The sequence below is a fragment of the Eretmochelys imbricata genome, chromosome 14 (genome assembly GCF_965152235.1).
Source record: "Eretmochelys imbricata isolate rEreImb1 chromosome 14, rEreImb1.hap1, whole genome shotgun sequence".
Classification (NCBI taxonomy): Eukaryota; Metazoa; Chordata; order Testudines; family Cheloniidae; genus Eretmochelys; species Eretmochelys imbricata.
Genome location: NC_135585.1, coordinates 31,705,455 through 31,808,829, shown reverse-complemented (window position 1 = coordinate 31,808,829; position 103,375 = coordinate 31,705,455). Strand labels below are relative to the sequence as shown.

Here is a 103,375-nt window from a genome sequence, read left to right as displayed (position 1 = left end):
AAAAAGCTTTTTGTGCAGCCCCATTGGCCTCCTGTGGCTCTTCTTGTCTTTCCTCTGCATGGGAATAGCTTGATGTTGAGTATCTAGCATTACATCTTTTAGGAACTGCCAGCCCCCTTCTACTCCTTTTCTTCCCAATTGGTCTCTCTATGGGACCTTGCCTATTATTTCTCCGAGTTGGTTGAAATCCACCTTTCTGAAGTCCAGTATCCTTGGTTTGCTGTTCTCATGTCTTCCTTTCCTTAGGATCTTGAATTCTATCAGATCATGATCACTTCTTCCCAAGTTCCTGACCACCTTCAGGTTTGCAACTAATTCATCCCTGTTGGTCAAAACCAGATCCAAAAGGGACGACCCCCTAGCTGTTTCCTCAACTTTCTGAATCAGAAAGCTGTCCCGTACACATGCTAAGAAGTTGCGGGACACACTATGTTTTGCTGTATTAGTCTTCCAGTAGATATCAGGGAAGTTAAAATCCCGCATCAGTACAAACTCAAGTGTTAGCTAATCCTGTTACCTGTTTGAAAAATGCCTCATCCACTTTCTCTTCCTGATTTGGTGATCTATAATAGACCCCCCACCATAACATTGCAAATGTTCTTTTCCCTTTTTATCCTCACCCAGATACCCTCAGTTAGTTAGTTAGTACAGTGTTTCTCAACCAGGGTTATGTGCCTCTCCTGGGGGTATGCAGCGGTCTTCCGGGAGGTACATCAACTCATCTAGATATTTACCTAGATTTACAACAGGTAAGTCAGTACAAAAAAATTGCATACCGACAATGACTTGTTTATATTGCTCTATATCAGGGGTCGGCAACCTTTCAGAAGTGGTGTGCCGAGTCTTCATTTATTCACTTTAATTTAAGGTTTTGCATGCCAGTAATACATTTTAACATTTTTAGAAGGTCTCTAAGTCTATATATTATATAACTAAACTATTGTCGTATGTAAAGTAAACAAGGTTTTCAAAATGTTTAAGAAGTTTCATTTAAAATTAAATTAAAATGCTGATCTTACGCCGCCAGCCCGCTCAGCCCGCTGCCAGCCTGGGGTTCCGTTCACCTAGGCCGGTAGCAGGCTGAGCGGGGCCAGCGGCCGGGAGCCCAGACTGGCAGTTGGCTAAGCGGCTCAGCCTGCTACCGCTCAGCCCGCTGCCGGTCTGGGGTTCCGTCCACCAGCTCCTTCCAGTCAGAGTCCCGGCTGCCAGCCGCGCTCAGCCCGCTGCCGGTCTGGGATCCCGGCCCTGCACACATAGAGTGGGTACCTACCTTCTCCCTGGTTCCAGCTCATTCTCTTCCTCTCTCTCTGCACTGAGCTGAGGGTGGGAGAGCACTGAGCACAGGGCTGGGGGTGAAGAAGCAGGCTGGGGGTTGGGGTGTAGGGTCTGGCCAGGAGCTAGAATGAGGGAGGGGGCTCAGGGTTGGGGCAGGAGGTTTGGATGTAGAGTGCTTACCTGGGCAGCTCCCATTTGGTGCAAGGGGTGCAGGTGGGAATGTGTGGAGGGTGCAGGAGCTCCCGTTTGGTGCTCAGGGTGGGGGTGGGAATGTGGGGGGTGCAAGAATCAGGGCATAGGGTGTGGGGGGGGGCTGAGTATGTGTGGGGGGTGCAGGAGTCAGGGCAGGGGGCTGGGGGCATGTGAGGAGGGTGCAGGAGTCACAGCATTGGGTGTGGGAGGGGCTGGGTATGTGTGGGGGTGCTGGAGTCAGGGCTGGGGGGGTGTGCGGGGGGTGCAGGGGTCAGGGCAGAGGGCTGGGTGTGTGTGAGGGGGTGCAGGGGTCAGGGCAGAGAGCTGGGTAGGTGTGGGGGGGGCAAGGGTCAGGGCAGAGGGTTGGGAGTGTTTGTGGGGGTGAAGGGGTCAGTGCAGGGGGCTGGGGTGTGTCTGGGGGGGTGTAGGGGTCAGGGCAGGGGGCTGTGGGTGTGGGCTAGGGTCATGGGGGTGCTCCCAGCCCCCTGCCCTGAGCGGCTCACGGCAGGGGGCTGGAGGGGATATGCCCTAAGGCCCCATCCCCACCTCTTCTCCGCCTCCTCCCCAGAGCAGCGTGGGTGCTGCAGCTCCACTTCTCCCCCTCCCTCACAAGGGCCATCAGCTGATCGGGGGCAGGGAGGGAGAAGAGGAGGGGCAGGAACCCAGCACGGCGGGGGAGGGGGAGCTTGCCTGCTCTGCAGCAGCAGCCGACAGGACCAAACTTCTTCACCCTGCCCCCGCGGGGGGGAGGCGGAGAAGAGCGGGCCAGAGCAGGTAGGATTTTTAATGGCACGCTGCTGCCTGCCGGGGTCCCAGCCTGGATTCAGCAGCAGGCTGAGCGGGGCCAGCGGCTGGGACCCGGCAGGCAGCAGAGTGCCATTAAAAATCGACTCGCTTGCCATAGGTTGCCTACCCCTGCTCTATATACTATACACTGTAATGTAAGTACAATATTTCCAGTGGATTTATTTTATAATTATATGGTAAAAATGAGAAAGGAAGCAATTTTTCAGTATCAGTGGGCTGTGACCCTTTTTATATTTTTATGTCTGATTCTGTAAGCACATCGTTTTTAAGTAAAGGGAAACTTGGGGTATGCAAGTCAAATCGGACTCCTGCAAGCAGTACAGTAGTCTGGGAAGGTTGAGAGCTACATTAGTACCTGTCACCTATGCATATAGCTAGCTAAATACTCATACAGTCCCCTGCACTCCCATAGACTCTATATAGACCCAACATCCCTATACCTATACAGCTCCTTGCACTTCTGCAGCAGCTTCACATGCTCACATCTGGCAACTTGGTACTGAACAGGAAAGGAGACTGCTGGCAGAGGGGGCATGGGAGGAGCAATCCCCCAGTGGAGCATGTAGCCCCGATCTTGGATGGCTCATACCCAGCTTTGACACAGACTCAAAGACTCATTTTTTATATTCTTGCCTAGCCTGTCATGCCAATGTAATTTGACTGGATTGAAGCGGTGTCTATGCAGGTGCTTCTGAAAGGAGCATGGTGTGTGTGTGTGTAGGGTACATTTCCATGGCACCCACATACACACACTCCTCCCTGCCAGGGGTGTCACACATTGCAGCCTGGGATTTTTCACCCCCCTGAGCGATGTAGTTCAGCCAACTGTGCGGAGCTTGGCTGGCAGGGTCTGGGCAGCACCTGGCACAATGGGATGCCCCCTGCTTTAGTCGTTTCTGCAACAGAAATGATCAATAACAACTCCTGCATATGCACACATCATAGCCCCCATATTGGTAGCACAGACATCATGGCCTATGGAACCTACTGATGCACTGGGGACATCTGGTACATTTCTACAGCACATATAGCCATGCAGCCCCTGGCACCCCTGCGCAGCAGCCACATTCATATACACAGGCATCTCCTACGTCTCTATGACACATATAGACTAAGGGCAAGAGATATCTCTTCCCATGTGAGTGCAGCAAGGCACATCACCCTATGTGTCTCTATTCCTATAGCTCCTACACACACGAGACGCAGCAGTGTCTCCTATTTCTATAGCACGGTGGTTCTCAATGAAGGGTCTGGGGCCCGATGTGGGGCCGCGAGCAGGTTTCAGAGGCTCCGCCAAGCAGGGCCAGCATTAAGACTCGCTGGGGCCCAGGACAGAAAGCCAAAGCCCCACTGCACAAGTGTGAAGCCCAGGGTCCTGAGCCCTGCCACGCAGGGCTGAAGGGGAAACCTTTGCAATGCAGCTTTGCGGGGCCTCCTGTGGCATGGGGCTCCAGGCAATCGCCCCGCTTGCTACCCCCTAACACCGGCCCTGGCTTTTACATGCAGAAAACCAGTTGTTATGGCACAGGGGGGCCATGGAGTTTTTATAACATGTTGCGGGGGGCTCAGAAAGAGAGAGCTTGAGAACCCCGGCTCTAGCATCTATAGACCAACACTGTGCAGCAGATACTTACTGATTCATGAGTTCCCAGTTCCTCTAAAAAGCTGGTTTGGGGGGGTGGGGGTGGGGGTGGGGGGTTGAGGTTTCTGAAACAGAGCTAGCGTGCCATATTCGCCAAGGGCTGCTACGCTCTCTATGGTCCTTACCTGGCCCCCAAAACCTCGTACCTGAGCACCACACAGCTTTAAAAAATTATTTATCCTCACAATACCCCCAAGTGACAGGAGAGCGCCGTTTTCCCCATTTTACATGTGGGAAACAGGCACAGAGCCATTAAGCTCTGGCCTATACTAGAGGAGTTACACTGGTATCATAATGTCAACTAGGGGGGTGTGATTTTTTTACCTATATATTTATGCTGCTATAAGTGCTACCATGGATGCAGCCATGCCCAAAAAAGCCCCAATCCAGCACAGTCCAGTTAACTTCCCACACCTAACCTAGCTCCGCATGTATTCTGTAGTGTAGGACACTGCTCTCCCTAGGAATGTGCTACACATGGGGCACTGAGCATGCTCAGTTCATCCACTGAAGCCACTGCCCTTCACCCTGCCCTTATTTGCTGTAAGGTTCTGCGGACTGCTTTTGACAGGGGCTAAAAAGGGGCAAAGGGGGCAAAACAGAGGAGGGGTGTGGCCAGGGTCTGAGCAGGGGGCAGAAATTCACTGGTCAGGGGGGTCAAGCAGCTGGAGGCAGCATTAGGAGAAGGGCTAAAGGGAAAATCAGGGATGGGGGGAGGAGGCGGAGTTAAGCCCAGGAGTGAGGCGCTGCCAGAGGGTGTCAGAGGGCAAAACCTGGCACAGGCAGGGGCACAGGGGGTAACAGTTACCCCAGTGGGACTGAGACACCAGTGCTTGCAAAAATGGTGGGGGGCAAAGGGGCTTTTTATTTCCCCTCCCACAGACAGCACTTTTCAGCATGGGCTTCCCAGGGCTCGGTTCTTAAAGGCACAGGCATCCCAATGCCTAGTCACTGCAGCTCCTCTTTGACTGATCTAACCTATTGAGGCTATGTCTACATTACAAAGTTCAAAGCGCTACCGCGGGTGCCAGTCCTCCTGGTAATGCACCTCGACGAGGGGATTAGCTCCAAGCACTGGAAGCTGAGCCTGTCCACACTAGCGCTTTAAAGCGCTCAAACTTGCTGTGCTCGGGGTGGGGGAGTGATTTTTCACACCCCTGAGGCAGCAAGTTAGAGCGCTTTAACTTGCCAGTGTAGATAATCCCTGAGATTTAATTCAGTGAAACATTTTACATATGCCCCCTCAGAAACAAAGAATCCCTTGTCACTGTATTTGATTGCATAGAGTCTCCTAGCAGTTTCCCAAGTTGTCTTATCTGCAGCTAGGATTCCCTGAATTTTTAATTCTAATTTTTTCTTCTCATTTTTAGAGCAGATGTTTATTCTGTTGGATCATCTGACTTTCACTCTGACTGAATTTCTGGCCTAGTGTCAAAACTTTGTTTTGAGTCAATCCACCAATGGGGATTGCATTTTTGCAACTGTTATTTTGCCTCTCAGTCTAGCCCTTAGTGTTTTTCCACATGCCATTGTGTACAACTTGATTCTCAAATATTCAATAAAGGCTGTATACTATCTCCTATAACGTCTTTCTCCCTGTAAAAAAATCTATTGTAATTTTTGCAGAAAATTAGAACTGCCATCGTGGGTCAGACCAATAGTCTGCCTAATCTAGTATCCTGTCTTGTGACAGTGGCCAATGCCAGATGCTTCTAAGGGAATGATCAGACCAGGCAATGACTCAGTGAACCATCCCATTGTCCACTCCCATCATCTGGCAGTCAAAGGATGGTTTAGGGACATGCAGAGGATGGGGCTTCATCCCTGATTATCTTGGCTAATAGCCAATGTACTTATACTGAGGGACTGATCTAATTCTTTGTTCAACCCATTCATAGTTTTGCCTTTCAAAATATAATGAACACACATCTACAACCCCAAGATACCTTTATAACCATAAAGCACAGTGGTAGATTTTCTGCCTATGAGCTTGCTTTCCAAAGGAATTAAGTATTTCACATACTGTTTATAATGCTTTTCACTACTCTCAATGTTTTGTGTGCATTCAATGTTGTTGTTGTTTTGTTAATAGACTGTATGACCTACTATGCAGTGGAAAGGGACTAATAAAGATTTCTTTTTAAATGTTCAGACTTTCATTTAGGGTTTTTAATGCAATAGCCATGAAATTCCACTTGCAAAATGTTTTTTAAACAGTCCTGAAAATATAGGAATGTGGGATTGGTTCTCTCTACTCCAAAAATGTGTTTGGTACCAAGTGTTTGTCTAATGGGTATTTTGAGGATGGCGACTAAGCATCTTGTCATTCAGCAAAAGTGTCACTTAAGATTTCTTGAGTAATAAACGTGTACATAAGCCTGTGACACTATCCCTAAACCATGGTGGATTTGATTTAAATCAAATTGATTTAAATCATAATTTAAATCACGAGTCAGGAAGACTCGATTTAACCATGGTTTTCTCGATAAAAGTGCATTCTTGTTGGTTGTTACAGCCTTAATACATATTCTTCACAACTCAGAGTTAGATACAAGTTTCATTTCTAGAAGGTACACACTATACATTTTTAAACAGTGATTTATTTAGAAAACTTTTAAGAGTAGTTTTACAGCTATGTCAGAAAATGAATGTGTGACATTCTATACCTTGGGGGAATGTACCCCATATTCCTCATTTTCATATAATCATGATCTTACATATAAAGCATGCCTTGTAAGGTATAGGGGAAAGGGTTAGGTTTAGGGTTAGACACCAAACCTGTCCCAAGGAAAGTTTATTGCATACAGTTTTTACTTTCAGTTTAACCTAGAGATGTGCAAAAAATTGGGAATACAATGTAGCCCATACCATCCACAAACCAATGGACTAGCTGAAAACAACAAACAAATCCATCAAAAGGTAATTTTAGGGCAGGGGAAATTACAGTATTAATAGAAAGCAGAATGCACTATGACAGAAGCTACAAATTGCTTCAAATTTTTAGTACATTGAAACTCAACTTGTCTTTTATTTCAAGTAAAAGGAATTATCCCACTGCACTAGGATGGCCTCTTTACGCCTTTTCAATTGCATACAATTTCTCTCATAAAGACAGTCCTTTCCCCTTCCCCCACAAATAATCCATCACCATTTTTTACAGAGCATTGTGCAAGTTGGTTGATGACAGTGCGACCAATTGGGATGAATTTCTTGGTGACATTGTATTTTCTTTGAGAAAAAAACCAAACACGACAACCAAATTGTCACCGTATCGACTACTGGATTGGCTTTGAGGCAAGATTTCCAGACCAGGTCTCAGACAACTACACTGTAAGTGTCGTTCAGCTTTCAGGTGCATATGTTATTCTGTGATTGTTCATTTTACAAACAGAAGTCCTTCTCCATTTGTTTCCAAAGCCAACAGATTTCGAGGAACTCGATGAAGAATACTACAAAGAGTACATCATGAAAATTGAAGCTAGACATGATGCTGAAACTATTAGTAATATTTCAAAAGCACAAGAAAAGCAATAAATACAGTATGCCAAAACTAAGACTCGTAAACATGGGGAAATAACATTCAAGGTTGGTGACACTGTCATGCTACTGAATGCAAGAAGGAAAACAAGAAAGGGAGGGCAGCTACAACCTACCTACGTGGGACCATACAAAATTGCCGCTGTAGAGGGCAAAAGAGTTAAATTAGAGAACAAGTTAGGGAAAAAAGAAAAGGAGTACTTGTGGCACCTTAGAGACTAACAAATTTATTTGAGCATAAGCTTTCGTCAGCTACAGCTCACTTCATCGGATGCATAAAGTGGAAAATACAGTGGGGAGATTTATATACACAGAGAACATGAAACAATGGGTGTTATCATACACACTGTAAGGAGAGTGATCACTTAAGATGAGCTAATACCAGCAGGAGAGCGGGGGCGGGGGAAGAAAACCTTTTGTAGTGTTAAGGAAAAGTTAGCACATGTGACTCCATTTTGGTTTGGGGCCCACCATTGTTTAAATGCCAGCACATCATACACCAGGAGGAGTAATTCTTAGATACTGAATCCCTGTGAAAATCCTCCTCCTTGTCTCCAGCCTGCCTTGACTCCCAGTATCTGGTTTTTGTCAGTCTCTAACTCCCTGTCTCTTGGCCTTGATGTGAGGCCTCCCATCCTGATAATAAAAGTTACTGATGCATGGCTTTAGGACCATGCTGTGTAATTAACATACTGGTATAGCACGAGGAATGCACCAAGCAGGGATAGGTGGTAGATAAGACAAGGGTTTGTTTATTGGCTAAGGTTTCCGATGCACGAGGGCAACATGCTTTGCTAAAAGGTATATAACCTTTGTATAATCTGCATTCAAGGTCCCCTCCTGGCAAGCAGGGGGGCACCAAGCTCGAGCGTAATAAATTTAGTGTCTTTTGGGAACTCTGCAGTTGTGGACTTTATTTCTGTGCCTCAGCCTAGATTCGAACTGTGCGTGTCCTATCAGGTATAATTCGTAGCACTTGTGTGCGTGTCCTACCAGATGTAATTCGTAGCACTGGTGTGCGTGTCCTACAAGGTGTAATTCGTAACAGTTTTGGCGACCACGAAGGGACTCTAGGCTCGCCCCAACAAGCGAGACTACACTCCTCTTCTCGGACAGCTCCAGCTGGCACAGGGTGAGTTCACCTTTGAGAACTCCGAGGAGGGGTGGGTGTGAGCCGTCGCTTAGGCGATAAGGTGGCAAATTTTGTGTTCTTTTGGTAGCCCATTATGGGTTCTGGGCAGAGTGTAAGTAAGGGGACCCCTTTGGCTGAAATTCTCGAGAATTGGGGGAATATTTCTGGCACCCATGGGTTAGGCAGGAAGAAAGCTGTTATTTTATGTAAGGTTGAGTGGCCAGCACTAACAACTCAAACATCTGTTGAATGGCCACCGGATGGGTCCTTTGCTGGGGATACATTAACAGCGCTTAGAAGGAGGCTGGAGGACAAAGCTCCAGCCCAGATGGATTATTGGCATGTATGGGACAACTGGGCTTATGTGCGTGCGAAAGGACGTCCTCTTTCCTCCTCCTTTTCCTATCTATCTCAGGGGTCTTCAGCCCCGCTCTGTGCTATGCCTGTTTCTTCTCCTCCCCGGCGTGCTTCTGCCCCTCCCGCGGCTTACCCTCAGCTTTCTGACTTATGCCTATCATCTCCTTGCTCGCCACCCCCCTGCCCGTGCGGGCCCACCATTGACCCACCGGTTACTCTGCAAGCTCCCCTCATTCAGCAACCCCTTGTTACTCATGGTACGGACGGAAGTGAACGGTTTGCTTTTCCCTATGTTCACCGCCCTTTTGGCCCAGGCGATTTAGTAACATGGCAACAGCAGATGCCTTGCCTGCGTGACGATCCAGAGAAGGTTCTGCAAACCATTCAGTCTGTATTTACCGCATTTAATCCTACATGGGGTTATGTCCAGGTAATCCTGGACACACTTTTTACCCCTGACGAGAAATATTCCATTCTGGATGCTAATAGGTGCTGGGCAGGGGAGGATAGTACCCGGGCTTCTTGGCCCCTGACTGATCCCAATTGGAATCCTAATGTGCCTACTCCAATGGGCCTTTTAAAGGCGGGTAGAAACGGCCTTTTAGAAGCTGTATGTAAAGCTGGTAGTAAAACGGCTAACTGGTCTAAAATTCATGAATGTCAGCAAGAGCTTACTGAGCACCCCTCTGCCTTTTTGGCCCGGTTGTCCAAACAAGTTCATTTATATGGGGGCGGTATAAACCCTGAGGCAGAGGAAAACCGTCCTATGATGGTCTCCTTTTATGTTGATCAGGCAGAATCAGATATAAAAAAATATTTTTCTAAGCATGTGCCCGATTGGCCAGGAAAACCCCTCCAGGAGGTTGTCCGCCTGGCCACCTTTGTGTTTAATGGCAGGGACGAGGAAAAAGCACGGGAAAAACGTAAACAGAAGAAGGAGGAGGTAAGTATGTTAGCTGCTGCCTTGCAGGCTCCTTCGGGAAAACATCATTGGCAAGGGCGCGGAGAGATGAGGGGAAGGGGGCATGGACGGGGGACAGGAGGAGGGGGAGGTTGGGATAGAATGAGGGACGGGAATTGTAATTATTGTAAACAACCAAGGCACTGGAGGAGGGAGTGTCCCCTGCTTCCCCGAGGGGCTCCTTGGAAGAGCCAGGTAGAGGCTAATCCTTCTTTTCCCCCTAACGCCCCCCAGAACCTTGTTAACCCCCAGTGACTAGAGGCGGAGGTTTTGGGGACTTTGGGAGAGTTGGAGAGTTGGAATGGGACTTGGGATTACAGTCACAAATTTATTTGAAAGGTGGAGAACACCTTGTGCCTTTTCTAGTAGATACTGGGGTACCTGAGATACCTCTCCACTTTAACTTTTGTTCCGGGCTCTCTGTCCGATACCAAGGTTTGGGTGCAGGGTATAGAAGGTAATCCCTGCCCGGCTCCTTTATCCTACCCTGTCCCTATCGAGCTTGGTTCTTTAAAGCTATCACATAGGTTTGTTGTAATGCCGGAGGGCCCCGCGAACCTCCTCCGGCGGGATGTGCTGGGCAAATTGGGGGCACACATATATTGCACCCCCGAGGGGCTCCGCATGTCCGTCCCGGACTCAGCGGTTGCTTCTCTTATGGCATCGGTTACCCCTATTCCTGGTGTGCCCTCTGAATTGTCCAGTGTTCCCCACACTTTGTGGAGCACAAATCCTACTGATGTGGGTCTTCTTAAATCAGCAGTTCCAGTGAGTCTGAAAACAGGGGGCGGACCGCCTCCGTCTGTAAAACAATACCCCTTGCCGAGGGAGGCGGAAGAAGGCATCTCACTCCTTATTGACAGCTATTTGACTCAGGGGGTTTTAGTCCCCTGCAGTTCGCCCTGTAATACTCCCATTCTTCCAGTAAGGAAGCCTAAACCAGGACCAGACGGGCGTCCAGTCTATCAATTTGTTCAGGATCTACGGGCTATAAATGGTTATGCTATAGCCCCCCATCCAGTTGTCCCTGATCCGAGCACTATTCTAACTCTAATTCCTCAGTCAGCCACTTGCTTTACTGTCATAGATTTGTGTGCAGCATTTTTCAGTATCCCTTTGCACCCTGATTCTCAATATTTATTCGCATTTACCTGGAAGGGTCAGCAGCTAACATGGACGCGTCTTCCCCAGGGGTTCTCAGGATCCCCTACTATTTTTTCCCGGATTCTCACCGAGCATTTAAAAGACATTGTTTTGCCTAGTTCATCTGTCCTGGTTCAGTATGTGGATGATTTGCTAATTGCTGCCTCAGATCATAACGCATGTTTAATTGACTCTGTTGTTTTGCTTACTGCATTAGCTAATAAGGGTCATCGTGCATCTCCATCCAAGTTGCAGCTGTGCCTAGATCAGGTAATTTATTTGGGCTTTGTAATTAGGCCTGGGGAGCATTTACTATCCCCTGATAGGGTGCGGGCAATCCAGGATTACCCGCGTCTGACTACAAAAAAGCAGTTACGGGCTTTCCTGGGGGCTGCAGGGTTCTGCCGACCCTGGGTTGTGGCTTTCGGGGAATTGGTAAAACTGTTAGTTCAAGCTACTACAACACTGACCCTCGATCCTGTCTCCTGGACCCCAGAAATGGAAAATGCTTTTAAATCCATCAAAAAGGCTCTGATCTCTGCGCCCGCCTTGGGATTCCTGGATTACGGTAAACCATTTTCTCTTTTCACTCACGAATGGCAGGGAGTGGCTAGCGGCGTCCTTTTGCAATACCTGGGGGGTCGCCCACGCCCCGTAGCCTATTATTCAGTACAACTGGACCCTGTGATTCAGGGCTCTGTCTCCTGTGTACGGTCTGTTGCTGCTGCTGCTGCTGCTGCTGTCATGGTTGAATGGTCACGACCTATTGTTTTGGGGCACCCTTTGACTGTCTGGGTCCCTCATGAGGTTGAAACTCTTTTAAAACAGCATTCTACACAGGCATTGTCTCCACAGCGGGCTCATAAATATGAACTAATCCTAGCCGCTGTAACGTCCTCAATCCAGCCACAATGCTACCCCTCCCAGAGGATGGTACCCCTCACCATGTATGCATGGATGTCGTCGCGCAGGATGGTAAGCCCCACCCGGATTTAGCGGACTCCCCTTTAGTTGAGCCCGATTTACTTCTTTTCACAGATGGGTCCTCGTACTATTTAGATGGCCACCGGGTCTCGGGCTATTCGGTTACCTCTCAGGCAGACGTTATCGAGGCTGCCCCCCACCACCTTCCTTCAGCGCCCAGGGTGCAGAGTTACACACGCTTACCAGGGCTTGCTTATTGTCTTCAGGGAAAACTGTTTCCATTTATACAGAGTCTAAGTATGCTTTTGGGGTTTGTCATGCTACAGGCCAGCTCTGGAAGCAACAAGGATTTTTAACCTCCTCAGGCACAAAAATCGCTAATGGCCCTCTAATCTCTGCCCTTTTGGAAGCTATTCAGGCCCCTCGTCAGGTGGCAGTGGTTCATTGTTATGCGCACAGGCAGTCTAACACTGTTGTATCTCAGGGCAATGCATTAGCTGATTCAGCCGCAAAGGCTGCAGCTCTACAGCCCCTTCTGGTTTCGGCTTCCCTCCCCCTGGATGTGTCCTTCCCACCTGCTGACTGGACACTGCTGTATGCTGACGTATACTTGGAGGAGCTGCACGGCTGGAAATGCTGGGAGGGATCTAAGGGCTCCGATAAGGTTTGGCGAATTGGGAACAAACCTATTCTCCCCCGTCGTTATCTACTCGCAGCTGCTCATTATTTTCATTCCCTGGGTCATGCTGGTATTCAGGGCACGGTGGCTGCCATACTAAAGTTCTGGGCAGCACCGCATGTTTATCCCACGGTACAGTGAGTTCTTGGCTCCTGCCCTACTTGCCTGGCCTTCTCTGCTAAGACTCGGCTCGATGCCAACTCGAAAGGGGGGAGACCCTGGGCAAACTTCCCGTTTCAGCGCTTGCAGATGGACTACGCAGAAATGCCTAAATGCTCAGGGTTTCACCACCTCTTTGTTATAGTGGACCAACTTTCCGGATGGCCTGAAGCAATACCAACCAGAAAGGCAGATGCAAGATCTGTGGTCAAGTTCTTAATGAAAGACATTGTACCCAGGTTTGGTGTCCCTGAACTCATTGATTCAGATCGGGGCTCACACTTTACTGCAAAGATTTTGGAGGAACTGTACCGGTGCTTGGGGATTATTCGACAATTACACACCCCGTACCACCCCCAGTCTGCAGGTCAGGTGGAACGCATGAACCGAACAATAAAGACAATGGTAGCAAAGTTTTGTAAGAAAACTGGACTTAAGTGGCCAGAGGCCTTGCCTATAGTTTTATGGCATATAAGACGAACGCCATGCATGCCCCTAGGCCTGTCCCCATTTGAGGTGCTGTTTGGGAGACCAGCTTTAGTCCCGGGAACTTATGTTCCTGTACATGCTAGCCTCTTGGATGGAGATGAAACTTTGGCCAGATATGTTGCTAGACTGCAAAAGGAGCTGACTGACAACCAGTCTGAAGCTCAGTTGTTTCAAACCGCACCCTTAGGGTTACAGGTTCATTCCTTTAAACCAGGGGATTGGGTAATGGTAAAAAAGATCCCCCGCACCGACCCCCTGGAACCCCGGTGGGAGGGGCCGTACCAGGTTCTGTTATGTACTTATTCTGCTTTAAAAGTTGCAGGTAAAGGTTCCTGGATTCACCATAGCTACATCAAGTTGGCGACAGAACCCCCACCTGACCCTGGCGAGCCAGCAGATGAGCCACTTCACGAATGAACACTATAACCAACCCATGGACTGAGCTTTCTAGCTACTGGGACCTTCACAGCCCACCAAGACTTTTTGTGTTTCTGTTTATTGGACTTACATTGGGGGTAGTGTTTTTTGTATGGTACCGGGAGGATGTCGACATTGGTATGGTTTGCCTGGGGGGTCCTCTCCTTATTCCCAAGTCCAGTACAAGGATGGGAGAGCAATAGCTTCTTGAATTTAACCCGTGCTATCAAACAGAGTGTAAATCGAACGCAGTGTTGGATTTGTATTCATACCACCACATATTTAGGTCAGGGGGTCCCATTGGTAGGGGTACCTATCCCCCTTAATCGAACACTCCAAACTAAGCTATGGGCAAACACTACATTTAACTGGAATGTTACAATCCAAATATGGTCTATTGATATGGTGGCCCAGGGTAATTATGCTTTATGTGTGTCATGACGTAAGGGCATAGAAAATACAGTTTTTGTAGGGAATTTTGTGGGGTGCAAGGACACCACCCAAATCAGCTCTGGTGCGGGAGGCCCCTCTACCTACTCCAGAACCCCGTGGCCAGTCCCCGAGGGGTCTGGCTGGTATTGGTTATGCAATCACACAGCCTATAAGGTTCTCCCAGCAGGATGGTGTGGTACATGTACCTTAGGGGCTATAGTACCCGCCGTGACAGTACACCAGAACCTGACCCGGGGAGAGATCCGCAATCTAGTATGGAGGGACCGACAAAGTATTCCTTTAAACCCCCTTTCTTATCGGCCCAAAGGCTTTCACTCCTTTGTGCGTTGGTTTCTGCCATAGTTGGGAGTAAGCGAGCTGGAAAAAGCTATAGTTAACATTTCAGCTGCTTTGGAATTAATGGCAAATGCTACTGCAGATGCTCTATCTGCCCTTCAAATTGAAGTCACCCAGCTATCCCAAACTACATTGCAAAACCGCCTAGCCCTGGATTATCTCCTTGCAAATCAGGGCGGGGTTTGTGCTCTGGTCAACTCAAGCTGTTGTGTTTTTGTAAATCAGCACCATAGGGTGGAAACTGACATCCACATCCTCAAGCCCTATTCCACCACATCAGCCTCGACACTACCAGCGCCGGATTCCAGGAGGTCTGGGACTGGCTCACCTCATGGCTACCGGATGTGGGGATTTGGGGACGGCGTATTTTGTATTTACTTTTTTTGACTGTTATTGTTTTTGCGTTATTTTTTGTATGCCTACAATGCTGCAGTATGTGCTGTCGGCAGTTGCTAACCCTGCAGCGCGGGTACTCAGCCCCAATATAGCTTACTGACGTACAAAAAAAAAGGGAGGACTGTTAAGGAAAGGTTAGCACATGTGACTCCATTTTGGTTTGGGGCCCACCATTGTTTAAATGCCAGCACATCATACACCAGAAGGAGTAATCCTTAGATACTGAATCCCTGTGAAAATCCTCCTCCTTGTCTCCAGCCTATTGACTCCCAGTATCTGTTTTTTGTCAGTCTCTAACTCCCTGTCTCTTGGCCTTGATGTGAGGCCTCCCATCCTGATAATAAAAGTTACTGATGCATGGCTTTAGGACCATGCTGTGTAATTAACATACTGGTATAGCACGAGGAATGCACCAAGCAGGGATAGGTGGTAGATAAGACAAGGGTTTGTTTATTGGCTAAGGTTTCCGATGCACGAGGGCAACATGCTTTGCTAAAAGGTATATAACCTTTGTATAATCTGCATTCAGGGTCCCCTCCTGGCTAGCAGTGGGGCACCACGCTCCAGCGTAATAAATTTAGTGTCTTTTAGGAACTCTGCAGTTGTGGACTTTATTTCTGTGCCTCAGCCTAGATTCGAACTGTGCGTGTCCTATCAGGTATAATTCGCAGCATTGGTGTGCGTGTCCTATCAGGTGTAATTCGTAGCACTTGTGTGCGTGTCCTACCAGGTGTAATTCATAACAGTAGTGATAATCAAGGTGGGCCATTTCCAGCAGTTGACAAAAACGTCTGAGGAACAGGGGGTGGGTGGGGGAGGGAATAAACATGGGGAAATAGTTTTACTTTGTGTAATGACCCATCCACTCCCAGTCTCTATTCAATCCTAAATTAATTGTATCCAGTTTGCAAATTAATTCCAATTCAGCAGTCTCTCGTTGGAGTCTGTTTTTGAAGTCCTTTTGTTGTAATATTGCGACTTGTAGGTCTGTAATCGAGTGACCAGAGATTGAAGTGTTCTCCGACTGGTTTATGCATGTTATAATTCTTGACATCTGATTTGTGTTCATTTATTCTTTTACATAGAGACTGTCCAGTTTGCCCAATGTACATTGGCAGAGGAGCATTGCTGGCACATATCTCATTGGTAGATGTGCAAGTGAATGAGCCTCTGATAGTGTGGCTGATGTGATTAGGAGAAAGACATTATAGGAGATTGTATACTGCCTTTACTGAATATTTGAGAATCAAGTTGTACACAATGGCATGTGGAAAAACACTAAGGGCTAGACTGAGAGGCAAAATAACAGTTGCAAAAATGCAATCCCCATTGGTGGATTGACTCAAAACAAAGTTTTGACACTAGGCCAGAAATTCAGTCAGAGTGAAAGTCAGACGATCCAACCAGAATAAACATCTGCTCCAAAAATGAGGAGAAACCACATACCACACAACAGAACCACTAACCCAGGATCCTATCCTTGCAACAAAGCCCATTGCCAACTCTGTCCACATATCTATTCAGGGGACACCATCATAGGGCCTAATCACATCAGCCACACTATCAGAGGCTCGTTCACCTGCACATCTCTCAATGTGATATATGCCATCATGTGCCAGCAATGCCCCTCTGCCAATGTACATTGACCAAACCGGACAGTCTCTATGTAAAAGAATAAATGGACACAAATCAGATGTCAAGAACTATAACATTCATAAACCAGTAGGAGAACACTTCAATCTCTCTGATCACTCAATTACAGACCTAAAAGTCGCAATATTACAACAAAAGGACTTCAAAAACAGACTCCAAAGAGAGACTGCTGAATTGGAATTAATTTGCAAACTGGATGCAATTAACTTAGGATTGAATAGAGACTGGGAGTGGATGGGTCATTACACAAAGTAAAACTATTTTCCCATGTTTATTTCCCCCCCCCGTTCCTCAGAAGTTCTTGTCAAATGCTGGAAATGGCCCACCTTGATTATCACTACAAAAGGTTTTCTCCTCCCTGCCCCTGCTGGTATTAGCTCATCTTAAGTGATCACTCTCCTTACAGTGTGTATGGTAACACCCATTGTTTCATGTTCTCTGTGTATATAAATCTCCCCACTGTATTTTCCACTTTATGCATCCGATGAAGTGAGCTGTAGCTGACGAAAGCTTATGCTCAAATAAATTTGTTAGTCTCTAAGGTGCCACAAGTACTCCTTTTCTTTTTGCGAATACAGACTAACATGGCTGCTACTCTGAAACCTGTCATTAAGTTAGGGAAAGGTTTAGCAACATTGTACAGTATCTCCCAACTAAAGGTATTTAAAGAGCCTCCAAAATTAGGTGAGGAAAACATATCACAGAGAAACATGGAAAAGGAAATTGCTGTGTATGAGACTGTGAAAACCTTAGAGGTAGGAGAAGTGGGTGGCAATGTATCTCACAAGCCTCACGACAGCCAAGTGGAGGTCACACACACGGAAGAGGAGGGGTGTGTAGTGTCAGGAGTTTCAAGCAGTCACCCAGGTAATTTTGATGACATGGTTATGGAGGATGATGAAGACAGAATGGTTTCTCAAAGGTATTGCTTACCACACAGTTGTTTTTAAAGAATTTGTTGACACACTTCCATTTATCAAGCATGTCAATAGTTTCCATGTAGGAATGGAATGTTTGTTTGCAAAAATCTTTTCTCTATCTCTTTTGTCCACTACACCACACAAGAGAGGTGGGAGGCACAGCAACTTCTATCTAACACCTCCTGATAGGTCCAGAGGGGTGTAAAGATCTGCTGCTGAAATCAGAATTGTAGTTGGCCTTTTCAAGGTTCCTCCCCCACTCTGAACTCTAGGGTACAGATGTGGGGATCTGCATGAAAAACCTCCTAAGCTTATCTTTACCAGCTTAGGTCAAAACTTCCCCAAGGTACAAAATATTCCACCCGTTGTCCTTGGACTGGCCGCTACCACCACCAAACTAATACTGGTTACTGGGGAAGAGCTGTTTGGATGCGTCCTTCCCCCCAAAATACTTCCCAAAACCTTGCACCCCACTTCCTGGACAAGGTTTGGTAAAAAGCCTCACCAATTTGCCTAGGTGACTACAGACCCAGACCCTTGGATCTTAAGAACAATGAACAATCCTCCCAACACTTGCACCCCCCCTTTCCTGGGAAATGTTGGATAAAAAGCCTCACCAATTTGCATAGGTGACCACAGACCCAAACCCTTGGATCTGAGAACAATGAAAAATCATTCAGTTTTTTACAAGAAGACTTTTAATAAAAAATAGAAGTAAATAGAAATAAAGAAATCCCCCCTGTAAAATCAGGATGGTAGATATCTTACAGGGTAATTAGATTCAAAAACATAGAGAACCCTTCTAGGCAAAACCTTAAGTTACAAAAAAGATACACAGACAGAAATAGTTATTCTATTCAGCACAATTCTTTTCTCAGCCATTTAAAGAAATCATAATCTAACACATACCTAGCTAGATTACTTACTAAAAGTTCTAAGACTCCATTCCTGGTCTATCCCTGGCCAAGACCAGCATAAGACAGACACACAGACCCTTTGTTTCTCTCCCTCCTCCCAGCTTTTGAAAGTATCTTGTCTCCTCATTGGTCATTTTGGTCAGGTGCCAGCGAGGTTACCTTTAGCTTCTTAACCCTTTACAGGTGAGAGGAGCTTTCCCCTGGCCAGGAGGGATTTCAAAGGGGTTTACCCTTCCCTTTATATTTATGACAGGCCTATTTACTCTTGAGTTAACAGGGCAGGGGAAAGTTGAGAGGACAAACTGGAGGCACACAAGGTGATGTAACTTGCCAAAGGTTACATAGCAAGTCAGTGGAAATCCTGGCTCCCATTCCCCTGTACTTTTCTTCAGAATCTCAAATTATAAAATTTCTGGATTGCCCTGGTAAATTCTCAAAAGGCCTGATCAGTGTAATCTCTCTGGTATATTCCCCCATTATATTTCCAGCAGCAGCAGCTATTATCTGGCAGTTTCATCAACTGAAACTCTCATCTTTCCAAATGTCACCTTGTGTGTATTTCATTTTATGCTGAGGGAGAGAAGCCAGATGAAGCTAGGGAGTGTAACTGGGCTGGGCATGCGCAGAGTTTAGCAGAAAGCTCTTCTAACAAGAGAGAGATCTGTGTGATACTTCTTTACATCACAAAGTCAGCTGCAGTATTCAGCGTTAGTTTCTTTTGCTCCTAATGAAAATAGCAGGGTAGGTTTGCTTATTGTGCTAGGCCAGGGGTTTTCAAACTATGCTTTGGGGCTTGTAAGGGAAAGCTGCTAGCTGGCCGCGAGACACTGTTTACCTGAGCGTCTACAGGTACAGCCCTTCGCAGCTCTCTTACCGATAATGGTAAGAATTCACTATCTCTCTGCTGCAGGTTTCAAATGGCTACAGATAGCAGTCTCACATACCTGGGGTGTGAGAAATGGCCATCTGTAGGAATTAGCTTCATCTGCCCTCCGTGTTACAGGTAGCACATCCCTACAGATTGCAGGTTCGTACACATATGTGTGTGTGTGAAAATGCTATCTGTAGGACCATGCTACCTGCAGCAGAAACAGGTCCAACTTGGCTAAAAATGGTATTTCAAGCGGTCTCACATGTAAAACCAACCTGATAGCTTTCTTTAACAGTGTAACAAGCCTAAAAGCGGTAGATGTAGAGCTTGCCTTTGGTAAGGCTTTTGATACTGTCTCCCATGACCTTCTCATAAACAAACTGTGGAAATGAAACCTAGATGGACATAACGATAAATAAGATAGGCACAATGAGTGGGGTTCTCCAGGGATCAGTTCTGGATATGTTTCTATTCAAAATCTTAATGATTGAGATAATGGCATAGACGGTACACTTACAAAGTTTGTTAAAATTTAAGGTCTAGAAAACATGGCCTATGAGAGCAGATTGAAAAAGGATAACAGGTTCCAAGTATGCACCAATAAAGTAGCATCTTTTTACAAAAACTGTTTCTTACAATCTGTACCCAGTGTTAACTGCTACAAGTAGCACATTTCTACAGGTAGCAATTTCACATACCCTGGGATGCAAGAAGCTGCTACCTGTAGGCACTTGCTACGTCAGGTAGCAGTGTCCTACAATAGCCCTTTCTTACAATCCACAGGGATCGGTAAGTGCTGGCGGTAGCGGAGTGGTCTCCTACACTACACCACGGTATGCATCCGATGAAGTGAGCTGTAGCTCAGGAAACCTTATGCTCAAATAAATTGGTTAGTCTCTAAGGTGCCACAAGTCCTCCTTTTCTTTTTGCGGATACAGACTAACAGGGCTGCTACCCTGAAACCTACACTACACCGCCCCCATTAGTCTCCTCCCTCTCCCCCGCCATTGTCCCACTCCAGGGGCGCTCGCTCTCCCGCAGCTGGATCAGTTCTTACCTGCAGGCTCCGGCTCAGGGGTTGGTGGCGGCAGAGCCGGGGGCTGCCCCCGGGGCTGATTCCAGCCCCCGCAGAAAGTCCCTTGGGGGCGGGGGGGGGGGGTGATGAGTGCAGGTCTCTCCCAGCACAGACCCGCCAGGGAGCAGCAGCGGCTCAGCCCCCGCTCCAGGCTCACAATGGAGGCGGCAACAACTTCAAACAGCTCGGATTAGAAGCAGCTGCAATGCAGGAGCCGCGGTCTCTCATCCCTGTCATTACAGTTATTCATTATTATGATTATTTGCAAAGCAGAAGCACCTAGAAGCCCATATTTCTGCCTCCCCACTGCGAACACCAGACACAACCCACCGCTCTCAGCTGATCCAGCCCCTTCCTGTGCCCCTTGATACCAAGCCGGGCTGCAGCCCTCCCTGGGGCTGGGTGGGACAGGCTGTAAGCAATACCCAGAGCATCTGGCTGCAGAGATTAGGGGTTCCCTGGGGGAAAGTGGCGTATGACAAGAACTACAGCCCCCGACATCCCCCTGCTCACCCCCACAGGCTTCAGAACAATCAGATCCTCCCAAGGGGTGGGGGTGGAGAGCTGTGCAGGAATCCGAGCATGCTTAGTAACATCTGCTGAAGCCTGCTGCCCTCACCTGCTCTCAGAATCTGCTCCCTGCTATACATGGGAGCTAAAGGGGGAGAGGAGAGATGCGCAGAATTTGTGCAGGGGGCAAGAAGGTGAAATAGGTGTAGTGCTTAATTGTCCCAGGGCTTGCCAGGGCTGAGCCCCGGCACCTCTGGGCTGGGCAGTTCAGAGCCCCGGCACCTCTGGGCTTGGCAGTTCAGAGCCCCGGCACCTCTGGGCTGGGCAGTTCACAGACCTGATGAGGTTCAATAAGGATAAGTGCAGGGTCCTGCACTTAGGACGGAAGAACCCAATGCACAGCTACAGACTAGGGACCGAATGGCTAGGCAGCAGTTCTGTGGAAAAGGACCTAGGGGTGACAGTGGACGAGAAGCTGGATATGAGCCAGCAGTGTGCCCTTGTTGCCAAGAAGGCCAATGGCATTTTGGGATGTATAAGTAGGGGCATAGCGAGCAGATCGAGGGACGTGATCGTTCCCCTCTATTCGACATTGGTGAGGCCTCATCTGGAGTACTGTGTTCAGTTTTGGGCCCCACACTACAAGAAGGATGTGGGTAAATTGGAGAGAGTCCAGCGAAGGGCAACAAAAATGATTAGGGGTCCGGAACACATGAGTTATGAGGAGAGGCTGAGGGAACTGGGATTGTTTAGTCTGCAGAAGAGAAAAATGAGGGGGGATTTGATAGCTGCTTTCAACTACCTGAGAGGTAGTTCCAGAGAGGATGGTTCTAGACTATTCTCAGTGGTGGAAGAGGACAGGACAAGGAGTAATGGTCTCAAGTTGCAGTGGGGGAGGTTTAGGTTGGATATTAGGAAAAATTTTTTCACTAGGAGGGTGGTGAAACACTGGAATGCGTTGCCTAGGGAGGTGGTGGAATCTCCTTCCTTAGAAGTTTTTAAGGTCAGGCTTGACAAAGCCCTGGCTGGGATGATTTAATTGGGTATGGGTCCTGCTTTTGAGCAGGGGGTTGGACTAGATGACCTCCTGAGGTCCCTTCCAACCCTGATATTCTATGATTCTATGACCCAGCACCTCTGGGCTGGGCAGTTCAGAGCCCCGGCACCTCTGGGCTGGGCAGTTCAGAGCCCCGGCACCTCTGGGCTGGGCAGTTGAGAGCCCCGGCACCTCTGGGCTGGGCAGTTCACAGACCCAGCACCTCTGGGCTGGGCAGTTCAGAGCCCCGGCACCTTTGGGCTGGGCAGTTCTGAGCCCTGGCACCTCTCGGCTGGGCAGTTCACAGCCCTGGCACCTCTCGGCTGGGCAGTTCAGAGCCCCGGCACCTCTGGACTTTCTGGTTTCAGCCTTGCCTCCCCAGACGCCTGCAGCCACACTCCCTGTGTTCGTCCCTCTTAACAATAACCCCCATGACTCCATGTAAGTCCCTGCACTGTTCCTGCATCCTCTGCCCAGCTTCTCATCCGAGGGCCCTCCTCCACAGTGCATCCCGCCGTGAGAAGGGTTGGGGAGAGAGAGCCTGTCTGTGCTGGACAGGCAGAGAGACAGGAAGCCCCTGAGTTAATAACACGCATGAGCTGTCACCTGCTCACTTTACAAATAAATTAACAGAAAGATCACACCAGGTCTGTTCAGACAGAGACGGCAATAGACACCACTGATGAAATTCTGGCCCCACTGAACTTGATGGGAGTTTTTAAACCGGCTTCAAGGGAGCCAGGATTTTACTCCAGATTACCAATCTGTTAGAGCTAAATTTTAGCAACTCAGCCAGGCTGCCTTTCAGATTGTCCACAGATTGAGTGTTCCACAGATAAGTGCTTTTGTGAACCTACCTCTAACCAGTACACCACACTGTCTTCCCAGAGCCAGGGATAGCATTCCCGATCTCCCGTTTTCTACTGCCACGGCTGATGCTGCTGGGTGTATCTATTTTCCAAATATCCATGTGAGGCTATGGCATGTTTCAGGAGGTGAGTGATGACACAGACCCCTTCACAGAAAATCCCTGCAGCTGATTGGTTATGGTGTCACAGCTAAATATGTCTGGTTGCTCTTGGTGCTGTTACTTTTGATAGTTTGTCCAGAAACATTAGGCTCCTTAACTGGGACCTCAGCACTGTTAAAGCAGATGAACTTCCCAAATGCATGGAACACATGATAGACAAATGATACCAGGGTGTATGTGGGGAATGGGCATCAACCATGGGTCTTGCTGGGTGGTTCTTCATTTATCTGTGGTATTCGCCTCTGGCAGTGAGAGTCGGGTAAATACTTTGAACCCTATTCCTACCTGTTGGGCCTGGGCAAATCTGGGGCTGGAAATTTGGCTCCAGGATGAACCCCGCAGCAGGCCCCTGAAAATCCCCTACCTGAGTTGTCTCCACTGCAGCCACTGGGAGGAAGGGACAGTTGGGAGCTAAACATGAACGTTATGGGGTGAGAACGGGTTTTGGGGGACTTCAGAAGGGGCTTTCAGGGTTACAGTGACCAGCCAGCTTTCACGGAGCATGGTACATTTATTTTAGGACAAAAACATTACAGAGAACACATATCATAAAACAACCACCAGTCTGCGTGCATGCTAGCTTATCAGCCGTCTTCCACAGGGCGACCCTCTTAGGTTTCCAGTCCTTCCAGCAGGGTTTTGCCCTCTTGGCTACTAACTCATAATGAGGTATTTCAATCAGCTCAGGCTGGCCCTTTATACCACATGCTCCTTCTTTGACTCCTGGGCCTCTTGAACCTGGTTTGAGCCAGTCTATGCAATTCATCCCAGGAAGTGGTGCTGCTCTTGGGCTGTTTAACTGCCCTGGGATCTTCAGTAATTAACCACCACTGGATTTAGTTCTTGGAGAAGCTCAGTTATCCTCCCCCATGGGGCAATCATATAATCCCTACTTCCCAGAGGTACATATAACATTTAGAGATACAAAATGCCGATGGCACATATCATTGCAATAGTCTTTTAGGTTTCCATACTTCCAAGGTCTTGCATCTGTCATAGAGGGTGTTAGACTAAAGGCATCTCCTTTGGTCTCCTGCCGCAGGATTAACTAAAAGCAATTCTTTCTTTCATCAGCCTCGGGATCTGAGTACCTGCGGTATTAATTCAATTGGAAATCAATGATCCAAAAAAACCCGGAAACAATACCATGATCAACTCCGTCTACGTTTAGTGAAGTTAGAATAGTTTTAGCCTCAGTTATATGTTTGTTTAATCTACATATTTGCTTGATTATATTTTCTAATAAAACCCATGCAAAGTACACAGCACTCGCTTGTTTTTTTTCAAATTGCAACATGGTCCAGAAACACAAAGAAGAAGGTAAATTAGCTGAGTTCTCTGACAGCTGCATGGCCCTCTCCTGAAATTAAACCTTTAGCCCTCACAAGAGACGTCAGCAGAAGGGCTGGGGAGTGATTCCTCCTCAGGAAGGAAACTGAACAGGTCTGGGGAACTTTTCCCCTGGCCCTAGAGCCCAAAAATGGAAATTCCTGGGGGACCAGGACAGACCAGGAATGTTTTATTAGACATTTATTTGGGCAAAAAAGTAACCTACTGAGGTAAAAACATCAAAGAGACATAAAGACTCCATGAAACTTGAAACAGACCCATGAGACCCCATCTCTCCCACCCTCTGTCCACAGAGGAGGGGAGAATCCCTTCCCAGGAAGCTATTTCAGGCATAATCCCCTGCCTGAAACATGGACAAGGGACTCAAGCTAACTCAGGAAAGCCGTCTCCCCAACAGAGAGAGCTGGGAAGGGACAGGAGAGTATCAGAGAATAATACAATACAGTAATAATAATAATAATAACAACAATAATAATGACATTTTCCCTCTCTTGGCACCTCTATCCTCCTGAGCCACTGACCACACCATGATCAGCGACCCCTGACGCCTTCACACGGAGGCGGGCATCTGCTATTATCCCCATTGTAGAGATGGGAGGAACGTACCCACAGAGAGGAAAGGAAGTGAATGGACCAAGGTCGCACAAGGGGACACTAGAGAATTGGGTATTGAATCCAAGAGCCCTGACTGCCAGGCTCTCTACCCTCACTCCACTCAGATTTGAGACTAGATCCCAGGAGTCCAGAGAACCAATAGCCCCTGCTCTACTACACCATACTGCCCACACCGAAACAGCAAAATCCTTTTGGGGAATGTATTCCTATGAGTTCTCCGGTCTCTGTCCCCTGCCTCCCTGCAGCTGCAGAGACGTCAAATAAATTGAGCATCACTGACATCCTGTCACTTAAAATCAGCAGCTCTTGGTGTTTTATAACTAATTGTAAGCAGTTGTAAGCAGGACACAAGAAGTAATTCTTCCCCTCTATTCCATGCTGATTAGGCCCCAACTGGGCGCCACATTTCAGGAAAGATGTGGACAAATTCAAGAAAGTCCAGAGAAAAGCAACAAAAATGATTAAAGGTCTAGAAAACATGACCTATGAGGGAAGACTGAAAACATTGGGTTTGTTTAGTTTGGAAAAGAAAAGACTGAGAAGGGACATGAGAACAGGTTTCAAGCTTAAAAGGTTGTTACAAGGAGGAGGGAGAAAAATTGTTCTTCTTAACCTCTGAGGATGGGACACGAAGCAATTGGGCTTAAATTGCAGCAAGGGAGGTTTAGGTTGGACATTAGGAAAAACTTCCTAACTGTCAGGGTGGTTAAGCATTGGACTAAATTGCCTCGGAAGGTTGTGAAATCTCCATTACTGTCTAACCTGTTCTTAAAGATCTCCAAACACCTGTCAGGGATGGTTTAGAGATAATACTTGGTACTGCCATGAGTGCAGGGGACTGGACTAAATGACTTCTTGAGGTCACTTCCAGTCCTATGATTCTATAAACTACAGTCCTGCAGGGCCCCTCGCACAGAAATGTATCCCCACTGATACACCTGCTCCCCCCAGACCCTGAAATGACCCATCTACCAAGTACCCAGTGTTTCTTCCTCCCCTTCCCCTCACCGACCACCCTCCACTGAAACCCAGACCAGCCACCAGTCTGCTTCCCCTGCCCAGACCATCCTCAGATGAAACATGCTTCCAGAGCGCTGAGATCCATTGCCTCACAGGAAGAGCTCCCAAAACCTATGCTGTGTGAACTTTCTGGTGGGACTTCAGCGAATCCTTCCCCTTGTAGCTTTTCCCACAGACAGAACATTTATAGGGTGTCTCTGCTGAATGGATTCTCTGATGTCTAAGGACTCCCCAGCTCTGACTGAAGCTTTTCCCACATTCAGAGCAGTTATAGGGCTTCTCTCCTGTGTGGATTCGTCGATGTCTAATAAGTTGGGAGCTGTTACTAAACCTTTTCCCGCAGTCGGGGCATTTATAGGATCTCTCTCCAATGTGGATTCTTTGATGTACGATGAGGCTGAATCTTTGTTTAAAGCTTTTCCCACAGTCAGGGCATTTATAGGGTGTCTCTCCTGTGTGGATTCTCTGGTGCGAAACCAGGTTTGAGCTCTGAGTGAAGCTTTTCCCGCACTCGGGGCATTTATAGGGCGTCTCTCCTGTGTGGAGTCTCCGGTGTTTACTAAGGTCTGAGCTCCGCTTGAAGCTCTTCCCGCAGTCGGGGCACGTATAGGGTCTCTCCCCTGTGTGGATTCGTCTATGTGAAATAAGGGATGAGAAATTAGCAAAGCATTTTCCACACTCAAGGCAGCTATAGGGCCTGTCTCCTGTGTGGACTGAGCGATGGGAAATAATGTCTGAGTTCAGCGTGAAGCTTTCCCCGCAGTCAGGGCATTTATAGGGTCTCTCTCTCGTGTGGATTCTCTGATGTACCAGGAGATTTGATATCTGAGCGAAGCTTTTCCCACACTCTGGGCAGTTATACAGTTTCTCTTTCGTGTGGACTCGTGGTTGGACCATGATTTCACTAGGATCCTCCAAACTTCTCCCTTGGCAAGTAGATTCATCCTTTCTCTTCCTTTGCTGGTTGCTCTTCTGCCTCTCTGACCTGCGCTGAGCCTCACCGCCTTCTTCTTGCTCAGGACTCAAGGAAACAGTCCCTTTGGATTTTCCCGATACTGTCCCACATGGTTCCACTTGCTCAGGACCTTCCTGCTGTGGATTCTCCTCCTGTTTCTCACCCACCGTCCCATCACCTGCTGGGAAAGAGAATCCAGACATGAAATGTTCCCTCTGCCATGTAGAAAGGAACCCTCAAAAAGGGGAATGGGAAAGGGGGGAACAAACCAAAATAACTGCTGGGGAGACTGAAAAATCAGGAGCCAAATCCCTCGCCAGAAGAGTGGAGGGGACCAATTTTGCCTCCACAGCCAATCTGAACACTTAATGGCAAGGGAGCGACTGCCTGGCCTCAGGGTGGATGGGAAGCCATAAGCAATACCTGCTGTGAGGATACGATACCTGCTGAGGACTTGGGTGAGATGAGGCAGAATACTGGGGCGTGCACAAAGCCTTTATGGGAATCCCAGCCACTCACTCCAGTGACCGATAATTTCTGCATCCATTTCACCAACTCCTCACCTGTGTTCATGTTTTAAGGATCTCCCTTTCCTCAAAGCCCTGGAGATTTGAGATTCACAGCTCTGCCTCTGGTTCCAGATAGGAAATCACATTACCTTTGGGAAACTGGAAAAATCTGCTCCACTGAAAGAGAAACAGGTGAGACCAGTTAGTTGGAGACAGCATCATTTACAGATGTCTCAAGTGGGTGGGAAAATATTCCTGGAGACCCTTAGTGGGGTCAGATGGTTCCTGAGAGATGGGCGGGTCCCACTGTAGACAATTTAGGGAGCGCCACACACTGGGGATGTTCTGACTCTGGCATGGAAGTTGTGCCACCTCTTACACCTTTCTGAACCTGCCAAGACCAAAGCCCTATCCTGGCATGGACCCAATCCTGGGAAGAGAGGGACACGCAAAATCTGTGCACCTTGGTTTAGAAACACAGCGAAGTACATACACCCCATCTGCCCCATTCCCTCCTACTTTAATATTGCTCTTAAACCAGAAAGTTTGGTCTCAGGAAACAGTTTCCAAAAGAAGCCCATGTAGAATGCAAGGAGCACAGGTCACGCTGTCTTGAAAACTACCTAAGGCAGGGTTCAAACACACACTGCATGGGTCAGGGTCCATAACCACAGTATACCCCCGTCACTGCCTGGAAAGCCTCTGGCTTCAACCGTGCCCAGATCTTGCTGCACATGTGAATTTCACTCTGCTAAGTGCCTCACTTTGGCACATGCTGACCTGAAGTTTCAGACTCTAATGTTAATAACTTTTTCAATATGGCTTTCCTGAAAGGGCACTAGGTGCCATGTGCGAGCTGAGATAAACCCCAGGTGACTGAGATCAATTTGAGGAGGGGTTAGTGCCCTAGGTGTGCAAAGAAACATGGTAGCTGAATGAGACTTGGGGGGTTTTTCAGTAAAATATTGCTTTTTCAGGGGGGGTTACTCAGGAAATCCTTGCTCAAATGATCCCAGATTTGAACATTATCACTACCCCAGTACCCGTATGAGGCTCAGAAAATGTTAAGACAATCTGCAGATTGATTGTATCGCTCTCAGAATATAGTAGAGCCTCAGAGTTATGAACAGCAGAGTTATGAATAGACCAGTCAACCACACACCTCATCTGGAACTGGAAGCACACAATCAGACAGCAGCAGAGACCAAAAAAAAAGGGAAATACAATACAGTGCTGTGTTAAATGTAAATTACTAAAAAAATAAAGGGAAAGCAGCATTTTTCTTTTGCATAGTAAAGTTTCAAAACTGTATTAAAGTCAATGTTCAGTTGTAAACTTTTGAAAGCACAACCACAATGTTTTGTTCAGAGTTTCGAACAACTTCTGCTCCCGAGGTGTTTGTAACTCTGAGGTTCTACCATAGTCCACTATTAAACAGAAAATGACGCTTAATGTTAACTACAGCAGAATTGTCGGCCTGCTATATTTCGGGTTAGTCGCATTCAATTTTCATTTTGTTACAATTCTGATGGATAATACTGATGTTTATTTTAAAGCACATTTTTAGATTTTTATCTATTTACATTTTTGCAGTGGTATGAAATGGGGGGGGGGGAGGTGGTCAGGCAATTATTTAAAGACAGCAGATATTCAGATTCCAAAATGTAAAGCTTTCAAAACCGCTAGATTGTCAGCATCACATGTCAGAACAGACATAGTAAATATCCTTCAATCAACTAATCAAGCCTTGTTTTACTGTACATTCACTAGTCTGTTTGTAACGAGCCTAATTCAAAAGGCTACGTCACTGGATTTTTCACTCTAATAAGTTTTCAAACTGCATTTTTCTTACTTTGGCTATTTGTAAATTTTGAGTATTATTGAGGGAAATATTTTTTCATTGGTTTGTGTCTGTGAAATAGATGTTTACTGACATTTATCAATAAATATGCAAGTCTTCCACCCCTAGCTATGTTGCTGTATAAAGGGGGAAAGAGATGGGCCCTGTTGTGGAACAGGGGATAGAAGCCATGTAACACCTCCCTGTCCCATCACCCCCTCTCCAGCCACTTCCCTGTATCCACCCTCATACTGTGTCAGCCAGGATGTCCACAAAGCAAAAGACCCCCCTGCAGCAGCCAGTCTCAGAGCCTATGTCAACTGTGCTATGAGGCTAAATATAGCAGTGTAGACATTCCAACTCAGACTAGAGCCCATGCTCTGAAACCTGGTGAGAGGGGAGGGTCTCAGCCCGAGCCTGAATGTCTACACCATGGGGAGCCCTGGAGTGTGAGCCCCAGTAGGTTGTCACAGGCTCTCAGACTCACTGCTGCAGGCATTTTTTGTGTGTGTAGACACACCCTGTGAGTCCAATCTGTCTCTTCCTACCACGCAGGCACCCCCGTGCCATCCCCCACCCATTCCACACTCACAACAGCCCCCAGAGCCCTTGCAGACGGTCCCATGTACCTTTCTTTTTCTCCGTCTGAGCTTGGTCCAGCTACAGTTATCTCAGGGTCCTGGCAAGCTCGTCTCTGGGGAGCACTCTTAGCCAAGCTGTATACAAAAGAAGAGACTTGACCGCAATGCTGGAAAAATGTCTGGTGACTTCCCCACAGTACAGACCTGGCCCCAGACCTGAAGAAGAGCCCTGTGCAGCTCCAGCTCTTCTCTCTCCCCAACAGAAGTTGGTCCAATAAAAGATATCCCCTCCCCCACCTTGGCTCTCTAAACCCATAAAGACTTTCCCCAAATGCTAGAAAGGAACCCAACCAAAGGAGCCGCTCTAGGGGATCCCCCCAGCAGCGCTGAGGTCAGGCAGAGGCAGGAACTGGCTTTTCCTCTCCCTGCTCCCCCCCTTCTCCCCAGGGAAGTCAATCTGCCCGGGGTGCTGCAGGGAACGGGGCTGGGCAGGGCTGGGAGCCGGGAACCTCCCTCCCCACTGATTGCTCCTGCTGCCCCTGCCAGTCTCTGCCCCGTCTCCCTCCTGCCCCCGCCCCTCCCCTCGGGCTGGGAGACTCGGTCCCTGGCCCGGCCGGGCCGTTCGCTCTCCCGGCGCTGGCTCGGCTCCTGCAGGCGCTCGGGGGGCAGAGCCTGGGGGGGTCAGGGAGGGCAGCAGCTCCGGGACTCGCAGACCCCCGCCCCGGAGCAGAGCTGGGGCGAGGAGGGGCCGTTGGTGCAGAGTCACTTTCCCCCCCCGGCCCTTTCCCCGGGTCTCTCCCCTCACCTGCAGGCTCCGGCTCAGGGGCTGGTGTCGGCAGAGGCCGGGGCTGCCCCAGGGGCTGGTTCCAGCCCCCGCAGAAAGTCCCCCTGGCTGGGCCGCGAGGGGCGCTGGGGAAGGGCTCTCCCCGCACAGACCCCGCTGGGCAGCGGCAGCGGCTCAGCCTGTCTCACAATGGAGGTAGCAGGCGCAGCTTCTTCCAGCAGCGGTGATCACTGACCGGTCAGGAGCCGCGCACTGTCTTGTCTTCTGCTGCGATCTCTGGGATTGTGGCAGCCTCTGGCAGCCCTAAACTCTCGCTGCTGCCAGCACCGGATGCAACCGCTCTCAGCTGAGCCAGCCGTTTCCTGTGCCCGTGGATACCAACCCGGGCGGCAGCAGCCTTCCTTCGGGACCAGCTGTAACCAAAGCCTAGAGCATCTCTTCGCAGGGAAAGAGGGGGCGGGGGGAAATGAGGGTGTGAAATAGATTTAATAATTTTATTAAGATGATGTTAAAATTTAAAAAAATGGTACAGAGTTTAAGCATAGAAGTTTCTGGTTATCAAGGAATAACATACCGATTATCAGGCGGTGCGAAGTTCCGTTTAGGATTTAGGATCGGGTGGCGTAAGGAATATATAATCTGCAATATCCCCGATTAGGGGTAAAAGGTTAACGGGTCAAAGTACAGACGTTGAGATAGGAGGGTATGTTGTTCATATAACGGCTCTGGTCAGGCGTGGAGTACAATGAGTGGATACGATGATGAGGATGGATTTACCCTCATTTGGTGAGGATTAATGTTCAGTGAGTTTATGGTTTCAGTTCATATGGAAAAAGTCTCTCGGCCCCTTTCTCATAGTTGATGCACGATGTTGCTCCGGCTCACCCCTCCTGGTACTGTTGGTGGCCGGTGATGTGTTCGATGTAGATGTCCTTGGACCATCGGATGGTGTCTGAGACCATGAGGCACTGCATAGCCGTGCATAGCTTTGACCAGTCCCACAGGTCTCCAGCACACACTCGTTGCAGGGGTCCCAGGCACCCAGGGCTCCAACAATCAGGGCATCCATCTGCACCTTGCAGCCGTTTGTTCTCAGGGTGTAGGCAAGGGGGGCGTATTTTTCCAGCTTACGAGCTTGGGCTTCGCGGAAGGCCAGGATCCCGTTCTCAAAGGAGACCGTGATGTTGACGAGGATGATCTTTTTCTGGGCCTCATTGGTGATGAACACATCAGGTTGCAGCTGGCTTTTGGTTCTGGGGATGGCACAGTTCACAGCGACCTCCCCCAGGTGCAGTGCGATGGCTTTCACGAGGCGGTTCTGGATGGCATTGTGGTGTAGCTGCCAGGCTCTGGAGTGGGGCTTGCAGCTGCACAGGACGTGGGGCAGGGTCTCGTTGGAGTAGCCGCACTTCCTGCAACGTTTGTCTCGGTTCCTGTGGCAGGCGGCTCCGTTGAGCGGGACACAGTTGAGCCGGGCACGGTGGATGAACCGCCAGTCGGTGAAATGGGTGAAGCCGCCCCTGGTGAGGAAGTGGTTGCTGGCATCCCACTTGCTGGTCAGTTGAAGGCTTTACCCTGGTCCGGTTTACGCTTCACTGTTTCCATGTACAGTGAGTGGATGGCTGCCTTCAGGGTCCTCTCCAGCATGCCCCTGGTGCTCGGGGTGATGATGGTGTTGTCGTCGGATCTGATCTGTGGCACCAGGACTCCCAGCTCCTGGCGCTCCTCGCACCAGTCCCAGCAGCAGCCGATGCGCTTCCCCAGGTGACGCATGGCATTGCGAGCGTGGGACCACAATGAAGCGATGTTGCGCCCATCCCGTCTGAATTCATCATCCAGGGAGCTGTTCAGGAAGGTGGCAATATCTTGGTTGGAGGGGGCTCTGCCGATCCGCTTCTTTGTCATGTCATGGAGGGCATTCGCTGCGATGTTCCTCACCATAGCGTCAGGACACGTCAGCAGGCGGAAGGCATGGGTGATCACCACAATATCGCACAGGTCGCCCATGTGGGAGACGTTGGCACAGTCATGCCTGTGGGCAAAGTAGACTAGCTCGTTGCTGGCTCTCTGGGAAAGGAACAGCCACTTCTTCACCAGCTGCCAGATGATCTTGTCTGCCTTGTTGAGGGGCACCTTCCCACGGCAGATCCCCTTAGGACGAACGAGATGCGGGGGATCAGGAAAGTGTTCAGGGCATTTATCTTCTGCCACGGTGCCAGCAGGGAGGAGTCGATCTGGTGGCGTCCTGCAAGATCTCCTGGATGGTGTCCTCGGGTGTCTGCCGGACATGGAAACCCGTTGGCGTGCGGAGGTGCTGGTATGGCTGCCGCTCTGCCAGGGGAATGACAGACTCGCCCTAGATCTGGAACCTCATCGTCTGCACCGAGTCCCTTTTGCTGCCATCGATGTGGAGAGTTGCGCACTTCTTTGCATTGAAGCGGAGCCCCATCCAGTTGGCAGTTCGACTGGTGGCATTTAGCATACCTTGGAGACTCTTGGGGTCATCCGCAGTTAGGACCAGGTCACCTGCGTAAGCCAGGACGCTCACCCTCTCACCGTGGAGGTTGAAGCCATCTGTGCCATTGGAGATCGCTTGCAGCAACAGCTCCATGGTGAGGTTAAAGATGATGGGGCTGAGGGGACAGCCCCGCTTAACTCCGCTCCGGATCGGGATCTCGGCGGTCTCCCCTTCGACCGAGCGAATGGTGGTGCTGCATCCCTCACACACCTCTCAGATCACATGAAGGAAGTTGAGGGTGTGAAATATACTAAAGCCCCGTTAGGAACCTCCCCATCTGCCTTCAGGCCTGGCAGGCTGCAAATTAACATCCATGTTTCACTTCAGCTCTTCCCAGCCCTCCCCCGGGGGAAATTTGATCCTTTCCCCCTCGGAGATCTGGAAAAGTCACATTTGCTCAGGCTGCTGCCCTCTCTGGCCATGGGAATCTGCTCCCTGCTCTAAGAGGAGGGGTGGGTGGGTAGGTGGGGTAAAGGAGGAAACCACCCTGGGATAAGGAGGTGCAGAGGGGGGGAAAGTTGCCACACATGAGATGTGCCATCTGCAGTGGCAGCCGACATAAATTGTGGGCAAAGGCGGATTACGGTTTTGTGAGGCCCTGAGTCAGAGCAAGTGGGGTCCCCTCCCCACCCCTCTGCTTGCTGTCCCCACCCCCACCCCTGGAGCTCTTGCTGGGTGAAATAGGGTTGGGGTGCAGGGGCTTGCCCTGCCCCACCTGCCAGGCACTCCTGCCGGGGAGCAGAATCCAGGCACAGGGGCTTCCCCGACTCCCCGGAAGGAGTGCTGGGTGGAGCTGGGCAAGCCCCTCCAGCCCAACCTTGCTCCCCAGGAGGAGCACCGGGCAGGCAGAGCAGGTTGGGGTGTGGGGGTGCCCATTTTTCCAGGACCCTCAATTGGCCATGTTCCCTGGGCGCAGGCCCCGTTGGCCCAGTGGCTAATCCACCACTGGTTGTGGGGGGCAGGCAGAGGGGCTTGTGTTTCTCCCAGGAGGGTTCATCTCAGCCACCCTGGGCTATGGTGTTAAAGGAACAGTGTAGGTAAAATTTGTCATCATTTTCATGTATATTTTTGGTGTTTAAAAGAGGGGTGGGTTTGATTTGTTTGGTTTTTTTGGCAAGTTATGTGAATGTGACATGCCTGCTCTGGGCCTTATAGCAGCTCAGAAATTGGCTGGAGCTGCTCTTGTGACTTTCATAGGATCATAGAATATCAGGGTTGGAAGGAACCTCAGGAGGTCATCTAGTCCAACCCCCTGCTCAAAGCAGGACCAATCCCCAACTAAATCATCCCAGCCAGGGCTTTGTGAAGCCTGACCTTAAAAACTTCTAAGGAAGGAGATTCCACCACCTCCCTAGGTAACCCATTCCAGTGTTTCACCACCCTCCTAATGAAAAAGTTTTTCCTAATATCCAACCTAAACCTCCCCCACTGCAACTTGAGACCATTGCTCCTTCTTCTGTCATCTGGTACCACTGAGAACAGTCTAGATCCATCCTCTTTGGAACCCCCTTTCAGGGAGTTGAAAGCAGCTATCAAATCCCCCCTCATTCTTCTCTTCCGCAGACTAAACAATCCCAATTCCCGCAGCCTCTCCTCATAAGTCATGTGTTCCAGTCCCCTAATCATTTTTGTTGCCCTCCGCTGGACGTTTTCCAATTTTTCCACATCCTTCTTGTAGTGTGGGGCCCGAAACTGGACACAGTACTCCGGATGAGGCCTCACCAATGTCGAATAGAGGGGAACGATCATGTCCCTCAATCTGCTGGCAATGCCCCTACTTATACATCCCAAAATGCCATTGGCCTTCTTGGCAACAAGGGCACCCTGTTGACTCATATCCAGCTTCTCATCCACTGTAACCCCTAGGTCCTTTTCTGCAGAACTTCTGCCGAGCCATTTGGTCCCTAGTCTGTAGCAGTGCATGGGATTCTTCTTTCCTAAGTGCAGGACTCTGCACTTGTTCTTGTTGAGCCTCATCAGATTTCTTTTGGCCCCATCCTCTAATTTGTCTAGGGCCCTCTGTATCCTATCCCTATCCTCCAGCATATCTACCACTCCTCCCAGTTTAGTGTCATCTGCAAACTTGCTGAGGGTGCAATCCACACCATCCTCCAGATCATTAAAGAAGATATTGAACAAAACCGGCCTGAGGACCGACCCTTGGGGTACTCCACTTGATACCGGCTGCCAACTAGATATGGAGCCATTGATCAGTTTCTGATGGGTGCTTCCTTTCCTGTAATCCACTGGAAGTGGAATTCCACTCCACTGACTTATTTTAAAAATGGTATTTGTATTACTCTGATTGTCCTTAGCTCTCTATCATTTATCTGGTTAAACATAGTGCAGATGGATCTCATTGTGTTATTTAATGTATCGTTATGATGGGGAAATGATCATTCACTGACGCTTGTAGCTAAGCAATCACACCTCACGGTGTTTTTTACTGTAACATTTCCTATGTTCTGACTGTGGTTTTGTAACTTACTGCTTTTATTTCAGATTTGTTCTTTGTATTTTTCCTATAGCACAAGTTTATCTTTTGTTGTCACGGGACTTGAGTGCTGTCTGATTTCCTGGGTTACCATCAACATTTCTTCCATTTCCTTTGATCCACCAATGACATCTGCCTTTCTCAATCACTATTTTGCTTCTTTCTCCAGTGTGGAGATTGTTTACATTGGAGAGTTTTACCAGTTATACAGTCATAGAATCATAGAATATTAGGGTTGGAAGGGACCTCAGGAGGTCATCTAGTCCAACCCCCTGCTCAAAGCAGGACCAACACCAACTAAATGAAATCAGTCCCAGCTATACTGATAAATTCCCCATGTGGATACTCTTATTCTGGAATGAGTGGCTTTTTTGGTTGGTTGGTTGGTTGGTTGGTTGGTTGTCTTAATGCCATTCTCAAAGGACATTAGTTAAATAAAAAAAAGGACCTTGTTCCAGAATATGAGCATCCATAGGGACTTATATTGGTATAACTATACTGGTTTAAACACACACACAGTATTGTCAACCCCAAATGTTCAAAAATCATGAGATTGGCTTTAAAGATCATGAGATCACGTAAAAATACTAGATTTGGGGTTCTTTTTATTTGCCTTCTGCTTTTTGAGCCATTAGGTTGCACTGGGGTCACATTTTGAAGCTTTCTCCACAGCCACTAGGGGTAGAAACTTAATTTTTCTTTCAGAATGAAGGCTGAAATCATCGCATTTCCACTTGACTCCAGGAGCTGGGACTTTAAGGAAAACAATAATTACCATGACACTCATGACAAAATCATGAGCGTTGGCAACACTGCACATATTAGCTCAAACCAAACTTTCCCACGTAGACAAACCATTAGTGCTTTTTCACATCATCACTCGTGATAGAACTTACTTCCCAAATATTGACTAAGGACCTTGTCCTGTCTTATCTGAAGTACCTCCCGAAGGCAAATTTCTCCTGTAATTTCTACTAAATTTAAATATTTGCAGTTAGCTACCTATACATGATAATGATATCAATGGGAATACTTGTACATGGTATAAGTCATCCCCACAATACAACTCTACCTTCTGGAGCTGGTAATAGTGGGAACAGTTCAGTGTCATAATAAGCAGACACAAGGAAGTTCCATTACCTGTATTGCATTATCTCCACAGACTTGCACTCCAGAATTTATCTGCATGCCCTCTGTGACAATCAGAGTCCAGATACCCCAAGGGGCGAAGAAAAGGGTTAAACTGAACACTTACATTAATTGATTGTATACTATGTCACTGTGTTATACACATGGATTGAGTAAGGTCTTTTATGAGCGCGTGTAATGTTCTGAACTTGATAGGCATTATGAGCTCTGTCTCCCGACAATGATTATGACTGTATGTATTTATGCATAGAGAAAACTTATGCTCATATACTTCAGCTCCGCGTCAGAACAGGGCAGGGAGGAGTCAGGGGCACCTCCCAAGCCCGTTATTCACACAAAAGCAATTCCAAGTGCCCATCCCTTATCCAGCCAGGAAAAAGACAAGGATGGACCATTAGAGTTAATAGGAAGACACAGGCTAGAAGTTCCCCTCTCTGAATAGCCATGAGTCACCATGCCAGGAGGTAAAAGAAAAGGCAAAAGCTTTTAAAAACTGAGGGCTGGTCTACACCAGAGGTTCTCAAACTGGGGGTCGGGACCCCTCAGTGGGTTACAAGGTTATTACATGGGGGGTCATGAGCTGTCAGCCTCCACCCCAAGCCCCACTTTGCCTCTAGCATTTATAATGGTGTTAAATATATAAAAAAGTGTTTTTAATTTATTGGGGAGGGTCACGCTCAAGAGGCTTGCTATGTGAAAGGGGTCACCAGTACAAAAGTTTGAGAACCACTGGTCTACACCAAAAATGTACATTGGCATAGCTATGGGGTCTGAGCTTTTGGCAACAAAACAGCGGAGGTGTCCACACTACAATGCTACTTCTGTCAGCAAAACTGTAGTGTAGACAAAGTCTTAGTTAAGCTGACCTAATCCCTGGTGTAGACAGCGCTAGGGTGATGGAAGAATTCTTCCATTAACCTAACTACTGTCTCTTGGGGAGGTGGATTAACTCCAGTGACGGGAGAACCCCTCTGTGCCGCTGCAGCATTTTAAACTTAGACATAGCCTGAGATTTTCATCCAGAAACTGGAGGGCAGTCTCATGGTGGGAGGTTGTCTGTGAATGCTGGATTCCCCCCACATAACTATGGGGTACAGTTAGGGTTGCCAGGTGTCTGATTTTTTACTGTAACACAGGGTCAAAAAGGGACTCTGGTGGCTCCGGTCAGCAGAGCTGACTGGGCTGTTAAAAGTCCAGTTGGTAGCACAGTGGGCGGGCAGGCTCCATGCCTGGCTCCACATGGCTCCCGGGAATCGGCTGGCATGTACCTCTTGCTCCTAGGTGGAGGGGCGGCCAGGGGGGGCTCCGTGTGCTGCCCCTGCCTGCAGGCATTACCCCAAGCTGCAGCTCCACAGTTCCCATTGGACAGGAACCATGGCAAACGGGAGCTGCAGGGGCAGCAAATGCAGGCGGGGGCATCCTGAGGAGCCCCCTGGCTGCCCCTCCGCCTAGGAGCTGCTTAAGGTCAGCGCTGCCTGGAGCCTACACCCCGAACCCTATTTCATGCCCCACCCCCCTGTCCCAGCCCAGAGCCCCCTCCTGCACCCCAAACCCCTCACCCCCAGCCCCACCCTAAAGCCCGCACCCCCACCCGGAGTCCTCACCCCCTCCCGCACCCCAACACCCTGCCCCAGCCCAGTGAAAATGAGAGAATGAGCAAGGATGGGGGAGAACAAGCGATGGAGGGATGGGGGGATGGAGTGAGTGGGGGCGGGGCCTCAGAAAAGGGGTGGGGAAGAAGCAGGGCCTCAGGGAATGGGGACAGGGGACGGGGCAAGGGTGTTTGCTTTTCTGCAATTAGAAAGTTGGTAACCCTAGGTCCAGTGGGAAATTATTCAAAAACAATAAGTAACTTGTCTGAGAAAAGGGACTTTATTGAATATGGAAGTATAAAGGTTGCATCTTGATGTTTAATTTCTGCGTAACTGGTATACATTTGCTTACCCCGACTGTTTCATCTTTGAATCTGTGATTTTTCTATTACATAAACTTTTCATTTATTTTTATCCTAAGCAGGTGTCTGATGTGTAAACTGTGTGGAGTGTGTATGCCAAAATATGCTGGTATCTGGGGATACAAACCAGAGGGGAAAAGTCTCAGTGTCTGGTAATCGGGGATCCTAGTTTTCCATGATAAAACCCCCAAAATTCTTTGATTAAAAAAAACTACATTTTTCTGCAATTAAAATGAAATGTTGACCTTCCATTTCCCTAGCCACAATATATATATGGGTCTCAGTTGAACACAATGTTTTACTGACATACAGTAGAACCTCCATTATCAGCTACCCATATTAACCGAAACACCAGTCACCCAGAACTGACAGCAGCTGCGGCTCGGGCAGTCAGCCTCCGGGTAAGTTTGGCTTGAGTGGTCAGCCCCAGACAGCTGGGCCTCAGGTGGTCAGCTTGAGCCCCAGGCAGCTGGTGGCTTGGTTAATACGGAGAACCAGATAATAGAGGCTCAGCTAAACAGGGTTTTTCTGTATATATATGTAACCCTTCTGCCCGTCAGAGTTGGCAGCAACAAGGGCCGGGTTCAATAGGGGATCCATTCCAATAACACAATGCAAACCAGCTCGAGCCCCCACCCAGTGACCTGGGACAAATATATACCACCCCCGCTGGGCGCCTCCAAGAGGCAATACTTCCCCTCTCGCAAGCACATAGTCTGAGTGTAGCAAAAAGCCTTTTAATAACAGAGAGAAACAATGTGGCATTATGTTGGGGAAACACCACCAACAGGATTCATAACACAACCCATGAGCAAAAAAACCCCACCCCAAGCAAATTGGGGCATGCCCTTTTCCCTTTGGTTCTTGAGTCCAGCAACCCCAAATCACCCAAACTCCCAAAAGTCCAATGACCCAAAAGTCTCTGTCCCTGGTCAGGGCAGCCCCAGAGTTTGAAAGTTTATCTGTGGAGCTTTACCTCCCAACCTGGGTGGAGATGGGACGGGGGTAAGAGGCACCTTATATGATCTGAAGCTGACCGCCCCATAGCTCCGCTCCGCTCTGCCAGCCGCCCCACGAACTCCTTCGCCCAGCTCCGCAGCCCACAAGCAGCTCCTGCCATCCACAAACTGCTCCACGACGAACTGCTTCACCAGCCTGTCCACAAGGCACTCCAGCCGTCCCACAAACTGCTCCACAATATATCTTCAGGCTCCCCCACTATTTAACACAACACTCAGTGATTTCAGCTCTTAGGTGAATTCAGCTTGTAGTAGGGGAGCCCTAGTGCTGGTGCACTGTTAGCCCAAAGTGAGCTTAGCAGCCTATAACTAGACTTCTAATGAAATCAAAATTAACTCTGATATTCCACAGTAGAGAGAGGAAAAAGTGCAATTAGCATGTAAGGCCCTCACCACCAAGTATTAATACTTATCCCCAGCCTCTCTCAAGTCACAGAGTTTTGGAACCCATGACCCTTGCCTAGCGAGTGGTACTAAGTTGATGGTGAATCCCTCCATCATAACAAAAGGCCACGTACAGTTCCAAGCACAGTTCCCATAATCAGGGTAATAACAATTTATTCTTCCTGCCCCAATAACAGAGACACTGGGGATCCCACAGCAGCCAAAGTGACCATTTGGGCAGCTATGGCCTCATTCTAGGCGTGGTGGGTGTGCCTATGCAAATGAGATCGGCCCCTGAAGTTCTTTTCCACAACTTGCCACACCTCACCACCAGATGTCAGGGTGGAGCTCATCCTGACACTGCTTACATCTATATATATATATTATATATATATATATATATATATATTTTAAATATATATATATATATCTTCTTCACAAAAATGTAAAAACTAAAGATTCTTTGTAAAAATGCAATTCCCACTTTTTCCTACAGGAAAGGGATTTCTAGGATCCCTGCTAGTAATTAAGAACTTGGGGAGGATAGATTTGGGGAGAGTTGGGACTAGAAGGGCTGTTGGTGTCACCCTGCTAGGGGTAATGAGGCTGTTGGAAGCCGGGGTGAGACCTTAGGCTTGTGGCTGGCTGCTGGTGTCAGAGAATTGAACCCTAGCAGCACAGCACAAAGGCCCCAAGGTTACAGGGCAGGCGGGGACAGAACCCCTTACTGGTCTGGGTGTTCCCCACAACCCTGCACACTCCCAGTGCTTTCACTGTGCTTGGCGCAGCCATATTGAAAGGGGGAGGGATCACAGTGGAAGCAGGTTGGCAGAGCTGTCACTATGATATGAGGAGAGGTGTGTGTGGATTTCGAAGGACCAGCCAAGTTTAGTTTCGGCTCTAAGTTCTGTAGGCTGTGTCAGCAGAGGTGCATCAGGGTGTCTTCCTGCCGTGGGGACTGTCTGCAGTCTGGCAGACCTCACTGTGGTCGCTAGGGCTTAGTGAGGGGTCAGTGAAGGCAATGTCTCAGGACTCTTCAGCACGGGTGATGCAAGATGCAAGAGGACTCATGCAGCCAGATCGGTGCTGGTGAAAGTTACACTCAAAGTTTGACTGGCCACATCTTTAAACTTGTAGACAAATACAGAAAGTAACTGCGTGGTTGCAGCATTTAAACAAAGGCCCTGACCTGACCCAAGATTTCTGGGGTAGGGTAGAAGGGCTTCTCTCTTGTCCCAGAATCACCCAGAACTCCCCCACCCGGGGATGAAGCAGGCAAGCCTTTGTAGCTTGCCTGTTGGGTCCTGATTGGTTAGTGTCACTTCTCAGCCCTCTGAAGAAGTATGTTTTTTTTCATACCCAGGCCTGAGTGGGATTTCCCCAGGCAAGGAGGCGTTAGGGTGCTGTCATCTCCAGCCGGGGGCAGAGAAGGCCTGACAGACCCTGTCTGAGGAAGGTAACCTTAGCACGTCTGGGATGGTTTGTGTGGTGTAGGGGCAGCGCTCTGAGTGTAAGTAGCTCCTGTTATCTATTCCTGACCTAAATCCAGGCTTTGCCCTAACAAAGAGAAGGTGTTATACTTTGTTCTGCACTGATTCTGTGCTCTGTTCCCAAAGGGTCCCAGAGCACATGTAAACACACATATCCGGGTGTCATTGGCATGCTGGGCCATCAGGTAAAGAGGGAAGAGTTGAGGTTGTATTGACAAATGATGTGTCCTGTTTCGGTTTTGCTACGCTCCATATTCTGGAAGGGCACAAAACACCACTGGAAACCTTTAACTCTGCATTCAGTGTATGAAGTACTTACCGACCACCCAAAGCCAGAGCCACAACCTGGTAAGTCACCACCTCCCCACTTAATAATAAGTTAACAGCAAGATTACAAAAGGTCACATCAGATACAGTTGGGAATAGATGCCAGTGGTAAAATCCTAGCCCCATTGAAGTTGCAGGGAGTTCTGCCACTGACATAAATGGAACCAGGATTTTACTCCAGACCTCTCATCCTCTAAACCCAAATTTTAGTCACTCAGCCAGGCTGTCTTTCTGATCCATTGTTCCATATATAAGTGCTTTGGTTAGCCTACCTCTGACCAGAACGTCACACTGTCTTCCCAGACCCAGGGATAGGATTAATGAGCTCCAGTTTTCTACAGCTGCTGGCTGCGTCAAGTTTCCAGATGCCTGCGAGAAGCTGCAGCATGTTTCAGCAGACAAGTGGGGATCCAGACCCCTTCCCGGACGTCCCCTTCAGCTGACTGGTTTTGGTATCACAGCTAAACGTGACGGGTTGCTCTTGGTGCTGTTACTTTTGTTACTTACATAGTGACAAAATAATAGAGACAAAGGCCCTCCTGAGGCATATCACAGCATCTCATGCTCTTTGAGAGGGCCGATGCAGCCAGGAGTGGTCTTCTGACTATAAGGACAGTTAAGCAGTGGAATAGGTTACCCAGGAAGGATGTGGTATCTCTGTCACTGGAGGATTTTAAAGGAAGGTTGGACAAAAACTTGCCAGGGATGGTCCAGGTTTACTTGGTCTTGGGGCTGGACTAGATGGTCTCATGAGGTCCCTCCCAGTCCTACACTTCTATGATTCTGTTATACCCCTTTTCCCTACCCTGTGTCTGTCTTGACCATTTAGATTGTAAGATCTTAGAGGTAGGGACTGTTGATTACTCTGTAAAGCACCTGGCACAATGGGTCCTCAGTCTTAAATGGCCCTAGGCATTCCTGGAATAAACATGATTTATAATAAAATTCTTAACGGTGACCTCAGTACAGTTAAAGTAGATGAACTTCTCAAATGCCTGGCACATGGGACAGTCAGACATGACAGTCAATTGATACAAAGGTATATGCGGGGTCTTGGTGACTCCCATTTGCCTTGCCAGGAGGTTTCTCATTTATCTGTTCTATCAGCCTTTAACTTTTAAGACTCTCTGGCAGTGAGAGTCTGGTGAATACCTCGAGCCCTGTTGAAACCTGCTGAGACTTGTTAAATCTGAGATGGACTTTTGGCTCCAGGACAAATCCCCTCAGCAGTCCCCTGAAAATATCCTACCTGAGCTGGTTCTACTACAACCATTTCCCTTCCCCATCCCCGGGGCAATGGAACGACCTGGATCAAAACATGGATGCTATTCTGCAGCCTGTCAAGGTGAAGAGCATAACTGGGGAAGTTTCAGAAGGGGCTTTAGTCCATTTCATACCGAGATTCCTGACTCCTACATCTGTCCCTGTCCCTCCTTGTTGCTGTTACACCAGAGACTCTGAAGCCCTCTGCAATGAGACAAGCACAATCACAAAAGCCGGTCAGAGTTGCTTAGGGCTGACAGTTTCCGAACCTCTCCTGCCATTTACACGTTCCCAGCCCTGAAACCAAGGGCAGGGGAAGTCAAGGTCTCTAGACTTTACACGGCATCCTTAATAAACCCTCCTCAGCAAACATCTGTTTGTATTGACGAGAACATGGAAACAACTGGATTCTCCAGCATGAGTGGAAAGTGGATCATTGGGAAGTTTAAACCCTCTCACCTGTCTGCCTCCCCCAAATGGGCCAAGGAAACAGGGTAGCTGCTTTCCCTCTAAACCCAGAAGTGCTTGTTGTTGAAAGGGAGAGAATGGGGTGAGAGAGGGAAATAAAAAATCTACACTTTTCCCTGTAAATATGCAGTTTTTGGAGAGCAAAAAGGAAATTGAGAATATTTCAAAAAGAAAAGGAGTACTTGTGGCACCTTAGAGACTAACCAATTTATTTGAGCATGAGCTTTCGTGAGCTACAGCTCACTTCATCGGATGCATCCGATGAAGTGAGCTGTAGCTCACGAAAGCTCATGCTCAAATAAATTGATTAGTCTCTAAGGTGCCACAAGTACTCCTTTTCTTTTTGCGAATACAGACTAACACGGCTGTTACTCTGAAACCTGAGAATATTTCAAACTCTCATGGATAAAATGGGCAAGTTCTGAGTGGGTTTTAAATTGCTATTGGCTAATTAGAGGGAATAGGGGGAAAATCTGAGGGGATTTTATATGAGTATTTTGTGCATCCAGGCTGGAGAGACTGTACCATTGTTTGTGTTGTGTCCCACAGACCTGAATTCCAGCACTTACACCAGCACCAAAGCCAGGGGGGCCAAGGTCCTCCCACTTTTAAACAAAAGAAACATAAGCACATGTAACCCTTCTGCCAGGCTGAGTTGACAGCAGCAAGGGCATGGGTTCAGTACATAGGGGTTCCCTTTCAACAATATGGTGCAAAGTCAGCTCGAGCCCCCACCCAGTGACCTGGGAAAATTACACACACACCCCTGGGCGCCTCAAAGAGGCAATACTTCCCCTCTCGCAAGCACAGAGTCTCGGTATAGCAAAAATCTTTAATAACATGAGATAAATAACTAGCATTAAATTGGGAAAACACCACAACTAGGGCTCATAAACACAAACCATGAACCAGAAGACCCACCCCCAAGCAGATTGGGCTGTGTCTTTTCCCTTTGGTTCTTGCATCCAGTAACCCAAAAGTCACCCCTCTCACAGTTTCTGTCCTGGGTCAGTGCACACCCTCCAGAGTTCAAAAATTCATTTGCAGAGTTTACCTCCCAGCCCCAGTGGAAAGGGGGGGGAAAGAAAGGTATGGGGCACTTTACATGCTCCAGTGCTAGCATCAACATCTGATTGCTACACCTCTCTGCTTAGAAGTAGGTATCAGTGATTTCAGCTCTGCAGTATATAACAAGACCCCCAAAGGGAATCAAAATTAACTCTGTTATTACACCATAGAAAGAAGGAAGAGAGTCAAAGTAGCAGCTAAGGCCCCAGCCATGCACAAATACCTACCCCCACAACCTCTCTCAACACACTAGGTTTTGGAACCCATGTCCCTGACCTAGCGAGTGCTACTTAGTTGAGGGTGAGTCCCTCTGTCACAAAATGCCAAGAACAGTTCTACTGTCCTTGATCCACATAACCAGGATAACAACACTTTATTACTCCTGCCCCAATAACAAAGAAACTGGGGATCCCGCAGAAGCCAAAGTAACCATTTGGGCAAACAGTCCCACCATGCTAGGCAGGGTGGGTGTGCCCATGCAAACGAGATCAGCCCCTGAAGTCCTATTCCCCAGCTCACCACCAGATGTCAGTGTGGAGCCCATTCTGACTCTGCTTACACACACAATTCATGTCCTCCACAGATATTTTTTTCCTCTGCAGAAAAATAGATTCTGTTGTGGAAGCGCTGCAATTACACCTTTTGCCCACTAGGGGCAGCTGTGGTGCCAGAAGAGAGGGCAGCTGGCTCACTGACAGGGAAGCCAGCTGTGGAAAGGGAGGGGGTGCTTTGGTCTTCGCAACCTCCCCACTACTTCTACAAAGGGTATGGTGCCCTTGAGCACTTATGTGCATACACAGCTGCCTTCACTGTTTTAGGTGTAGCTGTACTAACTGGTAGAGGGATTAGCTGGAACAGATTGGCAGAGCTGTCACTGTGATGTGAGGAGAGGTGAATGTGTAACATAAGGGATCAATTATGCCTTATTTCAGCCCTGAGTAGGCTGTGTCAGTAGCGGTGTGGAGGGGTATTCTTGCCAGGGGGGCTGTTCACAGCTTGGTGGCAGATGTGACAGTGGTCTGCAGGGCTTAGGTGGGACTGATACCGATGTAAAAAAACTTATCAGTTACTGAGCAGATATTATAGATTCAAAGGCCAGAAAGGACCATTGTGATCATCTAGTCTGACTGCCTGTGTAGCACAGGCCAGAGAACTTCCCAAAATAACTGCTAGAGCAGAGCTTTTAGAAAAACATCCAATCTTTATTTTAAAATGGTCAGCAATGGAGAATCCACCACAAACCCTTGGTAAATTGTTCCAATAGTTAATTACCCTCAACATTACAAATTTACGCCTTATTTCCAGTGATGCCTGTAATCAATGTTCCAAATTGGGGAAATGTGATAATGTAAACCAAATTCACCAGTGAGCCTGGGCTATGAAAGTCAGATATAAACAAATAAACCTTATAATTAACATCAACATGACTAAAGAATTGAAGAGAAGTTTGTGCTTTAGGATTTGCAGGATAACAAAAGAAATGAAAAACTTATTAAAATAAAACAAAACCAAAATTATGTTACTGGAAGTCCTGACCAACATTGAATGCAATAGGAACATAATAACATTCTTCATAGAGGTAACAGTGAATCCATGGTTGCAGTATCTGCTTGCAAACTAAAGCTCCTATCCAGAAAAAATAATTAAACAAATGCTTAACTTTATGCGGTGCGAATATTCCCACTGATATCAATGAGAACAGGTGGGTGAGTTGATATCTTTTATTGGACCAACTTCAGCTGGGGAGAGAGACAAGCTTGGGAGCTACACAGAGCTCTTCTTCAAGTCTGGGAAACACATGGAGAACCTCACTGCTAAATACAAGATGGAATGGATTGTTTAGCATAAGAAGTTAGCACATATTTCAGGAATGATCCCTTGAAATATGTGTTAACTAGTTATGCTAAACAATCTGTTCCACCTTGTATTTAGCTATGAAGCTCTGAGCATATCTGTTCTCAGCTCCCCTGCCACTGAGCTTCCCCATATGCCAGTTCACTCGATGGTGTCAGAGGGGGGTCCAGGACCCACGAGGGCCCCTCAAATTCTGGCTTCCACATGTGGGTGGGACTGAGAGAGTGGTTAAGATGTCATCAGATATAGGCACACACACAGGAGGGGAGACCTCCATCCTCATGTTTCCCCTCCTAGCATCCCACCCTTCCTTCTCTCCTGGGCCTTGGAGGAGTCTTCCCCTCAACAGCCACATGTCCAATTTCTTTGAAGTATTCTGTAAACACCCTCCAGCCCACAGAGAGTTAATGTGAACATTTGTAGAACAGGAGGGTTTTTATTTTTGAAGACAGAAGGGGGAGGCTCTGAATGTTAGACTCTGGTTGCAACATAAATGATGGACAGACCCAACAAACAGGAAACAGACAGAAGATGCGGGAAAGCTGTTTGCTGTTTGCAAACTGTTTTTTTTTTTTTTTAAATGCTCCAGTTTAGCTTCCCCCACCACAAGCTGCCTTTACCCAAAATACAAGGGTTTGGGTCCAGAGGCGGAAAATGTCTGAGCTCAGAATATTGGAAAAAAACGTTTGTATGAAAGTCACTGTATAAAATTACCCAAACCAGAGCCTATATAGAGTGGCTGCAAGAAACACCCCAGTCACCTGGAAACTTCAAATGTGGGAATCAGAAGTTAGGAGAAAAGTCTCCTGTATTCCTTGCCACCTTCACATCAACTACAACAAACACCCTGGATAACATGCTCCAATGCACCATAAGGCTTTTAGTTCCTAACACACCAAAAAAGCGATACGCAGCCAACTTCATCCCACTCCCACTCTAATGCACAACCTGAGCGGTGACCCCATAGGCTGCAGTATTAAGGGTTCAGCACAGCCCATGCATTCAGGAAGTTAATCTCCTTTAACAGTGCCAAGGTCATTGATGAGATTTTGTGTCAGAGCATGAGTTGGACGGCAGTGTGGGGGCATGTTGCTTTTCAGTCTCTGTTGGCGAAGGAAAACTTCTAGACTCCAGTGTAGTTAACCCCCAACTCCCATCCCAGTCTGCAAGTAACCCGCCCACCAGCAGCACAGGTCCCTCTCCCATTGGCTGGGCCCATCCAGCAAGAACCCAACTTCCAAATATTCCCTACCCCTCCCCAGCACCCACCATCATGCCTCATGGATCACCAGTCTCTCAATGACCCAGCACCCATCCTCAGCAACCCATAGATTCCACAATCTCCAGATGAGTGGGATGAATGGAACAGAACCACAAGAAAAAACAAAACAAAATGTCGTGTTGGTCTATCCTGTGTGTGTTCTTTGATGCCTAACAAGGTGTGAGCGCACACTGAAGCTTTTCCCACACTCTAGGCATTTACAGAGTTTCTCCGCCGTGTGGATCCTCTGGTGTGCTTTAAGGAGTAAGTTCGCCTGGAAGTTTTTCTCACTCTCAGTACACTTAAATGGTCTCATGACAGTGTGGATTCTCAGGTGTCTAATGGGGCCTGAGCTCACAATGAATCGTTCCCCACAATCGGGGCACTTATAGGGTCTGTCTTCTGAGTGGATTCTCCAATTTAATAAGGGCTGAGCAATCATTGTACCTTTTGCCACATTCAGGGCACTTAAATGGTCCCTCTTCTGTATGGATTCTTTGGTGTTCCATAAGGGCTGAGCTGTGACTAACATTTTTCCCACACTCAGGGCAGTTATAGGGTCTCTCTCCAGTGTGGGTTCTCTGCTGGGTAATAAGGATTGATTTCTGATTTAAGCTGTTTCCACACTCAAGGGATTTAAAGGGTCTCTCTGCTGTCTGGCTTGTCTGATGTTCCATGAGGGCGGAGCTCAGACGGAAGCTTTTCCCACGGTCAGGGCATTTATAAGGTTTATTGACCGTGTGTGTTCTCTCATGCGTAAGAAGGTAGGAGCTCTCTCGGAATGTTTTCCCACAATTGAGGCACTCATAGGGTTTCCCAGCTGTATGGATTTTCCAGTGGGTAAGAAGAGTTGAGCTCAAATGGAAGCTTTTCCCACAGTCAGGGCATTTATAGGGCTTCTCTCCAGTGTGGATCATCTGATGTACAATAAGTGCTGAATTCACAGCGAAGCTTTGTCTAGACTCAGGGCAGCTACAGGGTTTCTCTGCCATGTGTATTTTCTTATTGAGGGACGTGATTGTTCCCCTCTATTCGACATTGGTGAAGCCTCATCTGGAGTACTGTGTCCAGTTTTGGGCCCCACACTACAAGAAGGATGTGGAAAAATTGGAAAACGTCCAGCGGAGGGCAACAACAATGATTAGGGGACTGGAACACATGACTTATGAGGAGAGGCTGAGGGAACTGGGATTGTTTAGTCTGCGGAAGAGAAGAATGAGGGGGGATTTGATAGCTGCTTTCAACTCCCTGAAAGGGGGTTCCAAAGAGGATGGATCTAGACTGTTCTCAGTGGTACCAGATGACAGAAGAAGGAGCAATGGTCTCAAGTTGCAGTGGGGGAGGTTTAGGTTGGATATTAGGAAAAACTTTTTCACTAAGAGGGTGGTGAAACACTGGAATGCGTTACCTAGGGAGGTGGTGGAATCTCCTTCCTTAGAAGTTTTTAAGGTCAGGCTTGACAAAGCCCTGGCTGGGATGATTTAACTGGGAATTGGTCCTGCTTCGAGCAGGGGGTTGGACTAGATGACCTTCAGGGGTCCCTTCCAACCCTGATATTCTATGATTCTATGATTCTAATCAGGATTGCATCAAAGACACCTGGTTCCATCATTTCCTCCTCCTAACAGAAACAACGCACAGGGCCTCCAACTTTGGCTGACTGCTCAGGTCAAAAGGAGCAACAGAGGGTAAGCCTAGTGTAGGTAGCTCCTGCTTGCTACACATAACCTAAGACTGAGCTTTACCTTAGCAAAGAGGGTATTAGATTTAGGGTGGGTCTACATGGGAGGTTTAATCCAAAGCCTTGTGTTCTACTCCATGTAATTTGCAATCCAATAACATGCACACAGAACCCCTGTTCTGTTTTCACTTTGCATTGTGTGATCCCCCGGTGGGAGTTTGCCATGAGCTGAGGGCATATCGTTCTCTGGGGGTATCCAATGGTCCTTTGGTTGGCTCTCTGAGCAGCATGTATCCTGGGGTTGTTTTCCCTCTGAATTGTGGGGTGCCAGCTGGGCTTAAATGAAAAAGAAAAGTCCCATGATTCCGCTGTCTCCGTCCCCTGCTTCTTTTCTGGACTGGCGGATGCCATTTTTGAATTGCTGTCAGCCAGACGCAACAATGCTCCACACTGCTGCAGTGATGAGCACAAACACGTACAGGCGGCTTGGGCTGCTTTACTGCACTCAAAGCCAGATGAATTCAGCATTGGACTTTGTGTGTTGCACTGCCGTGCAGATGACATGGGAGCAGGAAACTATTCTACAGCAGCAGCAGCTCCTCTGGCAGCAGGAGGATGCTCCGAAGCGATGGCAGCAGGTCCAGGAGGAAGAACAGGAAGATGTCGCCAAGCTGTTGGAAAAAAAGGACTGGATCCTGGATCACCTATGCAGCATTCAGCACCATTTCTGGACCCTGGAAACCAACATGAATTGGTGGGAGAAGATCATTCTGTAGAGCTGGGCGGACCAGCAGTGAAGAGAGAACATAAGAACAGCTAGACTGGGTCAGATCAAAGGACCATCTAGCCCAGTGTCCTGTCTTCTGACAGTGGCCAATGCCAGATGCCCCAGAAGGAATGAACAGAACAGGTAATGATCAAGTGACCCATCCCCTGTCGCTCATTCCCAGCTTCTGGCAAACAGAGGCTTGGGACATCTTCCCTGCTCATCTTGGCTAATAGCCATCCTCCATGAACTTATCTAGTTCTCTTTTTAACCCTGTTATAGTCTTGGCCTTCACAACATCTTCTGGCAAGGAGTTCCACAGGTTGATTGTGCCTTGTGTGAAGAAATACTTCCTTTTGTTTGTTTTCAACCTGCTGCCTATTAATTTCATTTGGTGACCCCTAGTTCTTGTGTTATGAGAAGGAGCAAATAACACTTCCTTATTTACTTTCTCCACACCAGTCATGATTTTATAGACCTCATTCATACCCCACCTTAGTGGTTTCTCTTCCAACCTGAAAAGTCCAGTCTTATTAATCTCTCCTCACACGGAAGCCGTTCAACACCCTTAATCATTTTTGTTGCCCTTTTCTGTACCTTTTCTAATTCCAATATATTTTTTTGAGATGGGGCAACCAGACCTGCATGCAGTGGGCGTACCATGGATAAACTTTAGGATACAGAAGGCTTCCTTCTTTGAGATCTGTGCAGAACCGGCCCTACAGCTTCTGCAACAGCGTTGCCAACATGCAGCATTCTGCACCCATGGAGAAATGGGTCATCATTGCCATCTTGAAGCTGGCCACCCCATAACATTACCAGTCTGTAGCCAACCAATTTGGGGAATGGGGATATCAACTATTGGGGGCCATTCTCATGCAGGTCTGCTATGTCTTTGACAAGGTGCTATTTAACCTGCTCATGGAGCTGGGTCATGCTCAGGACACAATTGATGGCTTTGCACACATGCGGTTCCCAAACTATATAGGTACAATTGATGGACCCCATGTGCCAATCATTTACCTCCACCCCGCATCCCCACCAGAGTGCAGAATTTATAAACAGAAAGCCACCTTTGTTCCTGATGCTCCAAAGACTGGTGGACCAACTGTGGCAGGTTTACAGATATAAATGCGGGATGGTTTGGGAAGGCCCATGATGCTAGGATCTTTCAGAACTCAGTACTATTTACATTAATGGAGAAAGGACTGTTCGCCTCCAGGAGCATTGTTATACATTAATGATGTGGAGGTCGGTCTGCTTATTCTGGGAGACCTGACTTATTCCTTGATGCTCTGGCTAATGAAGCCATATACAGACTACCTGGACAGAAGGAAGGAACTTTTAAACTATCTCCCTCACCTCTATTTGCCAGAAGCAGGGAATGGGTGACAGGGGATGGATCATTTGATGATTCCCTGTTCTGTTCATTCCCTCTGGGGCCCCTGGTATTGGACACTGTTGGAAGACAGGATACCGGGCTAGACGGACCTTTAGTCTGACCCAGTGTGGCTGTTTTATGTTCACCTGCTGTTAAACAAGCTCTGGCCTAGAGAGGTTGTGCAATCCCCATCACTGAAGGTTTTTAAGAACAGGCTGGACAAAACCTGGCCGGGCTGGTTTCGGTTTACTTGGTCCTGCCGCAGAGCTAGGGGCGAGACTGGGTGACTTTTCGAGGTCCCTCCCAGCCTGAGAATTGTAGGGTTCGGTCACGGCAGTAGCTGCAGAAGGACAGGGAAGTGTGCATTTGAAAGGCAGGGGACACAGTTTATGAAATAGGTTAGAAGAAGCAGAACAAAAAAATGTTCCAACCATTATTACTGCACATTGTGTTTTGCACGACATTTGTGAGACCATCACAATGGGTGGGAGGCTGAAGTGCGGAGACTTCCTCGGAGGTTCGAGCAGGCAGCAAGGTGTCCCACGGAAAACACAAATAGTGAGGGAATGCAGCCAGGAATGCCTGTTGTTTCTATGTTGAGTCCCATGGCCGAACTTGCGCGCCCGGGTGGGTTGTATTGGGAGACAGACATTGCGAGCACTGGGGTATTCTGGGTGGGTGGCTGAAATTCAATGTTCCCTAATTGCTTTTGCAAATCCCAACCATTATTTCAACGATTTTCCATGTTAACTGCAATGATGGCTCGTAATGGATGTATTGGGAGTGGTCTTTATTATGAAACAACAACAACAAAATAAACCAATGGAAAAATTGTATCTTTGTATTTTGAAATACATTTAACTAACCCATCTACAAAAAAAAAGTTTGCCAGAAGCTGGGAATGGGCAACAGGGAATGGAACGCATGATGATCACCTGTTCTGTTCTGTCCCTCTGGGGCACCTGGCCTTGGCCATTGTTGGAAGACAGTATACTGAGCTAGATGGACCATTGATTTGACCCAGGAAGGCCATTCTTATATTCTTAAAATAGCCTACTATACACAATCCTTTAATGCTGCAACAGTGCAAACAGAACTCAAAGTGCAAAAGTGAGACCATTTCAAACACAGCAATTTGGGGGAAAGAAGGCACAAAGTGGCAGGGGCATATACACCTTGCCTCTGGCTCTTCTTGTCCACATAGGCTCTGAGGTTTGAGTGCGGGGCTCTAAAATGCTGGAGTCCCAGGTGCAAGTGTTCTGGGCACTCAGAGGCTGGTTCTGAGAGGCCCCTGGGTGCACTGCTGTGAGGAGGTGGTGGTCCCAGGAGCCAGCATTGTCCAGGGGCTGCAGGACACGGCTGGGCCCCAAATTACAGGACTGAAGGGCCTGCTAGCCTAGCAGCAGCATGTTTTGCAGAAGGGCATTTTGGCTCAGGATCGCATCTGTGCGTTGCCTGTGCATCTCTCTGGCTTTTTCCACGCTCTCCTTCACCATGGTGCTGCTCTCCTTAGCTACAGCTATTCTTTCCCTCACCACTGAGACTAAGGGTACATCGACACTGCGTTCTTGGCCAACTGCATGATCTGGGAGAGCTGCATTCCTTAATTCCTCTGGGGTCTCATGTGCTGTCTCCCTCTCAGCCAGCCTGGTTTTCCTCTGCGACACCGCCATGAGCTCTGCAAGAATCTACTCCCGAATCTTCCTTCTTCTCCTCCTTCATTTGGCCAGCCTGTTCGCTGTACATAGAAGCCCTGTCCTTGGTTTTCTGGCTGTAGCAGGTGCTACGACTGTGGGAGTAGAGGGAAAGAACCCAGTCAGTTATTGTTTATCTCCCAGACACAACATGACAGCTTTTTTTTTTTAGGATGTATCTGTGACTATCTCCCTGAGACTCTCCCGACTTTTTGAGGACACTCAGAGATGGCAAGTGGATGCAGGGTTCTAAGTGCATTTGGATTTCAGCCAACTGTATCTGCTTCCATGTTACACGGGTGCGGCGGTGGGAGCTATGTTTCGGGTTGCTTTTGCAGCTTTGCATGCTGGGGGCCCTCCTATGGCATCTGAGGCGTAAATGGGAGATTGGGAGGAGCATACAGGGGTGAGCTGGATAGTAATCTCCTCTCCATCCCCTGTAGGCCATCCTGATTCTCGATGATGTTACGCTGAGGAGGGTGACTAGGAGGCAGGGAAGAAAGGTCTAGTTCAAAGAGGCAAAGGGCAGACCATCGAGATACACTGTGAAGTTATTCACTAGGACGTCCCCCTGGAAGTGCTGCAGACGTGGAAGGGGTTGTAAGCTTTCCGGGGGCATAAGGGGTGTGCAGCTGTTCCCTATAATGTGTGAAACAAAACAGAGCCATTTCTCAGTCTGCTGTTTTGCCAAATCTCTCCTGCAGACACAGGCGCTTTCTCCAGTGGGTGCTTCACGCCTGCTCCGAGACGAGCCCACCCCCCACCCACTCCTTCCTTTCCCCCGAGACCCCACCCTCGTCCCACCCTTGCTCTGCCCCTCCCCCTCCCCAAGGCCCTGCCCTTGCTCCACCTCTTCCCATTCCCGCTCTGCCCCTCACTCCGCCTCCTCCCACCCCTGCTCCGCCTCTTCCTGCTACCGCTCCGCCCCCTCCCCTGAGTGCCTCCCACCAGCCTCCGAAGAGCTGTTGCCTGGTGAGTGCTGAGCACCCCCTATTTTTTTCTCCCCATGGGTGCTTGAGCCCCACAGATTTCACAGAATCAGCACCCTATGCCTGCAGATATGGAGAAAGTGCAGAGGGAAAAAAGATAGGGTCCTACAGTGACTGTCAGCTACAGGGCATTTGTACCTCAGCTGGGAGCAGCATTGCTTGTGTCTTGTCTGGGTGTGCAATGTGCACTCATGTAAATTACAAAAACCAACCCAGTTTCTTTTCCTGTAAGCGCAGTCTCAATAAATGGTTAGATTTTGCCCAAATCCGTGCTTCCGATATTCAAGTCGGCCAGGGAAGGTGGGGCAGAGGGGAGCAGGGCACAGACCGTGACTGCGCCATGCTAGCCGGTGCCTTAGGTGGTGTGGGATTAGCTCACATCTGCCAACAATAATAATAAAAAATACATTGTAAAGGTGGGGACTTACCTGCCAAAATTCCCTGCACTTGATCTCCCTCATCAGGCCAGGCCTGGGTTTTCAGCTGGAACTCAGGGCAGGAAGTATTGTAGCAAGCATTGTAGCAAGGCAGGACTGGGGCTAGCTGTCCTGAGTCACAAAAAGACCCTGGCTCATGGGGGCAGCTTCTGTGGCATCCTCCTGGGCATCCCCTGATGGATCCTTGGTGGGGTGGGGTGGGATGGGAGAGTCTGACAGCAGGATTCCAGCAGCACCTGGGATGGTCATGCTATAATTGGAAAATCTGTTCAGTTAATCAACAAATGAAAAAGTCCCATGTCCCCTATTGGATTGTCTCCCTCAATCCCTCATTGCAATGTACTTTCTCATGGGCTGCTTGACCTTTATCCAGCACTGGTTGGCAGCCCTGACCCCTTGTGGACATCTGCTTTGCTACATCCACACAAAGGTCCCCATTCCTGTGGCTTCCAGAAGAGCTTCCTGAACCAATGCGATGCGTCCTACCAGATGGCGGTGAGATCAAAGGTCTCAGCACGGCTCCAAGCAGCTGTGGCAGGCATGTGAGGGGTTGGGGGGGGGGGGAGGATGTCAATACAGACATCAGTACAGAATTACAATACACTGGGATCCAGGAGCAAATGGGCAAAATCTGGGGGAAGGGATGTCCTGGCAACTTCACACCAGAGTAGGGAGGACACACAAGTAAATGGACAGCTTAGTAACAGGTAACGTGCAAAGCACTATGGGATAGCTGTTGGAAGCATGCAAAAAGCGGCACACAGCAATTGTGCACCCATCCACAGAAACAAAAGACCAAAGTAAATACAATTTGAAGCAAGCTACTTTGCAAGAGGACTCCAGAGCTCCTGCTAATGTGGAGTTAGTACATACTGATGGGCTGAGCCATGTGAATGCAAGCATTTTCAAACCAGATTAACTCAATTTCATCCTGTAGACAAGCCTGTATTCTTGAAGTGCTCAGGAACTCTGTAGGCCGAGCTAAGTGCACACACCCCTCCATTCTCCCCCACCCCAGACTCCCTGTGCGTCACCCTCTCATCCCCTGCTATTTCCATCACTCCCTGCAACTGTCCCAAACCCCTCCTTCATGCCAGCAGCTCTGAGTGCACCCCCATTCCCTCTCCCCCCAAAAAATCTCACTTTCCCCCCAGGCCTACTATTTCCTCCTGCCACTGGTATTCTCCATGTGACATGCCCCTCAAGTGCCCCATATCATGGTCCCCCATTCTCACACACACATCATGCCAAGGGCTATGTCCAAGGCTCCACTAAATCTTCCCTCATGCCGTCCATCCTCTCAATATACTGTAACATACTGACACCCCTGAATGACTTATCATGCAGACAAATTGTAAAGGTGTATGGAGGGGGGAGAGGAAGGGGACAAATGGGGGTGCACACCACCCTGGCATGGGGAGGGGAGAGAATGGAGGATGCTGGAATGGGGGGAGTGGGGAATGGGGCACACAGAGCTCCTATTGCTGTGGGGAAGCTGGAAGTATATAATGAAGGTTCACAGGGCCCCTGCCATGAGGAGACAATGTGGTACCCAGAATTGGGAGGAGCAACCCAGAGCCCCTGGCCTGGGGAGGGCAGCAGGGGACTCTAGCAGAGAGTCCCTGAAATAGAGGTGGGTGGCACACAGAGAAGATGGGGCAGGGGTGGGAGACAGACAGAAGGATGCAACTTTGGCGTGTGCGTTGAGCTTGGCCAGCAGAAGCCATGATGTGGGCTCCCCTAGGTCTGGCTTAAGCAAAAGCCAGAGCTCTCAATACAGCGACAGCAGTATACTGCCAAGTACGACCCATCTGAGAACTGGGACGAGGCCATATGCCAGCATGTTCCACCGACAGAAAGTGACAATTCTTTTAAAACCCAAAAGCCAGGGTGATCATTACCAACCTTGTTAGGGCAGTGGGGGTGTCAAATACTGCACTGAATCCAGCCTCCTTTGACAGCTCGAGACATCCTCACAGGTAGAGATGGGCTTCTGTATCTGGCATTGGGCCACATGGCACTTTTAACAGCACAGCCCTGGGGAGAGGGCACTGAGATGGACCCTCCAGCAACGAACACAAGGCCCTCTGACACCCACACCCTATTTTGGCAACCACTGCAGCTGACTCACCCCCTCCCCTTGTGGCATGTTGTATCCCCTCCCTATCCCTTTCTGCCAGTGCATCTCCCTCTTTCTGAACCCAGTTCCTGCACCCCCATGCCTGATTTGGTCCATCTGCCCCTCCCTCCTATTTCACCCTCTGCTGGACATATTTTGGCCCCTGTACAATTTCTCTCCATCCCTCCCCTTCGATTTGCCCCTTCTGCCCTCTTTAGCTGGTTTCACTGCTGGCAGAAGAGACTGAAGAGGGCGGATGTTACCAAGCGGGCTCAGATCGCTCCAGCTGATCCGTCCCAGCACAGCAGCCAGTTCTGTCGGGAAGCAGTTTTTGAAAGGAACTACGTGTGTAGTGTAGTAAATTGATCTGCCCAGGAATGGGCTACTGCTCAGTACATCTGCTGAAGCCACTGCCCTTCACCCTGCCCTTCTTAGCTCTAAGATTCTGCGGACTGCTCTTGACAGGAGTTAAAAAGGGGCAAAGGGGGGCAATCGGAGCAGGGGGGTGGCCAGGGTCTGATCAGGGGGTGGCCAGGGTCTGATCAGGGGGGTCTAGCAGCTGGAGGCAGGGTTAGGGTTTAATGGTTTACTGTAGTAGTTTACTACACTACACCCGCTCCCAGATCACAATGGAAGCAGCAGCAGCAGCGTCTGACCCAGGAAGCTCAACCCCTGATATCCTGAGCAAAGAGAGCAAAGCAGCCTCCTCCTCCCCCTTTGCAACAAGCAGGGCCCCCCGGTGCCACAGGAATTGGTGAGACACAGCCCCAGCTCGGTAACAGCTGCCCAGCAAGCCAGAAAGCATCAGCAGAAGCAATGAAACTGCAAGCCCCGAGAGACAGCCTGCAGTTGGAACATGAACAAAAACTGGCAGAAATTCGAATGAGAGAGAAGCAAGCCTTGGCCCAGCTGGAAAAAGAAGCTTACAGGGGGCAAATGGAACTGCTTGCTGCTGAGGAGCAACAGAAGACTCACCAGATGCAACAAGAAACTGCCAGACTTCAGCTCCAAATAAAAACAAAACAAAACACACCGTCGCCAGGGGAGGGCTCCGGGTGCTGCAAAAGGGGGCTGCTCTCTCTGCTCAGCAGAGATTTATTGCTGCTGCCTCTCCTGTGACCCAGGAGCCCACCCGGCTGAGCAGGAGACTGCGACAAGCCGTGGGGTCCCCTCAAACTGGAGTGATGGGTAAATCTCCCCCCGGATTTCAGCACTGACAGGGACATGGTGGCTCCATCACCCACAGCAGGTCTAAAAGGAGTGAGTGAGGCAGAGCCTGGTGCTAATGAACAGTGCATTAGGGGATTCTGTCATTAGAGACTGCACCCTAACACACACCCATATGGGACAGAATTAACACCGTCCAGGCACCTTGATTTTGGCCTAACTCTGAGCGCTTGACGGAGAAACCTTAATGACCTTCTTCAGCATTCATGTTGCACTCCCCATCAGTACCTGGCCCCGGTCTGGGAAGCTAATGATCCAACCAGCCCACCAAATTTGGTGATGAGTCCTGGTCACATGGTGCATATGCTAAGAAGAATGTAGCGTTTTGTGTGTCATATGGATATAAATCCCCTCTGATTCAGTTCTTCTACGTAATTATCTAACTTGCAGATCTAATCCCTTCCAACATTGCCCCTGCTCCTTCTAATCATCAAATATTGCCATGACATCTATGGTAACCATACGTCCCGTTTCCGCTGGGACAATCCCTTTATTAAGCCCTGTCATGGCCCTCCCACCTGTTTTGGCAAAAGTGGGCATTTGTCCCGTTTGCTCTTGCCAACTTCCAGCAGTTGGCAAGAGCAAACGGGACAAATGCCCAGTTTTGTCAAGAAACTGGGGTGCACAGGAACATGCAGGGGGGTGAGCAATGATGCCAGCCTTGGGCTGGCCTTGGGAGAGCAGCGATGCCAGCCCCTTGGCGGAGTGGGGCTCAGGTGAGTTGCTCAGGCCAGCCCAGCGCGAGTTGGGGAGGGATCCTTGAGCTAGCCCCACATGGTGTCCCATTTTCCCTTCAGGAAATGTGGTCACCCTAGTGATATCAGAGCCATGGTTTCAGGCCTGCAAATAAAAAGAAAATACTCTGTTGAGTTTGTGAAATATTCTGGGGCTGGGGGGAGAGGGTCAAAGGGCTGCATTGTGGGAATTCATTGCTGAAATTACCCCACATTCCATGAGGAACAGCCAATTTCAAGACATTTGGTGCAAGCGTGTGGGCTTGAGAGCAGTCAGAGGAGTCATCGTTTAACCAGATTCTCACCCTAAACTATAACATAGCTGGTTCACACACCCATCACCCCCATCCCAGACAGACCTCCCCAGCTAGGCCTCTTGCACACCCAGGCCACCGCCTCCAATTCTCCACCTTCACCCCTACGCAGGGATGATATGTACCTTACCTTGCAATTCCTCATTTCCAGACATGAGGGTTTAGTCACTCGCTGCTTTCTGGGAGGTGCTGGTCATCAGTTCATAGCAGCTCTGCAAAAAATGTCATCTTGTCCGGCTCAGGCAGGCTCTTTTTAAACAGAAGGCAAACAACGAAAGACAGGAAAGGGAAGGAAAAGGAGACAGGAGGGACGGGGCAGCAGTAGGAACTCATTTCCCATCCCAAGTGCAGCTCAGAACCAAGCCGAAGACAGGGGAGATGGTGATATCATCGGTTCCCTCTCTCTGGCCCAGTCACGATGCCTTTCAGGATCAGGAACATGAAGGTCCAACAGTGTCATAATCAATCTCGAGGTCTTGTCTTCCAGTTCACCTATCTCTATATTTTGCTCCTCCCCCAATAAAATCGCTCTTTAAGGACCCCCAAAGGGTGTGATGGGTGGAATAGCCCATCCCCTCTGTCATAGGGTGACTGGCAAAAAAGGGAGCAAGGTCCACTGCAGAGCCATATTTGGCCATAAGGGGGTGCTAAAGAGAATAGGCACATCCATTTCTGTATGGCGTAGACGGCAGGACTGAGAGACTCCTCCCATCGAGGAGGGAAGAGAGACCAAGTTGGAGTGTAGGGCAGGAGCATCGACCACCGGAGTTCCAGCTCCAATTGCTGGGAATTCCCAGGCTTCTGCAGCAATGTGCCGAGGAGATCCAACAACAGGAAGAGATCGGCCACCCCCAAGTCAGAAAGGGAGAGACCTGGAGGTACATTGGGCCGGTGGGCAACAGAGACACTTAAGCTGGATTTGCCGATAGATGCATCATGATGGTAAGTTCTGCCACTGCACAGGACCCTATGGAAACGGGAAGGCCCAGACTCTTAAAGATACTGTGCTAAGGGGTGACGGGCCTTCTTCTATTATGGGACTGAAAGAAAGGATGTGGGGACCCCGTTTGGACAAAGGAAGAATAAGGCCCTGGGGGTAGTGTGTTTTTGTTGGGGGAAAATGAAGTACATAAAAAGCCGCATTCCCCCACCCCATCTCAATCTTTGGGAGCTGGGACTATTGCTCCGGAGAAGACAGGCTTCAAAGTTTTTGGGAACTTGGACAACCAAGGGAAAAGGTCCCAAATTTAACATAAGAACAGCCATGCTGGGTCAGACTAACGGTCCCTTTAGCCCAGTATCCTGTCTTCCGACAGTGGCCAATACCAGGTGCCCCAGAGGGAATGAACACAACAGGTAATCATCAAGTGATTCATCCCCTGTCGCCCATTCCCAGCTTTTGTCCAAACACAGGCTAGACGGGGCAGGAGAACTTGGGTAATGTATGTAATATCTACAGGAACCAAAGCAGACCCTGGGGGCTGAAATGATTCCACTGGAGAAGAGCCCACTGAGATGCTCTGAGCAAGACCAGGATTCCCTGACGGGGTGTCAGAAAACGGGTGGAACTTGTTTCACAGGTTCTGGAAGCTCAAATATATGCTGATAACCAAATGCCTGATATGAGCACCAACCACCTTGGCAAACTACAGGGTCAGATGGAGCCACTATGACAGAAATGGACAATGGGACAAAAACTTCTCAGCTCACCTCAGTTTCAACACTGTGTAGAGCTGACAGGCCGCTGGCTCCCAATATTCTTCATCCCTACGTTTCCCCTCCCCCACCTCTTGGCCTCAGAGGAGTCTTCCTCTCAAAAACTACCAGTTCAATTTCTTTGATGTGTTCTGGAAATACTCTTCCATCCCCGGAGAGTTCACTTGAACATTTTTAGAATGGCAGAGATTTTCTATTTGAAGACAGAAGAGGGAGGGGCTGAAAGCCAGATCCCAGTTGCATTGTCAGTGATGGACAGAGACACCAAAAAGGAAACAAGAAGATGTTGTAGAGCTGTTTGCCCCTTGTGAGTTGATTTTTTCAAAAAAATAAAATATTATATATATAATTTTTTTAACATAACCCACTCTCATAGAATCATAGAATCACTCCGCGCTATCTTTATTCAAAACAGGAGGGTTTGGGGAACAAGGACAAAAAATAACTTGTTGGGGAAAAAACATTTGCATGAAAGTCACTGAATAAAATTTACAGAAACAAAAATGACATTTAATGAGAGTGAAGGTTCCAGCAGGACTCACCTGGCCACCCAAAACCTTAGAACACGAGAAGAAGGGAAAAGACGTGTTACACTGATCACAGAATCTTGGATCATATGCGTCCATGTTTCATGAGGCCTTCAGTTCCATCTCTAACAGGAACCCAAAAGTAACATGCATCCAACTTCATCCCACTCATGCTGTAACACAAAACCCAACTGGTGAACTAGTACTAATACGGCTTCTCTCATTGGCTACTGTCAGAAGACAGGATACTGGGCTAGATGGACCTTTGGACCCAGTATGGCCAATCTTATGTACCCCGCAGTATCAACAGTTCAGCACATCCTATCTCCCACAGCCCCTGCATTTGGGAATTAATCTGCTTTGACAGCGTGCGGTCACTGCAGAGGTTTTGTGTCAGAGCGTGAGTTGGACGGCAGCGTGGGGGCATGTTGCTTTTCAATCGCTGTTGGAGAAGGAAAACTTTTAGACTCTAGGACAGTTATTCCCCCACCTCCCATCCCAGTCTCCAAGTAACCCACCCACCACCACCCAAGTTCCCTCTCCCATTGGCTGGGCCCATCCAGCAACGACCCAATTTCAAAATACTCCATTCACCTCCTGTGCTCCAGCATCCACCATACTGCCTCATGGGTCCCAAGTCTCTCAATGCCCCAGCCCCCATCCTCATCCACCTATAGGTCTCACAATCGCCAGATGAGTGAGTGGAGCAGAACTATGGAAAAAACCACTGTGACCATCTATCCCGTGTGGATTTTCTGATGCCTTATAAGGTGGGAGCTCTGACGGAAGCTTTTCCCACACTCGGGGCATTTATAGGGTTTCTCTCCTGTATGGATCCTCTGATGCGTTTTAAGAAGTGAGTTCGACTGGAAGCTTTTCCCGCACTCACTACATTTAAAAGGTCTCTCCTCAGTGTGAATTTTCTGGTGTCTAATAAGGCCTGAGGTCACACTGAATCGTTCCCCACAGTCGGGGCATTTATAGGGCCTCTCTTCTGAGTGGATTCGCCGGTGTCTCCGGAGGGTTGAGCTGTCATTGTACCTTTTCCCACAGTCCAGGCATTTAAAGGGTTTCTCTCCTGTATGGATCCTCTGATGTTTCATAAGGGCTGAGCAATGACTGAAGCTTTTCCCACACTCAGGGCAGTTATAAGGTTTCTCTCCTGTGTGGATTCTCTGGTGTTTAACAAGGGCTGAATTCATACTAAAGTTTTTTCCACAGTCGGGGCATTTATAAGGTGTTGCTGCTGTGTGGGTTCCCTGATGTGTAACAGGCGCTGGCCTTCGTTTCTCTCCAGTGTGCATTCTCTTATGTTTAATAAGGCCTGAGCAGTCACTGAAGCTTTCCCCACAGACCAGGCATTTATAGGGTCTCTCTCCAGTGTGGCTCCTCTGATGTCTGGTAAGGTGGGAGCTCAGACGAAAGCTATTCCCGCAATCAAAGCATTTATAGGGTTTTTCTCCTGTGTGGATTCTCTGATGTGCTGTGAGGTCTGAGCTCACACTGAAGCTTTTCCCGCAGTTGGGGCATTTATAGGGCTTCTCTCCAGTGTGGACTCTCTGATGTACAATCAGGATTGATCTCCGATTGAAGCTTTTCCCACACTCAAGGCACTTAAAGGGTCTCTCTCCCGTGTGGATTCTCTGATGCACAAGGAGGTCTCTATTCACACTAAAATTTTTCCCACAGTCGGAGCATTTGTAAGGGTTGTCCACCATGTGGGTGGCCTCGTGTGCAAGAAGGTAGGAGCTCACTCGGAATCTTTTCCCACATTTGAGGCACTCATAGGGTTTCTCTCCTGTATGGATTTTCCGATGGGTACAAAGGGTCGAGCTCAGACGGAAGCTTTTCCCGCAGTCAGGGCACTTATAGGGTTTCTCTCCTGTGTGGATTCTTTTATGTTTAATAAGAGTTGATCTCACAGTGAAGCTTTTCCCACATTCGGGGCATTTATAGGGCTTCTCTCCAGTGTGAATTCTCTGATGCGTAAGAAGAAATGACCTCCGATTGAAGATTTTCCCACACTCAAGGCAGTTATAGGGTTTCTCTCCCATGTGGATTCTCTGATGGGCTTTTATACTTTTAGATTTCCTGAGAGCTCTGCCTGTGGCACTAGCTTTACCATATGACTCCTCTATGGGAATTTTCCCCAGATCTTTTGAACTGCATTGACTCTCGTAGGTTGCCACCATCTCGGGACTCGGGGAAATGCTCCCTTCAGATCTTCCCAATAGCCTCCCATCTGCTTCCACTTCCCGCAGGCAATTCTCCTCCTTTATCTTCACCATCCCATCCTCTGCTGGAAGAAAGAGGGAAAATTGAGACCTGAGTCATTGCTTGTGCTGGGAAGTAAAGAATCCTCAGAAAGGGGAGATGGCAGAAATAAATAACAATGATATGATCTGAAATAAGGGGCCAAATCCCCCAAAGCAGAGGGACCAGTTCTGCTTCCGCATGGCAGCTGAACACTGAGAAAGAAAGGGGACGAGGGGGAGAGAGGTGTATTCATGTGTCAGTCAGGGTGTGAGGGAAGCTGACATCTGCCAGGAGGATGCAACCCCTGCTGGGAAAACCCTGACATGGGTGAGAAGGTGCAGAACTAGGGGACCTTTTTGAGAATCTCAGCTGTTTTCTTCACTCACTCATGGTTTCCAAGTTGGTTTAACATATTCCTCACCTGCACAGGTTCCTCTCAGGATCTCCCCTTCCTCTTCATCCAAGGGGCTCAGCTCCTCCCCTGGCTCCATCAAAGAGATCTATAGTAGAAATAGCCCTGGATTAGACGGAGTGTGGGCTCCCTGCATACGGGGTGAGTTTATTCACTCATGTGTATCCATGTGTGATTTTTACTGATTTTTTAGCAGTTGAGTCATCTTGAAAAGTGAAGAGTTAAAATCAGACTCGTGGTTTTTCTACGAAGGAAATGAAGCTTTAATTCTCCCTCCGGTCACACACCTACACCGATGCCACATTGTGCTGTTGGTTTAGCAGGGCTCACTGCATGCTGCCAGCTGTGAGGCAATGAGGCCTAGTGGATATGGTACTAGGCAGATCCTCATGAGACCTCTGATCTACACCCAGCTCCGTCATTGACCTGAAAAGCAATATTTCCATCCCCAAGTTTCCAAATATCAGGAGTCAAATCTCAAAAATCATAAGATTTCCTGAGGAAAAAAGTGATTTAAATAAAGATAACAAACCAATAATAATATATTTTGGGTTCTTTTCTTCCAAGTTTGGCAGTCTTTTGGGATCACTTTTTCTGCTACCATCGTGGCTAGAATTTTATTTTGTTTATTTTTTTAAATGAAAGCTGACTCTTGTAATTGCAGGACTCCTTGAACTGAGGCTTTATTAACTCCCCCCCCACTAAATATCATGAGACAAATATCATAAGCTGACAACACACAGACAGGGAGACAGAACTAGAGATACTGGTCGTGGTATTTAAAAGTGATTAGTCATTTTGGGTACCTCTGATGGAGAAGGCCCAACCCGAGATGCCAGAAAAGGGCTTGACTGAAAATTAATGAGACTTAGGCTCTGAAATCAATTGGGCATTTTTGATATGATCATCCGAGAAGCATATACTAAGCAATTCCACCCTAGATAAAGATACATTTAAATGAAATTTTATTCTGTTACTTATTTAAATAAAAGTGAGCGCAGCACATAGAAGAAATTCCTTTCCATCCTAGCTCTCACCAGCCCAGTTACTCTTTGTAGGGTGACACGAACAGCCCTTCCAGTCTGGAGTCCCCCCAAATACATCCTTGCTGTGTTCTTAATTACCAGACACTCGGACTTTTCCCCTCTGGCTCATAACCTCTGGCGGTGTGAAACTGGCTCCACAGATACCAGCATGCTTTGGCACACACACTCCACACAATTTACACACCAGACACCTGTTTGGGATAAAAATAAGTGAAAAATTTATGGAACAGAAAAGCCCAGTTTCAAAGATGAAAGAAGAGGGGAAAGCAAACATCTACAAGTTACGCAGAAAACAGACAAAAAGATGCGAGTTCAGGCTTTACATTTTCACATTAAATCAAATCCCTTTTCTAACAGGAGTTACCTATTGCCTTGAAAGAGCATGTCCACTAGCTATAGGAGAAAGTCAGCATTCACAGACAGCCTCCCGCCTTGAGACTGTCCCTCAAGTTCTGGACAAAAAACCCTCAGTCCCAAGCCTGATTTTAATAGCCTTTCTCCCCTACTCCCCCCCAGGCCCTGGCGACTCATGGTTAAACAGAACAGGACAGGAAGGAGTTTTCCCAGTGTTCCAGAGCTGTGTTGCTCTTCCCAATCTCAGGTTGCCTCAATCTCTCTCCACTAGCTCTAATGGCCAACCACTGTCCCTTCCCAGGCTGGACAGTGGGTAGCCACTTCAAGTTTCGTGCCAAAAACTGGTTTGGGAGACGCCCCTCCCTGCTTGAGTGCCCACCGCTTTGCTGTGAGGTGGAGCTGAAGCTGCATCAAAGATTAGGAGCAAAGGCTTCTATATACACAAATACATACATTCATAAGGACAGTCTGTATGTATATCTCAGTAGTTCTCAAACTTTTGTACTGGTGACCCCTTTCACATAGCAAGCCTCTTGAGTGTGACCCCCCCTAAATATATTAAAAAATGTTTTAAATTTATAATACCATTATAAATGCTGGATGCAAAGTGGGGTTTGGGGTGGAGGCTGACAGCTCGTGACCCCCTGAGGGGTCCCAACCCCCAGTATGAGAACCCCTGGTATATCTCATAACAGCCAGCAGGGTTCAGAACATTACAAGCTTTCAGAAAAGACCTCGCTGAATATGTTTTTATCGTGCAATGACACAGTGGTTTAACTGCTTACTTATGTGGGTTTAAACCTTCTGTTCTCCCATTTGTGTGTCTGGACCCTGACTGTCATACCATGATCCAGTGGTTAGGTTGCTAACCTGGGGTGCAGGAGACCTTGCTCTGCCGCAGACTTCCCCGTGTGACTCTGAGAAAGTCACAGTCTCTCTCTGCTGCAGCTCCCCAGATAAGGACAATAGCATTTCCCTATCACACAGGGGCAGTTGGTGGATACATTAAAACTGCCAAGATCCTCAAATACTGTGGTGATGTGGGCCAGGTAAGTACCTTAGTTACAATTTTCCAAAAATATGAAGGTAAGTATTTAACTATGAGCAAGATAATTATTACAACATTTATATTCCTATGGTTAATAGTTAGAGCCCTACCAAATTCATGGTCCATTTTGGTCAATGTCACGGTCATAGGATTTTAAAAATAATAAATTTCATGATTTCAGCTATTTAAATCTAAAATTTCACGATGTTGTAACTGTAGGAGTCCTGACCCAAAAGAGGGTAGTGGGGACATTGCAAGGTTATTGTAGGGGGGTTGTGATATTGTCATCCTTACTTCTGTGCTGCTGTTGGCAGCACCACTGCCTTCAACGTTGGGCGGCTGGCCAGTGGTATCTGCTGGCCAGGAGCCCAGCTCTGAAGGCAGCACCATGGCCAGCAGCAGCATAGAAGTAAGGATGGCATGGTATAGTATTGCCACCTTTACTTCTGTGCTGCTGCTTTCAGAGCTGGGTGCCTGGCCAGCAGCCACCACTTTCCAGCCACCCAGCTCTCAAGGCAGCACAGAAGTAAGGGTGGCAATACCACAACCCCCTACAATAACCTTGCAACCGCCCCACCCCTTTAACCCCCTTTTGAGTCAGGACCCCCAGTTTGAGAAACGTTGGTCTCCCCTGTGAAATCTGTATAGTATAGGGTAATAGTATACAAAAGACCAGATTTCATGGTCCGTGACATGTTTTTCATGGCTGTGAATTTGGTAGGGTCCTATTAATAGTGGATACACACACACCATTTTATTTTTCCAGCTAAGGATGGGGGGGAAAAAAAAAAAAGATTCCATACTGCTCATATTAAGGTGTCAGTTCATTTGTCTAGTCCTAGTACAAGATAAGTGATCATCTTATTTGCACATATGAGGCCAGATGAAGTACATCAAGAAAAGCAACCACATCGGTGGATACAATTATCAACAATCAGCCACAGAATTTAAACAACAATTATATTGGTGTGGTAGCCAACACTACAGAACTTCATGGAGTTTTGGCCCTCCAGAGGAAGAGACGACCAACCCCTGTCTCCAGGGTCAATTTAGTACAAGTAAAAAGGGGGAGGGGGAAAGAACTGTAGAACGAACAATATTCTAAACTGTCACAATCCACGATAGTCCAGGTTACCCTTCTGCATACAATGTTTTTCTCTGTGGTTGGCATTATAGTGAGCTCAAATATTCCAGAAATAGGAGGTGTTGTCACACTGGAACACAACTACTAACAGAGCCTGCTTCAGGAGAGAAACTGTAATCATTTCAGCAGGGATCATCAAATATTTTTTGTCAAGGTCCAAATTTCTTGGTCAAGGTATGGCCAAGGTCCAGACTCCAGAGAAAATACTAAAACAACAACAATGACAATAATGAATAAAAAATAATTGTGGGGTCCATTCAAAAGCATCTGGCGGTCCAGTTTTGGCCCATGGTGCGCCTGTTGGCTACCATGATTTGAGCCCCCATGTCTTCCTTTACAGCAGGGAGCAGATTCGGATGGCCAGGGAGGGAAGTGACTCCAGCAGATGTTACTGAACATGTTCAGATGGCCGAAGCCTGCGCAGTAATAACATCAAAGTAGCAAACTGTGACCAGTTGCAGTTTGTAATATAATTCTGGCTCCTCCTACCAGGACCAAACCCAATGAGACGTTTTTAATCTCTCTCTCTCCCCCCCCCCCCCCCCCCCCAGCACAGAGTCTCTGAACCAAACCACGGAAAGGAGCAGAACCAAAGGAGCCGCTCTGGGGGATCCCACTGACAGGGTCCCCAGGGCAGCGCATCCCCCCAGCAGCGCGGGGACCAGGCAGAGGCAGGAACTGGCTTTTCCTCTCCCTGCGCCTCCCCTTGTCCCAGGGAAGTCAATCTGCCCGGGGTGCTGCAGGGAACGGGGCTGGGCAGGGCTGGGAGCCGGGAACCTCCCTCCTCAGATTTCTCCTGCTGCCCCTGCCAGTCTCTGCCCCTGTCTCCCTCCTGCCCCCTCCCCTCCCCTCGGGCTGGGAGACTCGGTCCCTGGCCCGGTCGGGCCGTTCGCTCTCCCGGCGCTGGCTCGGCTCCTGCAGGCGCCCAGGGGGGCAGAGCCGGGGGGGGGGGGGGCAGCAGCAGCAGCTCTGGGACTCGCAGACCCCCGCCCCCCCGGGAGCAGAGATGGGGAGAGGAGGGGCCGTTGGTGCAGAGTCACTTTCCCCCCCGGCCCCGGCCCTTTCCCCGGGTCTCTCCCCTCACCTGCAGGCTCCGGCTCAGGGGCTGGTGTCGGCAGAGCCCGGGGCTGCCCCAGAAAGTCCCCCCGGCTGGGCCCCGAGGGGCGCTAGGGAAGGGCTCACCCCGCCGGGGAGCAGCAGCGGCTCCGCCCGGGCTCCCGGCGCATGCACCAGGCAGGCGGCACCGTCTGACCGGCGCATGCACCAGGAAGTTCAACCCCTGACATCCTGAGCGGGATCGTTCAGCGATCAGCCGCCGCCTTTCCCCGAGCAGAGCCCCCTGGCGGCGGCAGCTCCGGAAATGCAGAGACAATGTTGGAACTGCTGCCCGGCCACACTGTAGCCAGGGGAGGGCTCCGGGTGCTGCGACTGGTGGGGGGGAGGGCTGCTCTCTGTGCTCCCCACAGCCGGGGAGCTGCAAATTATTGCTGCTGCTTCTCCTGGGACCCGGGAGCCCACCAGGCGGAGCCGGAGACTGCAGGTATTTGAGGGAGAACTGGGAGGAAAGTGCTGCGCGTCCGTCCCCCCAGCTCCTCTCCCATCGCTGCTCCCTGCGTGTCTGCCAGCCCCGGAGCGGCTGGCTTTAGCGCAGAAATTTCCCCTGCGGCCTCAGATCTCAGCCCCTAGCTCAGAGTGCGCCCCCTTGTGGTGAAGGCGCCTGCGAGAGGGGTGGGTGGGATCTCCCCGGGACCTGCCCCAGGGGGTTAGGGGTGGGGTAGGGGGTCGTGGTTCAGGTGGAGGAAATGGAGGGAAAGGCCTTGGGGGGGGGGAGCAGGAGCAGGATCAGGCCCCAGCGGGGGTCCCTACCTGTGTCTGGGCGGAAGGGGAGGGGTGAGCGATAAGGAGATGCGGGGAAAGGGGCGTACAGACAGCAGGCAAGGCGGCATGTTGTGCAGTGAGGGGCACCCCAGGGAGCGGAGAAGAGTGGGGGGGCTCAGGGGAGTGTGTGTGGGGCGGGTTATTCTTCATTTAAAAATCTACTCCTATTATCTCTGCAGCGATGGGTAAATCTCCCCAGCATTCCAGCAGGGACAGGGGCCCCTTTGCTCCACCCCACACCCATCAGGTCTGAAAGGACTGAGGCCAGGTCTACACTACAGACCTATGTAGGTATAACTACATAGCTCGGGGAGGAGGGGGCAAAAAATCCACCAGACCCACCCAGATTCGGAGGGCAGGTGAGGGCAGCAGCTTCATCAGATGTTACTGAGCCTGCTCAGACTGCTCGGGGACAGCACACTAGCAAATGTTTGCCATCCCTTGGGAGGATCTGGAGCAAAACGTGGCCGTTATTCTGCAGCCTGGCAGGGCAAGGGGGCAACTGGGGAAGCTTCAGCAGGGGCTTTCATCCATGTCACAACCTGATTTGCTGTGGGGGAGGAATAGCTCAGTGGTTTGAGCCTTGCCCTGTTAACCTAGAGTTGTGAGTTCAATCCTTGAGGGGGCCATTTAGGGGTTGGGGCAAAAATTGGGGATTGGTTCTGCTTTGAGCAGGGGGCTGGACTAGATGACCTCCTGAGGTCCCTTCCAACCCTGATAGTCTATGATTTCCCCCAGGCTCTTTCCCTGTAGATAGACACTCAGTTACAACTGGTCCCACTGACTGGGCTGCAGCCCAGGTTGGTAGCTAAGAGGATGAGCAGCTAAGAGCCTTTGTAACAGATGCTGGAAGGGGGAGAGTTGAGGGTTCTGAGGCTTTTCTGTAATACAAATATATAGTATATCTATATAGCGTAACCGAGCATCATGCAGTGTGTGACTCCTGCTTTTGACTGATTAGTAATCAAGGCTCCTAGAAGAAGCTGCTGCTGCCTCCATTGTGCTTTGGAGACCTGGAACAAGTAGCTGCTGCTCTGTGTCAGGGAGAGATCAGAGAAACTGATGGGGGACTTTCTGCGGTGGCTGGAAGCAGCCCCGGGCGACACCAGCCCCTGAGCCGGAGCCTGCAGGTGAGGGGAGAGACCCGGGGGAAGGGCTGGGGCAGGCCGTAGAGGATGGGTTCCTCTAAAGTGCTGGGAAATCTAGTTGAAAAGTTACATCAGGCAGGGTGATTAGTTCCTGCTCTCTCTCCCCTAGGGCAGGTTCTCTGTGGCTCTGGTCTTTGACTGAGCCTGACCTACTGCACAGGGACTGAGGCTGAGGGGGTAAAGAACTTTGAGAGCCCCAGATGCAAAGTGATAGAGAATGGTAGGGCTGGGGCATGGTTATTATTTCATTGATTTTTTTTCCATAGAAAACTGACACTCGCCAAAACTCTGAAATAACAGGGACAAAATATTTAATTATGGTCTCTGAATTGGCATCCAATATGTAGCCCTCACCTGGAATGTTTTCATATGCTGGGCGTGTGCACACGGATGCCATTTGCACACTCCGATGGAGGGCGAGAGGGATGCATGCAAAAGAGTTGTGGGTGCACATGGAAAGGGCAATACTGTATCAACAAGGTAAAAACATGATTAAGCATCTTCCCCACTGTCATAGAGAATATCAGGGCTGGAAGGGACCTCAGGAGGTCATCTAGTCCAACCCCCTACTCAAAGCAGGACCAATATCCAATTTTTGCTCAGATCCCAAATGGCCCCCTCAAGGATTGAATTTACAACCCTGGGTTTAGCAGGCCAATGCTCAAACCACTGAGCTATCTCTCCAGCTGCTGTTCTCACCCTGCTGCTGTTCTCACCCTGGCAAGCTGCAGAGTAACATCTATATTTGGCTCCAGCTCACCCAATCCTCCCAGGGGACAGGGAAGGGACAGAACTGCTGGAAGGTTTGGTCTGGGTCTGGGTGTGGGTGGGGAATGCAGAAAGGGGTAGGAGCCCAGCAAGTGAAATCCCTTCTGAGCCTGCTTTAATGTGGGGCATAAGTTGTAGGGACAACCCCAGCAGGAGAGGGTGGAAATTCCCCTGTGAGATGTAACAATTGCCTGACCATGTAGACATCAGAGGTGCACAGCCAGTGCATTTAGCAGCCACAAGTCACTCTGGAAAGTCAGGAACTGGGCTTGAATATCACAAGTTTTAAAAATACACTTTGTGGGGAGGGGTGATTTTATTTATCTTCTGATGTTTAAGCTTTTGGGGGGAAGCCACCTGCCCCCTTAGTGAGAGAGAGAGAGAGAGAGTGTGTGTTTGTGTGTGTGTGTTGCATATTGCATCACAAGAGCAAAACTCCACCTGCCACAGTGTGCATGCAAAATTACAGCCTCCCTTCTCACAGGGAGATTCCACCCACTGACCTTCCCCTATTCCTGGGATGGGGGAGCTGCCACTCTGTGTCCAACTCCACACCCTCCCGCATCACTGCTCTGTCACCAGTCTCTTCTCCCCTGATCCTCACAGTCTCCTCTCCACACCTGCCCCTCTATGTACCTGCCGTTCCCTTTACACTTTCCCTGTACGTCTCACATTGGCCACCCCACATGCTCCTGAGCTCCCTATCTGCAAACCCCCACAGCCTCCCACCCTGCACTCCCTAATCCATGACATTCCCCTAAACCAGAGGTCAGCAACCTTTCAAAAGTGGTGGGCTGAGTCTTCATTTATTCGCTCTAATTTAAAATTTCGCGTGCCAGTAATACATTTTAACATTTTTAGAAGGTCTCTTTCTATAAGTCTATAATATATCACTTAACCATTTTATGTAAAATAAATAAGGTTTTTAAAATGTTTAAGAAGCTTCATTTAAAATTAAATTAAAATGTAGATCTTATCAGTTTAGTGAGATCCTTGCTCTTGCTTTTCTTTGCTGAGTTTTCCAATGTCTGGCACATATTTGGATACTTTAAGCTGCACACAGGCTTCTGAGTGATCAATTGTTAACCAGCTCCGAGAGGGACAGAGGACAGATTTCATGTGTGAAAATACCTGTTCACGCAGGTATGTGGATCCAAATGCTGAAAGCATTGCAAATGCAATTTTCTTCAAACAGTTAAATTTCACTGGCAGGGACGTCCAGCAGGTCACAATAGAGGCCCCATGATCTCTCTCGGTAGCTTCAAGTGCACTCCGCAGAGCCTCAAACTTTGATGCCCACAATTCTGAGGTTTTTAACTGAATGAGCTGCATTTCGAAATCTTCAACACCCATCCACTGAAATACAGACAAATCCAAGTCGCTTTCGTCAAACTTTTCAGGTTCCTGCATGTACATTCTAATCTCAACGTCAAACACAGTGTGCTGTTCCACGTGGTGTGATAGTGATGTAAGCAGCAAATCAGGACTTAAAAATACTCCAGCACAGTGGCTCTGGAATAATTTTTAAGGGGGGGATGCTGAGCTGCTCCCCCTCTTGCCCCTGCCTGCACCCCTCACTGCCCCAGGCTGGGCCCAGTGGACCACAGCTGGGGGTGGCTGCAGAGCCCTGGGACCAGCGGCCCGGACCCCAGGCCAGCAGCGGAGCCCCCGGGACTGGTGGCTGGGACCCAGGGCCAGCAGCGGGCTGAATGGGGCTGGCGGACGGAACCCCAGCTGGCAGGGGGCCGGTGGCCAGTACCCCAGGCCAGCAGCAGAGCCCCCGGGACCGGTGGCCAGGACCTGGGCAGTGTGAGTGCCTCTGAAAATCAGCTAGCCTTTGGCACGTGTGTCATAGGTTATCTACCCTGCCCTAAATCATTCTCAGGCTCAGTCTGACCCTAACAAATCCCTCTGCACTGCTCTCAGCCTCCCTCTGCCCCACCCCACCCCACCCCACATACTCCTATGGGCCTCTGTTTCCCTCTTGCCCCCATGTGCCTTGCATCATCTCTCATTCTTCCTGCTGTGCCTCACTCATTACCCTCTTCCGTCTGCCTCTTGCTCCCCTCCCAGGATCTCACCACACCTCCTTCCCCCTCAGTCTGCCCCCTGGACACAGACAACCCTGCGTGCTGCCCCACAATCCACCTCTCGCCCTCTCCACCCCCGACTAATTCCCTGCACCCTCCTCAGTCTGGCTCTAGCTTCCCATGTCTCCTTTTCTACGCATGGTGTCTCCTTGCCAGAGGATGTTGTGAAGGCCAAGACTATAGCAGGGTTCAAACAAGAACTGGATAAATTCATGGAGGATAGGTCCATCAATGGCTGTTAGCCAGGATGGGCAGGGATGGTGTCCATAGCCTGTTTGCCAGAAGCTGGGAATGGGCAACAGGGGATGGATCACTTGATGATCACCTGTTCTGTTCATTCCCTCTGGGTCACCTGGCACTGGCCACTGTCGGAAGACAGGATATTGGGTTACATGGACCTTTGGTCTGACCCAGTATAAACCATTCTTATGTTCTTATATATCCAGCCTAACCATAGGGCCCCAGCCATATTCCCTGAGGAGAGCATGGCTTCACCCATACTGAAAACAATGGGAGCTGGTGACCATTACTAGGAGCTGCCTTACTTCCACATGCCAGATCTGTAGGGAAATGGTGGCCATCTGGAATAATAATTAATAATTATTGAATGAACAATCATAGTCCTCAACTGTACTACGTTAATGAGCCAAATTGACAACTCTCTGATACCCCCTATTATAAAGAACTCAGAAAAGACCCCCCCACACACACCACAATTCACACCAAAATTTAAGGATATCATCAAATCCTTCACCAAACAACTCCAAGAGAAACTCTACAACCTCATCCACCATGAACCCATCCCATGGACCTTCTGTGTGCTTCAGAAAACACACAAACAAGGGAACCCAGGCAGACCCATCCTAAATGTCCACGGTATTCTGACTGAATGAATATCGGGACTCATAGAAACCATCTTCAGACCACTCACAAAGGGCTGGCTTCCTGGACCAACTTCCTGCAGAAACATTGCAACTTTAATAACATCCCTCCAAACACCATCCTTGCCATGAGAGATGTCACCGCCACGTACACCAACATCCCTCACAATGACAGCATCGCTGCCTGCCTCAAATATGGACAGGGTAATGGACAATGCTTAGATGTCCACCCAAGCATATCGCCAAACTTGTCCATTTCATCCTTACATATAACAAATTTACATTCAACAACAAACACTTTGTCCAAAGCATGTGAACAGCCATAGGTATTACTAGGATGGCTCCTCAAAATGCCAGCCTCTTCAAAGAAAAATTTCTAGACAAATGAATCATGAAACCAATGATGTACCTGAGATATATCAATGATATTTTCATCCTACGGACAGATCACCTCAACTCCCTCACAGATTTCCACCACAACTTCAACAACCGTCACCCATCCATTAAACTCTCTCTGGAATATTTCCACACTAGCATCAACTTTCTGGACAGCAATCAGGTGCAATAATGGAACTCTACGGACAACAATGTACAAGAAACCCACAGATCACCACACTTACCTTCAAAGATCCAATAATTGCCCAAAACATACCAAGAAATCAGTTATCTACAGCCAGGCACTCAAATGACACAGATTATGCTCTGAGGAAAAAGTCCAGGATACATACCTTAACACACTTAAAACCACCTTTATCAAACAAGGACACTCCAACAAAGAAGATGGGTCCATCAATGCCTATTAGTCTGGAAGGGAAGGGATGGTGTCCCTAGCCTCTGTTTGCCAGAAGCTGGGAATGGGTGACAGGGGATGGATCACTGGATGATCACCTGTTCTGTTCGTTCCTTCTGGGCACCTGGCATTGGCCACTGTCGGAAGACAGGATACTGGGCTAGATGGACCTTTGGGCTGACCCAGTATGGCCATTCTTATGTAAGAAGTAGATCACATAAGGGAACAGGCCACCCAAATACCCAAAGAGAACCTGCTTCAATACAGAAAAAAACCCCTCCGACCGCACACCCGTAGTTGTCACCTGCCTCCCCACACTGAAACCCATACGGATATCATTAAACAACTACAGCACATACTTGATGGGGACCACATCCTGAAATAAATCTTTCCTGAACCCCCTCTTCTGGCTTTCAAATAACTCCTCAACCTCTCCAGGCTCATCATCAGAAGCAAGCTCTCCACAGACCAGAACGCACCAACTCAAAGCACCAGACCCTGCCAGAACAACAGATGGAAAACCTGCAGACATATCTCCACTGCTACAATGATCAACACCCCCCACAACACACCTTTCAAGATCCATGGGTCCCACATATGCCCATCACGACATGGGGTGTACCTCATCCAGTGCACTAAATGCCCCAGTAACAACTACGTGGGTGAAACCAGACAATCACTATGCTCTCAAATGAACTGACACAGAAAAATGCAAAAAGACAAAAATGCCCTATCGCCCGTGGGTGAACACTTTTCACAAAATGATCACTCTGTATGTGACCTCTCAGTCCTCATCCTCAAAAGAAACCTGCTCAACACCTTCAAAAGACGAGCCTGGGGACTTAAATTCATAACTCTGCTAGACTCTAAAAATCATGGACTGAATAGAGATACTGGTTTTATGGCTTATGGTTTTATTAGAACAATCTGTAACTCTCTAACCCCCTTTTTGTTCTATGACTACAGTGGTGTTAACAGGCCACTTCACCTTGACTGGGGCTTTGTAAGCAATCTGTTCCACTTTGCATTTAGCTATGACACCCTGACTTTAGTACCTTTCCCAGAAGGAAAAGAGCTCTGTGTAAGCTTGAAAGCTTGTCTCTCTCTCCAACAGAAGTTGAACCGATAAAAGATATCACCCTTGTCTCTCTTGAATAAGGGCGGCTTGACTTCAGCACTTCTGAAGGTCATGGGAGATGGCAGCCATGATGAACAAGGGAAAACAAGTGAGTTCTGTGTCAGGAATTGTGAGATCATTGGAAACTTCTAAAACTCCAGACTAAATATCATGAGATTCATGACGCATTCAGTAGAGTCGGTGGCTCTTGGGCATCAGGTTTTCACCTCACAACCAGTTTGTTTTCAATTAAAGCATCTGGAAATTTTCCCCCTCTCCCCAGGAAAGTTCCCTGTTCTCTGTGGGAAGGGGGATTTTCCAGCCCTCTCCTGGAGTGAGCTGGTGGGGTTGTGGCTGGGGCAGCAGGTACTGAATGAGGATCTCTTGCTATTTCAGGGGCCAGTGACCTTCAAGAAGAAGACTCATCATGCAGGAGAACTGTGAGAATGTGACCTCGCTGGGTAAGGATTCCTGTACCCTTAGGAATTAGAAGCTGGGGTGGGGGGGGGGGGTTATGTCTCTGAGGTACCCGGGTTGGCTTCTGCTCAGGGTTCTTCCCTGCTCCGTTATATTTTGGGGGATCACCCCCATCACCACCAGAATCCACATGACCACTCCACACCCTCTTCCAAGGGAGAGGAGATTCAGAGACGCAGTGGAGATGCTAGTCCAGAGGAGGGCAAACTATGGCCCGCAGGCTACATCCAGCCCACGGGACCCTCCTGCCTGGCCCATGAGCTCCTGGCCCGGGATGCTCGCCCCTGGCCCCTCCATGCTGTTTCCCCTCCCCCGCAGCCTCAGCTCACTGTGCCACCGGTGCAATGCTCTGGGTGGCGGGGCTGTGAGCTCTTGCTGGGCAGTGCAGGTGCAGAGCCGCGGCCTGACCCAGTGCTTTGTGTTGTGCGGTGGCCTGGCTGGCTTCAGCCAGGCGGCACGGCTGCCTGTCCTGGTGCACTGGGTGGCACGGCTGTAGCACCGCCAGCCACCCGTGCTCCATCCAGAATGGTCAGGGAGCAGCGGGAGGGAGTTGGATAGAGGGCAGGGGAGTTCGGGGTGGTGCTCAGGAGGCGGGGGTGTGGATATGGGTTGGGGCGGTCAGAGGGTGGGGAACAGGGGTGTTGAATGGGGGCAGGGGTCCCGGGGAGGCAGTCAGGAAGGAGGGGCGGTTGGATGGGGTGGTGGGGGGCAGTCAGGGGCAGGGGTTCCGGGGGCGGTCAGGGAGAAGGGGTGGTTGGATGGAACAAGGGTTCTGGGGGGGCAGTCAGGAATGAGAGGAAGGGTTGGATGGGGCAGCAGGGGGCAGTCATGGGTGGGGGGTCCAGGGTCGGTCAGGGGACAGGGAGGGGTGGATGGGGCAGGGATCCCAGGGGGGCCATCAGGGGACAGTGAATGGGGGGGTTGGATGGGGCAGGAGTCCCGGGGGGGCATCGGGGGTGAGAAGCAGGGGGGGTTGGATAGGGGGCGGGGGGCAGTCAGGGGCAAGGGTTCTGGGGATGGTCAGGGAACAGGGGGGGTTGGATGGGGCAGGAGTCCCGGGGGGGCCGCCAGGGGGCAAGAAGCAGAGGGGGTTGAATAGGGGGCAGGGCCAGGCCACGCCTGGCTGTTTGGAGAGGCACAACCTCCCCTAACTGGCGCTCCATACAATTTCAGACACCCGATGTGGTCCTCAGGCCAAAAAGTTTGCCCGCACCTGTGCTAGTCCATCCCCAGAACTTCCAATGGAGAGGAAGAGTTGCATGTTCCTCTCTGTGTTATTAAACATGGGCACACAGTGATACACAGAGATTTCACATGTCCCTCCCTACAGAGAACGGGGTCCATGCCTGGAGAGGCTTTGGTCTCAGCAATGTTAGAAAGTAATAAGAGATTGTCCAACTCCTGAGCCAGAGTCAAAAGACCTCCCAGTTTATGGAGATCCCGGGATCTCCTTCCACAGGAATCACATGCCACTATAAACACCTGACCTCCCGCAAAGGAGCTCCAGGACCATTTTCCAAGCCATTTGGTTTATACAAAGGCACTACCTGACACATCTGGAAACAGCTGTGCCTGAGAATAACTGTAAAATCCTAGTCTCAGCCTCAGCTGTTTTCTTTCCCCTGAGCTGGGTTTCCAGTTCCCACAGCCAACATGATCTCCTGGCTGGAAAGTGGGGAAGAGCCATGAGTATTAGGTCACTAAGGCTTCAAGGAAAGAGAGATCCTGAGAGGTGCCAGTTCAGGTGAGGAATTGTTTGAATGGACACAGAAATCATCCAGCCTTGTCATAAACATCTGGAATTCTCACACAGGCCTATAAACTCCCCCATTTCTGCCTCATCTCAACCTAGTCAAGATTATGCCCATGAGCTTTCATATCTTCCTGGCAGATGTGACTCATGGCTTTCCATCCACCCTGACCAACATCTGGCAGCAGCTCATGTCTCTCTGAATGTTCAGATGGGATGAAGAGGCAGAATTGGTCCTCTCCTCTCTCTCTGTTTGTGGAAAGGTCTTGGGGGTTCAGATTCCACTCCTGAGTTTTTGATTTCTCCAGAAGAGTGGAGCCCGGAGAAGAAGGAAATTTGGTTTGTTTGCCCCATTCTCATCCCCTTTCTCAGGTACCCTTTCCCCCTGGCACAGGGAATGACTCCTGTCTGGATTCTCTCTCTGTCCCAGCAGGTGATGGGATGGTGAGTGAGAACGAGGAAGAGATTCCTCAGCAGAAAAGTCTTGAGCAAGTGGAACCACATGGGATATTGCTGGGAAGACCTGAAGAGGATATTTTTCAAAGTTCTGAGCCGAGAGAATCCTGTGAGACTCAGTGCAGGCCAGAGGGGCAGCTGGGAAACCCCCCAGAGGACAGACAGGGAAAATCCAGTCACCGGGAGGGAGGTTTGGAGGACCTCAATAGGACCACAATGCAGCTGAGAATCAGCACTAAAGAGAAACGGCATAAATGTGCTGAGTGTGGGAAAAGCTTCAACCAGAGATCAAACCTGATTGTACATCAGAGAGTTCACACAGGAGAGAGACCTTATAGCTGCCCTGACTGCAGGAAAAGCTTCAAGCAGAGTTCAGACCTTCTTCGACATCAAAGAATTCACACTGGAGAGAGGCCCTACCGATGTCCCGTCTGTGGGAAAAGCTTCAATCAGAGCTCAGAACTTATTAAACATCAGAGAACCCACACGGGAGAGAAACCCTATAAGTGCCCTGAGTGCGGGAAAAACTTCAATCAGAGCTCAGAACTTGTTAAACATCAGAGAATTCACACAGGAGAGAGACCCTATAAGTGCTTGGACTGTGGAGAAACCTTTAGCCAGAGCTCACACCTTACTGTGCATCAGAGAATCCACACGGGAGAGAGACCCTATAAGTGCCCCATGTGCGGAGAAAGTTTCAGTGTGAGATCAGCCCTTACTACACATCAAAGGATCCATACAGGAGAGAAACCCTATGATTGTCCCATCTGTGAAGAAAGTTTCAGTCAGGTCTCAGCCCTTATTACACATCAGAGAATCCACTCTGGAGAGAGACCCTATAAATGCCCCGACTGCGGGAAAAGCTTCACGCAGAGCTCAGCCCTAATTAGACATCAGAGAACCCACATGGGAGAGACACCCTATAAATGCCTAGACTGTGGGAAAAGCTTCAAGGCAAAGGTCTCTCTGATGTCCCACCAGAAACTGCACACAGGATAGAAGGTGTCAGGAGCTTTCCCTGCGGGGCAATGGGTCTGTGCCCTCCTGAAGCAAACTGTAAATGTGCTTCCTTTGAGGATGATCTGGGTAGGGACAGCAGGCTGGTGGATGGTTTGGGGGGTGGTTGGTGGAGCCCGGAGAAGAAGGAAATGCTGGGCACTGGGGAGATGAGTCATTTCAGGGTCCGAGGGGAGCAAGTGGTGGGATCAGTGGGGAGATGTTTCTGTGGGTTCCACACACTCTTTCCAGTGTAGGGAAGAAGTAAAAATGCCCCATTGTCATTTGTGTCTGAGTCATCTCTGCGGCTTCTAGGGCACCTTGAGGTATGGACAGGGGAATGATATTCAGGGAAGCAGCAAGGGGCCCTGCATGGCTGTAGTTATACAGCAGGAAGAGCTGCCGATCTGAAGTGACAGGATGTCAGAGCGATGCTCAGTGTATTGGCCAGCTCTGCAGATGCAGGGAGCTGGCTGGGGACTGAGGAATTCATGGTGGAGATTCCCCAGAGAGGTGGGGTCCTTGGGGATTGCACTGTTCTCGTGAGGGCAATGTGGTGTAATAGCAAGAGCAGTGGGAATTGGGATGCAGGAATCCTGGAGAGGGGGCTGATGTCTAGAGGTTAGACTGGGGTGAAGGTGGCAGTCAGGTCTCCAGGACTGGGTAACCAACTCTGCTAATGTCTCCTGTGCAGTCACTTCCCTCCCCTTCCTCCCGTCTCTACAGTGGAGATAATAACAATTGCCCACCTTCCTCAGAAGTGGAATTACTGTGTATTTAGGGGCAGAGGAGGAAAGAAGCACTAGGGGAGGGAAAGTTTCATTATCATTATTACTATTAGTTTTCCACGACTGGGGTTTTCTTTTCAGTTTCAGGTTTTCAGTGTTTTCCCCATCAACTTTAATGGCCCATCACTTGTCTTTTCCTGGGTTGTTGTGATCCTAGGCACCACGGTATTCACACCCTGCACACTACTGCACTAATATCTGTGCAAAATATGCCTTATGAGCCATAGACACCAACTCCGTGGGTGCTCTGGGGCTCAAGCACCCACGGAAAAAAAATAGGGGGTGCTCAGCACCCACCAGCCACCGTGTTTCCAGCCCAGGCTGGCCACTGATCAGTTGTTCAGCGGGCCCCGAGCGGCCAGCGAGCAGTGAGCGGCTAGTGGAAGGCACTTGGGGTAGGAGGCGGAGAGAAGTGAGCAGAGGGCATGTGGGGGATGGGCCTCAGGGAAGGAGGCGGATCGGGGAGGGGAAGAAGCAGAGTGAGGGCAGGACCTCAGGGCAGCGTGGGGGTGGAGCACCCGCTGGGGGGAAAAAAGTCAGCGTCTGTGTTGCGAGTTATCATTCAAAAGCGAGTAGCATGCCAGTCACTGATATCATTATGAATTGTGTGTGACAGTGCTGTAGGTGGAATTATGGATACTCAATTCCTTAAAGCCTGTACCTAAAAGGTGTTTAAACCAGGCGTGTCAGGGAGAGTTGATAAACAAAAGGTTTTCTCCAGACAAAGAAAAGAGGACAACACTAGAAACCAGATGTGGCCAAATTCAGTGGGCTATTCATTTGTATCGGAGCTTGCAGGAAAAGATCATTTGCACCATCTAAATTGCCAGCGTAGGGAGCATGGAGGCAGACAGCACGGGATATCATCCACCCCCAGCAGGGAAAAGGGCCTGTAGGTGGGGAGACATGTCAGAAGAAGACATTTCTAAAGTTTACTGGATTATAAAGAGACAGGGAGCAAACCCCTAAATTACCCTACAGCTGAGAAGACAAGAAAAACCAGCACCTTGAACTCCGACAGTGGGGCTCCTAGCCAGCCATTGCTGGGAATGGAAGACTAGTGAGGAAACTACCTTGTACAAAGATTGGAGCTTGTTAAGTTAGCTCCTAGCCATTAGGAAGCATATTTTTACTTTTTTTGTTTGTAACCCTTTCTATCTTTATTCCTTCTACCAGGTATCACTTAAACTATGACTTTTGATTAATACACTTGTTTTACTTTCACTACAAAGCAACTCAGGGCTGTGTTTCAAGGGAAGGGGTGTATTTACCCCAGTTCAGTTAACAAGCTGTAACATACTGACTCTTTAACAGAGAAGTGAACTTAATATCTCTGAAACCTGTTAATATCTTCTGTGAATGTATAGTGATAGGGGCTGTGCATTGCAGAGAACCATCTTGGAGGCACTCAGGGGCTGGAGTTCACCAGTTGTTAGCGAGGGTTGGGCTGGGAGAGTGCTGAGCAGTTTGCTGGTGAGGAAAACAGAGAGGTGTGGCAGGGATCTGACACACCATCTAATCTACAGCAAAACTCACTTTTGCTGAGGCCGAGGGGTAACACAGTGGCTTAGGCACCTACGCTGTTTCTTGTGAGAATGAGGTAGGCGCCTGCCTTGCTCCATGCAAAACAAACAGTCATGGAGAAGGCGGCAGTGCCCACATGTCTAACTTCTAACCCAGTGGCTAGAGCACTTTCTGAGGTACTGGAGATCCTGGTTCAAGACCCCCGAGAGAGAAAGGCTCTAAACAGCATAGTCTGTCATGAGAGCAGCCTAACCACTGAGCTATGGGACAGGCTGATAGAGAAGAGGGGAAGACTAGCTCCTAGTACAGTGGTGGCCAAACTGCAGCTCGTGAGCCACATGTGGCTCTTTCATAGTTAAAGTGCAGCTCCCGGAGCCCACCATAAGAACAGCCATACTGGGTCAGACCAAAGGGCCATCTAGCCCAGTATCCTGTCTTCCAACAGCGGCCAATGCCAGATACCCCACAGGGAATGAACAGACCAGGCAATCCTCCAATGATCCATCCCGTCGCCCATTCCCAGCTTCTGGCAAACAGAGGCTCGGGACACCAGCCCTGCCCATCCTGGCTAACAGGGGATACCCCTCCCCACATTTCTCTGCCTAACAGACAGGCAGGGAGGGGAGCTTGGGGTTTCTGTCCTCTGGCGGGACATGCAGCCCCATGGGGTGCACCTGCTGGGGCCCCGAGCCTTTGCAGGTGTCTGCCATGGGGCAGAAGCCTCAAGCCCCACCACCCTGCTGCAAGTCAGAAGCTCTGTGCTATGGGACAGGATGATAGACTGTGCCACACCCCAGCTCCCCACAACCACCAGCCGCCAGTCACCTGTCCCTCCCCACTGCTGCCTCCTCCCAACTGCCACGGGACCACATCCCCCGTCTCTGCCCCTGTTAATGCAGCCCAGGGTTCCCTCTATGGGACACTGACTCTGCTCCCGCCCCAGGCTGGGGGGACTGGAAATGGAATGGGCCCTCTGGTGCCAAAATCTGTGTCCCTGTGAATTCCCCCACTGCTGGGGCAGGTCCAGCGTCCCAAATATAGCCTTCCTCACCCCCACATGTTTCTGAGTCCTGGCGGGTACAGGCAGGAGAGTTCCCTTTGCCTTCCCTGATCCCCTAAACATGCCCTCTGCCCCCTGCGGGCTCTGGCTTTCTGCTGCTCTCACAGCTTGGCTCCTGGTGGGTCAGGTGCCCCTCTCAACCAAACCATTCAGCTCTTCTGGAGAGAAACCAGAGAGACAATGGGCCATAGTTACTGAGCTCCCTTCCCCACACATCATAGGAGTCAGGACTCTTGGGTTCTGTTTGCAGCTCTGGGAGGGGAGTGGGTCTGTGTCAGCAGGGGGTTGGGAGCCAGGACTCCTGGGTTCTCTGGCAGGGGAATGGGATAGAGGGGGGTTAGGAACCGGGACTCCTGGGTTCTAGTCCCACCTCTAGAACAGTACTGAAAGTGCTGCCCTGGGGACAGTGTCAGGGGGAATCCCCAAAGGAGCTCCTGTGATTCTGGTCCTTGCTGGCATTTGGCTCAGGGACACGAAGGGAGAGGGGATAAAAATGTCTCTGTGGGGGTAGCCCTGGTATATTGTCAGTGACTGTCTGCACGGAAAGAGCCTGGGGGAAATCGGTGTGAAATGGACTAAAGCCCCTTCTGAAACCTTCCCAATTGTCCTTCTCACCCTGACCAGCTGCAGCGTAACAGCCACGTTTTGCTCCAGATCATCCCAGTCCCTGGAAGGTAAAGAGCTGCATTGGAGACGGATCAAGAAGGGGATTATCAAACAGGGAGCTGCTGGTGGGTTTTTCCTAGGATGGAAAAAGCTGAGAGGAGGGGATGGGGTGGCGAGTTGAATCTGGGGGCTGATTTTTAGGGGACCCACTGGATGTTTTTGCACGTGCAGGGTGTGGTGAGGTGAATTCCCCCAACTCTGTCCTCCAGGATAAGGAATTACACACAAGATGGCAGTAATCCATGCCTCTAGCAGTTTTGACACCACACTGGCTGCAGAAGGTGTGGTTATTTCTGGGTGCCAAGTTTCTTGAGTCCCCAGCTTGACACACCTTTATCCTGATTTCCAGACCTGCAACTTTCATTTGAAGCTGTGGCTGAACAGAAGCTCTGAGTATTGCTAAATATTGACCTAAGTAAAGATAATAGCTATCTTATTTATTGACTACATGCTGTAGCCCCCTCTGCCGAGCAGTAGCAGATCTCAGAGCCTTGCAGGTCAGTTTTGCTTTGAAGGAGAAATCAATGGCACAGAGTCAGGGTATGTTCTATTGCGAGTTGTATATTTACACTATATACACCAGACTTAAATAGAGGAGGTCATAAATGGGATGCAGGCAAACCTGCCTTTTAAAAATCTCAGCCCAACACTAATTCCTAGTTTATGGGAAGCACCTCTGCCCCAAAACTTGACTTAACTCCACTCTAAATTCCCTTGCTGTTTGCCACAGCTCCCCAAACACAAACTACATTGCAAAATTAACAACATCTTCAAAAACTGAACAGTGCCCACACCCTAAGGAAAAGAACTTTTAAGATTGTCCTATAGTGCCTCCTGGTGACTGCTGCCATAATATGTCCGTACGTCCATAACAGCACAAATGGTATTGATCTACTTGGGCAGGGGTGGCCAACCTGTGGCTCCGGAGCCACATGTGGCTCTTCAGAAGTTAATATGCGGCTCCTTGTACAGGCACCGACTCCGGGGCTGGAGCTACAGGTGCCAACTTTCCACTGTGCTGGGGAGTGCTCACTGCTCAACCCCTGGCTCTGCCACAGGCCCTGCCCCCACTCCACCCCTTCCCACCCTCTCCCCTGAGCCTGCCATGCCCTTGTTCCTCTCCCTCCCCTTCCCTCCCCTCCCCCCAAGAGCCTCTCCATGCCAGGAAACAGCTGATCGGGAGGTGCGGGGAGGGAGCGGGAGGCACTGATGGCGGGGCTACTGGTGGGCAGGAGGCACTGGGAGCGGGGGGGACTTGATGGGTGGAGCTGCTGATGTATTACTGTGGCTCTTTGGCAATGTACATTGGTAAATTCTGGCTCCTCAGGATCAGGTTGGCCACCCCTGTACTTGGGCATGGCCAAAATTGATCAGAAGCAACTATGGAAATGTAGTCAATAAATACATACATTAATAACTTTTTCTCATTCTGCACCATTCTAGGAAGATTGCTTTGTTTAAAAACAAATGGTCATAAGGCTCCTCATCTAGGTCTCATTTCCTGGCTTTGCCACAGGTTAGCTAATTGAATTTGGTCAAATCACACTGTGTATGTGTGTGTCACACACAGAAGCCCTGTGTATGACTAACTTATTTTTTCATGTTTACAGCACAGGAAATTTGAGAATGAAGAGCCTTTTAAGGCTTGCACTGAGATCCCACAATCACATCTGGCTGGGGGAGAGGGATCTAGTGGTTAGAGTGGGAGGGCTGGGAGTCAGGACTCCTGGGTGCTATCACGAGCTCTGGGAGAGGAGTGGTGTCTAATAGTTAGAGCAGTGGGGCCTGGGAGTCAGGACTCCTGTGTTCTGCTCCCAGCTCTGGGAGAAAAGTGGTATCTAGTGTTTAGAGTAGAGGTGGCAGAGAATCAGGACACCTGGGTTCTGTTCCCAGTTCTTGATGGGAGTGGATCCAGATTGTTCATGTTTTAAGCACTCTCCAGGTGTAACACTCTCCAGGTGTAAGACACACTCTGTAACTTGCCCAATCAAACCCCAGCAGCAGCATGTATCCCGTCTCCCCTCCACCCTTGTGTGTCCCCATACCTCTACCCCACTCCTAGCTAGAAAAGATCTCACATGGAAGGAGAGTAGTTCCAGGCTGAAAATTCTTTAATCCACTTGGGGTTCAGCAGAAAGCTTTGGATGGTTGGCCAGTTCGTTGGCATGGTCCCTGTTAATGAACCAATCAGCAGCAGAGAGAGTGAGAGTGAGTGTGTGTGTGTGTGTGATGACCCCAGAGGTGTGTGTGGTGGATAGGGGGAATGGATGGCAGTTCTCTTGGGTGCAATTTGCTGAGAGTCATGGTGTGAGAAAGGGTTTGACTCCTCCTGGGGCTGGAGTCCAGGAGCAGATGCACTCTGGGGCATATGAGAGCCTGGCTCAGTGGGTGTGATCATGGGCCCCATAGAGAGGATAAGAGAGATATTACTGCTCCCCCAAAGGGTGGTCTCCTTTGCTGACAGAAGCAGGTGGTTTGGGAGTTGAGGGGGCAGGGTGCTCTCCAGATGTACCTAGCAATAAGATCTGCAGAGCATGGATCTGGGGGGTCTGAGAACAGACAGATGCGGGGGTGGTGCCATCATCCTCTGTCCTGCCACAAGTTTCCTTCACCTGGACAGTGAGATTTCCCCCCACGTGGGACTTTCTTTGTTCTGATCTCCATTCGCCCCCAAGGCCTCTGAGATCTGTTGGCCTGCACAACACAAAGCAAGCTTGTTAATAGCAGCAAAGGGCTGTGAATATGAGCAAGGTGGGGCCTGGATCTGCAAGGTACATGAATGGGAGAGAAAAGGCCAAGTGGTGCAGGATGGTGGGGTGGACGACTGGATGGGGGCGATCTTCTCTCGGAGGCAGTGCGGAAGCCGTTGGGGTAAGAGGGTGTGGTGCTGCTGTAGTCCCATGTTTCACAGGGGGCATGAAACCAGTCAGGCTGAGCAGAGATCCCCTGTCACTTTCCCATTCGTCAGGGCACATCACAGCTCTAGTGATTCCATTACAGCCAGTCAGAAAAATGGGATTTTCCCCATTTGGGAGGAAAACAAACAAACATAAACTTCAAAACTTTAACCTTTCCGTGGGGCTTCTGAAATCAGTGGTTCTCAGCCAGGGCTCCGGGGGCCCCTGGGGGGCTGGAAGCGGGTTTCAAGGGTCCACCAAGCATGGCCAGCATTAGACTCGCTAGGGCCCAGGGCAGAAAGCCAAAGTCCCACTACCCAGGGCTGAAGCCAAAACCTGAGCTACTTAGCCTCACAGGGGCCCCCTGTGGTGTGGGGCCCTGGGCAAGTGTCCTGCTTGCTACCCCCTAACATGGGCCCTGGCTTTTATATGCAGAAAAACAATTGTGTCATAGCTGGGCTGTGGAGTTTCTATAGCATGTTGGGGGGTGGGGGCTCAGAAAGGAAAAGGTTGAGAACCCCTGTCCTAAATGAAACCACATGACAACTTTCATCTGTGTAATTATGAATCACCGGTTTCAAACTACACCCGTTTTCAGTTTGACTTCAAACAGTCTTGCGATTCTGTATTTTAAATGGGATTTTTTTAAAAAAATTGTGCTGCAGGGCTTTCAAAATAGGCAAATGAAAAAGGATATTTCCCCACCACACACACACACACACTCTCTCTCTCTCTCTGTCCTTTTCCACTAGGAGATGGTCAAAATGTGGGCAAACATATGATTTCAAAATGGAAATGTTCCCCCCAAAAAAGGTTTGGTTTAGAAAAATTCAAGATTTTCCTCCCTGAAATACTCCAGTTACAGCAATTTTGGAAAATTAAAAACTGAATAAAAAAATCCTCACAAAAGTTGATTATTTTTCCTGACCTTTTGTTTGACCAGCTGTAGATTGCATTCTGCCTGCTTTGTAACCTCCCCCTCCTCCCCTCCATGTGTTTTCAGCTGAATAGGAGATTCCCTATCACCTCTTGTCCTGAACAGCTGCACAGGGTTGGCTGGGTGGCTGCTAAAAAGCTGCCATACCTACCCCCTCCTTTCCCAAGAAGTGACTGCATTTTATTCTTCCGCAACTCTTCATTGTCCTTGTAGCCTGCCCTTCCCAGCCCTTCTGACCCTCAGAGCTCCTCATCAGACAGCTCAGGACTCCTTCTCCCCTGGTGGAGTGAGTGAAGCTGATGCCTTTCCCCTTCCCTGCACCATCACTTACCATTGGGTCTGGAGATCCTCTCAAGACATGCCCAGAAGCTGCAGTGCCACGTGGGCAATGGCCCTTTGACCCGAGACTCATTCTTGCTGATGTGGAAGAAGTTCTGCTCCATGGTACTGTAGAGGGGCCAGTGTCCCTTGCTCCTGTCTGTCCCTGTGGGACTCCTAGGGCAAGAATTCAGCAAGAGCCAGCCAGATCAGGAGAGAGGAAAGGAAATGTACCTTAGCTGCTAGGGAACTCATACACAGGGACATGGGGCAATTTATCCCCATACACTAAGGGCACCAGAGTCTCTGTCTCTCTCTCTCTCACACACACAGTGTTGTTGTTGTTATGCTAGCATGTGTCTAATCTATGGGCAATCACAGACCTCACTGAAGTTGGTGTGTATGCTAGCCACCGTTCATTCAAGTTAAGTGAAGAAGCAATTAAATGTCCTTTTGTTTAGAGATAACAAACAACAGAAGCCACCGCCCAAGGCACTGGGCCACATGTGAAGACCTGAATGGAGCACTAACTCTGGGAGAATAAGAGGGGTTTCCTTGGGACTATTGCAAACTCAGGGGCTGGGGTATTAATTGGTGGATCAGGGTGTGTCAGAAGCAGACAGGACCAAAAAGCCAGAGAAGGGGCTGGTAGCATAGCCCTGAGAGGGAGCAGAGTCCGAGCTTCTTGAGGCACAGAACTGGCTGGAGATACATGCTTGGATATTGTGAACAAGGAAACTCTGCTTTCTGTTTCTGCTATGTTCAGGCACCACGACTTTGCACACATGCTTTGTAAATCAACAGGATTCCACCAAAGAAATACCCAACTCATACAGTCAACTTTTCTTCCTACCATAAACAACTCAGCAAGGCCCAAATTTTGGCTACCATCTTGGACCAAGGGCAACCTTATTTTTTAAAGTTCCTTATGGTCCAGGGACACTCAGGAGCCAATGGCCAAAATTTTGTCTTTTAAAAATGGCCGCCTTCTTCTGTTCTCAGTGTGGCTAAAGTGACAAGATTCCCCTTAGTCAAATGACCACCATTTATCTCTGTGGGACTCAAAACCTCAGGATGCCCTCAGTTAAGGATGCCCTCTTGCCTTCACGACTGTGCATTGAGGCTGACTCTAGTAAAGATGGCCACTGGTTCCCAGAGTTGCTAATAGGACAAAAGCCAGGCTCTCATCTCGGAGGATGACGGTGCTGTCAGAGAGCAGGGAGAGACAGTGATGGGAGCAAATGAATGTGGGAAGAGGGGGGGGAAAAGGGGCAGGCAAATATGTGAGGGCAAGGGAGGGACATGGGGGGGCAGGTGACTATGAAGAGGGGGAGGGGAGGATGCGTGGTATGCCTTACCCACTCCTGGCAAACTCCGCCCAGTACCGCATCACCCTACGGCTGAGCGCTGCCTCGGCCTCCGTGTGTGTGTGGTTGGCTCCCCCCTCGGACGCCAGGGTCCCGAAGAGATAGAGTAGCTCGGTGGTGTGCACTGCCCCCATCCAGTGGGGCCAGAGCGAGCCAGAAGAGCGGTGTGCAAAGAAGTAGATGTACGCAGGGGTCCCAGCCTTCGCCAGCTGCCTGGCCAGCTCAGTCATGGGGCAGAAGAAGAGGTAGTCGCTGGCAGCTTGGTTCATGGCCCAGCGGTGCTGAGCTGGGCCGCGCCCCTTCCCCTCCTGGCTGTACCTCAGCGCTGCCGCCTGGACAGAGAGATTTGGCAATCCTGGCACCATGAACCTTAACCCCTCCACCAACTCCTCCCAGCCGATCAGGCTGTCATTCCCCAGGCTGAATCCGGGAGCGCCGAACATCAGGAACATGGAGCCTTCATTGGCTGTGATGCCAGTCAGGATGGGTTTGGTGTGGATGTGCCCGGCCTCCAGCAGCCGCCGTGGCTCATCAGGGAGGAAATCCCCATCCACCGTGGGCAAGAAGGGGAAATCAACCAGCCTTTTGTTCCTTGTGATGGTGAAATCGTGTTGGACAAACTCCTCCGAATCTTTCCTCTTCAGACAGTCTACCACAGCACCGTCACTGCCCTTGCCACAGCCCATCAGTCGGCCGAGTGCCCGGGCTCTCTCCCTGGCCTCCTTTTGGCTCAGCGAAGCCCAAGGTGCATTGGCGACCCCACTCTGCAGCGCAGCCCGGGCAAAGAGGTGCCGGCTCCCCGGTGAGAGGAGGTGGAAGGCGACCGAGGCTCCCCCGGTGCTCTGGCCAAATAGCATCATCCGTGCTGGGTCCCCACCAAAAGCGGCTGCATTCTTCTGCAGCCAGCGCAGCGCCAGGCGCTGGTCCCACAGGCCGGCGTTTCCTGGGGCGGCTGGTGGTAGCGAGAGGAAGCCCAGCGCCCCCAGCCGGTAGTTCATGGAGGCCACAATGACGCTCTCAGTGGCAGCTAAGAAGCGCCCGTCATAGATGTCAAGGGAGGCTGTGCCGATGAAGAATCCCCCGCTGTGGATCCAGACGAGGACGGGGACTAGTGCAGGGGACTGGGGCTTAGGCACCCACAGGTTGAGGAAGAGGCAGTCCTCTGAGAGCGGTGTGGTAGGCAGCCACATGGCACTGCCAGGGTAACCAGAAAACATTTGCTGGGGGCAGGAGTTTCCATAGCTGGCGGCCTCCAGGACATGCCTCCAAGGCTTGTGGGGAACTGGCTTCTTGAAGCGCAAGGGCCCCACGGGGGGCTTGGCGTAGGGGATGCCCAGGAAGGCGGTAACTGGGCTGGAGCCAGCTAAGAGGTGTTTGCCCCGGACAGGACCACTGCTGGTGAGCACCACAGTGCCATCATTGGAGGCAGAACCAGGGCCTAGCAGGGAGAGGAGCAGCAGCAGGCAGGGCAGTGCAGGTAGGGGTCCCAGCATGGCAGAAGCTGGAAGGGAAACCACCCACAGGGAGTTATTTGTTGGGCCAGTACTAGCTGGGAGACATAAAGCCTGGCTGGTGGTATGGGGCCAGGATGACATGGGAGGGACACACTGCCCCATTGCATGCCTGGATCATCTGAGTATATCCCATTAAATCATGCCTCCAGCATTGCTGCTCGTCAGCCCCTCCTCTTGTCTGTTTGTGGCACATAACAGTCTAGCCTCCTATGGCTCTCCTTGACTCTGGGCTCGTTTCAGTTGTGTAGGGTTGCCAACTTCGTAATATTTAAAAACTGGACATTCCAGGAGGAGTACTAGAACCTCCCCTGCCCTGCTTCTTCCCTCTGAGGACCCACCCCCCATTCGCTCCTCTTTCCCCTCCCCCTCCCCCCATTGCTCACTGCTTTTTCCCTCTCCTCCCATCCCTGTGTGGGTTGGGAGAGATTCGCCTGCAGAGCAGGGGCTGAGAGCTGCAGCCACTGGATGCAGGCAGGAGGCAGCCCTGGCTGAGTAGGGGCTGGCGCGGGTGATGAGTCAGCACCTCCCTGCTTCCCCTGCCCACAGTGACCGGACACTGTCAGGTCCCCTTTTTGACCAGATTTTCTGATTGCAAACCAGACACCTGGCCATCCTAGTTGCTGGGGTCGATGTGAGGGTGCTGGTGGCCTGTGATATACAGGAGGATGGACTGGGTGATCTAGTGGCCTTAAATTCTATAACATTGAAAATGGCACCAGCACGGCCATGCAGGAGAGTTTGTTCTCTACTGGGATACACTCCCTGAATTTCTGCCAGGGAGCACTAGGCAATGCGTGCTGGAGCTGTGCTAAACCCTGGGAACCAGTGCACCCGGCACATAGCCATAGGTGCCAACTCTGTGGGTGCTCTGGGGCTGGAGCATCCACAGGAAAAAAAATAGTGGATGCTCAGCACCTACCAGGAGCCCCGCAGATCAGCGTCTCCCACCCCAGCCCTTTGGCCTGCTGGCAGGCCCCATCAATCAGCTCCTCCCACTCCCTCCCAGCACCTCCCGCCCACCATGATCAGCTGTTCAGCAGCCTGCAGGAGGCATGGGATGGGGAGGAGCAGGGGCAGGAAGAGGCAGGGGAGGGAGTGGAATGGGGTGGGGGTGGGAAGAGGCAGGGCTGGGGGAAGGAGTGGAGTGGGGGCAGGGCCTGGGGCAGAGCAGGGGTTGAGCACCCCCCGGGGACTGGGGAAATCAGCACCTCTGCACATAACCCTCACCCTGAGACTGGAAGAGGGGAGTGATTGGGAGCACCCTCTGCCATGACCTGTTGCCTGAGGCTGTACCATCTCCAGAGGGGGTTCTCATTCAGCGGAGACCCCCCTCATCGAGATTAAAGGGCCACCCCACAACCTCTCTGAGCTTGCCATGGTGCAGATCTGAGGAAGGAACTCCAGATCTCCACTCCCCATCCCTTGCTGTCTCCAACTGGAGCAGGCATTCCTCCCAGCCCCACCACCTCCCCTTAGCCCAGGAGGCAGGAGGGAGTGGTATATAGGCCAAATTTAGCTAATGTGAACTAGCGAGAGGCACATCCACTTTGCCAACTGCAGACAAACTGGCAAGGACTTGACAGATGTCCTATCCATTCCTCCTTGTTCTAGGGATTCCCTGTGAGCCACCACTTTCGGTTAGCCTAAACCACCCCCAGGGAAACTGGGAGAGATGCACAGAAAGAGGGCAGGAATGGTGCATGGCAGTGTGTGAATACTAGTGCAGATGTGGGCATCTGGTGGGCACTAACAGTCTGCAAGAGGGCTGTCAGAAAGGGGTTGTGACTCACTCTATATGATTTTATTAAAATATGCTAATGAGTGTGAATATAATGTAACTGGAATATGATTCATGCAAAAGGTCTCTTGTAAGGTATCATTACAAAGCTTATAATCTACTGAGTGTGGTCATCCTATTTGTATAAATGTATCACTCTTGTATCTGAAACTAGAAATATAAAATATAACTTGGAGGGCCTATTGTAATTATCAAAGTGTGGGCCATTAATGGTGTTTTGGAATCTTGAAGGCTCCCATTAACCAGAACAATTGTCTGTAGATGGCTCTATTTCACTTGTAAGTCTTCCTGTATACATGTGTGCTGGCAAGTCCGTAATGAAGTCTAACAGTGACATGTGATCATGTCACTCGAACTGGAATCCATCTTAAACCTGGTGCTTTTCCATTTGAAGTGGGGGGGGACCCAGAGAGACAAAAGATTCCCGCCTTGTGCCAAAATCATATAAGGGGGTGGAACAGAACAAGAGAGGCAGCCACCATGAGGAACCCCCTAGCTACCACCTGAGCTGGAACAAAGGCTGTACCGGGGAAAGGATTGTGCCAGACTAGGAAGGTTCCAGTCTGTGAAAGAAACTTATTGAAACATCTCTAAGGGTGAGATTTTATCTGTATTCCATTTGATTAGACATAGATTTGCATGTTCTATTTTATTTTGCTTGGTAATTCACTTTGTTCTGTCTGTTACTACTTGGAACCACTTAAATCCTATTTCTGTATTTAATAAAATCACTTTTTACTTATTAATTAACACAGAGTATGTATTAATACCTGGGGGGGTGGGGAAACAGCTGTGCATATCTCTCTGTCAGTGTTATAGAGAGCGAACAATTCATGAGTTTACCCTGTATAAGCTTTATACAGGGTAAAATGGATTTATTTGGGGTTTGGACCCCATTGGGAGTTGGGCATCTGAGTGTTAAAGACAGGCACACTTCTGTAAACTGCTTTCAGTTAAGCCTACAGCTGTTAGGGGACGTGGTGCAGACCTGGGTCTAGGTTTGCAGCAGGCTAGCGGGTCTGGCTCAAAACAGGCAGGGCACTGAAGTCCTAAGCTGCCAGGGCAGGAAAGCAGGAGCAGAAGTAGTCTTGGCACATCAGGTGGCAGCCCCCAGGGGGTTTCTGTGATCCAACCCGTCACAGGGGTGACATGTTTTTAATATTCCTCCACCTTCCCAACACACCTAGTGAAGCATCAGCTTGGGGAGGTGCCTCTCACAGCCATAATAGCAGCCCTGCAACTCCGTGAGTTTTTTTTAAAAAATCCTCATGCACACTTGGGGTATTGTCTACACTACAAAATTAGCTCAATTTAATTTTGGTCAATCTACAGCTTCCGCAATAATTCAATGGGCTCTGGGTGTCTGTACTACCCTCCTTCTGCTGGTGGCGCACATCCTCACCAGGAACGCTTACACTAGCTGAGGTGGAGCATTGTGGGACACTGACAAGCACACAGGGCTCACAGCTGGAGCTCCCTGGCCACCCCCTGCACAGGCTTGATTTCACAGCAGGGAGCCTACCAGCAGTGAATTTTCCAGCTGCCTTCTGCTCAGAGCAGCAGTGAGGGACTCACAGCTGGAACTGTGAAACTGACAAGGATGTCTATTTCACTGCTGTGAAATTGAGCTCTGCACCAGCCCCAGAAGATGGGGAGCCTCCAGTGCCTAGCTGACAGCTGGCTGGGGCAGCTGTGAGCCCACCACAGGCTCAATTTCACAGCAGGGAACCTACCAGCGTGAAATTGACATTCCTGTAAATTTCAGAGCTCCAGCTGTGAGCCCCAGCTGTTGTTCTGAGCCAGAGACAGCCCTGAAACTGACAAGGATGGCAGCCACAGGAGGGTTTGTAAGTAAGGCAGTGTCTATAGGGACACTGCATCACCCTAATTATAAAAGGGGAATCCCTCTAACTGCAGCCCTGGCTCTTCTCTGATGCCAGGGCAAGCTCTGGCCACTTACTGCAACTAATCCCTGTATCAATACAGCTCCATCTAACCCAATGAGCATATTGACAGAAGAAGAAGAATGGTTTAGCCCTGTGTTGGGCACAGCATGGCACAGAAACCAGCAGATTTTGTTCTGGATAGGTCAGGTTGGTTTGGTCCCAGGAGATCCAGAGGGACACTACCCCTGGACAAAAAGAGCCACCTTGTGTTAGCAGAGAAAGCAGATAACGTGGCCTCTTTCTGATTAAAGGTGTTGTTGCAAAATAGTGGATATTTGGTTCTCGTAGGGACCTGAGTTCTTTTCCTAGCTCTCCTTGATGTGAATTTGCGCTGTGCTTGCGAAACAGCCCCTTCCTGTCTCTTCTCCACCAGCTACTCTGTACAAACCTGATTGGCTGGGGGAAGTGCCAGTCAAACACTATATCTAGTAGCTACTGGCTAAAGGGTGAGGAATGTGTGGGAGAGTAGAGCCGGTTGACTGTATGCTGTGCCAAATCTGTGTAACCCCCGCTAGAGATCCTGACCTGGCTCTGCTCCTGGCTTAGGTAACGGTGTCGCGCTGTTGTTAAGTGTGGTGCTTGTTCCAGGGACTAACTCTGGAGGGAGTATTGGTGGGTAGGACCTGGGAACCCCTCTTCCAACCCTTGGAATCCCCCACCTGACAGATATCTAGTTATAGCTAACATAACGGGGGCGGGGGGGGGGAATGGGCAAATGCTACTTTATAGCTCCCCTAAAGTTGGGGTGGGAGGAATTGGTGAACCAGGGCTGTGATGCTCAGAGGAGCGTTAAGAGCATTGTGTAGAAGAAGTAGGATTAAAGTTCCTTACTCTGTAACTGAGTGCACCTTTCCCCTCCGCTACTGGGCAGAGTGTGAAGGAGTCTGTCTCCCTCAAACCAGGTGTATGCAATGTAGCTGTAGCTTTGTCAGTCCCAATTATCACCTGTGGGTGAACCCTTGTCACAAAGTGATCACTGTATGTCTGACCAGGGGTAGTTAATAGGCAGACTGCAGGTCAAATCCAGACCACCAGATGCTTTAAAATGGATCCTGAAATCTTTTTAATTTACTTTTTATCATTATTGCTGTTGTTGTTTTATTGTTTTCTCTGGAGTCTGGACCTTGACTATCCCTTGCTTGACCAAGAAATTTGGACCTTGACAAAAAATAATTGACTCCCCCAGGTGTCCTATCAGTCCTCCTCCTCAAAGGAAACCTGAACAAAACTACCAAAAGACAAGCCTGGGAGCTTAAATTCATTACTCTGCTAGACACTAAAAATCATGGACTGACCAGACACACTGGATTTATGGCTTATTACAACAGTCTGTAACCCACCAACTCCCCTTTTGTCCTATGAGGTGTTATAAGGCCACTCTACCTTCAATGGTCCCTTACAATATGGGTTAACTGCCTATGCTAAATAATCTGTTCCAATTTGCATTTAGCTGTGAGATCCTCTCCCAGCCCTGAAGAAGAGTTCTGTGGAGCTCAAAAGCTTGTCTCTCTCTGTGTTTTCCCCTGAGAATTGTAATTAGAGGGGGTGTTTGAATTTCCAGGGGGGTGAGGGCCGAGGGGTGAGACCGTGAGGGTGAAGATGGGCTGTACATTTTCATGGGCAAGGCGATTTGGTGCTAACTCCCAGCTCCCCATTTTAAACATTATAAAATACCAGTAAACATCAGCGTTTGAATTTCTGGTGATTTATTGGTGTTTAGAAATCTTCATTTGAAATTATGAGGTGGGCCAACATCTCCAAAATGAACGTGCTGACAGCTGTGTGCGGAAGTTTGTCTGTGTTCATACTTTTCAAACCTATTATGCTTTTTTCAGACACAAATAGTTGATCATGTATATGCCTTTAAAGTGCATATTAATGTGTCAATTTCAATTCAAATTTCCAACCAACGACTACATGGAATTTTTTTCCAACTAGAAAAGTTTTAAAACACCTAGATCTAGTTGGAAAACAACTAAATTGGCAACACTGCGCTAGTTGACCATGGTGCGGGTGGGGTGGGGGGGAGGAAATCCCTGCTCTCGCCCCATCAGAACTTGGTCCAATAAGGGATATTACCTCACCCACCTTGTCTCTCAAACAAAGTGTGACATTTTTAACAACCCTACGGGACAGACTAACAGCAGGTGTGACACTTAGCAAGTCTGTCTTGGGATGCTACATTAGAAGTCCTGGTGCATCCCCCAGAGAAGAGGCCCCTATAGGCAGTCCTCAGCAGTGTTCCCTCTAATTTTTCCCATGCATGTGCAGAATGAATTTTGTTATGTGCACCAATATGGAGGTGATGTGTGACACCTCACCTCCATATTGGTGCACATATGGGGGGTGTGGGGCTGAGGGGTTCGGAGTGTAGGAGTGGGCTCAGGGCTGGGGCAGAGGGTTGGGGTGCGGGGGGGTGAGGGTTCTGTCTGGGAGTGCGGGCTCTGGGGTGGGGTCGGGGATGAGGGGCTTGGGGTGCAGGCTATGGCGGGAAGAAAAGACTCCCCCCAGCTCTCTCTCCCCACAGCAGCACCTGGGCTGGGGGGCTAAGGCGCCTCTCCCTGCTGCATCAGCTCTGGGACTGGAGCCACGAGATAGGTGCCTCTTCCCCTCCACAGCAGGTCAGGGGCTGGGCTGGGCTGGGCTGGGCTGGGTTGGGGCCAGAGGAGAGGCACCTCTCTCCTGGCCGCAGCAGGTCATAGAATCATAGAATATCAGGGTTGGAAGGGACCTCAGGAGGTCATCTAGTCCAACCTCCTGCTCAAAGCAGGACCAATCCCCAACTAAATTGTCCCAGCCATGGCTTTGTCAAGCCTGACCTTGAAAACTTCTAAGGAAGGGGATTCCACCACCTCCCTAGGTAACCCATTCCAGTGCTTCACCACCCTCCTAGTGAAAAAGTTTGTCCTAATATCCAACCTAAACCTCCCCCACTGCAACTTGAGACCATTACTCCTTGTTCTGTCATCTGGTACCACTGAGAACAGTCTAGATCCATCCTCTTTGGAACCCCCTTTCAGGTAGTTGAAAGCAGCTATCAAATCCCCCCTCATTCTTCTCTTCTGCAGACTAAACAATCCCAGTTCCTGCAGCCTTTCCTCATAAGTCATGTGCTCCAGTCCCCTAATAATTTTTGTTGCCCTCCATTGGACTCTTTCCAATTTTTCCACATCCTTCTTGTAGTGTGGGACCCAAACTGGACACAGTACTCCAGATGAGGCCTCACCAATGTCGAATAGAGGGGAATGATCACATCCCTCAATCTGCTGGCAATGCCCCTACTTATACAGCCCAAAATGCTGTTAGCCTTCTTGGCAACAAGGGCACACTGTTGACTCATATCCAGGTTCTCGTCCACTGTAACGCCTAGGTCCTTTTCTGCAGAACTGCTGCCTAGCCATTTAATCCCTAGTCCGTAGCAGTGCATGGGATTCTTCTGTCCTACGTGCAGGACTCTGCACTTGTCCTTGTTGAACCTCATCAGATTTCTTTTGGCCCAATCCTCTAATTTGTCTAGGGTCCTCTGTATCCTATCCCTACCCTCCAGCGTATCTACCACTCCTCCCAGTTTAGTGTCATCTGCAAACTTGCTGAGGGTGCAGTCCACGTCATCCTCCAGATCATTAATGAAGATATTGAACAAAACCTGCCCCAGGACCGACTCTTGGGGCACTCTGCTTGATACCGGCTGCCAACTAGACATGGAGCCATTGAGCACTACCTGTTGAGCCCGACGATCTAGCCAGTTTTATATCCACTGTATAGTCCGTTCATCCAGCCCATACTTCTTTAACTTGCTGGCAAGGCTGGGGCTGGGTTGAGGCCAGGGGAGGGGTGCCTCTTCCCCGGCTGTGTCAGGTCCGGGGCAGGGCTGGGTTGGGGCTGGGGGAGAGGCATCTCTCTACACCACAGCCCTGAGTGCCTGTGCGACGCTTAATAGGCTGCTGCACGGCCGTGCGGCCGCACAGCGTAGAGGGAACTTAGGGTAGGAGTCCCCTTAACTATCCCTGATCCCCTTTAACAAACACCCCTCCCCCAGTCAGTAACTCCAGGTCTCTGCTACACTCACAGCTTGGCTCCATCCTTTACCCAGCTCCCTGATACAGGGGAGAGGCCCTTTCACATCAGGGAAGCGTAGGGTGACCAGGTGTTCGGTTTTTGACCAGTTGAAAAGGGATCCTGGCGGCTCCGGTCAGCATCGTTGACTGGGTCGTTGACTGTCCAGTTGGTGGCACCGCACAACAGGGCTGGCAGGCTCCCTGCTAGCTTCCACGCTGCATGGCTCCCAGGAAGCAGCAGCATGTCCCTGCTCCAGCTCCTACTCGTAGGGGCAGCCAGGGGGCTCCGGACACTGCCCCAGCCCCAAGTGCCGCTCCCGCAGCTCCCATTGAACCATGGCAAATGGGAGCTGTGGGGGCAGTGCCTGTGGACAGGGCAGTGCGTAGAGCCGCTTGGCCACTCCTCCACTTAGGAGCCAGACGTGCCGCTGCTTCTGGGAGCTGCTTGAGGTAAGCGCCGCCTGGAGCCTTCACCCCAACCCCCTCCTGGGCCCCAACCCTCTGCCCCAGCCCTGATCCCCCTCCCGCCCTCCAAACCCCTTGATCCCAGCTCCTGCACCTCATATCTATTATCCCTGGCCCCACCTTGGAGCCCACACCCTCAGCTGGAGCCCTCACCCCCCAAGCCAGCACAGTGAAAATGAGAGAGCATAGAGAGAGAATGAGCCAGGGAGTCTGAAATCCCTTCACCCATGCAGAGGCGAGGTCTACTAGAGCAGGGCTGATGCACTTTTGGGATGAACATACCCTTTGGATCCTATAGGAGACCTGTGCTGGCCTAGAGCCGGGGATAGGACCCAGGAGTTCTGAACACCCAGCCCCCCTTCTTTAACCACTCCACTCTACCTCACTCCCCTCCCAAAGCCAGGGATAGAAACCACGAGTCCTGACTCCCAGTATACAGCACAGGTATCCGTATTGTGACTTAAACCCTAGCTTTGGGCAGAGAGGGAGGATGGTTTGGTGTTGAGGTTACAGGTAAGGGGAATATAAATCAGGACTCCTGAATTCTATCACAGCTTGGGGAGGGGAGTCTAATGGGTTAGAGCAGGGGGGATTGGGAGACAGGACTCCTGGGTTCTAATCCTGGTTTGGGGAATGGAGTGTGGGGTAGTGGATTGGAGATGGGGGGAGGCTGGAAGCCCAGATTCCTGGGTTCTAGCTCTTGGGTGGGAGTGGAGTCTAGTAGGATAGAGCAAGGGAGCTGGGATTTAGAAACTATTCTATTCCCATCCCTTAAAGCAGCTTGAAAGGCTGTGTAAGGGGGAGGGGGAATTGCTTTGGGAGGGGAAGAGAGAGATTCCAGTTTCAGTCTTTCTGAGATGTCATTAAACCGTTTGGACCTAGGGTGCCTGTCTAAGAGCTGGTGGAAATCAAACACTCACCTTCCTAGTTCCCCAGTTGCAGGTTGCACCTCTCTGTGTGTGTTTCGCAGCTCAACCTGAAAGGGAATGGGAGACCTCAGGAGTCTTCTGATGCTGGAATAACAGCCAGGGAGCAGTCACTGGAGGATTATTTATCCCGAGAGAACCAACCCCACTGGGCTCAGTGATAAGGAGGAGGAGATAAGGTCCAGACTGCAGGGGAGCCCAGAGCAGGGGTCGGTGACCGGGAAAACAGAGATAAACAACTGGTGGCTTGCAGAAAGAGAAGATCTGTGGTAACTGGTGGGCAAGTAGCTCTGAAGTGGGGTATGGCAGCTGGTTAACAGCCACTGCTACTCAGGGATCCCTAATGCAGCCACCTCTGTGGTGGGGCACAGCAGCTTTTAAAATCCCACAGCAATACAGAGTTGTTATCAGAGGGCTCTGTGTATTGCTAAGGGAGGGGAGGCTGCTTGCTTTCTCTCTCTGCTCAGTGGCTGAGCTTCCTGGGTCCGATGCTGCTCACTCAGTGAATAAGGGGATCATCTAAACACGAAATCTGGGCAAAAACAGCTCAATGCTAGCATTTTAAATTATGGTCCACACATTAGTTGTGTCTTGAGGGTTGGTTCCTTCTCTTCTGTATCAAGCCTTTGGCTGGAATACAAGCTTAAACCTAACTGGCAAAATTCCCTATTGCCTGGGCTGATAGATAAATGAACTGCTGCCTGCCAGATTGGTAGAGTCCACATGGGAATGGTCTGATATATTGATCTTATTCAGCTAATAATTAATGGTTGATTCATGTTGTTATGAATCATTCTGTTATTAACTGGACTTCTTTATTATTCTCTTATTAATGTGCTTATTTCCTCTTCAACTTAGCTTTATTTTGTTCACTTAATACATTATATAAAGTTGAAACACTGTGTTGACACATGTTACTTCCCCAATGATCTGAAGCACTAAGAGGCCTGGGGTTAGTTCTATACCACCTTGAAGTGGTCTGTTATATTCTAGTCTATAGTTCTCAGAAGGGAAATACATCTGTAGTAAATTGAGCCGCTTGGAGGGTCTTAGAAACCTGCTGGGACTTCTTTAATCCTGGACTGATTGACATGGGTCCCACTGAGTGTATATCTGTGGAAATTGCCCCATCTCTGTCTCTCTTTTCCAGGGAATAATCAGTGGCTTTATTCCAGGGTGGACTGATTGAAATGGGCCACCTTGTTTACACTGGCCTAATTAAAACAACAGAAGTGATTTCCACTCCTTCGTATCCACTGTTGAGAATTGCCTACTTCCAACTTAAATTGAATTGGCTCGTTAGCACTGACCCCCCCCCCCCCCACTTGGTAAGGCAACTCCCATCTTTTCATATGCTGTGTATTTATACCTCCCTACTGTATGTTCCACTCCATGCATCTGATGAAGTGGGTTTTAGGCCACCAAAGGTGGCCCAAATAAATTTGTTAGTCTCTAAAGTGCCACAAGGACTCCTCGTTGTTTTTGCTAATTAAAATAAAAGTAATTGAAATCACTGAAACCTTGATTTTACTGATCAGTTTTAATCTCACTTTGCATTTTAACTTTTTAGTTATTGTCCTAAAGAAAGGTTGATTTTCATTGGTTGGTACCCATTAAAACCTGTTGATACATTATTAAATGTAGCCTTTATATTAAATTTAGTACTTGTTTTTGCTAACTGGCAGGTTACACTATATCTATACACATTTATTTGAGCAATTAGTTAACATACATTTAGATTCTTTGTACTTTTTTCTTGTGTTAGAAAATGGAGAATGAAGCATTTCTTATTTACTAGATGATTAATATTTTACTCGTGATTTGTGTCCAGCTGTATTTGGCTGGAAACTGGAATTCAGTTACAACTGCACAAAACCAGCACTTTTTTATGTGTTAAATAAAACTACCTTCAACGTGATGGGTACATGAGGAGGGGAAAAAAGTTTTAATGCAAGAACTGCTTTGTTTAATAAGTCAGTTGTTTATCAAAAGAAGTGTGACCTGTAGGTAGTGAACTGAACTGATTGTTTCTGGTCACTCTGCCCTTCAAGATTTCAGAACTAGTAGATCTCACCCTGTGACACCTCATTTGTATTCATAGATTGGAAGAGGGGACAAAAAGTTTTCTTGCTTTTTCAACTCCTAATCATTTTCTTAACATTGAATGAACTAATGTCCCTAGCCTCTGTTTGCCAGAAGCTGGGAATGGGCAACAGGAGATGGATCAAGTGATGATTACCTGTTGTGTTCATTCCCTATGGGGCACCTGTCAGAAGACAGGATACTGGGCTAGATGGCCACTGTCAGAAGACAGGATACTGGGCTAGATGGACCTTTGGTCTGACCCAGTATGGCCACTCTTATGTTCTTAATCATTGAACTGAACTAGTTGAATAAACTAAAAGGAAGAAAATGTTCTCTCTGCACCTGCCAAAGAAGTGTCAAAATCTGGTTTAGCACTTCAACAAATGCTGGTTAAGGTGCATAATCAATTATGGAGCGGGGCCGGGGGCAGAGGCGGGTCGAGCACGCACTGGCGCCAGCAGAAGTCGCTGCCTATGTGGGGAGCAACAGCTGGGACAGGGCAAACCAAGAGCTTAGCAGTTGTCATGTGGGGATATTGCCCCTCTTGTTGGCATAGGGCAGCCACCATATTCACACCACTAATGACCCCCCATAGAGTCCATCTGTCAGGAGCTTTAGGGATTCTTTGGGGGTGAAAGTGGTGATGGGAATGGAAGGGGTTAATACAGCAGGATTGCTATAAAGGACAACAATATTTAGACACCCTGGACACTGATTAAGGGGATCAGGAATGCAGTCACGCACACAGCACCCCCCTGGAGGGATGACTCTCCCATCCTGCCTCCATCTGGGGCAAAATACAGGCAGTCAGGCTCTGGCCAACTGCCCCATTAGTAGCTGCCCCCAAATGGGGGGAGGCTCCTGGCTTTGATGTTTGTTACATGCAGAACAACTCACTTTAAGCAGCAATCATGCCATGTTAATTAAAACTAGTGGAGAAATCATTTAATTTTCAGATGTGAGGGGGAAACTTGATAATTAAAGAGCTTCATTCCCCATTAATGGGAAAATTTCTC

At 49.4% G+C, this 103,375-nt stretch overlaps 4 protein-coding genes and 1 long non-coding RNA gene across 16 annotated transcripts; 1 reads left to right on the top strand and 4 right to left on the bottom strand.

Annotated features, from left to right (window-relative positions):
• Positions 1 to 23,402: 23,402 nt before the first annotated feature.
• Positions 23,403 to 61,184, bottom strand: LOC144275017 (uncharacterized). Its single transcript, XM_077834092.1, has 9 exons — positions 56,668 to 61,184; positions 54,754 to 55,012; positions 52,630 to 53,431; positions 48,262 to 48,731; positions 48,005 to 48,227; positions 32,949 to 33,293; positions 32,267 to 32,632; positions 31,568 to 31,730; positions 23,403 to 27,029 (listed from the first exon to the last, which is right to left on the bottom strand). Exons 3-9 carry the CDS (start codon positions 52,651 to 52,653, stop codon positions 26,008 to 26,010), a joined length of 2,613 nt encoding a protein of 870 aa, XP_077690218.1. The 5' UTR covers positions 52,654 to 53,431; positions 54,754 to 55,012; positions 56,668 to 61,184; the 3' UTR covers positions 23,403 to 26,007.
• LOC144275217 (uncharacterized) lies at positions 27,149 to 30,856 on the bottom strand. Its single transcript, XR_013348000.1, has 3 exons — positions 30,587 to 30,856; positions 29,830 to 29,916; positions 27,149 to 27,537 (listed from the first exon to the last, which is right to left on the bottom strand). It is a non-coding gene; the product is annotated as an uncharacterized LOC144275217 (long non-coding RNA).
• Positions 61,185 to 61,253: 69 nt separating the features above from the next.
• LOC144275204 (uncharacterized) lies at positions 61,254 to 66,793 on the bottom strand. Its single transcript, XM_077834369.1, has 3 exons — positions 65,105 to 66,793; positions 64,077 to 64,155; positions 61,254 to 63,698 (listed from the first exon to the last, which is right to left on the bottom strand). Exons 1-3 carry the CDS (start codon positions 65,168 to 65,170, stop codon positions 62,137 to 62,139), a joined length of 1,707 nt encoding a protein of 568 aa, XP_077690495.1. The 5' UTR covers positions 65,171 to 66,793; the 3' UTR covers positions 61,254 to 62,136.
• A 2,245-nt stretch (positions 66,794 to 69,038) lies between these two features.
• On the top strand, positions 69,039 to 80,560 carry LOC144275210 (uncharacterized). 8 transcript variants are annotated; one of them, XM_077834385.1, is made up of 5 exons: positions 69,039 to 69,199; positions 69,717 to 69,824; positions 76,329 to 76,440; positions 76,728 to 76,792; positions 78,992 to 80,560. In XM_077834385.1, the coding sequence occupies exons 4-5, from the start codon at positions 76,759 to 76,761 to the stop codon at positions 80,011 to 80,013; spliced, it is 1,056 nt and encodes a 351-aa protein (XP_077690511.1). In that variant the 5' UTR covers positions 69,039 to 69,199; positions 69,717 to 69,824; positions 76,329 to 76,440; positions 76,728 to 76,758; the 3' UTR covers positions 80,014 to 80,560. The 8 variants fall into 8 exon arrangements, with proteins under 8 accessions (XP_077690511.1, XP_077690505.1, XP_077690509.1 ...); XM_077834379.1 differs by having other exon boundaries at positions 78,989 to 80,560; XM_077834383.1 differs by lacking the exon at positions 69,717 to 69,824 and having other exon boundaries at positions 76,374 to 76,440; positions 78,989 to 80,560.
• On the bottom strand, positions 72,241 to 100,457 carry LOC144275202 (acetylcholinesterase-like). Of its 5 annotated transcripts, none has more exons than XM_077834365.1 (4): positions 100,269 to 100,443; positions 89,559 to 91,068; positions 88,214 to 88,377; positions 72,241 to 72,809 (listed from the first exon to the last, which is right to left on the bottom strand). In XM_077834365.1, the coding sequence occupies exons 2-4, from the start codon at positions 91,058 to 91,060 to the stop codon at positions 72,796 to 72,798; spliced, it is 1,680 nt and encodes a 559-aa protein (XP_077690491.1). In that variant the 5' UTR covers positions 91,061 to 91,068; positions 100,269 to 100,443; the 3' UTR covers positions 72,241 to 72,795. The 5 variants fall into 5 exon arrangements, with proteins under 5 accessions (XP_077690491.1, XP_077690493.1, XP_077690492.1 ...); XM_077834366.1 differs by lacking the exon at positions 72,241 to 72,809 and adding an exon at positions 85,565 to 87,030 and having other exon boundaries at positions 100,269 to 100,446; XM_077834364.1 differs by lacking the exon at positions 72,241 to 72,809 and adding an exon at positions 85,569 to 86,742 and having other exon boundaries at positions 100,269 to 100,439.
• Between the last annotated feature and the right edge of the window lie 2,918 nt (positions 100,458 to 103,375).

Bases quoted from the DNA above. Each gene is read 5' to 3' on its own strand.
- LOC144275017 (XM_077834092.1), bottom strand. From the start codon at position 52,653: ATGGTCCATCTAGCTCAGTATACT. The intron at 33,294-48,004 runs GTGCGCTCACAC...GTGATCTGAGAG, and splicing joins AGTGTGGGAAAAGCTTCAGT to GTGTGTGAGGGATGCAGCAC. The intron at 32,633-32,948 runs GTGCAGACGATG...TTCCTTTCCCAG, and splicing joins ATGGCAGCAAAAGGGACTCG to AGAGCCAGCAACGAGCTAGT.
- LOC144275204 (XM_077834369.1), bottom strand. From the start codon at position 65,170: ATGTATTTGGGGGGACTCCAGACTGGAAGGGCTGTTCGTGTCACCCTA. The intron at 64,156-65,104 runs GTGAGAGCTAGG...TTTCTACTATAG, and splicing joins TACAAAGAGTAACTGGGCTG to ATCTCTTTGATGGAGCCAGG. The intron at 63,699-64,076 runs GTGAGGAATATG...TCTTTCTTCCAG, and splicing joins CCTGAGAGGAACCTGTGCAG to CAGAGGATGGGATGGTGAAG.
- LOC144275210 (XM_077834384.1), top strand. From the start codon at position 76,759: ATGCAGGAGAACTGTGAGAATGTGACCTCGCTGG. The intron at 76,793-78,988 runs GTAAGGATTCCT...TCTCTGTCCCAG, and splicing joins TGAGAATGTGACCTCGCTGG to CAGGTGATGGGATGGTGAGT.
- LOC144275202 (XM_077834364.1), bottom strand. From the start codon at position 91,060: ATGCTGGGACCCCTACCTGCACTGCCCTGCCTGCTGCTGCTCCTCTCC. The intron at 88,378-89,558 runs GTAAGGCATACC...TTCTTGCCCTAG, and splicing joins GCGGAGTTTGCCAGGAGTGG to GAGTCCCACAGGGACAGACA. The intron at 86,743-88,213 runs GTAAGTGATGGT...TGTGTTGTGCAG, and splicing joins GAGGATCTCCAGACCCAATG to GCCAACAGATCTCAGAGGCC.